The sequence below is a fragment of the Microcebus murinus genome, chromosome 14, assembly GCF_040939455.1.
Source record: "Microcebus murinus isolate Inina chromosome 14, M.murinus_Inina_mat1.0, whole genome shotgun sequence".
NCBI classification, from domain to species: domain Eukaryota; kingdom Metazoa; phylum Chordata; class Mammalia; order Primates; family Cheirogaleidae; genus Microcebus; species Microcebus murinus.
The window spans coordinates 36,919,568-37,063,746 of record NC_134117.1 but is presented as its reverse complement, the minus strand read 5'-3'; the positions used below and the strand labels follow the sequence as shown (position 1 = coordinate 37,063,746).

The following is a 144,179-nucleotide window of genomic DNA, read 5'->3' as shown; positions in this document are numbered from 1 at the left end:
CATTTTTTTCTTTTAAAAAATATCAACATATCTTTCCTTATACTGAATTGAAATCAGTTGCCAACTAAATTATTTTGGATGAATAAAGTTCTATTTTTCAATTATCTTCCACCAAATTAGCTTCCATCATGTGAAATAGATGAAATTTGCATTAATCATTTTTACAGAGAGGTTGCATTTTTTTTTTGATGGCAGAGCCAAAAGAGGCTCTAACATTACCTTCTGTGAGCTTTTAAAGTGCAATTCTAATTTCAATCATATTTTTAGAGTTAAAAAGGGGGTCTTGTACTCACCATAGCAAAATATCATATGGCTTTTCTGTCATGAAAAACTTAATGACCTGTCTGTCCATGTACTAGCTCCTTTCTCTAAAAATAATCTACATGCACTCCCACCATGTTCTCCCCACCACCTTAAGCTTCCTTTTCCTGCCTTCTGTCCGTGTTGGTAAAACATGACATACTCTGCTGTCCAGAGTTGATTATTCAGGGAGAGGGAGGATGGAACTAAGCTGAAGTTGGACAAAAGTTTTTCCCCAGATATTTAGGATCAGAGTTAAAGACTCTGGTTCAGTCTAGATGCTTTCTGGAGCTGAGAAACATAAACCCAGAAGAGGATTATGTGTCCATATACTGTACTGTGGGCAAAGAACATCGTAAAGAGCTGGTCAGCAAGAGAGACCATACAAAAAGAGAAGCTGATTCAAACGAGAAGCGAGATTAGTGGTAGGACAGTAGATCAGTTTGGGAGACATTAATGTTTGTGATATACTTGTGTGTTTTTAGGCAGATATTTACATGCTATCACGGCTGAACTAAAATACTTGTGTTCTATCCAAGTAACGGTGCTGAAGAGTGACATAATGCACTGCAAGTATATAATTGACATTTCCAGGAATCCAAAGCAGTTCATAAAAAATGCAAAGTGTATCTTTTCAATTCATTGAATTATTCTTCCTGGAGACATTTCTAGTTTGGGACCTGGAGCCTTTGCACATCAATTTGTTGTCTGGACAAAGGTGTGAAACTGATGACTAGTATTAGAATAACAAGAGCAATTACTTCGCTTCCTACAGTAGCTTGGATCTCTCTCTAGTTTATGCCAGTTACCGGCTCCACTGAAAGCAAGCTCTTCTGCCTAAAGAAAAAAAAATTTAAAACTGATAGTAGGACAGATTTTTTTTAGAAGTCTTTGAAAGCCTTTCTCCAATAATAGGGGCTAAGGTAGCCATTAATTTTACAGCTCAAGGACAATGAGAAAAAACATATCTGCCTCTTGTCATATACTATTTCTCAGTAGGCTTAATTATGGTTATGGTACTTAATACCTAAAATGACTGGTTGGATTTTTGTTCTCATTAGTGCTGGAAGAGTTGACATGATGCCCTGCAGAGTTAGAAATAGTCATTTCCTTATCATCCCTCCCAAAAAAGCAAAAACAAGCCAAAAAGCATAGGGTTCTCAAAGCCACAGATGACAATACTTGGTCCTATGTTGTTTTCAGTCCTTTTAATTGTTTCATTTTTATAGACCTCATCTTGAAGATCATATCCTTTAAGAAGCATGTATCTACTGCTTCTGTTGACTTCTTCCCTGTTCTTGACACAGTGCTGAATACACATTTAGAATTAAAAACCATCAAATGATTGTGATGCACAGTAGGAACCTTAACAATTCTTGGTTGAGCTTTACTTTGAGCCAGTATTTAAGACTTTTTCTTTCCTCATCTTACCATCTGATCCTGTCATGCTCCATCCCTTACCCCAACCCACACACAAACCATTTTCTCTACTTTTGAATGTCTTTCTCTCCTACTAGGGCTCCTAAAGGCAGAGAGGAGCCTGTTATAAGTCTTAGGGAATGAGTCGAATTCCTTATGACAGATGTTTCCAAAATGTCTCAGAGATCCAGCTGAGGTTAATCAGGATTCCGAATCTGCCTGATAGTGAGGAAGTGGTGGTTTCACTGAGAGTTGTCCTTTAGGGGGTAAGTAGGGTCAGGAGAATGGGACCCAGAGAAGAAAATTTTGCATGCACATCAGCTTATGGGAGAAGGACAGGTGAAGCAGTGGAAAGAACAGGGCGACACTGGTTCCCCAGGCCAGAGCCTCAACTAGGTCTGATTCCTGGGAGGATGGAAAGTTATGTTAGTTATGTAGTAAACTCATCGTATATTAATTCTTGTATTAGTTTATGAGTCATAGACCAAGCAAAGATACTTCATGGCCAAGGTAACCAATACTATATCTTAATTGAATATCCTGACAGCTTTCCAAACACATTACCAAAGGGGCTTTCAGAATCTGACTCTAGGGATTCCATCCTCATGAAAAAAATGAGACTGAATTATTGAGTAGGGGTTAACCAGGTAAAAACTTGGGAAGTGGGGAAGACATTTCAGCTAAAGCAGACAGATTGAGCAAAAGTGCAAGAAAGAGCTCGATGTTTGTAAGAATCTCAAGTAATTCATTATTGATAGAGCTTGATGTTACAAGACAGGAAGAAGCAAGTATGAGAATGAAGAATAGGCAGGTCTTGCTTGCTATGTCTAAAAGCTGGAATTTCACTTTGTAAGCCGGAGATTACCAGCTCCAGTCCAGTGGTTGCGGCTACCTGGTCTGGGTAAATGGAGAGTCCGGGGTTGCATTTAGACTCACCAGGAGTCAGGATTAGAGGCAAGGGAGAAGAGTGATGGCACATATGCCAGGTTTTGATGTTCCTGCTTTGGCAATAAGGAGCCGCTGATGGTTCTTTGCCCCTGGCAGATGTGACCTCAGATGCATTGTACATCATCAGAGTGCATTCATTAAATTTAGCCTATTTTTTCTAGATCCTGAGAGATCCCTGATCATGTTCACAGCATTCATTGTGCCCTCCTGATTCTGTGGAGGCCTTCCAGTAAAGCTGAAATATATGCTGATTTAGCCAAATAACATCAGTCCTTCCTGAGTCCTGAACAATTGACTGGTACAAGATTCAGCTGAGGCATTACCATCTGTAATCCTTAATCCTCCCATCTCAGTGTGACCAGCAGCTTAATGAGTCTCTCAAAGGCTGCTTTGAAGTTGATCTGCCAATTAGCAAGTGACTTTATCACCTTAGGTGTTAACCTCAGGTTCATTCTATTGACTTCTAATGTTTCATGGTTTTCCTTGCATCCTCCTGAGATTTTAAAGTCAAGGAAAAAATCTCCACATCAATGTACTCAATAATAAACTAGTGAAATTAAAAAAACAGTGACATAAAACTTTATATTATAAAAAAATTTACCTCTTCTGCTATTATATAATGCAAATGTTAAGGAAAGGGGAGATCATCTGGAGGTATAAGAGTCTGGGCAGCTAGTTGAACAACGGCATTTTTTTAAATAGCAAATTTTATTATTTTTATTTTTAAAATTCAGAATATTATGGGGTATAAACATTTTGGTTACATATATTTCCATGGCATATTGAACCATAATAGAATTCCAGAGGAGAAAGTAGGTAAGAGGGAAAAGACAGCTAATTCAGGTTAGAAAGATCATGCTATGTAAATGTGAAGCCTTAGTTTGTACTACATCATTACAAAAGTATATATTCAGAAATAATCAATATCCTACCCATACTAAACTAAACTTATTTTAGCTACATTATAATTAAGCATTTAAGGTTTTATTATTTAGTAAATAATTAAAAATCCTTTGATATTATAGTAGGTTTTCCTTTCTGACCATTTAGTTATTGTTATGGCTCACCAAGTTTCCTCTTTCTCTTACATTTTGGTGCACAAAATTGAATACAACTGCCAAAGCTGGCAAATTGTGATTTTTTTTAACTTTTTTATTTTTCTCAGTTCTTTGGATACTCTCATGCTACCAGTAGCTTTCTAGAGCCCTCTATTTGGGCATTCCATTCTCCACTCATACACTGTACCCTGTTCTGTTTTGCCACCATCCCCATAATATTGGTGTTCATCCTAAGGCTTTCTGTCACAATAGTGAGATAGCTGTCACAGTCCAAGCATATTCTTACATGACTGTATCCTAAGGAGGAAGAAAGGGGACAAGGACAAAGTGTACTTTCCTTCAGATTTATCAAGGAGAAAAAGCTAAGAGCCCAGCCAGATGACTTCCTATTACTCTTCATAGGCCAAACAAAGTCAGGGTACTCTTATCAAGAAAAAAAAAATGAGGAATGGCTTTTGGGTAGTTAACCAACAATTGCTGACACATTCCCCCATGAAAAGGAGAATATAAAATGAAGTTGAAGGGTTTTCTTGATTTAGAAATTTGGCAGATAATAGAGAATGCTGGAAGATGAAGCAAGTTGGGTCAAGGGGGAGAGATGATTTTTATTTTGGACATATTAACTTTTAAATGTCAGGAGTGTATTGAGGGGGATGTGTCCAAGTAGATTAAATGGGAGAAACGTGGGACCGGATTGTAGGAGAAAGTTGTGTGCTCAGAGAGACTTGAGACCCGCCAGTGTTCTGAATGGCAGTTGAAGCCACAGGTTTGAATGTGATGAGCTAGAGGAAGTATAAAGAGGGAGAAGAGAGAAGAACTAGAGTGAAGTACCTACATTTTGAGGATGGGAAGAGAAACTCGGATGCTGGAAGGCAGCTTGGAAAGATAAGACAGGGATAAGAGAAAAACCAGATGAGGATAATGTCATGAAAATCTAGAAAGAGTTCAAAAAGAAGGACTGATACAGAGAGTTGAATACTGTGGAAAAGTCAGATACAATGAAGGTGGAAAATGTCAATAAGACAACATGGGCAGTTATCACTGTCTGTCTCTGTCTGCCTCCCTAAATTACTTTGTTATAGAGCAACAGCTCAAAGGGCCTGGCATTAGCTTCTGTCATTTTTTGTTTCTTCAGTAGTAGACGAGGGAAAGTAAAATGCAAAGAAGACAAGCCTATGGCCATGGAAAACTCATAAAAAATAGCTGGAATTTCAGATAATAATCCTTTTTCTTTTGAAGCTCTTTGTAATAATTTATTTACTCTATTTCAATGAGAAACAGTTTCCTACATTACACATCTAAACTATAAGTGGTTGACTTCAAACGAATGCTTAGAGCTTTTCCCTCCACAATTTTTTTACTCTAATAATGACATAATTAACATTAATGTCTAATAATGACATTATTATTTGGCAGCAGTATTTTCAATAGAATGATTAAGAAAAATCCAAATCATAGTGAGTTGAAGAGTAAATGAGAATCAAGAAAAAGGAGAAAAGTGTCTAACTAGTTACAACACACACACACAATGAGATTATCACTAAGATTTGTGGTATCTTACTTTTTAAAAAGACTGAAAATAGTAGAAATTTTAGGCACTATATTTTTTTTCTGCATGGATTTTCAGCACACCCCTTCAATCATCTATGGTATCTAATCTGTCTATGGGTAAACATATATACATATTTATGTGAACTTTTCAATCTCATGAATGCTATCATTTAACTTGAGATCTAGTCCTAATTGCACTCCTTATTAGCTTTGTAACCTTAGGTTACATGGTTTGTCTAAGATCACACATCTAGTTTATAAAGATTCCAAAGCCCACATTCTTCACAATTGAGACTTCTGGTGAACCCATTGAACTGAGTCAGCTCTCACTTTATCAATGCCAATGTGACTTTAATTTTCCCACATGAATCTACCTACCCTCCCTTCCACAGTGCACAAACAAAATGAGGGCTTTGAGAGAAGACACTGAATAGAGACCTTTGATCAAGAATTCCTCCAAGAGGTAGAAATAAAGGAAGTAATCTTTATATTCCTCAAGATGAGAGGTCCATCCCCTCATCCCATCCAACCATCTCCTTTCTTGGAATTCCCAGCCAGCTATAGCTGAGAAATAGACAACCTGTTAAACAGAGAAGCTCTCCAGCAAAGGGCTGTGAGAGAGAGAGAAGTATAATTCAATGGTGCCAGTGATATAGACCAATCATTATGCAAATTTTACAGGTCATGATATATTCATTGCCGAGGCCTTCAAAACAGCATCATCTGTGATAATAAGCTGTATGTTAATTATGTCATTATTGGAGTAAAAAAAAATGTGTGTGGGGGGGAAGCTCTAAGCATTCGTTTGAAGTCAACCACTTACGGTTTAGATGTGTAACATAGGAAACTGTTTTTCAATGAAATAGAGCAAATAAATTATTACAAAGAGCTTCAAAAGAAAAAGGATTGTTATCTGAAATTCCAGCTATTTTTTATGGGTTTTCCATGGCCATAGACTTGTCTTCTTTGCATTTTACTTTCCCTCATCTGCTACTGAAGAAACAAAAAGTGACAGCAGCTAATGCCAGGCCCTTTGAGCTGTTGCTCTATAACAAAGTAATTTAGGGAGGCAGACAGAGGATGGAGTCAACTTTTATGAGAAAACTACTCATGTTTTCCTCTGATAGAACTTTTCCATTCAGATGTTTTATGACAACTACAGTCTCTAAGGACTGACTAACTATACAAAGCCTGATATTTTAAAATAAGACTTCCCTTATTACTTAATCATTGCAATCTGACAATAAAACTATCTGCCTATAACTAGCCAACTTTGCAAACTGCTCAAGTACAGAAAACTGAATGTCTAAAAGAACTCATTGTTTTATCCTAGGATGCCATATTTTACTTTCAGACAGAAACTTTGAGTCTGAATTTCCTTATTGGGGGATGAGACACTTTGCTACTTTTTTCCTCCACTATGGGTATCTAAAATTTTAAAAATCTTATTAGTTTTACAATAGTTTTCAAGCATCATCAAAAGTCCTTACGATGACACAAGTTATTACATTTGGTAACCTGTTTTTCTACAATCATGACAGCAATAAATCCTCACATTTACTGTGTTTTATGCTAGGTAGTGTACTTTATATGTAGTTTATCATTGAATGCATGCAAGAAACTTACAGGATAGAAAATATTATTTTCTCCATTTTAGAAGGAAGAAAACTAAAGCTTAAAGCCATTGAATAAGCTGCCGCATAAGTCACACAATTATAAAGTGGCAGTTGTGGGACTCAAACATAGCTTGAGCTCAGAATCTAACACCTCCCTTTATAAAAAAAAAAAAAAAGAAAGCATTAATTACTATAATCAATGAGCACTCTTACTTAGAAGACCACACCAAATAGTTAATGAGTTAATGTCACATCAAGAAAGGGAGATAATGAATATTCATTTCAACAATATATAGCATTCAAGAGACCTATAGAAATGAACCATTTTTCTTTCATTTCCGTTTTTAGTATAAGAGAACATTTTTTAAGAGAACATTTTAGAAAAAAACCCAAGAAACTAAATGGGTGACTTTAGGTCAGGACTATTTTAAGGGAACCAAATCTTAGTAAGTAGAACCTGTTATGCTAAGTACTAAGGAAGTTCTAACACTTCTGCAAAGCAGAAGTATTTATGTCCAATTCATTTGGTTTTTAAAGACTCAAAGGGTAAAAGAAAAATATATGGTTTTTTGTTTTTGTTTTTTTGTTTTTTTGAGACAGAGTCTCGCTTTGTTGCCCAGGCTAGAGTGAGTGCCGTGGCGTCAGCCTAGCTCACAGCAACCTCAAACTCCTGGGCTCGAGTGATCCTTCTGCCTCAGCCTCCCGGGTAGCTGGGACTACAGGCATGCGCCACCATGCCCGGCTAATTTTTTTTTATATATATATCAGTTGACCAATTAATTTCTTTCTATTTATAGTAGAAACGGGGTCTCACTCTTGCTCAGGCTGGTTTTGAACTCCTGACCTTGAGCAATCCGCCCGCCTCAGCCTCCCAAGAGCTAGGATTACAGGCGTGAGCCACAGCGCCCGGCCAAAATATATGTTTTGATATGAGTGACAGACTTTCTAAGTAAGATATCTGTTTTCTTAACTGATGATTTATATCCAGACTAATAGGCTCCTTGTGTCACATACTGTTATGAAATAATCAATTAAAGGCCCAGAATGGAATAATAGAATAAGACAAAAGTCATGTTCTCTGAGGTGTCCCTGCTTTGTCAGTTTTATTGTGTCTAAATTTGAGTGAATAAAGTTTGCTCTGTCATTCTAAATGGCCACATCTCCTCACCAGTTCCCTTCACTGCAATCTAGTGATTGGCAATATTTTCGAACTTTTGCCTCCTTTATGCATCCTTGCAGTCATAATGAGCTTCCCATTTTACTTAATTTAGTAATTCAAAGTTGTCCCTAAAATAATTTTCATCCATGCATCTTACTTTTTCTTCTAGATAGTTCTATAGATTCTTTTCCTCACAGGGGAAGGCAATTTCTTCTTTTGGGAAAGTCAGAGTGTAAAACATCCACCACACAAGAAAAATCTCTGAGGTTGGGGCCACTTGATACAGAAGGATTGCTTTGCACTGGAGGTCTAGTGGCTAACCACACCATGGTTATTCCTCTTTCCCTGTATGTGTCCTTGGAAATGCCAAGCAGCTAACTAAGGGTCAATGACAAGCCACTCTCCATTTGTTCCAAGAGCTCTGACCAGAAAAAAATATATATATTGATTCAGTATAAACTTAGGGAGAGACTAATAGTCCATAAGTACTGAATATATAGTGGAACATAACAGCTAAAGAATGAACTTCCCATTTAGAAAGACGTAGGTTTTAATCCTGGCTCTACAACATGGCCATGGGGGTTGGTTGGTAAATAGAAGAGGAAAGGAAACTATAACCAGTTACGCTACAGCCTTGCTGTAAATTTGAGCACATTAATTATCTAGCCTGGTGTAGCAAAGATGTGAAGGTGAAAGGAGTCTCGATGAACATGGGCCCTTGAAGTCAAGGTGCTTAGAAGATGGCAGACAGGTTCAGAGAACTCTCTGAGCATGAGAAAAACAATAAGCATGTGTTCAAGTCTTCAGGGAAGGACAAATAGGAGGATGTTAAATGAGGGCAGGTGGCAGCATGATAATTCAAAGATGGTGGTTTTAAAAGGGGATGAACTTCAAGCATGGAAATAGAGATAATAATAGCAACTAATATATAATCAGCACTTACAACCTGCCAGAAACTAAGTGCTTCATACGTATCATCATGTTTAGGCTTCACAATTCTATGAGATATATACTCCTCTTACTGAGATGGAGAGGGAGGCCCTGAAAGGTTAAGTGCTTTGCCCCAGGGCACAGAGTTTGTTAATAGAGGAGCCAGGATTTGCACCCAGGCAGTCTGACTCCAGAGCCTTCACTTCACCCACAGCCATATCGATGTCTCCACATAAAAAATGTGGAGAAAACATGAGAACTGCATGCTCTAGGTATTGAGGAAATGGCTTACTCTCTAATGAGAGTCATGAACTGCCAGGCTTTTGCTGAAAACTGAAAATAAAAATGCAGAGGATAAGAGGAATTTGATAGGACAAAGTTATTAGGGTCATTAAATATGAAATGTCCAATTTCAAATCAAAAGCATAGTTTATTATATCTCAAACAAGAAGCAGTACAATTAATCAAAGTATGCACATAAACTATCCACACAGTTTTGCTATCTTAATGGTAGTTTATTTATGTCAGCAGTGAAGAAGCCTGGAGAGCAAGTGGCAATGAAACCGTGAATTGCATTTTCCACAGTTTGTTGAGAATTGAATATTTTTCCTTGTAAGAAGTGGCCCAAAGACTGAAAGAAGTGGTAATCAGTTGGTGCAAGGTATGGTGAATATGGTGGATTACAGAGGGTTTCCAAATCCAGCTTCTGTAGTTTCAACAGCATTGTTCGTGCAACATGTGGCCTAGTATTTTCTTGCAAGAGGATTGACCTGTCTCTATTGACCAATCTTGGCCTCTTAATCACAAGCATCATCATTTCATCCAATAGGCTGTAGTAAACATCTGCTGCAATTGACTGACCATGTTTCATGAAGCTGTAGTCGATAATGCCAGTGCTGGACCAGCAAACAGACACTATTAGCATTTTTGGATGAATATTTGGTTTGGGGCTGTGTTTCAGCATTTCATCTTTATCCAATCATTGTGCTTAATGCTTCAGATTGTCCAAAAGAATCTATTTTTCATCACACTGTAACAATACAGTGTAGAAATGGTTCACCTTTATGTCATGACAGCAAAGAAAGGCAAGGTTTCAGACAATTTCTCTTCTGACACTCATGTAATTCATGCCGAACTCATCTATCTATCCAGCTTCTTTACCTTGCCAATTTGTTTCAAATGTTCCAATATTGTTGGAATAGTAACATCAGACCTTGCTGCTAATTCACACATAAATTGAGATGGATTCTCTTGCACTATAGTTTTCAGCTCATCACTATCCACCTTGGTCTCAGGTCGCCCACATGGCTCATTTTCAAGATTAAAATCACCAGAATGGAACTTCTGAAACCATCACTGTCCTGTGCATTCATTAGCCACATCCTTCCCAAACACTTGGTTGATATTTTGAGCTGTTGGCGCTGCGTTGGTTCCACAACAGAACTCATATGCGAAAATAATGTGAATTTTTGACATATCTCTGGTTTCACAAAATTTCTCTAAAAAAAAATATGAAAGATAATTACAGGCCAAAATGTGCATTTTAAAGACTGAGGATGTCCCTTCACAATAAAAATAAAAGGAGAAGTTTCAAAGAGCAATGTCAGAGGTATCAACTGTCAAACTTAGTACTTAAGGAAATTGGACATTTCATACTGTTTATAACCTAAATATGGAGGGTTGATAGCTCTCCTCATCTTTCCTCTGATCTTTGAGGAGAGCAAGGACAAAAGCCACATGGGTGAATTCTTACAAGACAAGCCATCGGAAAGAAGTATTATACTCCCCACAGGGACTTTAATGCAACACAAAGAAAATGTGGGGGCCTTGAGCATCATAAGAGGAAAGAGCTTAGACTATATGTCTACTTTGGGGGAAGGGTGATTAAAAATTATCAGGATCAAGGGAGAGGGATTAAGCTAGAGTGACCACAAAGTTTTCAGTCCAAACTAAGGCAATTTTGAGAGTGGAAAGGGATGCTGGTAATGATTATAATGAGCCAACAGGTACAAAGCCCTGGACATTTGCTCACCCTCACTAAAGACTCCTTTGGTCACCTCTTGGTGTTGCCACTGTCTATTGAAATAAGAGAGTGAGACCCATCCTGGAGCTTCGACATGCTAGAGAATCCAAGAGGGCAGGAGCTTTGATAAAGTAGGTATGGACAAAGTGCTTGGACCCTGTTAAAGAGAAAAGATTCAAATTTCTGTTTGAACCATGTTTTATTTTAATTCAAAACCACTTCAGAGCAGGACTAGTGGGTTATGGTTTATGATTTTGTACATAAAACACACACACACACACAATACACGTGGACATAATCAGAGTGAGGCTGCTAGTAGAGGCTGAGGGGATGCAGTTCACGTTAGAACAAAAATGAGAAAATGAAAGGGCATGGGAGGACCTGAAGAAGGGAAGAGAATGAGCAGTTTAAGTTGCAAGAAACAGACTCAGGTTTCCCCTGCAGTAGATTTTCTTATCAGAGACATGCTGAAATAAGAATTATGAGACCAATCGCCAAGGATCCAAAGCTTACAAAAACTTATAAACAGTATGCCTTAACATAGAGGAAAACATAATTCAGAGACTAGAATCTTGTTTAGAACTCAACATAACTCTAGACACCAGGTTCTCTCCTATCTCTGGGCAGCAAGGTTCCTTGTTTCCCTCTTAGGCATTATTATAATTCTGCTACCCTCTCTGCCTCTGCTCCTTTCTATAAGTCACTGGCTTCTGCTTTTCCTACCAAGGACTCCCTTTTTCCATGGATCTGGCATTCAGTCTTTCCAAGGCAAATGATATGATTTTCATTCACCCACTATCCAGTAAAGAGTTGCTGGTCAGAAGAGTATTTGTGTCTGAAAACCTCCGTGCTTCTGGAGTCTGCTTCTGCAGACTAGCTGTGTTTACTTAGGTCAAATGCCTACCTGTTGTCCAAAAGCTATGATGAGGGCCATGGGACCACAGCAAATAGAATGTGGTTGGTTATCCATGGTGTTGGGACATCACGCTCTCCTAACTGTCTTACCACCTCTCCAGATGCTCCTTGCCTAGACATTAAATGTTGGATTTCCCCGAGGCTGAGGCTTAGGCCTTTTTCTCATCTCCTAATACTTTCTCCTTACATAATCTCTACCATGTCCATCACTTCAGTTCACCTACACAGGCCAACAATCTCCAGATGTGTATCTCTTGCCTAGATCTCCCCCTTGAACTCCATGTCTGATATATGATTGCCACCTTGACATTTCCACTTTTATGTTTTTGAGGCATCTCAAACACAAATGTGTTCTGGATTTAATTTGTGCTCTTCTGTCCCAAACATATCTGTCATCCAGGATGCCCTTCCTTGGTGAATGATATTGCTGCACATTTAGTTGCAAAAGCCATAAATTTAGGAGCCATCGTTCACACATCCTTCTGGCTAAATCCCATTTTTAATCAACCTCCTCACTCTAACAATTTCACTTCCTCAACATCTTTTATACCGTTCACTTCTCACATCTTTGCAGCTACCACCCTAGTTCACGCTATCATCATCACTCTCCTGGACTGCTGCAAGGGCCCTCACTTGTTCCATGTCATCTACCCTGGCCCTTTTTCAGTTTGTTCCCAACACTACAGTCACAGTGAGCTTTACAAAAGATGGCTCTTAGCATATCATCCCATCCCCCACTTAGAAACACTTAATGATTTCCTATTACTCTTGGAATTGTGAATGGCATCTTTAAGGTGGCCCTGCATGTCTAGTCTAGCCCTATTCACCTTACCACCTTCATTTTGCAAAATATTCCTTTGTTCCAGACACACTGGCTTCATTTCAGACCCTGAGTATGCCAGGTTCCTTCCTACCCCAAGTCCTTTCAATAAGCTGATCCCTTGCATGAAAAGCTCTATACTGCCTCTTCCTCTGTATAACTTCTACTCAGTCTTCAGGACTCAGCTTTTCCTGATCCCTGCCCATGTCAGGATCCTTCCCTATATACACTCAAAAGTCCATATTTCTGTCTTTTGAAAGGATATTTTAATGATGTGAGTATTATATTTTTAATATTTTCCACCCCCCCCCAAACTCTAATATTCACATTAACTATGGTCATGTCTATTTACAGTTACCATGATATTCCCAAAGCCTGGCACCTAGTAAATGCTGAAGAATATGTTTTGAATGGATGGATAGATGACCAAATTCTTGAGAAACTACCAAGGGCCATTTTTCTCAACACAAGACTATAAGAATGATACAATTTTTCTTTGGAGGGCTTCTTAGTCCATTGGAGCTGCTATGACAAAATCTTAGACTGGGGGGCTTTAAAACAACAGACATTTATTTCTCATATTTCTGGAGGCTGGGAAGTCCTAGTTTAAGGTGTTAGCAGATGCATTGTCTAGCGAGGGCTCTACCTGGTTGTTAGATGGCCATCTTCTCACTGTGTCCCTACATGGTGGAAGAGGCAAGTGAACCTTCTAGGGTCTTCTATAAGGTCATAAATTCCATTCATAAGGGCTCCACCCTCATGACCTAATTACCTCCCAAAGGGCTCACCTTCAAATATCACTTTAGGGATTCAGTTTCAACATATGGATTTTGGGGGAATACAAACATCCAGTCCATAGCAAAGCATTTTTCATTATGTCCGTCACACAAAGTGTCCTAGATTTCTCTTTAGATAACTAAAAAATAGACAAAACCAAAAACTTTGAGGGTTACCCACCAGAACACTACTGTGGTAACAACAAAGTTAGACTCCTACATTCAAAAATGTTGTTATTAGCCTGAAGGAGAAAAAAAAGTCAGCCTAAGCTTCAAACTTAACGTAAATTTGGAAGAAAAGTATGAGGGAAGCCATGCAAATTAAAAGGACATCAGTAATTGGAGCCTTTGGCTAGAGATAAAGCTTTCAGTTGTGATTTTAAGGGAAGGTAATGGCAGAGAAGGGATTTTTTTTAAAAATCTCAATCTTAACTGGAGGTTGGAAGTACAATATGTTGTGAATAGCCCATTCCAACACCAAAGACAATAAAATTAAGCAGGTGCTAGAGTGAAAAATATAAGTGAATACAGGAAAATTTAAATATATTCACATATAAAAAATCCATAATTAGTTGATAAAAATGAACGTAACTATATAACATTTGTTACAGTTATCTACTCTATAAAGGGCACATATGTATCTTACTCAGAAACCAAATTCTTTTACAATCTTGATGTGGTAACATAAGGACAACATCAAAAACCAGAAGTATCAAGAAAATGATAAATACATTTGGTGGTGTAAAAATGTCAAAGGTCTGCAAGTCTCACACAAACATAGGCAGGCACAAGTAAACAACAAGAAACACTTTTAGCAATTAAGAGAAACAAACTGATGAAACATTTGAAACACATAAAACATGAAGGGTTAATGTCTCCAATAAGAAAGGACCTCTTAACAATCTATTGAAAAAGATAAACATCCCAAAGGAGCAGTTAGCAGATCATCTAAACATAGGACTCAAAAAGGAAGAAATATAAATTGTAAAAGAAAATAATGTATAACTTCACTAATAATTTTTAAACCTGAAAAATAAAATGATGCCGCATCATTTTTTTACTGAGACTCTCATACTGAAAAACACTAAAAGAATGAGAATACCCAATGTTGGCATAAGTGCTGAGGAAAGGGGCCTCTCAAGTACTGAAGTACTCTAGGCAGTAATGGAAATAAATTGATCCAATAATTCTTGTAGGCAATTTCATAATATATATGACAAAAATTTAAATATGTATACCATTTGACCTAGAAATTTAATCTAAGGAAATAATTGGAAAAGTATTTAAAAGTATTGAAAATAAGGATGCTAATTTCAATAATGTTTATAATAGTAAAAATTCTAAAAACAACCTGAAGTTACAATAAATTGGTTAAACATGATAAATCTATTCTATGGAAAACTGTAAACATAACTATTTTTATGATGTATATTCAGTGATAGAAAGATGTCTGTGATTTATTTGATTAAATGAATATTACAAAATGGCATTTCCAAGTATCTGTAACTATCTACTATAAATGTCTACATGTGCATTAAAATGCCTCAAAGTCTCAAGAAAATTTACCAAGAGATTAACAGTGGATATTTCCAGATAATGAGATTATAAGTGATTTCCCACTTTTAGTCCTTTCTACATTAAATTTTTATAGGCATTACTGTTGTAATAAAGTTGAATAAAGTATAATATGTACTCAGTTAATAGTTTGTAAAAGCATAAAGATAAGTCACATTTATTCCTATATCAAGTTATATCTTGCTACTTCAGTTATCTACTTTTCTCAAAGAAAATTTCTATGCTTTAGAGTGGACTTCATTTTCCAAGAATAGTATGATAACTCTACCATGCCATCTAGTGTTAAGAACTCGGGATATCTTGAGAAAGCTTTGCAACTCAAAAAGATTTTAAACACAATTCCAATTCACAACTCCATAGGCAATTTGAAGCAAAACAAATACATCTTTTCAAAAGGACACCGAAATTTGCTGTGAGTAATTTAACCTGTCAGAGTTTCCGTGAACAATGGGTATGGCAAAGTCCCCAAGCGAGGATAGCAGGTGGAGCTATTCATGATTCACAGGATTGCCTAAAGCAAGTCCTTCATACTGACAGACAGACACATAGCCAACCAGGTTCCTCCACTGTCTTTAGAGTGGAAGTCGGCACAGACTGGGTGTAGCTGCCCCTTAGCAAATCTACGTCACTCAGAATGAGGCAGAACTAGATAAGTTTGAAGAATTTAAGAGTGTCTCATATTATAGCTACCTGGAAATCAAATACTGGGACAACAGCAAACCTCTCTCTCAACTCCAGTTTTCTGAGTATTTTAATGCATTGGGTGACCAAGCAAGGCTTGTTTCCTCTGTAAAATAAAATGTTTAACTAGGAATTTTGTAATGCTTTTTACAACTTTAATAATACTATTGGCCCTTTCGTGCCTATGTTGGTTAGAGTTATAATGTGTCCTTGCCAAAGATCTGGAGAATGATCCAATTTGTAATGGAACCAATTATCACAGAGCCCAAACTGGCAGTCAGTAGGGACATTGGGCTAAACCAAGAAATAGACAAAGTTTGTCTTCCTAGCAAAAACCCTTTTGTCTGTTCTTCTGTTCTTTCTGCTTCCTTTTAGTAACTCAGCTTATCCACAAACCCCAGGGTCATCCAAATTGCCTCAATGAAAATAATGTGTCCATTCACAGCATTCATTCATTCAACAATGCATATTAAATTGGCTCTGTGTATCAGGCACTATGCTGGGGACAGAACAGAGATGAAAAGTGCTCACAGGCCATGCCCTTCTCGAGCATACAATTTACGGGGTGGCGGGGGTGATGTATATTAACATAATAAAGAAATAAAAATGAGATCATGCAAGAGTGATAGGAAAGGAAGAGACAGGGAAGACCTGCTGGAGGAGGTGATACTTCATTAGCAAAAGGTAAGAGTCGATAAATATTAACTAAGGGAGACACTGTGGGAAGAGCAGCCCAGCCAGAGGCAACAGCAGTTTGAAAATCCCTAAGATGGGAAGAAGCCGGTGCATTTGAGAAACTGGAAAAGGCCAGAGTGCAATGACAGGAGCCTCTGATGATGAGAGGCAAGAGAGGGCTGGGCACATGGGACCAGGTTAAAAACTGTGGTCTTCATCCCAAGAGTCAGAGGCTCAGTGGTCCACAGTGACTTCTGCTCCTGTCATCTTCACTCCATGATGAACATGCTGTTTTCACAGTCACAATCCCAATTATCTTTTTCTCTTTTGTAAAAAGAAATGGTTCAATTGAATGAGCACTAAGGTTATCCCAGCCTTGAACATGTACGTTTGCATGCTCTGCAGTTTGCTTTTGCATATGCTTAGGTTGCTAGAATAGTATGAAGATTCCCAAGGACGATTTGCCCTTGTAGAATCTTTCTTTCAAGGGGCTTGAAATATTCTTTATACCAACAATTTGAACTCCAAACTTAAGTATTCATGAGCATCTTACAAAGCAAACTGAACAAGAATACTGTGTATCAATCACTTTAGCTATTATTGTTTGTTTCCTTAGTATGGAACACAATATAGTCAAGTGCAAGAAAAGTTTCAGCCACAAAACTGTTAAAACTCTAAGGCTCCATATACTAAAGCAGACTTGGAATGATATTAACATTGTTCAAGTATTTTCTGTTCGTTTTTTCTAGTCACAGCCTTCTACCTTGGCAAACTAGGCTCTAATGAACAAAGAACATTCTTTAGAATCCTATGCCATTTAGTGTTATGCATCCTGCAACTTAGATGTTGGATTTTGTTTTGGTTCTAACTGCCATCTGTCTTTTCGTGTAGTTTTCAAGAAGGCTCAGTTTTGTTTCCCTCTCACAACATATTTCTAAATTCACTTTCTAGTGTCTTTTTATGGTTATGAATGTCAAGAGTAGGATAGACTGAGTATTAAATGACAGCTCAGAAGAAAGTAATTAAACATTTTTATAAAAGCCAATTGAACCTAGATAATAACAATTACCACCTGCCTAGTTTTAGGACATCCTTGTCACCAAATTCAACTGAGTCCTTTCCAAATATTGTAAGTCAGTGTTCCCCAATCTTTCCAGCACCAGGGACCAGGTTTCATGGAAAACAATTTTTCCACAGACTCAGGGGGTGGAAGGCAGAAGGCTTCAGGATGATTCAAGCGCATTACATTTATTGTGCAGTCAAACCTCTTTGCTAATGATAATCTGTATTTGCAGCTGCTCCCCAGCGCTAGCGTCACTGTCTCAGCTCCACCTTAGATCATCAGGCATTAGATTCTCATAAGAAGCACGCAACATTGATCCCCGCACGCGCAGTTTACGGTAGGGTTTGTCCTCCTATGAGAATCTAATGCATCAGCTAATCTGGCAGTAGGTGGAGCTTATGCAGTGATGGGAGTGGCTGTAAATACAGATGAAACTTCTCTCTCTCATGGGCCACTCATCTCCTGCTGTGCAGCCCAGTTCCTAATAGGCCATGGACCAGCACTGGTCCACAGCCTGGGGTTTGGGGTCTGAAATTGTCAGTAATAGAAATGTAGTATATGTAGGCAATGGATTTAGTTCAATAAAACAACACTAAATGTTTTTCTTCCTGTGCAGTGAGCTTATTATATCTCAAACAAGAAGTTATGATTTGAGACTTGAATTTGAGGCAAAACTATTTTCTTAGATTTTTCAATTTTATCTAAGTGGTTGGTTCAACTCTTACCTACTACTTTTGTTTAGCAGGGGAGACGGGCTGTTTTCCCTGTGTAAAGAATCTGGAATTTAAAGTTCAGAAAGCGGTGACTTTTCCAGATATAATGAAAGCTTGATACATATTGAATAGAATGAAAATGTACTTTTTAATTTCAAAAAAGATCGGGGGGGGGAATGTTTTTGTCACACAGATACCTTTCATAATGCTTAATTCAGGGCTTTTAGTGTGCCCGTCACCAGAACAGTGCTCATTGTGCCCCATAGGTAAGTTTTTACTCCTCCGCCCAACTATCCCTTTCTTATTTCCAATGACCTTTACATCTCTTTTTGCCTGGGTGTGCCCACTGATCAGCTCCCAAGTAGAAATGTCCTTTAAGAAAGAAAGCCTGAATGATGTTGCAGATATGTGAGAAAGGCTTTAAACATGAAGAGGAGATGTCAGAGCATTTTGGTCGTGGAACTCTAAATTTTTATAGTTTCTTCCCTCTGATTTGTTGGGTTTTAGTTTGGTTATATGTGCATGTATGTGTGTGTGTACATGCATGTGTGTGTGTGTGTCTGTTGGCATTTGTGGCCTTTCATGGGAAATGGGGGAGAGCAGCAGGTGGCATGGAAAGCAGCAGACCAATGGCATGATAGAAACCAGCAGGCTGCCCGCCTGCAGGAAGGAATGATAGTGTGGTGTGGTGAAAGGTGTGGATTCTCAAGTTAGCCAGCTCCACCATCCACTTGTTTGATTTACTTAGGCTATGGTAGCCCTAGATAAATCTCTCTGTGCCCCACTCTTCCCCTTGGAAACAGGTTTAACAGTACCTACCTACTCAGATTGCTGTGAAGTTTAAACAAGGTAATCCATGTAGAATGCTAAAAAGAATGCACATTATCTAACATTGTAGCAATGTCACAGAAGACCCAAGCCATTGCCTACCACAAATAATAAATTTTAATGGTTAGCACCACCATAACTGAGAGACTAACCCAAGCTGTTTATCTCAAAGTTTATCAATACATAAGTAAAATAAGTGGCATCAAATGGAGTACAAAAATCAATAAGAAACTTTTTTGATAAACCTAATGTATCCAGGAAGATAATGTCTTCCATTTTAATGTAGAATATTGACTATGTAGTCAAAAATTCAATATTTCATGGTGAAAGTTTCTAATAATCAAAAGATATATCGTTCTTCTATATACTATCTTGTAATCTACTGGGATATTGGCTTTATAAACACTTTTATTTTACTTTCATGCTTTGAACATATTGTGAGTTTGACCCCTCCTATAAAGTTGGCCTCCTTTTGGTAACACCTATAATTCCACCTTAAGGTAAACTGCTACCATGTTAAGAAACTATGCACACACACAAAAAAAGAAAGAAAATCAACATTTCAACAGTGGGTGGGCACTCTTTTAAGAGAAAAGTCAGATATGCATTATTCCTTTAAATGACCTTTTAACTATGTCGGAAGAAAAATAAGCTTCTTATTTTAGAATTGGGTGATTGATGTGAGCACTAAACTAAAGCAGTTTAATAGATGCTGGCCTAAGCTGGAGTCCATAATATATAATTTATTAACCTAGACTAGCTACACAGATTTATAGATAGTGAAAATACCCTGAATTAAGAAGTTGCTAAGTATCCAAATCTTGTCTGGTATCATAGCATGCTGGGGATTGATTGGCTCTTTAAAACCCAGGAATTTCCTTAGGCACTTAATGGCAGGGTGAAAAAAGAATCTAAATTAAAATATCCAGAAGAAAGTGCAGAGATAATGTAACTGCTACTATAAATAAAAAGTTCAATAGCCTAAAAGTACATTATATACTGTTAAGTGAATTGAAATAGTTTTGAAACATTTATAACAAAGATGGTTTTCATTCCTTTGAATATTAATTTTATTCTTCGAACAATATGAGATTAAGGATTAAATACTGCTAAAGCCTTATCCAGCTTCTCTGTGGAGAGCCATTTTTAATCTCCATTTTGAAACCATGTTTAATCTTAGAATGCATATTGCTAGTTTGTTTTTAATGATTTGTTCAAGAAGAAACAGCAGCCTATTTAGAAAAGTTTCTCACGGTCGTAATATTTTGTCATTTCTATCAGAGGTAAGTTGTAAAAGTTGTAGAGGAAAAAGAAAATAAAGACTGAATCCATATTGTTGGGTCTTTAAAAGTTTCATTATTGCTCCAGCAATCCCACTACTGGGTATTTACTCAAAGGAAAAAAAGACATTTTATAAAAAAGACACTTGCATTTGAATGTTTATAGCAGCACAATTCACAATTGCAAACATGTGGAAACAACCCAAGTGCCCATCCAAACATGAGTGGATTAATGAAATGTATTATATATATACACCATGGAGTACTACTCAGCCATAAAAAAGGTAAACTAATACCTCCTGTATTAACTGGGATAAAACTGGAGGGCATTCTTTTAAGTGAAATATCACAAGAATAGAAAAACAAACCCCACATGTACTCACCATTAAATTGGAACTAATCAATCAATGCTATGTGCACATATGAAAATAACATTTCATCAGAAATCAAGCAGGTGGAAGGGGGGAGCAGGTGATGGGTAAATTTACACCTAATGGGTACAATGCACACTATCTGAGGGGTGGGCACACTTATAATTTTGACTAAACAGTACAAAAGCAAGTTATGTAACCAAAACATTTGTGCCCCTGTAATACACTGAAATAAACAAAAAAGTTTCATTAAGTCATATTTCAGTAGAAAATATTTTGCTAAGATTAATGATTGTTTTATGAAAGAGTTGAAGCTGTCCATTAAGATAATTCAAGTTGCTAATAGTCTCCAAAAGTTCTCCAAAGAAGGTAAGAAATTAGGTAGGTGCTTTGCTAATCAATGTAATCATAATGACAATGTTTTCATACTTTAAAATATTATTTTACAACTATGAAGGAGCAGAGGTACTATGAAAGAAGCTTAATAATTAATAATGGCTCTGTCAACACACTAAAATATATTACGATGTAGTCTTTAGGCACAATGTTACACAGGCTATATACTAGTTCTTACTAAGTATGAAATATCCGATTTCCTTAAGTACTAAGCTTCACAGTTGATATCTCTGACATTTCATTTTGACACTCTTGTTTTATTTTTATTGTGAAGGAACGTCTTCAGTCTTTCAAACCATGTTTTGGCTTATTGTCTTTCAAATTTTTTCAGAGCAATTTTTATGAAACCCTGGATAAGTCAAAAATTTGCATCATTTTTTAATATGAATTCCGTGGCAGAACCAATGAATGCAGTGCAGGCAGCTTGAAATAGCAACTAAGTGTTTGGGAAGGACATGGTTAATGAAAGCACATTATGCCAATGGTTTGAGAAGTTCCATTATAGTGATTTTAATCTTGAAAATGAGCCACGTGGGTGACCTGAGACCAAGGTGAATAATGATGAGCTGAAGGCTGTAGTGGAAGCGAATCCATCTCAACCTATGCGTGAAGTAGAAGCAAGGTCTGACATTATTATTCCAACAACATTGGACCATTTGAAGCAAATAAGCAAGGTAAAGAAGCTAGACAGATCTCCATACAAGAGCAGGCCCCCAGGTTGTATCCCTAGGATGGGCAGAGGTAATAGGATACATTTGCAGTTGGGGACATGGCTGTAACAATTGCTGAAACCGTTGTCTCCCTCCACTCCTGGGAAATGAACTCAGCCCCGCAGGCTATTGAGACAATGTTGTCCCTCTAAGCCTCCAGAGCATCCACCGCACCCTGTAAGTCTTCACTTTCTCCTGCATTGGAGCCCTCTGCTTTCTCTCCCAGTGGGACTAGGAAGAACATGAAACTACATTAAAGCTTTGGTTTTATACCCGCAAAGTCCACAGACTCTGTATGAAGACCCACTTGGTTAGAAGAAAAATTTGCTCTTAAGTCCACCATTGAACAAGGAATTAGCCTGTAACCTAATTTAAAAAGCCACTAAAAAATATAAGGCCCCTTTGTATGTGATCAATTATTCATTATTTCATTTATTTATTGAACAAATATTTATTAAGTACCTACTAAGTGTCAGGTAACATCCTATGTGCTGGGGATATAGCTATGAATGCAGCAAAGTCTCTGCCCTCTTAGAGCTAAGATTCCAATAGAGGAGGAAAATAAATACATATTTTTGTATATATTAATATGTATATACTAATAAATAAATATACAATATAATGTCAAAGAGTAGCTAGGCAAGAACAGGACAGTAACAGGGGTTGTTATGAGATAGGGCAGGTCTCTCTGAGGAGGTGATATTTGAGCAGAGACCTGAAGAAGGTGAGGGAGTGAACGATGCAGCTGTCTCAGAGATGAACCTTCTTGGCAGATACGAAAGGCTGGCCAAGCAGAGTGCATCATGTGTGAAGAGGATGATCCTTTATGGTCAAATAGAAAGGATATGCCAATAATATATTGCTATGTAGGTAAGTTTTGGGGGTTTTCCTTTCTTTTTTTTTTTTTGGATGGCTACTCAGGAAACTGTTGATAGTACAATACTTGTCTCTAGGGAGGGAGAAAAAGAGCTAGGGATGAGGTCACAAAAATTTACTTATCATTTTGTACTTTTTATCATTTTGTACTTTTTATCCTTTTTGAATTCTTTTTACTATGTGCATTTTTTAAACAGGGTTTACCTAGGTGTTAGAATTATGGACTATTTTCATTTAATTCTTTACATCTACATGTATTTAAATGAGAAGAGTACCCAGCAAGAATTTTTTAAAAGAACAATAACCTCTATATGCATTCATATAATGGATAACCTCTATAATGTTCCATAACATTTTTCCTTATGTACTAGGTTACAGACCCATAACAGACATTGGCAATTTTCCTCCCACACTTGCAGTTTACCTGGACTTTACCTGCAGCAGTGTTGGACACTTTGCTGCATGCTGAGCATCCTGCACCAAGTGTCTGACTCTGCTTCTGAGGGCTTTCTCTGGCACCATAGGAACAGGTACTTCAGGAAGGGAGAGGGTTCCACACCCCTGGAGACAACCCTCAACCAACATCCATGAATACATACCAGAGCCTCCCTGTGGTCCAGCAAGAAAATTCTGAGGCATGTTGAACAGGCATGTTCTCCCCAGCGGGGACTGAGCCCCTGGTGCTGGCAGCAGTAATCCAGTAATTAATGTTGCCTTCCTGGCTTACTTCCCCCACTTCTTATGTTTCTTGGGATCAAGTTTCAGATAAATTTTGAGCACCTGAATTTTTGTCTCTGCATTTAGTTTGGGAAGATTCCAGAAAGATAAATCCATAGAACCAGGTCTGGCAAAGAGAAGATGCTCAATAAACATTATTGAATTGATTTTTCCAGGCCCTATTGTGTGTCCCATCACGAGCTAAGAGCAAAGCACAATGTGTAAACTCATGTAACTCTATGATTACTAAACCTGTTGGGGCATAGTATGCTCTAGAAGCCAAGATGAGGAAACAATGTTGTCTTTGAAAGCCAAGGAAAATTACTCAAGGAAAGGGACATTTTAGACGTATACTAAAAGATGAGGAGAGGTTCTCCAAAGAAAATGAAGGTAGAAGGCATTCCAAGAAGTGAGAATAACCTATGCAAAGACATGGAGTTAGGGGAAGTGCACGATGTTATTCTGGGAATGACAATAAACTGCCCAGTGAAGGCTAGAGTGAAGATTTTAAAACTTTGCAAATGAGATAAATCATAAATTAAATTAAATGTGATATAGATGTGAAACTGCCTAACACCATGGCTAGCATAAAGTAGGTCCTTGACAAATGTTGGTTTATTTCACTTTATCCTATAGACTAGGAGTGAGCAAATTTTTCCTATAAAAGGCTAGATAAAAATTCTAGATTTCTGTTGCAGCTACTTATTACTGTAGTTATAGCATGAAAGCAGCCATGAACAATACATGTACAAATGAATGTGGCTGTGTTCCAATAAAAATTTATTTACAAAAACAGTGTTGGAATTGGATTTGACTGTGTACCCCTATTAGCCAAGCTCTGCTGTCAACCAATGGTTCTCAATCTTTTCATTCAAAAAGAAAAAAAAAAAAAGCTTAATACACACAACATTGCTATGATACCCAGAAAGGAGGAAAAGAATAATTTAAAGTTTAGTGTTCACTGATAAAGAAAATAATGCATAACATGTACCAGTATTCACAGTGCTCAATAAACTTATATATCAGTTTGAAAAAAAGTAACACTTGCCATATGCATGTGAGAGATATCATTTATTCAGCCTAGAGATAATGATTGAAATGTGAATTCAAGGGCTTTTGCAATGGCATGCAGCTTGCCATGGCTGTGATCAAACTGAAGAAGTGGCATACTATATCTATGCATTTAGAAGGGTAACAGGGGAGACCAAAGGAAAATCATGATTAATATAAGGTTCTGCTTTTCAGAATATTTCCTGATGTTGTACAAACAAATGCCCCAGAAGTCCTTGTAGTTGTGAGCTCACGTAAAACTAAATAACTTTTGGTTCTATGGGCTGGAAAGGCTCACAGAATTTAAATTTATAACACTAAGAGTAAAAAGCAGAGGATGCTTTAGATAGTAGGCATGAGAGGATACTCTGCGGCCACAGGAAACCATAAATCTTGGGAGCCCAAGGCCAGGAGCCATGTGGTCCTACCTTCTATCTTCAGAGAAAGTAGTAATTACCTTCCCCATTTGACAATAAGGCAATGGAGGCTGATAATAGTTGGGTTGCTTGGTCTAAAATCACAAAGGAGGAAAAAGGATGAAGAATCTCTAATCACTGTACACGGTTTACTCTATTACATCTGAATAACTAAGAAATAGAGAAAAACTGAGACAAGATAAGACAGTGGTTTGAGTAGATTTGCCTTCACTAAAATGAAAGAAACAGCTGTAAGCTACTTAATAGTCTTGGTCCAAATCAAACCCCCTCTTGTTTGGTGGAGCACTGTACCTGTTGCAGTGAAGGTGACAAAATAATGGCTAAATGTATGTCCAGAGTAGCTGCTTCCTAGAAAACGTAGGTTCTGTCTACATGTTTCTAACATAACTGGCTCAATTATTTGAATTCATTCTAGACAAAACTAAGAGAATAATCGTACATATTTATTTAGACCGAGTTTGGGTTTTCCATGGTCCAAATTTCTTGGAACTTGAAGCTGCACTTCCAACATCTACATTTGTGCCCCCTTCACAGGCAATACTGCAGCATGTAGGGTGGACAACGTTCCCAGCCACCCAGGATGCAGGAGTTTCAATACTAAAAACAGGATAATCCCAGGCAAAAGGAATAGCTGATCATGCTAACTGCTTTATTACTCATTGAGGGGAAGGCTAGTAGTAATGTGGCCACAAAGTCTGTTGCCCTGGAAGTCTGATCAACTTAGTTTGATCCCATTGCTGAAAACATGGCAGATTTCCAGTGAAAAGCTGGGATGAGAAAAAGAGAAAGAAATCTACCTGAGTTCCTGATGGTTTCCTGATTTCTAATGGTTCTAGTAGTACCTAAGGACCAGCTGTAACTCTATCCTCTAGTTAACTAAAACATACTGTATGACAAATTGGGTATTTTGTTGTTGTTGTTGTTGTTGTTGTTTAAATTAGTGTAGGTTGGTTTCTGTTACTGAGAACTAAACTTTGATTAATAGAGTATCCATCACAAGCACTGTCCAAATAATTGTAGAATGTTTTTAAATCTCATGCCCTACTGATGGTAGGTCAGTAGTATTGTATTTAGACACCAAGGGGAGAATTATTAATAGTTTCTAGAGCAGTATCAAGGTTCATTAATGCCTCAGAAAGCAAAGCACTAATGGAAAAAGTGCCACCCTGTTTCCAATTTTCTTTGTTAATGAGCACATTTCATTCTCAGGCCAGCAATGACAAGTTCAGATTCCCTGGTGCTAGGAAAATTCTGATCTAAGTATCATCTTGGTCTGTTTTGAAATCATAGGGAAGATAAAGGTTTATATATCCAGGCCTTAAAAACATATTTGGAAACTACAATGATATAGAAAACAAAAAAATTTTTAAAGTGTTATTACCTAAAATAAAGTCTCATCTCAAGGGTATAACAATTAGCAATCTGACACAGGCTAGTAAAAAGACAATTTATAAAGGTCTGAGCCCTGAATTGCCTCATACTCACAATAGATACAGTTCTCATCTTAGTCCCTACCCCCCTGCTGGGACAGGTTGGTCATCTACTTTGATCTCTCCTATTAGGTCTGAGGACAGAGGTGTGTGGGCCACAAAAAGACAAAGAGAAGGCCTCAAGCAGCTGAGAAGGTTCTCTCCTGTCTGTAATAATAAAGTAATAAAGAAGCACAATTTTGAAGTGACAATCAATCATGAATCTTACCACTTCCCCAGCATCAACCTAGTCCAAGCCACTGTCATTGCTCACTCTGGTGGCAATTGCCTCCTAAGTAATTCTCCTGCTTCCTCTTTTGTCTCCCTAAAGTCAACTCCCCACAAAACAGCCAGGGTCTTTTGAAACAGGAAATCAGATTGTATCACCTTTTGCTTAAAGCACTCTGATTTCCCATCACCCATCACACTCAGAACAAAATCAAACTCCAGGCCGGGCGCGGTGGCTCACGCCTGTAATCCTAGCACTTTGGGAGGCCGAGGTGGGCGGATTGCTCAAGGTCAGGAGTTCGAAAACAGCCTGAGCGAGACCCCGTCTCTACCAAAAATAGAAATAAATTAATTGACCAACTAAAATATATATACAAAAAATTAGCTGGGCATGGTGGCACATGCCTGTAGTCCCAGCTACTCGGGAGGCTGAGGCAGTAGGATCGCTGAGCCCCAGAGATTGAGGTTGCTGTGAGCCAGGCTGATGCCATGGCACTCACTCTAGCCTGGGCAACAAAGTGAGACTCTGTCTTTTAAAAAAAAAATTAAAAACAAAAAAAACAAAAACAAAATCAAACTCCTTATGCTAGTTTATAAGGTCCTACATCGCCTGGTCATTATTGTTGATATTGTCTGTCTTCCTCACTACAATTTAAAGTTCATGAGGGCAAAATCTTGCCTTCTCATACACTCCATGTCCCAAGTTCCTGGAACGTAGTAAGGCAGTGAGGGAATGAGAAAACAAATGAATGGATGAATGAACAAAGATACAAAACACACCTAGATTCGGTTCACCACCTTTCCACTTGCAGGCTCTGTTACCTTTAGCAATTTCCCTAGACCCCAATATTCATCTCTAAAGTGAGGACAACTACCTCCTCCCTCCAGAAGTTGTCATGAGGAATAATTAGACAATTTGTGTAAATCCCCTAGATAGTGGCTAGAACTTAGTAAGTGTTCAATGAATTTTCTTGCCTTCTACTCATTCCTCCACCTTTCCAATGAAACCAAGAGACATCAAGTGAGCCCTTGAGTCATCAGAGTAGCTATTGGATTATATGTCATGAATTCATGAACTCGCTTAAGTATTGAAATTCTACTATTTATTCAATTAGATTTCTGTCCCTGTACATTCCTTAAAAATGAAAATATTCCTGTAAGAAAATATTCATAAAGTCATCTTCATCTTAATAAAAATAGTTTTTCAAATGATTTTTCTCTGTGACTAAAAGTCCTGAAGAAGACATAGGAGGCAGAAATCAAGGATGCAAAAGAACAGCTTCATAGATGTCTACAGAGTTTGTTTAGTCTAAATTTTCAGAGATGAAACAACTGGTTCTTGAACAAGCATGACTAAAGAGACCATTCAAGTGTGGACATCACTCAAGGTGGGCACCTGGCCAATTGCTACCTGACCAATGGGTACTCATCCTAGAAAACTGCCAAGTGGCTTAGCCAGAAACAAACGGTGATTATGTTATTGGCTACAGAAATAATGGCACTGAAATTAACCTAGTGATATGATCATTCCAAAAGACATTAAGATTTCTTTATAATTTAGCTGAGATGACCATATGGCCCCAATCCTGCTACAATTCAGCCTAATAGATCTATGTCTTGCATTCTCCTTTTACTCCTATGGGTAGAAAAGGAAAGATCTAGCTACAATCCCAGCTAGCTACCCTCTTCTTTTTTCCACCATTCTTCCAAAAATGATGCTCTAAACAAACTTATCTAAGCTGCTCACAATACTACTTTAGCTGTTGAAGTAGTCTGAGCCTCTAATGCTGGTATCTCATCTCACATCTGTTTAGGGGCTCTGAAATACCTCACCAACCCTGTCTCTTCTAGCCCCATAGAGTGTGTAGCCTAAAAGTGTTTGCGCTCCCTGAATTCAGAGAATTCAGAATCAGGAAAAAGTCCTTGGAAGACTAAGAACTTGTGGAGCTGTAACATTGGCATATTTCAAAACTATACTTTATTCATTTAATGTTAAAGGACATGCTTCCCTTCCCCACACCTCTACCTACCACCCCCAACACAGATAAACTTTAAAAGTTGAAAGCCCTTTTGAAAATAAAATTCTATCATTTTATAAAATATATTCCCTTTTGGTTGCCAAAATATATTTTGAATAGTATATCACATCCAAGTGCATGTAATCATGTGTGCAATCATGGGATAGACTGTTAATAATCGACCTGGTTGGGCTGGGGTATTGTAGCTTTCATTTATTTCCTTACAGATTCCCTCATGTAATTTTGAGCCCACATTCCTAAAATGAATGGCTCTGATTTAGTAAACAGACATAAATAAAACTGATCTTTGGGCAGACATAAACTTTATTTTTATAGAAAGTAGAGCTCATTTATTACACACCCATACCTGAAGTCCAGCCAAAACTGTCCTCTCTTACAGAAAACTGTGCTGCTAATATTTCTTAGAGAAAGAATTCTAAATCATAGAGGGAGAAATGACCTGAAATCTCATCAGTGTCCTAAATTCTGTACTAGTAATTTTAGAACCATAATTTTAGAACATGAGATTGCACTGAGGGCTAATAATACTACTAAAACTTGTTGCTATCTTTTCTCAGCCTAGATCAAAGGTTTTATAAGCAAAGAACACCAAAGCTCTAAAAAAACTTTAATCACTATCATGTCATTTGCAGGACAACCCAGATTAATCTTATGTTTTAAGGGGCTGCCTTGTCTTTTCTATATACTAAAGGTAGGAATGAAAAGCAAATTCTTGTTTAATATCTGCTTACTTCAGTGGTTAAAAAAGATTTTTCAAGTGGAAAGCCCTTGATCTGTGGTTTAACGTTTTATAAAGATTTCCCCTGCTGTTCAAACATCACTGATTATGAAGAAGAAGAAGAAAACATGAGACAGGCTCTGGAGTCACTGTTTTTAAAGGTCTTCCAGGGATCTCTTTGATGCATCAAGGACAACTATGTCCCATTCATTGTTTTCTCTATTTTCAATTTTTTTTTAAGTATTGAGTGTTTGCTAGAGGCCAAGCACTGTGCTAGGATCTGAAAGTAATAAGTTGACTTCATTCCTACTTTCAAGACAATAGCTCAGTCTTAAAGCTCAGTTATCCTGATCAGTGTCTCTCCTTAGAATGACAAAGTCATCATTGTTTGTTTCAGAAATCAAATCTCCTTTTCCCTTTCAGTGCTTTGCTCTTTCCAAAGGTTCTACTCTAAAAAGTAGCTTGAAAAATAATTCACGTTTATGCAAGTGAATCTATGACTAACCTCTTCTTTTCCTCTCTTTACCTTCGCCCACAAACCACCTTTCCCAATAGACTAAGAATCTACCATTATGGAAGATATACAATGATGTAGGACTATTGCCTTTCAAGGGATAATCACTTTTTAAAAGAGGATTCTGGAAGAAGATAAACTTTAGCTCAGTAGATGAAGCCTCCAGCAATGAACTTTCAGAATATGAGGCACCTGGCTACCTAATATCTTAAACTTTTTATGGTTATGAGAAGCAGAAATATACTAACATAAATACAAAGTAGGATTAATGAAAAGAACATAGATATTTTATGGACCAAGAACAGAAAATGAAGAATAGATGGGCAGTCAATGGCATTTTTACTGGAAACTAGAATAATCATAGGCAGTTATTATTCACCATCCCTCTCTTTCTCTCTAAAGGTATCCAACTTCTGCTTCTGAGTTTGGTGCATTTTCCTTTCTCAATCAGCTGCTTTTAATTCACCTTGCCCATGACTCAATGTGGCCAGCAATCCAAACTCTCTATCATAAAGTTTCAGCTTTCTAACCCCTCACAAAATAGTTTTAGTCTTGGTTCCCCAATTCAAATATGAAGGAGGGAGAGAAACTGGGGGAGAGCATGTGAGTCACAGTCTGATTAGTTCCCACCTCATCTTTTCAAGCCAAGCCTTAAAATTTGCAGACTAACCAATGCATAGGCAGATATTGACCAAGGTTTTCTTCCTTAATATTTTCCTTCATAAAGTGTCAAGGTACCAGAGTATGTAGGGCTCTCTACATGGGATCTGGATAGAACAGAAGTTTCAAAAACTATGTGGGTAAGAAGAAACAATAAAATATCTTTAACAGACCCCACCTCTGTTTTCATAATATATTTGTAGGCTTTATGTAGTGTGATCAGCCCTTCCTCTCTTCCTCCTTTCCAATTATTATAGATTTCCTTGGTTCAAATCCATTTCACATTTGTTTGTTTGCCTCCCACATTTCTTTTATTCTCTGTCACTTTAGGCTCTCAACCTTCAAAACCTAATTAGTATTAAAACAAAATGAAATCCACATAGATCCTCCAGTGACCATAATTGCCCACTTCTACAGCAATCATGATAAGAGGGTACTCAGATAATCTCCATCTGTCATGGCACACTGTGGTTGGAACACTGAGTATCATAGAGACAAGTGGGTCAAGAGGATGGGATGTTCATAAATGCCCTTCACAACTGATCCATAACCATAAAGGAGCCAAGGGACAACTAGGTTGCCCCCGCTCCAAGGGACAAGATTGGACTGGCTCTGCCTCACAGTATAATTCAGTTTCTTTTGCATACTCACCTGGTCTCTGTAAGTCTCTGTCTATCTTTGTCTTTCTCTCTCCATCCCTCCTCATTCCTCCTAGTATGTTAGTCCTAATCTTAGGTATGGAAGGAAAACAAAAAAAAAAAAATTTACCAAAGATGGGCAAATTACCCACTTGCATACTATACACAGTTGTCTGAGAAACTATACCAGGAAGATATAAAATAGAATCTGCCCTGATATAAAACTCCTTTATGAAATATCCCACCATTCCACAGTTGAACTAGCCTATGGGATGATGTCACAAAACTCATTTCGGAGTGATGTACTTGTATTTGACAACATGGAAAACTTAAAAAGTAAATATCACTTTTTATCCTTCAGAAACAATTTTTGATGAATAGGGATGAACTGAATATTAGAGGAATGGTAACAGAGTAGAATGAGCTCTTAGCTATGTCCCCTAGCTTCATTATTGGATCTATCATTAACTAACCTGTGACCTTGGGAAAATTGCCTAATTCCTGTGGGGCTGTTTCTTTCAATGTCAACATTGCACTAGAAGTCCAAGCCAGAGCGATCAGGCAAGAGAAAGACATAAAGGGTATCCGAAGCAGAAAAGAAGAGGTCAAACTATCCCTGCTTGCTGAAGATATATGATCTTATATCTAGAAAACCCTAAAGACTCTACCAAAAGACTCTTGAAATTGATAAAGTTAGCAAAGTCTCAGGTTACAAAATCAATGTACACAAATCAGTAACATTTCTATATACTAATTATCATCAAGCTGAGAGTCAAATAAAGGACTCACTATCATTTACAATAGCTACAAAAAATATATAATACCTAGAAATAAACTTAACCAAGGAGGTGAAATATCTCTACAAGGAGAACTACAAATTTTTTAAAAATAAATTTTAAAAAATGTCAAGTGCTGGTTAGATGATAAAGCATACACTGTTGGTTCCAGAAGTTATTCTCACCTCTTGATCCCTGATATAGCTCATCTCCTACTATAGAAAATAAAAATGACCATTTTCACTTCCCCAGCCTCCTGTGAAACTAAGACATGGGCACCTAACCAGACCTGGCCAATGGAAATTAATCACTCTACCTGGGATTTTCTGGGAAATGTTTTCCTAATATTGAAAATAAATTTTCCTCCTACATGCCTGTGGAAATTTTTATGCTTGTAGCTGTGTAAACCACCATGCAAACCATGATATATTATAAAACCTGACCCAGAATCTTGCCATTTCTTAGCTGATGAATTACCAACCCTAGAAGTCATTTAACAATTTCTCATTGTATAAGCTATTTTTATTTGGGTATTCTGTTACTGCAGCCAAAAACATCCTTATTGAATAGATGCCATTATCTGTAAGAATATATGATCTCATAGGAAAAAAAGAAAAAAAAGCAATGAAAGTTGTCCCCTTGATAAGTAAATTATTTTAAGGATCAATAGAAAAGAGACTTAAAAAAGGGATACTCCAAGAAGCCAGACTTATAAATAGTCAAAGTTGAGTGATGGCACATGATGTGGCTTGAAAAGGAGAGATGAAACTACCCTAAATATCTCCTGCCTTTACGCCATGGTTTGGGGAAAGAGCATCTATAGTATATATCTGTAATATTTTAATTGCCCATTTCTATTTTAGGAATCTGCTTCCCACTAGGAAAGTTAAAGAGAGATTAGCCTTCTTCCTATATCTGGTAGCCAGAGTAAGAGAAGATGACTAAGAATTGGCAGGTTGAATGTTCTTACACAGAATTTTGAATTTTAGAGAGAGGAGGGCAGTGCCAAGGCAATTCTAAAGACATTTATGGCAATGGTCCTCAGCTTCAATGGAATAGTGAAGGTACCATTAATTATGACTTCCTAACCAGATTGCTTCTGTGGTGTAAACTTGGATAAGAATTCCTGATGCCCCATCTCCCTTGGTCTTGAGCCTGTGTTTTGAGCCTGATTCTTCAACTTTCCAAAAGTTTCTGCGAATTCTGGGAGCCATACCCAATATATTTCAGATAAATTGGTTTTGTTGCTGTTGTTGTTGTTGTTGTCGACCATAGCCTGATCTGGTTTAGCACAACCAAGAAACCCAAATGAGACTCAAAATCTTGAACGTGAAGAAATGTGTCTTCAAAAGTCTAGATTTCATGTTGTCTTGTCAAACCAAAATTTAGAAGAAAAGCTGGAGCTTTCAATGAATATTTGGAATTTTCCAATACCTTCTGGCCCCATCTGGGAGAAGAGTATCTGTTTTGGGAGATATAGAGGGAACCACATCAGTCCTCCATGAAGCAGCCCCAAATAGCATGGCTGTGCCTCTTTGGGTACACACTTCCCTAAAGACTTTAGAACAAGTGGTCATCCATGACATCAGAAGACACTCATTTCTCACTGCTGTCATTCAGGGAGAGCCATGACTGTCCTTCAAAAGTGTTTCTGACATGTACTAACTGAGGTATGTGTGTCTGAGAACCAACATTGAGTAGACTATGACCTTTGTTAAGAGTGAGACCTGCAGAGTTGGCTGGAGAGAAAGAGGCCCACAATCTTTCCTTTTATGGTAGAGTTGCTCCCCTATCCACCAAAGACCAGATTTCCTGCTACAGTTATAAAAACAAGTTATAAAAGTAAAATAAATGGAGTCAAAGGAAAACATAAACAAGAGCTATATCAAAAAAAAAGATAATCCATTAACTGCAGGCAAATACGGTTGGTAGAAAAATACAATGGACAAAATAAGAGAGAAAAAGATTATCATTGAAAAGAAAACAGGAATTGGGGACAGTTAAACATACAGAGAAATAAAAATCAAAGAATGAATCGAATAGATAAAAGGTAATGAGAAATGTAAAGATCAGATTAAAATGAATAGTGAAAAAGAAAATAAAGTCATAAATAGAGATCAAAAAGATAATATGAATCCCAAAGGAAACACTGTTTTTAAAAACCCTAATTCAAAATAAGGTGTACCAAATCGATGCAAAGCTCTAAATGGTATGTGTGTGTTTTAAATAAAAGTAACTCCACTCTCAGGGAAGATAAGGAAAGCATAAACAACAAAAGCAAGCAGCTGGAAGACCTCAAAAATCACACCACTTCCTTTATAGGAAGGCATAGTCTCTTGAGAGCCCAAGGAAACAGAGAGCAAAACAAGGACCATTTATAGCCTCCCAGGACAGTTATCTTTGCCAGTCTTACCCAACTAAAATGACATACTGTTTCAGAAAGCACAACCCCAGCAATTAGGCAAGCACAGAGCTGTCTTAATGATTGCTCTTGCTGTCTTTGGTAACAAAAATACCCTCTCTTGAGCCCCTCCTGTATAAATGCCAGTACAAATCCCATCACTTCATATTAGCCATATTATTTAATTCCTTCAACAAAGGCAGTGATTTTCAAATACTGTCTGTACATTGCATATTAGTTTCCTATTGCTGCTGTAATAAATGACCATATACTTACTGGTTTAAAACTCTACAAATTTATTCTCTTACAGTTCAGGAGGCCACAAGTCCAACATGAGACTTCAAGAGCTAAGATCAGGGTGTCAGGGTATGGCTGGTCCCTTCTGGAGGCTTTAGGGGAGAGATGGTTTCTTTCCCTTTTCCAGCTTCTAGAGGTTGTTGATGTTTCCTGGCTCATAGGCTGCATCGTGATACCTTTTCTCCTCCAGCCTCCATCACCACATTTTTCCTTCTCTAATTCTGACTCTTCCTATATCCCTTATGATTATAGGGACCACTGTGGTTGTATCAGGTCACCAGGCTGATTCAGGACAATGGCCCTATCTCATGATCCCTAATTTAGTTACATCTACAAAATCTGTTTTACCATGGAAGTTGACATTCACAGGTTCTGGGGATTAGCATATGGGCATCTTCAGGGGACATTATTCAGTCTACTGACTGGTCATGTCAGAATTTCCTGAAGAGTGGGTAGTTAAATTAACATTATTGTACTAAAGTTAGTTTCCAGTTTTGATAATTATATTACAGTTATATAAACTGTTAACATCAGGGGAAGATGGATGAGGGGTACACGTAAACTTCTTGTACTATCTTGATAACATTTCTGTAACTCTAAAATTATCAAAAACAAAACAATACAATTGAGAATGTAAACAACACCAAAAAAGAATTTCCTGGGGTTTTTGAAAGATCCCCAGGTCCCTTCCAGGATTATAGAATCACATTCTCCAGAAATAGAGCCTAAGAATTGTATTTCAGATAAACACATGACCCTGTTTTACAGCCAGGTTTGAGGACTGTGAACTTGAAGGTTTTTCTAGCACTATTCAAAGTGTGGTCCACTGTTGCCAGCATCACCTGGGGTATAATTAGAAATGCAAATTCTCAGGCCTTACCCCAGACCTGCCAATCAGGACCTGTCCTGAGCACGGGACCCTGGAATCTTGTGTTTAACAAATTCTCCAGATGATTCTTCTGCACGTGAAACTTTGATAAGCACTGGATTACACTTTTTTTAAATCGTGGCATATAGCTATTACTATCTCCAATATTTGCAACCTGGGACAACTGAGGTTCAGTTAGATAAGATGCTCAAAGAAATATAGCTAGTAAGTGCCAAAACTAGGACAAAATCCCAGGTTTGATTGAAATATTCATCAATTTGTCATTCAATTCCAATATTTCACCTTTAGCCTTTATGTTAAAGTATTAAAGTCTTTCCAAAATAAAAATATATTACTCTGTGTGGGTAAATCATACAAATAAAATGGCATTCATTCATTAAACATGGATGAAGTAGCCTGTCTCCAGCAGAGACTTGAGGGAATGAGACCTGGAACAGTCAGTGTGACAGCCAAAGCAAAATCTGATATCACAGCCCGTGGATATATATTTCAATAATTTTTCAGTCTAAATAGTCCCTCCTTCAATGATTTTTATCCTACTGTCTCTATATTCACACTTCTCAAAGAATGAGACTCAGAAAATATGATATCTTACAAATAGGGAAATAACCACACATGCACCGGGAGGAAGAACCTATTCCCCCTCCAAACCCTCTGCCTGCTTCTTGGGGCCAAGCACATTTAAGGACCTGGTGAGCAAAAGAGGCATTTGTTAAGGCCACTCAAAGTAAAGAAAGAATAATCCACAAAGAAGCACAGTACAAGGTTGGGCATCAGAGCAGAGCACAAGGTCAAATTGTCATGCTGATGCTACACTTGGGGTCTCAGCATCTTCCTTAGTCCCACGCTTCACACTGGTCTACCATGGGTAGAAGAGATTAAGGAAAATGATTGACAGCTGACACCAAGGAAGAGGCAAGGCCCCAAAGGAGAGAGAAGAGGACATAGAAATTTAAAAGCATCTGAAAGAAGGAATAATTTTCCCCTAGTGACATGAAGAAGAACAGTTAACTGAGAGGACCATGCAGTGGGAGTTGGGAGTGGTCCACACTCACTGAGGGTTGGAAGAACAAGTGGAGGAAGCTAGCAGAGCCACTTGCACATCTATCCCACCTGTGGATCCCATGTCAGTTTTAATATACAAATAAAACCTGAAGGACGTCTCAGTTCATTTTTCTGGACCTGAGTGTGCTTGTCCAGTTGACTGTAAGGATGTTTAATGAGTTGAATCTCCATACTATTCATAGGAAATGATGAGCTCTGAGTGAACAGTTGGGCAGGCATGGGGTGCTGGGGTGTAGATGGGGGGTGTTGAAGCCATGAGGAAGGTTTGGCCAGAGAAGAAAATTAACTTCACCTAAGCTTAAGGGAGCTCAGTGGGTGAGCCTACACCCACCATGTGGGCCTCAGTGCCAGGCCATCCTCTCTCTCCAGACTTCAGAACTTGGCTCTGTGTATCATGTGGGAGGGTAGCCTATCTCCTCCTTAGAGCATTTCCAAATGTTAGGGACCCTTCAAAGACTTGCTTATTTCAGATCTGCATTTTTTTCAGCCCATAAAACTTCTGGTTATGGAGCAACCCAGTTGAATTTTGAAGGTACAAAATAAATCCTAGAAATCCTAGAAAAATAAAGCCTAAAAATGATTCTGGGTCTGCTTGACATTGGTTCAACAGTTTCCATCATTACCACCTTCAGCCTGATTAGAATGAATTTGAAGTGCTTTGTAAACCACTCAAGTACTTAGCAGCTCTCGGGGAGGAATGGAGGCTAAAAGCCTACAAGCAGATTGGGAGATAGGGAGATACACGCTCTACCCTCTGTCTGACCTGTCCTGACACACTGGCTGTCTTCCAGACTACCTGATTAAATCAGGACCTAAATTTGTCACTGACCTGTTTTCACATCTCTGGGATAGGCGGTTAATGTAAGCCCAATGCTCTGGGAGTTATTTTTGTGTGAAACTTGGGTTTAGCCTATTCTGTTTTTCATATCTGAATTTTGCAAACAGGGCCCGGTGGTTCTAATTACTGTTAGAAGTGGGTAATAACCTAATTGTATGGGGGCAAAAGAAAACCAAGAGCCATGCAAAGGAAACAAGATCACCTCCATGAATGATCTCGTACATGTGCTACTACCAGATGTCCGCTGAGGACACAAAAGGCCAAGGAGAAAACAATCATTGAACTGATTTGATTTCCTTCAATGCTTTTGAAACGTCATAGTTCTATACTCTGCACTGATATTGAGAATAATATCACTCTAGTACCATTCCAGCCCCCTGGGACTCAGCAGCTGTTTGGTGAGGTATTCAATGCCTAGGATTCTAGAACAGGATATATAAAAATAAAACACACAGCTCCTGGCCTCAAAGAACATTCAATCTAGTGGAGGACAGACAAGGAAACATATTTGCAAGACAGTGTGATAAGTGCAGTGATGGAGGTGAGCCCCCGTATTGTAGGAGTAGAGAAGGTGGTAGCCAACCCCAAAGGGCATGGGATCAGGAGCTGAGAGGGAGAAGGAGAGGGAGGAAGGAGGAGAGGGGCAAAGAACCAGTTTATTCTTTTTTGTTCCACTCCATACTTTTGGCAGATAAGAGCTAAGAAAGAATAACCTCTGATAGTGCCCGTAGGGTTTCTCACCAAAGCCCAGGTCTTTGAGAAGGTTTATCCTTCCCCAAGGCATTGAGAAGATGAAGGAAGAAGTTTTAACCAGCTGATGCCAACAGGCACCTTCCCAAATGGGTAAAATTTTGTAAGACAGTTTACACATGTCATCAACCACCAGAGAAAAAACAACTTAGAACATGCAGCTGGGCACTACTTTTCCTAACTCAATTCATCTTATTTCTTCAGAGTTTACTGTGACCCTTTTCTACATAGCTTCCCTCCATAAAGAATGAGGTCCCAGATGCCAATGGATCTATGTCCACAATCCCCCTCCCACTCCCATCTTTTTGCCTCTGTTCTTGCATAACACGATCCAGATCCTGTTCATGTCTCTCCTAGTGGTCCATAGTCACAGGCTCAAAAGCAGCCTATGGACTCCATGGCATCCCACCAGTGCTGCCAAATGAGCATTTGCAAAACACAGCTACTGTCAGGTGAGTCCTTCTGCTCAGTGGCTCCCCAACACTTCTGGGAAAGTTTCTCAACATGCTAGACAACAGCCAAACAGATGTCCATGCTGCTTTCTTTCAAAGCCTGACTCAAGTGCTCTTCATTTCATTGTTGTTGATGCTTTTTAACTATTTTTAAATGTTAAGTACACACGGTAAATATCCAAATGGTAGAAAAAGGTAGAGGGGAAAAAAGTATGTCTCCTTTCACCACTTAATGCCACCCTCGACTTTCCCAGAGGCAACAATTGTCCCGGTTTCAGAGCTGTGCACTGCATGTATAAGTGTATCTCTATGTATGTATGTCCTCTCTTTTTAAATAAATGGCAGCACACTATATATACCTTTCTACACTTGGCTTTTGGCACTTAATGCTTAGATATTGTTCTATATCAGTATGTGTAGATATATCTCCCTCATCTTTCTTAGCAGCTGCATATCCCATTATAAATTATATCATAATTTAGATAGTAGTCTACTAACAATTTGATTAGTCCAGTCTTTGGCTTCTAAAAATGGTGCTAATTTATACATTCTCACTCTAGTCAGAGAAAGATTACAATAAAGCTAATGAAGCTCAAGCTTCAGGATCACTCAGTTGCATGGGCCCATTGGTATTTTTGTCTCATAAAGAGGGAACCACAGAATTATATATGCTTCAAATTTCACAGAACTTGGATCAGCACCTGACTATGGTGTAATTTTCTGTGACAGCAAAGTCAAACTGTATGTATATTTTATATTTTGGATGATGTTGCTGAATTTCAAAATCAAGTCTGTAATTCATGCTGATGAAAACTCCCTCCACTTCCTTAGAATTTCCATGGCCTTCTATTGGCACTTTTAGTAGGATACAGCCCTTTAGGCATTGTGTCAGTTATTCAGGTACTAACCTTCTTCATGGGGCTGTAAGCACCTTGAAATCAGCAGTCAAGTCGTCTGCCTCCATATTCTACCCAGTGCCTAGCAAGGGGCCTTTCCCATAGCAGATACTCAAATAGTTGTTGAATCTGCTTGAAGTCATTTTTGGATGTGATGGATATATTGTATAATCTATCAGTTAATAAAATACTTATACAATGAATAAATAACTTACATCACTTTAAGTACAATTTGAATTTGGATTCTATCCATGAGATTCCAGCTCTGCCAACTTTGCAGGTTTAATGACTATTCTTTCCATTGTTAAAGTCATGTAAAAATAGTATATAGCAGTGGCCTAAGGCCAAAAACCTACAAAATATCACCTAATTTGTTCTCTTCCCATCTTTACCAGTTAATATTAAGTCACTGATATTACAGTCTAAATATAACCTTGCACACAAATTTGGAAATATAAAAAAGAATCAAAATCTTATATGGGACTCTAAACACATGCTGGTTACTGTTTTCTCATTATCTTTAATAAGAGGTCTATTACATTACTATAGAGGCAAATCTCACTTGTTAGACATAGTTGGTTCTTTACAAAAGCAAGCACTAGAAAACTCACCCATTTGTGTACAGTGTCTGCCAATCAGTTCAGAAGCATTTAAGTTAAGGTGACCGTAGTATGTAGGTGTTAAGTTGAATGGAATATATAATTTCTCATTTTAAGCAATGTGAAATTTAGCTATGTTGGAATCAGTGCTAAAGGCATTGTTTTTCCTTGATCTAAATAAAAATTTATGATGGAGGATCCCAGAACACCAGACAAGCATTATCAGACACTAATCTTAGCCACTTTGACTGTCAACGGATAGTCACTTGATTCCAGCTCCGCAGGTCCCTCCATGCCTCCTAAAATCTCTATTTTTCTCATTATTACAAATAGTTCTTTGACTTTGATATGCATTATAATCACTGGGAAATTTCTTAAAAGCACAGTTCCTCAGTCTCATTCTTACAGTGTCTGATTCAGTAATTTCTCTAGACCATGCTAAAGTATGAGCCCTGCAACATAGCCTTATGAAATAAAATAAGTAATGACTGGGATAGGTTAAGAAAGAAATAAACACCATAGAGGCAGAATAAGGCAGGTGCTGTTATTATCCTTATTTTATGCATGAGAAAACTGAGGTTGGTGGTTCCTAAAATCTCTATTAGATGAGGGTTGCATAGCTAGTAAATGGCAGAGACCCAAGTCTCTCTAATGCCAGGTGCTGTGCTCTTAATCACTCTGCTAATTTGCCTTTATTGAAAGTACAGGTGGGATTCATTCACAGCTTTTCTCTCATCACCTGTGAGGACTTTGCTCTTATTTTCCAAAGATTTATGATCCCTTTGCTCCTGATTCTAGACTTTCTTACTCTGATAAGTTTGGACACATTTCTCAAACTCTGACCCTGGCACCACCAATATATTCACCCATCCTCAGGCTTCTCACACAGTGGTGAGGAGAACAATCCAATCTTTCATCCTAGCCCCAGAAGGTCCAACTACCTGTCCCTTGGATAAGGAAATTAGACACTGTTGGCCATTTTGTCCATAATTTAAGAATTCATCATGTCTCTAAAAAAAGAAGAACCTACTTATCTGTATCTACAAATTACCAATACTTAGTGCTTTCTTGAATCTTTTCCCATAAATAAAACAGATAATAAAATAAACCCAGGGTATAGAACAGATTCCATCTTTTCTCTCACACCCAGAAAATGGTAACTATTCTCTTTCCCAGGTCCTAAGTTACAAAGACACTCAGCTGTTACCAATTAACTTTAGGCAAATAACTTTCCAGAGAGCAGTGTTTAATTTTATTATGTGCAATACTAAAATATCCTCACCCAACTTTGATTCCTTGAAATGTTGATACCATTTATGATACAATGTAACTTATTCAAATTTCAGAGTATTCTACCAAAGAAGTCTGAAATACTCTGTGCATGTTTGCTCCAAGAAAGGATTTTGCAACTTTGTCCATGTTTAGAAATAACAACTGTAAATATATGTCTTTTAACATTATTAGGGTATAACTTATATACATGTTTAATGTATATAAATGTTTAATTGCACATATTTAATGGATATAATTTCATGAGTTTGGACATATTCATACACCCATGATACACCACTGCAATCAAGGTAATACACATATCGATTATCTCCAAAGGTTTTCTTGTGTACCTGTGTATTTTTTGTTTCTTTTTTAATTTTTATTTTTTGTGGCAAGAACACTTAACATGAGACCTTTCTTAGATTTTTAAGTACCCAATATTTTCTTAGATTCTTAAGTACCCAATACTGTATTTTTAACTATAGGCATTCTGTTGTGTAGGAAATCTTTAAAACTTATTTATCTTGCATGACTGAACTTTATATCCATTCATCAATAACTTCCCATTTCTCCTTCCCATTTCTCTCTCCTTCCTATCCCTTGGAAATCACCATTCTATTCTCTGCTTCTATGAGTTTGATTATTTTAGATACCTCATATAAGTGGCATTATGAAGTATTTGTCCTTTTGTGACTGGCTTATTCCATTTAATATAACGTTCTGCAGGTTCATCAATGTTATCACAAATGGTAGGGTTCCCTTCTTTTTTTAAAAGAAAAAAAATATTCTATAAAAAAGACATCTGCACTCAAATGATTATAGCAGCACAATTCACAATGGCAAAGATGTGGAGACAACCCAAGTGCCCAACAATGCATGAGTGGATTAATAAAATGTGGTATATGTATACCATGGAGTTCTACTCAGCCACAAAAAACAATGGTGAACTACTAGCACCTCTTGTATTATCCTGGATAGAGCTGGAGCCCATTCTACTAAGTGAAGTATCACATGAATGGAAAAACAAGCACCACATGTACTCACCATAAAATTAGTACTAACTGATCAACACTTAAGTGCACATATAGTAGTAACATTCATCGAGTGTTGGGCAGATGGGAGGGGGGAAGAGTGTATTCACACTGAATGGATGCAGTGCACACTGTCTGAGGGATGGACACACTTGAAGCTCTGACTCAAGTAGGGCAAAGGCAATATATGTAACCTAAACATTTGTACTCCCATAATACACTGAAATAAAAAACTGAATAATATTATATTGTAGGCATATACCACATGTTCTTTATCAATTTATCTATAGATGGATATTTGTGCTATTTCCATATATTACCAATTGTGAATAATTCTGGAGTGAAGATCTCTCTCTTTAAGATCTTGATTTCAATTTCTCTGGATATATACCCAGAAGTGGGATGACTGGCTCATATGATAATTCTATTTTTAATTTTTTGAGCAACCTCTATATTGTTTCTATAGCAGCTGCATCAGTTTACATCCTACTGACATTATATAAGGGTTCCAGTTTCTCCACATCCTAATCAATACTTGTCTTTTTTTTTTTTTTTAATAATGGCCATCCTGACAGGTGTGAGGTGATATCTCATTGCAGTTTTGATTTGTATATCCTTGATTAGTGATATTGAAGACCTTTTCATATAACTGTTGGCCATTTGTATATCTTCTTTGGAAAAATGTCTATTCATGTCCTTTGCTAATTTTTATGTCAGATTATTTGGTTTTGGATGGTTGCTTTCTATTGAGTTGTAGAAGTTTCTTTTATATTTTAGATTTTAAGTCTTTATAAGACAAATGGTTTGCATATGTTTTCTTCCTTTCTGTAGGTTGCCTTTTCACTATTGTTTTCTTTGCTGTGCAGAAGCTTTTGAATTTGATGTAGTCCCACTTGCCTATTTTTGCTTTTGTTGTCTGTGTTTTGGTATTATATGCAAGTCATCACTACCAAGACCTACATCAAGAACATTTTCCCTTATGTTTTCCTCTAGGAATCTTACAATCTCAGGTATTAACTCAAACTCAACCCAGTTTGAGTTGGTTGTAATATAGTGTAGGATAGAGGTCCTATTTTATTCTTTTACATGTAGATATATCCAGTTTTTCCATCACCATTTGGAAGAGACTATCCTGTCTCCATTGTGTAATGTTGACATCCTTGTCAAAGATCAGTTGACCACATACATGTGGGTTTATTTCTGGGCTTTCCATTCTGTTCCCTTGGTCTATATATCTGTATTTATACCAGCACCATACTATTTAACTATCATAGGCTTTGTAATATATTTTGAAATCAGGAAGTGTGATGCCTCCAGTTTTGTTCTTGTTTTTCAAAATAGCTTTAGCTTCCTTGGTCTTTTGTGGTTCCATTATGAATTTTAGGATTATTTTTTCTATTCCTGTAAAAAATGCCATTGGGATTTTGATGGGAATAACACTGGATCACTTTGAATAGTATGGACATTTTAACAGCATTAAGTCTTCCAATCTATGAATACTGGATGTCTTTCTACTTATTTGTGTTACCTTTAATTTATATCATCAGTGATTTATACTTTTCATTGTAAAAGACTTTTACCTTCTTTTTTTTTTTTTTTTTTTTTTTTTTTGAGACAGAGTCTCGCTTTGTTGTCCAGGCTAGAGTGAGTGCCGTGGCGTCAGCCTAGCTCACAGCAACCTCAAACTCCTGGGCTCGAGATATCCTTCTGCCTCAGCCTCCCGAGTAGCTGGGACTACAGGCATGCGCCACCATGCCCGGCTAATTTTTTTTATATATATATCAGTTGGCCAATTAATTTCTTTCTATTTATAGTAGAGACGGGGTCTCGCTCTTGCTCAGGCTGGTTTTGAACTCCTGACCTTGAGCAATCTGCCCGCCTCGGCCTCCCAAGAGCTAGGATTACAGGCGTGAGCCACAGCGCCCGGCGACTTTTACCTTCTTGATTAAGTCTTTTTTTTTATTCTTTTTGATGCTATTTCAAATGGGATTGTTTTCTTGATTTCTTTTTCAAATAGTTCATTATTAGTGTGTAGAAACACAACTAATTTTTGCAAGTTGATTTTGTATCCTGCAACTTTACTGTTCATTAGTTCTAACAGGTTTTTTTGGTGGATTCCTTAGGGTTTTCTATGTTTAAGATCATATCATCTGTAAAAGGACACAAAGTAAATCACATTTTGGACAATTACGAGAATATTTGATGCTTACTGAATCCAGTAATGGAAAGAGATGTTGGTTTCAACAAAGGTATAATATTAACTTTCAAAAATGTGTCTTGACATTATTAGTTGAAAATAAAAAGAAAGAAATACATTGTAGTGGACATTGTGTTTTCTATGTTTTCTACCTTCCACCCTTTGTATTAATATATAAGCCCATGTAAGTTTCAAATTTAACCGTGATTAATCTTAATTATGAAATTGTAATTCCCTCTTTCAATAGTTGACTACCCATCAGCCTATGAAGGGAACTAACTTGTATTAAATGTTTGTGTGCTCTGCACAACAGCAAGCCTTTACATGGTGTATCCATCTCACTTTTCATAATTCTTCCAAAGATAGGTATGAAACCCAGTTTTACAGATAAGGAAACAACAAAGGTTCAGAAATTATGTGGCCAGGCCTACCAGAGCTCAGATATAAATCTTTCTGACTCCTGTTTTTTCAATACTACCTAGAATAATTTATTGAGTATGTATGACACAGAGAATATAGCCCTATTGAGATAAAATCATTTTTAAAGGACTACCCTGACCACAGTTATATAAGAACATACAGAGTTTACAGAATGGGCACCTACCTATAGTCCCAGCTACTCAGGTGGCTGAGGCAGGAGGCTGGCTTGAGCCCAAAGTTCAAGGGTACAGTGAGCTATAGCTATAATTAAATAAATAAATAAATGGAGGCAAAGAGACACAGGGGCAAATGAGTGACTCTGGAAATAGTCATTGCACCTGGGAATAGCCATTGTACTCCAGCCTGGGCAACAGAATGAGACTCTGTCTCTAAAAAATTAAGATAAAATAAAATTAAATTAATTAAATTAAAAAGGTAAAATTAAATTTAAAAATTAAATTAAATTAAAAATATTTAACATAAAATTAACAAAAAAAGTTTACATATGGTGAAAATGTCTATCTACTTCCCTGCTAAAATTAAAAAAAAAAAAGTAAAGCAAACAACAACTCCTCTGGCATAAAGTCAGCAGTCAGATGTTTGAACTCAGAGGAACTCCACAAAGTAGGTCTTGCTGAATTAAGTGTGCCTTTAATTGGTGCTTTGGTTGAATGTCCCTTTTGCAGCAAACAAGTCCTCTGTAACTACCATTAACACAGAGCTCGTTTTCCAACTGAGTGAACAGAATTGGATGTGGCTGTGAATTTGGGTTGTTCCATTTTCAGTGGTTCTCTGTTGTGAGAGGTTAATGGGTTAGAAGTAATCTGTGTGTACAGGCCAAAATATTTCCAGCAACAAAATATAGAAATATTTTGATTGGCCAAAGCAAACACAACCTGAGATGCATTTTAAACTGTGAGCTGCCTTCTCTCCAATTTTCTGCCCCCAGGATTCAGACATAATAGTGCTATCCTGAACACCAAGCACACATTTTAATTTGTGTTTTGACACAAACTGAATATACTGTGAGCCCTTTAACTATCTCTTTTATATTTATGTCAAATAACAATATAAAGGAACTCTTCCCTTTCCCCCCCTTATTAATAAATCTTTCTGGATAACAAACTAATCTTATCATTGGAGTGTACTTCAATAACCTATCACTAACATTTGTTGAATACTTACTATATGCTAGTCAATGGTCAAAGTGATTTATAGAATTATATTAATTAATCATCAAAATACCCTATTTTGAAGGAAATTAAGCATCAAGCATGTAAATAATTTCACCAAGATTTCACAGCTAGTGAGTGGAGGAGCTAGAATTTAAATAAACAGGAAATCTAGCTTGAGCGCTCAAATGCTTGGCCACTGCACCTTCCTGCTAGATACTTAGCAGGATTACTACTCAGCCATATTATTCCAGTGTATTCAGTGATGACCTCCCAGTTCAAATCTAGAACCCACCAAGTTCTAAGGTCAGAATTCAAGCTTTGGGGTTGCTTGTCCCAGTTCTTCATGTTCTCCAAACCAAACCTTTTGCCAACTCTGTCATTTCTTTCTGCAACTCAATTTCCTCAATTACAAAAGGAGAGGGCATCAGGCATTTATCATTTCTTTGTGTCAGGAACATTCCAATTCCACTATTTTAGTTATTTTAAAGTATACCTTATTATTGATTATAGTCACTTTGCTGTACTGTCAAACATTGTTAATTCTATCTAATACCTAACTTACTTTTGTATCCATTAACCATCCCCACTTTACAAACCCCCCACCCTTCCTAGCCTCTGGTAATAACCATCATTCTACTCTGTCTTCATGAGATCAATTGTTTTAATATTTAGCTCCCACATATGAGTGAGAATATGTGAGATTTGTCATGCTGTGCTTGGCTTATTTCACTTACCATAATGTTCTCCAGTTTCCTCCGTGTTGTTACAAGTGGCAGGATTGCATTCTTTTTGTGGCTATATAATATTCCATTGAATATATGTACTACAATTTCTTTATCCATTTATCCACTGATGAACACTTAGGTTGATTCCAAGTCTTGGTCCAGATTACTTGATTTTTTTCCTATTGAGTTGTTGTAGTTCCTTACATATTCTAGTTATTAATCCCTTGTCAGATGAGTAGTTTGCAAATATTTTCTCCCATTCTGTGAGTTGTCTCTTCCCTTTTTTGATTGCTCCCTTTGCTGTGTAGAGCTTTTTAGTTTGATGTGATCCCATTTGCCTAACTTTGATTTTGTTGCCTCTGCTTTGAGTCTATTACTCAAGAAGTCCTTACCCAGACCAATGTCCTGAAGCATTTCCCCACTGTTATAGTTTAGTAGTTTGACAGTTTCAGGTCTTAAAGTCTTTAAACCATTTTAATTTGATTTGATTTTTATATATGGTGAGAGATAAGGGGCTAGTTTCATTCTTCTGCATATGGATATCCAGTTTTCCCAGCAACATTTATTGAAGAGACTGTCCTTTCCACATTGTTCTTGACACCATTGTTGAATATAAGTTCACTGTAGATGTGTAGATTTATTTCTGGGTTCTCTATTCTGTTCCATTGGTCTATGTGTCTGTTTTTATGCCAGTATCATGCTATTTTGGTTACTATGGCTCTGTAGTATAATTTGAATTCAGGTAATGTGATTCCTCCAGTTTTGTTCTTTTTGCTCAGGATGGCGTTTATCTATTCTAGAATTTTAGGGTTATTTTTTCTATTTCCATGAAAAATGATGTTGATATTTCGATGGGGATTACATTGAATCTATAGGTTGCTTTGGGTAGTATAGGCATTTCCTCTTCAATTTCTTTCATCAGTGTTTTATAATTTTCATCATAGAGACCTTTCAGTTCTTTGGTTAATTTTATTTCTTGGCATTTTATTTGTAGCTATTGTAAATAGGATTACTTTCTTGATTTCTTCTTTAGAGTGTTTATTGTTGGCACATAGAAATGCTACTGATTTTTGTGTCCTGCAATTTGTTTATCAGTTCTAATAGTTTTTTTGTGGAATCTGTAGGTTTCTTAAGATATAAGATCGTATCATATGCAAACAAGGATACTTTGACTTCTTACTTTCCAGTTTGGATGCCTTTTTTTCTTTCTCTTGACTGATTGCTTTAGCTAGAACTTCCAGTACTATGTTGAATAACAGTGGTAAAAGTTGGCATTCTTGTCTTATTCCAAATCTTAGAGGAAAGAATTTCAGTTTTTCCCTCTTTAGTATAATAGCTCTGTGTCTGTCATATATGACTTTTATCATGTTGAGGAAAGTTCCTTCTATATCCAGTTTATTGAGATTTTTTTATCATGAAAGGATGTTGAATTTTATTGAATGTTTTTTCAGCATCAATTGATCATATGGTTTTTGTCTTTCATCCTGTTGATATGATGTATCATATTGATTGATTTGCTTATGCTGAACCATTCTTGCATCCCTGCAAGTGGGATGAATCCCACTTGATCACGATGAATAATCCTTTTAATGTGTCATTGAATTTGGTTTGCTAGTATTTTGTTGAGGATTTTTGCATCTATATTCATCAGAGATATTAGCCTATAGTTTTCTTTTTCTGTTGTATCTTTGTCTATTTTAGATACAGGGTGATATAGGCCTCATATAATGAGTTTGGGAGTATTCCCTACTCCTTGATTTTTTGGAATAGTTTAAGAGGTATTGGTAGTAATACTTCTTTGAATGGTTGGTAAAATTCAGCAGTGAAGCCATAGGGTCCTGGGCTTTTCTTTGATGGGAGACTTTTTTTATTACTACTTCTAGCTTATTACCTGTAATTAGTTTACTCACGTTTAAGATTTCTTCCTTGTTCAGTCTTGGTAGGTTGTATGTGTCTAGGAATTTATGTGATAACTTGTTCTTAAGAATTTATCTAAAAGCTAGTGAAAATTTTTCTATGGAATTTTTTCTTTACAATAAGGAGAATATAGCAGAGCACAGACTAAAGACCCAATTATGAGTATTTTCTAATATTGATAAAGGAAAATGCCAGATTTGCTAACTGGATTTGTTTCTCTAAAATTGCTTCTTAACAAAAATCAATTTTTGCTTTTGAGTTCACTGAGCTAAATATTCCTTTTTTTAAAAAAAAAAAACACAACCACCTTTAAAAACTAATTTCAAGAACATTCTTGAAACACAGGAATGACTATAGAAAGGAATAATAATTGAGAGTTGGGAGATATTTAACTTAGGTTTAAAGGACAGAGCCAAAGTGGCATCCCATTTGCTGCCATGGTTTTTAGATGTAGCCTGGACTTTATGCAAATTCTCAAGTTCTCATTTAATGCTACAATTATGTTATATTAAAATGCCAGAAATGTGCCAAATGTGCCAGAACCAAATGAAATTTCCTAAACCCCAAAACAAAGGGGTGTAGAGGCGTGTGTGTGTGTGTGTGTGTGTGTGTGTGTGTGTATGTGTTTGTGTGTGTATGTGTGTGTGTTTTAATCAACTCAACACTAGATGGCTCTAGTTACAAAACCAATACATTTTCAAAAATCTAAAACCCTGGGAAATGACATTATGAGAACAGATGGATTCTAACCCACTGAATCAAATTCTGCTATCTTCCAAAATCTTGCAAGCATTAAGAATAGCATTGAGCATTTAGGTTTGAAATGTTATAAATATCCAAAAGAGCAGGCATAAATCCTAGAAGTCCTTATTTCAGATGGAAACAAGAAATTGCACTGACATAGCCTCAAAGGATGTAGCTTTAACCTGCTCTGTAATTATACACTCTGTCCTCACACAGTACTCTATTATTTTCAAGTCATTTATACATATACCAATTCATTTGACCCACCCAGTAATCAGTGAGGTAGATGAGGAAAGCAGATATTTTCCTCATGAAAGGGGAGAACACTGAGACTCAGACAAGGGGCAGAAACTTGCTCAAGGTTAATTATTTCATAAGCAACAGTGTTGGGGCTGGAATCCCAAGGTCCTGACTCCGGGATCAAAGTCCTTTATACACAATAGGCAGGAAAAGAGAATTAGACTTTTGCCTGACACAGTATGTCTGACCCAGCCCTTCCATTCTTTAGAATACTCCCTTCGAGTTAATTCAACACCCCTGCCCACCCACCAAACATTCAAAAACTATTAATAAAAGTTGAATCCCTAGGAAATTGAAACCATTGAAGAGATATTTTATTGAGATAGGAGGAGAATGGTGGCAGGGAGGAAGCTTCTTACATTTGGTAATCTTTGGCCTTGAATTATATTTTAGTTAGCAAACATCAATGGTTTTTACCTAAATATATTTTAATAGTAAAAGCAAGACTAGTCATAATCCACAAGTAAAATAATTCACATGTGAAGGACTGATGATCACTACCATTTCATGGATGCTTACTGTGGACCTGGTATAGCCCACTTTGTAAGTCTCTTCATTTTTGAGTTTTCCCATCTCAGCAAATAGCACCACCATCCATCCAATTGCTGCATCCAGCAATTTGGGAGTCACTCTTCAGATGTCACGCTCCCTCAGTCCTCAAATCTGCTCGATGGTTTATCTCCTCCACATGTCAGGGAACTTCATCTACTTTCCTCTATTCTCAGAGCCACCACCTAATCGTAACCACCATCACATGCCATCTCTCCTCTGACTGGTCTCTGTTAGATGCTTTGTCTTCCTCAAATCCAAATCACAAACTTTTATTTGAATACATACATGAATAAAATGATTCTAAGACAACCAAAAAGAAAGAAAATAAGAGGGGCAGGCAATGTTATTCCATGCAATCTATTCTCCATACTACACCCAGAATATTCACAAAGAGATCGTCACATGGTTCCCCTTCTTCAAATGCTTCCATGACTTCCTTCCCTTTGCCTTGGAAACCCATAGTACCCTGTGCATGGCCTTTAGGAGTTGTCCTTAACTTTGCCACCTACTCCAGCCACTTCCTCTTCGTTTTCCCTCTTGCCTCTCGCTAAAACTGGCTTTCTGTTATTTGAACATACCCAACTCATTCAAACTCAGGACATCAGAATGTTCTATATCCACCAACTAGAATGCCCACCTCCCTCCCACTCGTCCTTCAGGTCTCAGTTAAGATATCTGGTGTTCTGGAAGGCTTTCTTCAACCACCTCCCAGTCCCACCCAGCCCTACACTAGGTTAGGTCCCTGTGTTTTATGTTCAGTTCAGCATCCTGTACTTCTCCTTCATAACACTTATTACAACTAGAATTAGTTAACATTGGGGTATTTGCTTAATATGTGTGCCCTCTATCTGGTCTGTTAACCACTGAATCCCTAAAGATCTGTAGAGTGTTTTGCAAACTTTTAAAAGTATGGTCTATAATAAAAAATAAATTTTACATCACAACCAGTACACACAGACATACACAAAATTGAAAAAAAAAGTTTCATTAATAATACTTACCCTTTCTAGGCACAATCCACTTGATATTTTCTGTTTTATTTTTAATATGTTAGATAAGACCCATTTTAATGATTTAACAGCCTACTCACAGACTCAACTCTCATTTTAAATAATTACCTTTCTAATGTAACACTTAGTAGAGAAAACAACCTCAGTAGTTGTTTGTTGAATAAACTGATAAAAAATTAACATTTACCAGCCACCATCTAAACTGGGTTTATTTTACAAAATAAAAGCAAGCCTTACCATCCTGGGTGCAGTTAGCTCCCTTGATCAGACTGATGAGATCAAGGTCATAAATGTGATCTCATTCTGATCATTGGTTTCTCTATCTCAGGGCCACAGGATATTAGGGAGGATCCATAAGTAGTCCTCAGAAAAAGAGAGGCTGATCCATTATTATTTTTATTCCTGATCGACATATCCCTATCACTACAACAAAGTGGTTTAGAAAATAAAAAGCAATAACCTAATAATATCACCAAATTCATACTGCCATTGACTCTCAGGAGTAGTATCTGAGTTGTCCTACTTGAATCATCATATTTTCATTTTATGTGATTATAGTCCTGCCCTATTGACTGCTAGGAGCCATCAAATAAGAAATTGATACACTTTTATAACTAGTTGCTATAGACTAAATGTCTGTGTCCCCTAAAATTCACATGTTGAAACACTAATCTCCAATGTGATTGTATTTAGAAATGGGTCTTTTGGAGGTAATTAGGGTTAGATTAGGTCATGAGGATAAGGACCTCATGATAACATTAATGCCTTTATTAAAAAAAAAAGAAAAGAAAAAAGGAGGAGACATGGATCTTTCTATGTGTAGGAAGGTCATATGAGGACATAGCCAGGAAGGGGGTCCTGCTGGCACCCTGATTTTGGACTTCCAATCTCCAGAACTGTGAAAAACATGTGTTTGTTGCTGAAGCCACCCAGTGTATGACATTTTATTATAGCAGCCTGAACTGACTGAAGACCCATTCTTTTACCTGTCATGCTTTGCTGTTTCCATCAGATACCTATTAATACAATTCCTAGCTTTTCTTTCTTCATCTCCATTTATTATCATCCAACACCTGCCACACAAAACAGAGAAAACTCTCCCAGGACTGTCAATGTCACAATATCTGCAATTCTTTGTTGAACCAGGCAAACTCAAAGTAAGAATTCCCCACCTATTTGGAAACCAGGTAAGCCAAGACTGAGCTTTCACTAGGAAAACCTGTACGATTGCTTGGTGAGGGGATCCATTCCCAAGGAGGCGGTGAAGGGGTGTGTCCCCTATACAGCTGTCTAGCTGGGACATGAATGCTGCCTCTAAGTCTAACTCCAGGGGCACAATTCCAGAGTGTTTTTGTTAAACTGGGGTGTTTTTGTTAAACTCTGTCATGCATTGCTTTGGGAAAACGTTAGGTCAATCAGGACTTCCTCATGTTTGAGAACTGAGACCTGCAAGGCAGAACAATATCTTTTATGCCTTCTCTTATGTATTCACAGATGTGCTTTATTGATGTACCTTCCATGGCATCTATATTATAGGAGGATTGCTTGTTCTGTCTTTTTCTATAGACACAACTGTTCTCTTCATAGTTGGTTCCTAGAAAATTAGACTCCTCTTACTAGAACTGAAGCCAAGTGAGGAGTATCCTCTAATTCTAGTTTTGCAGCCTGTGGTTTATAAACACTTAAACCAAAATTTACTCAAAATCAGGAGGGTTTTGATTCTTCTTCTTTTTTTCAAGTAGGCTTCATTAACCTTCAGGATTTATTTTATAGACGGAAGCTCTTCCTAGAGAAGTTCGAACGTAGAGTTTATCACTTCAAAATACCATTTTTCTATTCTTCAAGAAACATAGTTACTACTGAGATATTAGACAGTTAACATATAGCACAGGTTGTCATGTAACCCAGTATGTAGCCAATTCCTATGCTTTCCCAGAGATGGCTCCCTCTTAAAATCTGAATGAGTAGCTCGTATAAAAAGAAGTATGTTTCCCTCAACCTGATCTGGCCTAACTCTATCTACTTTGTTATATAAATGCTTTGTGTATTTTGTTTGTAAGCCATCATTTATCTACATACTTGACCTAAAACTCCACACTTTACTCTCTGTAATACAGTGATATAAAAAGTGTAAAACAAAGAAATATTCTCCTAAATTACCTTCGGCATGATACCACTTTGGCATAGCAAAAAAACAAAGAAACATAAAGAAAAGTTTAGTTACCCAATTGCAGTGAGTTCTACTTTTTAAATATCCTTTATTATTGAGTAAAATAGCTTCAAAATAATATTGTATGTGTCCCAGTGATTTTTAATGTGAAATTTATTTTAATTTTATAGACAAATAAGGGTAGTTTTGTAGATTCTGTCTGGGCTGTAGTGACCCAGGTATCTGGTCAAAGGGCTGCATGGATGCAAGAGACAGGGTGAGTTAAAGTTTAACTCCCAGGAATTGTAAACCAAACCTAAAGCCACTGAACCTTTGGAGTTTGATATGATGATTAGAGCATAACCCGAGTGACACGTTGAATTCGCCATAATCAAGGAAACCTTTTCCGGGTGGGGATCTCTGAAATTACTCAGGTATGATCCATGTGTTTTGCTTTTTCTATTTCAACTCTGTGAAACTGTGCATTGTGGTATTAGTGTAAATGCAGTGGAAATAGCTTTTACCCTCTTCTGTTACCGAGCCTGATCTAGGGAATCGTCTAGTTTGTTTTTGTACTGATGAAATAACCTAAAAATAAAAGAATATATTGGAACAGTCATATAATCTCAAAATGAGGTGGTCACCATGATTTAATAAATTCCTATGGAGTAACCCCTGTGGGTTCAAGAGTAGGGCTAATATTCTGAGAAGTCTACTGAGCTCTAGCCAGACAGCAGGGAGAGTTGTGGTTGACTGCCTATCCTGGTCCTAGGACCCTGAGAAACAAAATTGCAATAAGCATGAGAAATAGTATTAATATCGCTGGCAGATTTTGAGTTCTCTGTGTGCATAATTCTTATCCTACTTTAAATTTCATATATTTAATTATCTCCTGTACCACCACTACCATTAAAAAAAATTCTTGCTATTTCCTCTGCCATTATCCTGTTAACCAAAGAAATATCCTAAGCTATTATCTTTTTATCTAGCAAAAAAGAAAACAACAACAGGGAAAATGACTGGTTTTTAGTGTGTTAAATCTCAACCTTGGGATAGCTAATTATTAGATTGCTTCCACAGTTTGGGCAACTGTGCCACCGTGGATATATTTTCACATTATCATTTTGTTAACTCCCAAAAGGATATTCACAACCAGGATATGATAGTATTATATCTAAAGAAAGAAATCAATCTAGGCATTTACCAGGAATATCTCATTCCTCCTAGAAATCTCCTAAACTGTTTGACTTTTTGTTATAATTATCAAAGTAAGTTCCAAGGAGAATGAGTTCCAAGTTAAACAAGTTTCTTTACTGCAGGACTTTTCAAATGTATATTGTGTATCTCCAAAAATATGAAGGACATAGCATTATTTGTGCATTGTGCAGGATTAGTATTTTGTAAAACATGTACTGATAAATTCAGCTCTAGTTAGGAGCTAATTTAGGAGCATCAAAAATATGTTGGTTTGGTCTGAAACACTCTTTGTAATATGTGCTGAGGAGCATGCAATAGCGTCAGGAAAAAAAGTGAAATCACTTACTTGTCAAAGCAATGAGGCGTTGTCCTGCTAAATACAGAGAAAGAGACAATGACTTATAAGGGTCATTCATAAGGGACATATTTTCTGGAACAACATTGCCCATTTTAGACAATTCTTATACTTCACTGTTCCAACTTATTATGTATCAAATATAAGGGAAGAAAGAAGATAATTGGCAAGAAAAAGAAATGTTATGAGCAAACAATATAAAATGGCATAATGGATATGCAATGGATATGAATGGCATAATAGATATGAAAACACTGAATACTTAGTGATTATTTTCAACTGGGCTAATACCAAGGTGCTTTTGTGTCAGTCATTTCAAATATCAGCATTCCGTATACTGCTCCTCTGTATTCAGTGGATGTTAATAAATATGGCTCAGAAAAGAAGGGACTCTATTATCAAATAAGGAAAGGAAATGGTATTACAAAAGTTAAGGCAGTTCTTAACACACGAAGTAACAATAACAGACATTTATGACACACTATATTGTTAACTGTACTTCCAAGCACTTTCCATGCATTTATCTCATGTTATTCTTCGAACAACCATATGAGGTAGACAGTTTTCTAGGATTTTATAAATGAGAAAACTGAGGCACAGACAAGTTACCTAACAGGCTCCACATTACTCAGCAAGTGGCAGAGCCAGGTTCTTCAGGCAGGTGGTGTGACTCTGATGCCCAAGCATGTCACCATTATATCGTACTCACAAGTACTGAGGAATTACCACATGTGCAAATATTTTAACTCATTGTGAATATCTAAGAGAGTAGGCAATGTTTTGTTCCCTAAGCTTAATTTACAACAGAACATCTTCTTTCAGGAACATCTATTAATATCTCTTAAAATTGGTATTCCTCAAAGCACAGATTAAGAAAGAATAAATCATTTTTATAGCCCATATCCAGCATTCATAACAACTAAAATCTACTGAGATAATCACTGTTAAAATCATCACAACTGAAAAATCTGAGAGACCTAATTATAGTCTAGTCATCTTCCATCAACTATGACTATGCCTGTATTAGAGACTTTTAAAGTAAATTATAGAAAGAACACTGGGCATGTCTCCTGGACAGAGCTAGGCTGGAATGCCTATTCCAAAACTCCCCAGATTTGTGACCTTGGAGATATTGTTTGACTTCCCTGAATCTCAGATTCCCCAAATGTACGATGGGGGTAAAATCTGACCCATATTTGTGAAGATTAAATGAGATGATAAAGCAAAATAGTTAAGCACATTCCCTGGTGCTTAGGAATTCAGCAAGAACTCTCTTCCCTTCCCATTTTCCTATTTGGAACAAACTCCAAAAAAATCTTCTAAAACTGTCCAAATTTACCCATTAGCTCCTCTTTGTCAAAAGAATATTAATAAAGTTTGAGATGAAAACTATTCATAGATAATGAAATGTTGATCAATCACAAATAGTAACCCTATTCCATTTATTCAAAGAAAGATAACCTATAATTGTTTTTTAGTATTAAAACACACATAGAGTATACTTTTATTTTAGAGAGTATTTTTCAAGAAAACTCTAAATTATAAAAGCTCAATACCATTTGCACTCAAACCCATGGAACGCCCTGACACAGTGTATGTTCATTTTATTGCAAGTGAGTTGATGTTGAAAATCTGTTTCAGTAACTGTCTTTTAAAATGTTACCATCCTTTAGAAAGCTGGGTAGTACGGTGGGTACTATTGCACAATGGTTTTCATTACATTATGTGTCTCTGAATGACTCAATAAGTTCAAACAAGACAGTATTGATCGACAGAGGATAAACACCATTTTATCTTATTCACAGAAACAGTAACCAGGCACTTCTAAAGTGCAGCTCTAACAGTCCAAACTCCCCCCCAGGAAAAGCATCTGGGAAAAGAGCAGCACCTTTGCAGCGACATCCTATATTAGAAATCTAAATCCCATCTGCTTCTTGGCCTGATCCTATAAAATCCAGCCAGTTATCAATAAATGTTTAATGCCAATTAGATTGGGAAAGCTAGTTTATCATTTTATTCCATCAAACCTATTTCAACTAGGTTATCAGCTTTAAAAACTATTTTCAATTCTTAACTTAATAAACTAAAATTTTGTTTTAAATATTTTTGATTGATATGAACCAAAAATTAAAATATTTTCTTTTGTAAGAAATAGTTATCTTGACTAAAATATGCAGCATATCTTGAGCTCTTTAATTTTTTTTAAAGATATGTAAGCTAAGCTTTTGTTCCCCTATGTGGATATATAGGAGGAATTTTTTGCATTTAGGAATTAACAATCACATGGGGAACATTTTCCAGGTTTGCTTATTCCAGTAGGGATTGGTCCCTGGTAATATTAAGAGGGAAGTAGTAATAAGAATATAAGATAACTCCCTGCAGTTTGCACAGTCATGCGCTGTGTTCTGCTCCAGTCATAATATGACTGAAGAGAATTAGCAGACGACAATTTGGCCAGACAGAATGTCTAAATGAGCAAATTGGTTTGTGATTCTATAAAATCCCACCTGCAATGATGTAGTAATGTCTTCCCTTCCTCCAGCAATTAAAAAAAAAATCATTGTTTTGGGATGCCCAGTGGATTTAATGACCACTAGATATAGCAGTAGAATTAACTACTATAGTACTATAGTGCCTTATTTTCATAGAATATTCTAGTTTATAAAAGCTTTGCATACAGAAGAATTTATATAGATTTTTTTAAATGCCAAATTTTCTCATAGCCAATTCAGTGTGCTTAGTTTCTTCATGGTAACTGAGTCATTTATTTATCATTCCAATTGTACAAAGCTAGTTAATGGAAAGATGCTCCCACCTAAAATTCATAAGCCCAACTGTTTATGTAGCATAGTGTGCCGATTAGGTAATAGGCCTTCAACAACTCTACTGGGCATGAACTAATGTATCGATTACTTAAGAGGCTAGGTGAAACAGTGAAGAGAGGACATAAGGGTCCACCTGGAAGGTGAGGAAAAAAACAGCCCCATACAGCTTCCAGAAGAAAACAGCTCTAAAAAGATTTAATTATAAATCAGTCCACATGCTGTAATTAACACACTGAAAGAAGCGAAGGAATGGAGGATTATAAAATCTCCTATCAGACTGCCAGGGGACTGGCAAAGCTTTATGTACAAATGCAATCTTTTTTTATTTTTAGTAATTCTAGATTCTTCTATCCAGCTCTTTTATTGGGATTCCATTTAGTGCTTATCTTTTCAGCTGGGGCTTTCAGCATGGGCTACATTGGCTTATTAGATGTACTCAAACACTAAGGCCTCTGATAATTTGCAGTGGAAGTCAGAAAGCAAAATCTGATGCCATGGTTGGGGTGGGAAGGGAAAACTGTGTCGACACTTATAGATGCCCATCTCGTAAATTCTCTTTCTAATCCTTTTTTTTAAAAAAAGATCCCGAACAGTGCCTTATGATTCAGGCAGCACTTACTATCACCCAATTATAACTGGCACCCTATGACGATAACAATGATGATGATGATAACAGCTCTTAATCCCCATACAGATCCTGTCACATGCCAGGCACATTGACTAACTCGTTTAACCCTCCTACGGACCCTATGGAATAACTCATCACTATGCCATTTTTCCAATAAAGTACCTAAGGCTTAGGGTCATGGAAAACTTGCCCAGGCTCTTATGGACATGCCTGAGAACTCATGGACATGGAGAAACTTTCTGAAAGTCACACAGGTAATAAGTGCTGGAAGCAGGAGTGAGTCCCAGCAGTCTGGCACACACCACCCTGCAAACAGAGGACAAATGATCACTGAGAAAGCACTGATGCTTGAAACTAGAAGGAAACTTTGAGATCCTTTATTTGACATAGAAAAGCTACTTGAGTTTCCCAAAGATAGATGACTTTTTTTGGTTAGAGAACCCAAGTATAGAACTCCACCTCAAGTGGGCCCTTTCCATTAGGTTATTAAGTATGAAATGTCTGATTTCTTTAAGTACTAAGCTTCACAGTTGGTATCTCGCCACTCTCCAGGCTTCTTTGCTGCTGGCATAAACAAGCTACTGTTAAGATGGCAAAACTGTCCATAGTTTAGGCTCACACTTGGATTAATTCTACTGTTCTTGTTTGACATATAATAAACTACACTTTTGCTTTAAAGTTGGACATTTCATATTTAATGACCTTAATATTATACCTCCTCTCAGTATACAGCATTTCTAACTCAGCCTGATTCTCTATGTAAATTCTGGGAGAGTAATAGGACCTCCATGGTAAAGAGGAATACTCCTTTCACTCTGAGTCCCACCCTTCCTGCTACACCCAGATTCATGGACACAGTCAGAGACTCAGTTAAATGAGACCCATTTTATGACTTGGAGAGGCTGCCAGGCCAAAATTGCAGAGGACAGGTACAGACACCACAAACATAGTGACAGGATAAGACATGGAGGCATCACTGAAAATATAAAGTAATTGTCCTGAGTGACATGGTTGTTTGACCCCCAAATTCTGTTAGTGTCTGAAGAGGACACAGCACCTCCCATCTGGAAGATACACCCTTCTCCCCATGGAAAGAATAATTGGGCTGCTAGGTCTGTCTGCTAAGGGAGTCCCATATTTAAACTGACCTAATTTAGAACTTTTGATTGAAACTCAGATGCTTCCAAATAGCAGCTCCACCAGCCTAAATAGGGTTATTCATTTTAGCATAATAATAGTTTCCAAAAGTTCCTTGTTAAAATACAAATTAGTTGGGATACAGGGTATGAATGATAGGGACACTTCAGCCTAAAATAGTTTAATAGATTAGCCTGGCAAACAGATTGAGTGTATTAACCAGCCTTGCAGAAATGGTATTCAGGAGAAGTAAGTTTTGATGCTGGGGAAGAGAAGATGTCAAGGGCAGATGGTCTAGGGAGAACTGTCATGAGTAACCAGAGGGTGATAGAAAGGACTTGAGTGGCAGGTATTTAATCTTTGAGGAAGAATTTACTGAGCTTATTAAATAATTTTGATTTGTTATTAAAGTCATTTGAACATCACACTTACCATATACTAATTCCTCCCTGTCTCTCCTTCAAGGTCTATCAGATACTTAACAAGTGCACTGACTTGAACTGGAATCGTCCAGCTAATGCCATTATGTGGACCCTTAAGATATTTTAAAAGAAAAACCTATAATATCTAGAAACTCTTATTTTTATTTGCCTTTCAGAAACAAGCCATAGAGTCAAATCTTTTCTATAATAATAATTCAATAACTTAGACTTGCAAAGGATTTCCTAAAGCCCAGTGATCCAAAGCCCTGATTTGTAGTGTTGGCATAGCAGAAAGGGAGACAAATTATACGTTAAAGCAGAAGGTTCTGAACCCATAATGCCTCGGCTCAAATCCTGGCTCCAGCACTTACTGAGATGTGACCTTGAGCAAATTATGTAACTTCTATTTGCCTCTTTCCTCTTTTTTAAAGTCAGGGTTGTTTTAAGAATTAGATAGGAAATTATATACAAAGTGCTTAGAATGATGCCAAGCTAACATGCATAAACTTTAGCTATCATAGCTATATTTCTCATCATATTTCTGTGCTATTGCACAATGCTTTACTAGAATAAAATAATTTTGAGAGAGAGAGAGGCCATGAAGCGAACATGTCAAGTGTTTTTGAGACTGGAATGAGGTGGCTGAGAAATTAATTCTATCCCTACCACTGGCTTACAGTACAAATTTGGAACAATCTCTCCCTATCTCTGTAGCAATTTTTCCAAGGTAGATATGCTCTCTATCACAGGCAAGGCCTCCTAACTAAGTCAGTGTAGAATGATCTGAAGGAACCTGGGTAATTATGGAGAGAAGCAGAATAGAAACAGATCCTCAGTCCAGAGTGAAAATCTCTTGGGCTTTGTTATTTTTGTAGTTATAATAATAAAACAAGATCAGTACTCAAAGCCATGTACAAAGATACAGGTTATTGTTGAATAGGATGATTATTAGCACAACAAAAATGCAAGCATGAAATAAATTAACCTGCCTCCAAATCAGCCCCCTACACTGGCATAGCAGCAGACTCCAGAAGAGAAAATTAAGTGTGGGGGGTCAGGGGAAACTAAGTGTTGCATCAGGATTGCTGTGGAAGGAGTTAAGAGCCAGTGTCCATTTTAAAGGAAGTGGCTGGATGAATGGACACTAAAGAGATCCTTCCTTCCATGTGGGACGATGTATGGTCACTCTATAAGTTCAGTCCTTGAAGCCTCTTTGTCACAAACAAGGAACTCTCGCATACATTATATCCTAACAGCCATCTCTGTGTCTCGAGGCAATCTGCACTCCACCCCCAGCTCAACGTTACTTAACAACCATCCCTTCTTTTAGACAAGTGCACAAGGCAGATGTCCTTGTCCCAAATGTGGTGTTGGCCACACCTTCCCCATTACATATGGATGCTGAGTTTATCCTGGAAGTTAAAATTACTATGTTAACTTACCCATTGGAAATTGATTTAGTGACACCACCCACTTCACATCTGAGTTCAGCATTGCTCTAGGTGCTGTGTTGCACACACAGATGTGTTTTGTCCCTAAAATAAAAAAACCCATGAAGGTTTCTCCAGAGCTCCCATTACAGTCCTAGGATAATTAATCTCTCTCTTCTCCAAGGTCTCTTATTTTGCTAGTAAATGAATATCGATTTACTATTCTAAATTAGGAGTTCCTTAAAGGCAGGGAATTTATCCTTTTTTCAATTTTCATACGTGATATAGTATTAGGCACGTAATAAGTGCACAATGTTGTTTGTTAAATAAAAGAGCCACTTAACTGTAGAGAAAGGAAGAGGTAACAAAAAACACTGAGTGCCATGTACCAAGCTCTGTGCTGTGCACTTAGCCTGCCTTTTTGAATAACTATAAAAACTCTCTGGAGTAGGCACCATTATTCCCAATTTCAGAATGAAGAAACTGAGACTTAGTTAAATAATTTGACTGAAGTTTACAAAGTTCTTAAGAGGTAGACCTTCAACATTCAAGGCTAAGTCAGTATGCATCCGTGATCCCATGTTTTTCCTACTGTGACATCCTTGTACCTGTGGATCAATGATGAAAGATACAGGGTAAAATATTATGTATTCTAATATCATGGGGTGAAACTAGAGAATTAGGAGAAAGAAAAAGTCTGGAGTTGTCAGAGAGGCTGTACTCCATTCAGTTCAACAAACATGAATGAAGTAGCTACTAAGTGCTCAGTGCTGGGGGCTGGGGCTGAAGAGGTGAGCGCATGTCTGTCCTCAGGGAGTTTAGAGCCCTCCCTCTCTTTATTCCCATTGCCACAGGCACAATTCTGCACCCCCTTCCCCCCAACCTGTCCCAAACTGGTATTTCCGCCTCTAATCCATTCTCAGTAAAACTCATGGATTCATCTTTCTATAGTACACGAGGTCCTATTAGAATTCTTCCTTGCTGATACTAGAGACTTCGTAATAAAATGAGAAGGTTCTTTCTGCATCTATGGAGAGGATCATGTGATCTTTGTTTTTACTTCTATTAATAGAACAGAAAAGTTGACATTAATTTATAGAGTTACAAAATGTGGGGCCATTGAAAGTCTTCTAATAAGAGAGCAACATAATAAAAGGGGTATTTAAGAAAATTAAGCAATTTTATGTGGATGGTGTTAGAATCAGGAAAGACTAGAAGCCAAATTAAGACCATAATCTAGGCATGAAATGACAGTAGCCTAGATGATAACGGTGGTGGGAATTCAAAAGTAGGGCAACCTGTCAGGACACGATGACTGGCTAGAAATAAGAAGCCAGGAATTTAATACAGGCAGTTCATGCTGCTGTATGTAAATTAGCATAAAATCAGAACATGTATAAGGGATGTCTGGAAAGTATCCAGCCATTGTTAATATCACAAGAACAGTTTACACGACACTGATGTAAACCTGGCAGCCAAGTAGAGTGGACTGTAATGTGCATGGGTGAACAATGACGCTTTCATTGTACTAGTCAGTGGGGCGCTAGATGCTGCTGAGTGAGCATGTGTATCGTGTGGCCATCACATTCACAATGACCAAGTAGAACAACAAATCTGCATTGAACTTTGCGTTAAGCTTGAACGTTCCTCCATGGAAACTATTTGCATGATTCAGAAGGCTTTTGGGGATGATGCAATGAGTGAAGCACAAATAAAAGTGTGGCACAAAAGCTTCCTAGATGGTTGAGAATCTGTTGAAAGTGATCCACATTCTGGAAGGCCTGCAACAAGCAGAGCATCTGAGAATGTTGAACATGTATGGGTTAAGAGATGCTGGGAGAACTGTGTGAGGTCCCAAGATGCCTACTTTGAAGGAGAATGAGGCAACATTGTCCTATGTACAATATTTCTTATATCTTGTACCTTCTTCAATAAATGTCTTTATTTTTCATATTATACAGCTGGATACTGTCTGGACAGACCTCATATAATCTGGCTTTTGAAAGAGAAACATAAGGCTGCCTTTCATTGCATGTGCCACATTGCCTAAGTGCCACTGTAAGACAGAGCTGTAGATAGTTAGATTTTGTATTCTTCACTAAGGAATTGAATATATCACCTTAGTAATTGGCAGTTTTGGTGAAAATTGAGTTTTCAACTTAAATTTCTCCAAATTGTTCTGAGGAAACCAGCTGTAGCAACTAAGTTCAAAAGTATAATTTCCATGAGGTTATAAAGATAGAGGGGGGGGAAGAGAGAGAGAGAGAAAGAAAGAAAGGCATAACACCAGACCAAGAATGAATGAAATATAGCACTCATAGCTAATCAGGTCTCTATAATATACAACACAATTATTTAATAATTGGTACCAGGGCTATTGAATAAACATCTGCTTTTAAGGTAAAGGATATGTACATTGTTTGCATCTGAGTCACGGCACCAAAAAAAAAAAAAAAAAAAAAGGAAGGGTATGTACATTGTATGCCATGATTACCATGTTTCCAATTCATAAAACTACTTAAAAATTAAACATACATGTAAAGATATTCTACCCTTCTCATTAGGCTATGTCATTCTAGAATTTCTAAACTCTGCCAACTCTCTTTCCCAGGGATCTTTAAGGAGTCAGGCAATTTGGGGAGAGTTAGGTATCACAAATGAATAAAGATAGCACAACTATCTGTGGTGTTCTAATCTCACAGGTACTAGAATAATGATAACATAAAAACCAGAATTATGTATATGTATTAGTCAAGGTACTCCAAAGAAACATAACCAATAGGAGATATATATACATATATATATACACACAAAAACATGTAATTATATAAATAAAAATATAAATTTATGTAAATATATATAAATAAATTTATTATAAGGAATTGGCTCATGCACTTATGAAAGCAGAATCCCATGATTTGTAGTTAGCAAGCTGGAGCCCCAGGGGAACTAACGTGTAGTTCTAGTCCAAATTCAAAGGCCTGAGAACCAGGAAAGCCAATGGTGTAAGTTCCAGTCTAGAAGCTAGCAGGCTAGAGACTCAAGACGAGCCAATATTTTACTTCAAATCTGAAGACCAGCCAAAGAAGTCAGGCTGGCAGAGACCCCTCTTACTCAGCCTTTTTGTTTGATTCAGGTCTTTAATTGATTGGATGAGTCTTGCTCACATTCCATCTGCTGTTAAAATTTTCCAAAATCTTTTTTTTTTTTTATTAAAAACCTATCATTCATCTCTAAATCTTCAATGTTGACAAGGACAGATCATTTATGAGTATTCCTGTTTCTGAATTTATGATATTCTTGACCAAGTTGAGTGGAAGTTGGAGGATTTGTAAGAGAATGTTGGTGTCAGAACTAGTTATGAAAAAAAGGAGTGTATAGAAATGGTTCTTGTGTGATGTTGTGCTGCCAATGGTGGCCACCAGGAGTTTACTCACCCTGTGTATATACACATTCATGCCCACATACATTTGCTGGTGCACTCATATATGCATACACACACACAACCACATACACACAAGATCTATGGAGCAAGCATGAATTCAGGTTAGCCAGGGACACTGTAGAAAGAAGAATGGTGATTCTAGGTATGTAGAAAATGAGAAACAAGAACAAAAGCACCTGAAAAATAACTGTTACATCTGGGAGACTTGATAGGCTTGAGTACAGAGTAGCTCCAGACTGGCATTGAAAGACAATCAGGAAAGTAGTTAGGACCAGATCATGGCAGGCACTGTATGTCAGGCTAAGGGGATGGACTATTTTGTCATAGTTAGCGATGGGACCAGGGAAGGTTTTTGAGCTGGAGAATAATAGAAGTGATATTTTAGGGAGATTGATCTGGTAGTGGTGTGCCATGCCTAGAAGGTGGTAAAAAGTAACATTTCATTCTACACTTTGGATATGCTCAGGGTAAGTCCAGTAATGGAAGAGGAGTGGGGTTGGAGACAGGAGAGGAGAAGGAGGAAACGGGTGCAGATACATATGTACAGAAAACTGGAGAAAAGTCTAGACTCAGGCTTCATGAGGAGCCTATATTGGAAGTGGTTCTGGGTAAAGAGACTGTAAGCACTTCAAAGGGAAGAATTCACAGAACTGTCAGACACTTCATTATTAACCTGACTCTTTTCCCATATCTGCTCCTCTCTCTTCTAAGAGCCTTCATTACTCTCTCTCTTTTCTGTTCCTCACAGCTTTTACTTCCTTTCCATACATAAAACCACACAAGAGTAATAGTTTTATCCACACTGTGGTCATATAAATACCTTGTTGGCTGGTCTGCATCAAAACTGAGTTGAAAACAAATCACTTGAGCCAGAATCTAGTAAGAATGAGATTTTTTTTTTAGGTAGTTCAAGGTCATTGTTTCTAAATACTAACAATCAGAAAAACATTTATTCATCAGAAATGATGAAAATGTAGACAAAATAATTAGAGAAAATTTTGAATCATTCCTTCTTTTCTATTATCTAGTTTCCACCTTCCTCTTAAAGTCTTTTTCTTCTTTTTAATAATTCTTATACTAGTCCAGGCAACAGAGTGAGACTCTGTCTCAAAACAAAACAAAAAAATTCTTTAGATATCCATCCGTCCATTTGGCAGGTGAAATAAATTCAATTACTCTCAATTGTTTAAATAACATGTATAGATTAGAGCTTAAGTCAGCTGTTCTAAATGCAGCTGCATATTCTTATCTGAGAAGCTTCAAAATATATCATTTCCTGGGCCCCACTTCAGACCAGTTGAATCAGAACCTCTCTGGGGGTGGGGAAGATGATGCCTAACAGCCTAATACTGTGTTTCCCCAAAAATAAGACCTACCCATAAAATAAGCCCTAGCAGGATTTCTAAGCATTTGCACAATATAAGCCTTACCCCGAAAATAAGACCTAGTGATGGGCGTGGCTACGCAGCGTATCTGCACAACCCATGCATTCGTCACAGAGCAGTAATGAAGAGGAGCAGCCCTTCTCATCTGCCCCATCATGACAGCTACTATCCCAGAGGTGACTGGAAAGATGCCGGTAGCCCCACCAACAAGGTCTCCTCCCCCTGTCAGGTCCTGGCCATTCTGTGCGTGCTGCAAGCTGAGGCTTTGAGGGGAAAATAACACATCCCCTGAAAATAAGACCCTGTCTTATTTTCGGGGAAACATGGTATGAGGCTAAGCAGGGAGTCTATTATTTTTCCATAGCTCCTACAGCTCATATCCATTGGCAGCTGGCTCTGCTAAGGCTATTCTTAAGTGATCTTTTAATGCCAGTTTGGAGTGTTTTAATAGTGGTACAATATTTTAAGAATAGAGCCTTAAAGCAAGTTATTGCAAATTATAGTTAAGGAATTCACTCAAACTGGATACAACCTCTGTTTGAGAAGATTACAGTGAAGTTGTTTTTGAGAGCGTGATAAAAATAGAGGAAGGAAAGATTTAATGAAGTGAATATTACTTGCTAAAATTTAAGAAGACTTGCAGTTAAATCTCAAAATCCTATTTTGACAAGATGTGCATAAGTGAATGCTTCCTCTTTTTGTCTTTCCTTGTGTAATTTACAGTTCAAGCTAAATCTCAGGGATTTAAAGGGCTTCTCAATGATATTTAAAGGGCATATTAAATAAATGTGAAATATCTTTTGAGCAGATAAAATGTACCTCCATAAAATCCACTTAATGAGAATATGCTAAAAAGCAAGGATTGTTTTTATTAGGCCATAAATTATACAATTTTAAACAGATTTTTTAAATGAAAATAAGTTGTTCTGACTATTTGAAATTACTTTTTCCTCAAGGAAAACAAAAAGGATTTCTAGATGTCAGAATTATTTTGCAAGAATGATGATTTGTGGGCCAGATGAATATGCTTAACTTTCCCAAGAGCTTGGGTCACTTTTTTCTTTTAATTAGATTATGTCTGCTTCCTGATTTGACATAGTTTTTTAAAATATTGGGAAAACATGCCTCCCCCACCCTTGCATATTTTAATTCCCTGATTTAGTACAGGTGTTTGTATATGCACATATCTATACAAACACATATATACAATTATAATACAAAAATCATTTGTCTATTACACATCTGCTTGTTCTTTTTCTGATACTCTAAGTTAGTGTCTCCAATGATAATTTTTTTGCTGATAGAGTTTTATTTTTCTCTAGACATATTTTCACCACAGTACAATTTTCCCAGTGTCTTAGGTTTTGCTATTTTAAGTTACTCTATTTAGAAGCTAGAAGATTCCAAATGGGATGCTATATGGATTGTAAACATCAAAAAACAGTGATTAAAGTATCAGACCTATACATCTTTGCAAAAATGATCATTTTTTTTAGAAAGTCGTATCTTTCAGCACTATTATCCAACAGTTAATATCCTGTCTTAAAAGTACAATATACATTGCGGATGGAATCAGCAACTTGTTTAGCCATGAGTGCCATCAATGGAGCAGGAGAGAGAATAAAATTTAAAGAATGAAAAAGAGGAAGAGAAAGGAGAAGGAAAGGGAATTAATGGACATTTGAAGGCAGACAGCAAGACGACGTACTTCCAAAGTAGTTGTGTTTCATTCCTCGAGAAGCACCAAACTGTATCACATACCCCATCAGATATTTGGTCCATAGTTGACTTCTTCCTCTCTGGCTATCTATACTCCAGACAAACTGAAGATCAATGGAAAGAAGAATCAACACTTTAATATAAGAATGTAAATAAATATAAAAGCTGAAGCAGATCCTGCCAAATGATATATCACTTGGTAAATCATGAAGGTGCAACACTCTGCCAAGAAGGAACATTTCAGTTAGACATCACTCAGTGAATAACAGAGAGCCGACAATGGCCATGTGTCCGTTTGGGGCCATTTCCAAAGAGGGTCAAATCTTGAATGTGTCCAGATAGTCCACCCATAGCACTGCTCCCAGAAGCTATTACAATAGCTCCCTTTCTTCCCAGCAAAAAAGGCTAAATGACCACAGTGCTCTAGATGCCCAAGACTGTGTGTCCCTGTGGAAATGAATGAGGACTCACAGTATCACCCTCAACAGCTTCCTTAAGTGTGCTATGTTCTTCACAGCAACACTTTAAGAGAAGTGAGGTAGATATAATCTCCCCACAAGCCCCCACAAACCTATTTTTTTAAGGTGAGGAAATTGGGAAGAAGTAAAATTTAGTAATTAAAAGCACAGACTCTGCCCCCAGGCTACCTAGATTCAAATAATTTGTCTGCCACTTATTACCTGTGTTACCTTGGGCATATTAACTAACCTCTCTCTACCTTAGGTAACATAGGAATAATAATAATAATAATAATAATACCTATTCATAGGTATTACCTGTAACATAAGAATAATAATAATAATACCTATAACATAGGAATAATAACATAGGAATAATAAATACTAAATAATAAATAACAAATAAATAATAAATAATAATACCTGTAACATAGCAATAATAATAATGCCTATTCCATTGAGTTTTCATGAGGATTAAAGGAATTTTTTTTAAGTTTTTAGAACATAGCATATAATATGTGTTCAGTAAATGTTAGCTATATTATTTTAAATCTTTTTAAATTTTGCCATATAATAGGCAGAAAATGGTAACCTGTTTTGTTTTAATTGGCTTTTTCCTGATTGCAAAAGATGATCATGTTTAAATCATACGTTTATAAGCTATTTTTATTCTTCTTCTTTAAATTAACTATTCATGGCCTTTGCTCATTTGCCAACTGATTTGTGAGTCTATTATTTATTTAAAAGTACTCTTTGTATATTACAGATACTATTTCTCTATTTATTATATAAATAACAATCATTTTCTTCCAGTCTGTAGCCTCTTTTTAGCTTTATTTTGCCATTATAAAAGTTTGTCATTACAGAAGTTTGTAACTTTTATGTAGTCAAATCTGTCTTTTCATTCATTGTTTTAAATTTTATTAAGATCCACTTTTACATTTATTGTGATGATCATGTGCTTTTAATCAAAGAAGGGAATTCAACTAATAGAATCCCTAATAATCTTTGTATTCTTATAATGATGTCATCTTGCTTACTGTATATTATATATACACTATATTGTGTATATATATATATATCACTCATGTGACACTGGCTATATATATATCTATAGTGTTCTAATATTCTGTTTATATAGGTATAGTGCTCTACATATCAATTTTTTTGATATATTTTTCTGTTTTTGTATCATATATGTCTATAGATAATTTTATAAGTTTTTTGTTATTTTCCATTCTTCAAAAGCCTTTATATAACAAAGAAATTATTTGTTTTTTTAAATGATTTCTAAAACTTGCCTAAGAAAACAATCTGGATCTGGTGTTATTTGGGAGAAAAAATACTGAATGTTCTTCAATATCGTTTATAGTTATCAGTTTTAATGATAAACGATTTCCTTAGAGTGAAATCTTGACCACATCTAATAAAAATGACATGTTTCATAAACATTAACATAATGTTAGTTATTTTTTAAAGTATGAGTAAGAGTTCTATATCAAAGAAAGCTCAAAATAGTCAAATAAGAATGAATAAAACAAAAATAATCTGAAATAGAACCTAGAAACCTAGAAATAACCAGTTAGCTTTTATAATCAAAGTCTTTATGAATATAAAAATTAACACAAATGACATCAAATCACACCTCTGTCTTTTAACCTGCCGGTGCTACTTGATCATAGTTCATAATATCTGTCTAATTCATTTTATATTCTTCTAGAACATCAATTTGATTAGCTGTGCTATACCACTGTTTATTCAAGTGTTTATCACTGGATATTTAGGTTATGTCCAATTTTCATTAAAGCACTAACATGCTCTATGAGAGATGACAAATACACACAGTCTGAGGACCTTAAGGACTTTTCCTAGTAGGAAGGGAAACAAACATAAATGAAACAAGATCAATTATTAAGGCAAAATACAATAGCTCAAGATAATGCATTCAAAACTGCATCTCTCTCCACCTTGGACAATTACTAGAAAGAAGAATAATGAGAAAATCACAGATGATGGCTGAGATGAGTCCACCCAACCATCAGATAAGGAACAAGACAGGAATATTTATTGAGCATGTCTGTGTGCCAGGCACTATGTTAAGTGCTCTTGTGTCCATTTTCTTATTCATTTAATCCTTTAAATGACAATAACAACAACAAAAACTTCAAGTTAGGTATTGGTGTTCCTATTCTTTTTTTTAAAGTAGAAAACCATGTCTCAGAAAAGTTAAAATCACAGCAACAGAACTGAAATTTAAATGCAAGCTTATGCTTCTCTAAAAATGTGGAACTTACTACAGAAGAAATTTTATCAACAATTACAAGTAAAATTAATATATCCATTGTAAACAACTTTAATTTCTTCTCTTTATTTTAAGCCCTCTCTAGGCCCAAATTGGCAAGGCCCAAATTAATGTGTGTTTCATTATTAATGCCTTAAAAACTTAAAGGAGACTTTGGTTAAATTTTTCCTGAGATACACACACACACACACACACACACACACACGGCTTAATTTTTTAAATTTTTTCCCTAGATATATATGGCTACATTTTGGAATTTTATGTATGCATATTCTCTATTAATTTTGCTATGCTTCATAATGCATGGCCAAATGAAGAGCTATAACATTAATTCACTTCTAAAATAAACTTAAGACCAATTATAAACATTTTTTCCAAGATGACTATTAGAGGTAATTTCTATTTCTTTTAGCAAGCAAGGCAAAGTAATATTTACTTCACATCTTCAGGCAAATGTATGAACTTTAGTCATAAATCCTTCACAAACCATTTCAGTACAATCCTTCATACTCCTTTCATAATCCTTTTGTACTCCTTCTATATGAAATTCCCAGGAGATACTCAAAGGCTGAAATTCATGCTAAAACCACTGGTACAACTTGCATGCTACATAAAAGTTATGTCTAGCCTATGTCATGCAATGTCAGAGCACAGTGAAACACTGGAGAGAAGCTGGATTCAATGTGGAGTGTTCCCAGTGGCAAGTGAAGCCATCCTGAATTTGAAATTCACATGGGGCAGTGTGAAATGCACATTACAGGCCCCAGTGGCTCCCTATGCAATTATTAATACAAAAGAGCACCTCTCTTCTGCTTACCAAGCCAGAGAGTCTTTCTCTCCATTCCATTTCCTTATCCAACTTCTCCAGAAAAATCAAGTCAAAAAAATAAGACAGCAAATATAAAATTAACTGAATTCCTCCAATTTCTAACTCTAAATTGTCCACAGTGCTGATATGTAGCAGATACTAAATTAATATTTGCTGACCCTTTTGTTAAAGTTGACGATAATTACTTCATTTGATCTTTAAGAAATCTTCTAACCTTAACTCTCTGTCTTGATCATTTGTCTCCTTTTAGTTCTTCTCTATCATTCATTCATAACTGCTACTTATCTTTTGCATTTCCAAGCTATTCCTTCTCAACTCTTTAAATGTGCTTTTATATCCTGTACTTCTCTTATCTTTGTCTCATACCTTGCTCAATTTACCATTTTGGGAGACTTTCCAAAGCAGAACAAAATTTGTTCTCACTTCCTCTGCTTCCTTAGCTGCCAACTTATGTTCCACTAGGGCAATAAGACCTTCCACTATCATTGTAACTTGGGCAAATTTAGATAACAAATCACACTTAAATATCCTCTCCTAGTTTTCCTTCCATGACTTAGTTATCCATGTGGGACCAATTTTTATGTACAAAATGAATGTGTTTCCTCTTTCTAGATCGGAGTTATAATTAAAGAACAGCACACAGTATCCAGCTGAGAGGTCTAGGTTTAGAAAAGTCAGAGTCAGAATTTACCACCCCACAAGCTCGTCTGGTCCAACTTCCTTCTCATCTCTGTTTTCCTGCCACCCTCCCTGAACCAGCCCACTGGCACCTGTTGCCATCAAGGTCAGAAACTGTAGCTCTAACCTTGCCCAACAGTGAACTCTGGAAATTTCTATTGAGCAGTTGCAGCCAAGTGATGACGTGAGCTGTTCCTTCCAATCCTCTTCTGCCTTTCAGGAAGGCAGAAAACTTGAACCCCAGTAACTTCTAAATCCTTCTTTTTTTGGTCAAATAGGCACTAAGTTTGCAAATAAAAAACCAGAAAGATATAGAGAAGACGAAAAGTATATCCCAATATCAACTTCATTTCTTAATCAAGATATTTGGATATATCAACTTGCACTTGCACAACTATCACTTTGCACTCCTGTGAGTAGCATTAAGTGTCAACTCCTCAATGCTCTCAATAAAGCCTGTACATCCTTGTATTATATAATTATTTGCTTACATATTTTTATTCTTCCTGTCTTTCTCACAAATATGATGATATAAGAATAAATACAAAGAAAGCCACAAAAATCAATTTTTCACATAAAACAAGATCATTCCAGGATTGAACTTCCAGGAAGTAACTGGAAAAAGAGAAATAATAAGTATTTGGACATTAGAGTCAGATTAATTTTACTTCTGTTTGAGTGCAAGTCACTGTAATATATAAAATTGCTGATCTCTTGTATTATCTGTTGCACAAGTATCTATTGGGCACTTAGTGTAATGTCAGACTAAGCCTTCTGGGCAAACATATGAATATAAGATAGTCCCTACACTCAGGAAGCTCACAGTTTAGTGAGAAAGCCATGTAAGCAAATAATTACAGTAACATATACAATAATGCAGAGAGGTACAGGCTTTCTTGAGAGCACTGAGGAGGTGGCACTTAATGTTACCCATGGAGATTGTGAAAGAAATCATCACAGAACAGACAACATTTCAATCAAGTCCAGATGCATCAGTAAGGCTAATGTGGTGAAGTTAGGAAACACAGGAAGGGAAAGGCATTTCAAGCAGAAAGCCCGGAGGTATAAGAAAACATGGCAATGTCAAGTGCCTGGGCACATGAATGGCCCTAGAGAGTCTAGGATCTTAGTCCTCAAGGGATCCTGTGTCATGCTAAGGACTTGGGACTTTAGCCTCCCCACAAGTGATTTTGAAATTCTACCTCTTGGACTTAGTTAGAGATTAATAATTATAACAATAATTAAAATGATAATAGCAAATATTTATCAGACAGATAGCAGAGATCATTTTAACTATTTTAAATGTATGTTAATATTTAATACTGAAAAGGACCCTATAGAGTAGGACCTATGACTATACTAACTGTATATGTAAGGAAACGGAGGCTCGGAGAACTTGTACTGGGCTGGAAGCAGAAGAGTGAAAAAGGGGACTATTTATATGGCAGGTTTGGTGGCGAGTACACACTTGCACCAAATGTTCCACTGCTGAACAAAAGATCTTGTCTGAGAAGATGGAAAGACATTGATCACAGATTCACAAAAGCTGTCAGAGGAAACCCCTGGTTTTTCATATTATTAGTCCCTCCCCCACACCCCATTTTTAGGATGAATATAAGGAAGAAGGGAAGGGGAAGTGAACAATATAAGGAAGTACTGACATCTCCAACAGGTTGTTTCTGGAGTCACTTTGCTGATCCTCCACTCTGCCCCTCTCCTACAAAGTGAGTTGTCAGCAGGAAGAGGGAGTCATGTTGGAGCATTTGCTACATGCTAGACCTAACCTAGACACCTCACATGTGTTTTCTCATTTCATCCTCACAAAAGCACTGTCCACAGCCTGCTTGCTAACCCAATTCACAATGAGGGAATTGATGTTTTAGGAGGATATATGAATATATATTCTTTCCTGTCATACTAAGCATAACCCTCATCCAACTTTAATTTTGGGGGGGTCTTTGTGCTCTCAGCCATTCCCGTCTAGATAACAGTGCTGTTTCACAAACCTGTGGAATTTCTTATTGCAGAATCTCTGAATTAAAAGCTAAGGTGCTTGGTGATTATATTACCTCTCCCTTTCTCTTCTTTTAAATTTTATATATCTATGTCTAACAGTAATCCAACATTTATTATATTCCAGGAGTGCTTCCAAAGCCCTTTCTATATATTCACAATGATCCTGAGAGAGATACTATTATTGCTCAGTTAGGGATGCTGACACACAGAGAGGTTAAGGAACTTGCCCAGAGTACACATAAGAGGAAGAATGAGGGTATGAACCCAGGAAGTCTAGTTCCAGGGTCTCATCAAACCATCTCATTTACCTGGTTCCCATCCTGCCTTTCTGCTGCCCTGTCTCAGTGTCCTTTGCTCGTTCCTCCTTGGCTCTCTACCTTCCAGAAGTTGGAGTGACCCAGAGATCAGTGTTGGATCTATTCCCTATACTGAGTCCTTAAATGATCTCAACCAGTTTCACAGCTTAAATATCATCGCTATGCTGATAACTTCCAAGTCAATACCTCCTGCCTGGAACTCTCCAATGAAATTAAGATTCATATACCTACCTGTCCATTCAACTTCTCCATGTGGAATCTAAAAGGCATCTTGAAATCAGCATGCACAAAACCGAGCCTCTGCTCTCCTTCTATAAACTCATTACTCCTCAATGCTATTTTTCCAGCTACGCAGGCCCAAAACTGGGTACCATCTTTGACTCCTTATTTTCTCCAGGACAACACATCTAATCGGTCTGCAAAATATATCCAAGATTCTACCACTTTTCACCATCTCCACCACCACCACTCTAGTCCAAGCCAGTATCATCTTTCACCTGGATGTTGCAGTGGCTTCTAACTGGTCTCCCTGCTTCTCCCTTTGCCCTTCTACCAACTAGAACCAACCAGAGTGAGTTAAGTAAGGCAAGTAAGCTACTTGCCTCCAATACAAAATTTAAGGTGGCACCAAAAATCTCAGTAATCATAAATGATATTTTAACACAATATTTAAAAAAAAACCCAATGCAAAAAATATATAATGAGCAAAACAGAAAATTTTTAAATAAAAACAGGACCAGGTCCTGTATTTGCATTACTTACCTACCATCCCTCCTCCTTGCTGTCCCAGCCCCGACCGGCACCCTTCCATGTATTTCCAACAGTCAGAGAGTAATCCTGTTAAAACATAAGGAAAATGAAAATGTTGTCAATGCTCTGGCTTCACATGTCAGAACAAAAGCCAAAGTTCTTACTGTGACTGACAAGATCCTTTGTGACCTGATCAGACATTATCCCTCTGACCTCAACTCCCACTTCTCTCATTCTCTCAGCTCCATCCTCTACCACACTGGCCTCTTTTCTAATCCAACAATAAGCTCCCAGCTCAGTACTTAATCTTGCCAGGACCTCTATCTAGAATGCTCTACCCCAGATATGTCCCTTGCTTCTAGGTTTCTTCCCAAATTCACTCTATCAGGACCACACTATCTGTTTGCCCACTGACAAACACACACTTCATATTCCTCTTCCACTCTTGGCTTTTTCTCCTCAGAAATTGGTATATTTTACTTATTTGTATTGGTATATATTAGTTGTACATATTTGGGGGTACATGTGATATTTTGATACCTGTATACAATGGGTAACCATCAAATCAGGGTGACTGGGATATCCATCACGTCAAACATTTATTCTCTCTTTGTTTTGTGAATATTTCCAATCTCTCCCAGCTATTTTGAAATAGTCAATAAATTATCATTAACTATAATTGTACTGTACTATCAAACCACTGTACTATCAAACCAAAACTTATCCCTTCTATTGCTAATTGTATTTTTGAATCCCTTAACTAACTTTTCTTCATCCCCCCTCCCCTCTTCCCTTCCCAGTCTTTGGTAACCACCATTCTATGCTTTCTACCTCCATGAGATCTACTTTTTACATTTTATTAATTGATATTATTATTCTATCTCTCCCACCTATAAAACTCCATGAGATGTTTTGGGGGAGGGGTCTCTTTTGTTCTTGGATACATCCCTAATATCTTGAAAATTCTTAGAAAATAGCACTCAATCAATAATTTTTAAAGTAATAAATGACACTCAGGAGTGCTTTCCTCTCCCTCTAAGCATCTTAATGCTTTCCCTATATTGATTTTAAATTCTATTGCCTCAATCAATTACAGTGGGGGCTACTCTTTTACTATGCAGTAGTCTCAGATCTAAAGAATTGACAAAGTGCTAAGTTAGAGAATGTATTGCAGAACCTTTATTTCAAATTAGCCAAGGTTTTAACAAAAGTTTGACTTGCTTAAAAAAATATTTATCTGGTATTCAAGTTCACCCCATAGATTAGGTCAACATTGAGAGAGAGGATTATTTTGAGAAATAAAAATTAAAGATCAAGTGTCACTCATAGCAAATTCTGAATGTTATTTCCATGTCCTGATTTCTAATGATTTGGGACTATATTGAGAAGTTACAGATTTTCTCAATAACTTCAAAGTGAATTTATATGTGATCAAAAGGCCTTTCTGATGTCAAAATACCTTTAATAACCTTTACTAATTATTAACTAAAACTAAAGGTAGGTTTTGCAAATACAAACTTGTCACGTCATCATGAACTATTACTTTTTTGATGGAAAAGATGAGATTCAGCAAAGAGCAAATCTACAACTTGGCCAAAGACTATAAACTTTGCCTTCAAAGAGCTGTAATAGATACATAAATAATCCCATCAGACCCCACCCACAGCCTTCCTGCTCTTGCAGGTAAATTCAGCACACTGAGATAGTTTGAGAATGTCCTGATGAAAAGGCAATTTTAGTAACATTTAGGGAAAGTGCAAGAGTTCAATTTTTGTCTTAAAGACTAATTTTCTTAGTAAATTTTCAAAATGTCTTTGTCTGTTTTAAAAGGATTTACATTATTTCATAGAGATTTCTATGACTATATTCACCAGCAATTTAGGATTATAAACTGAATACAGGTCTCAGTTTACGCCTAAATTGTAGTATCCACAGAAAAAACATTTACCTTTTAAATGTATCAGTAAAGCTGCTTTTCCCAACTTGGATTACAACATGTATTAATATATCAAATCACTACTATCAGAACAAATCTTTGTCTTAGCCAAGAGACAAATGCAGGACTTTTTTAAAAAAGAAAAAGCCACTGCCTTTTGCAAAGTGTAGACACTGAAACTAGTATGTTAACTTATTGAGTTAGCAGACTGCCCATAAAACACAATGCCCTAAAGCTGGGCACAGGATATAGCTGGCATACAGACAACACTAATGATATACTTCTTGAAATAGTGAATGAATACAAACTGAACTGACCTGGGTCAGGAACAAGCAAGAATTATCAGAAAGATCAAAGGCAGGCCATGCTTATATGTGGAGGATGACATTGGTCTGTCCCTATAACAGGTGAATAAATAGTCTCCCTCTGGAATCTCACATTTTTTCCTTTGTTTTTCTAATATCAATACTTTCTAATAATAATACTTTCTAAATGATGCTTGTCTGTTAGTTTGAGGACTTTTTAAATTCTACTACTTTAGTAATAAAATACTACTATTATACTATCACTATTATTACTAATACTAGTATTAATAGTCCCAATAATCTTGCTATTATTACTAATAGTAATATTCTACTACTATTCCTTTACTTAAGTAATAGCAATTTTAGTAATAGAATACCTTGATACTTCGATTTTTTTGAAATGATCACTTTGGCTTCATTATTTTTCTGTCACCCAATGTTTGATCCAGTTTCCTACGCTATTAATGGCCTATTCAATCTGAATCTTTAAATGACAACAAAACGCAGTATAGAAAATTGCAATGTGCATGACATTGAAAATTTTCAAAAGGACCTATAGTCAAATATATGAGAGTTGCATTTTGATTCAAATCATTATAAAACACATTTCCTATGTCCTGGTCAGCAGAGCACAGTAAGCAGAGTGAAGACCCAGCATAGAACCTTCACTGCACCACTCACACTCTAACCCAGCAAGTCTGTGTCCACCTATGCAAATGGGAGCTCCCACGGCCTCACACCACCACAGCCTGGAACCTTCAGAATGGCCATTATCCGTGTCCTGGGAACATGTGCATTTGAGCAACCATCACATGTTAAATGTGGTTCCAATCATGTTCCCAAAATAGAAAGTATAGACAATGAAATAATGAAATTATACATTCCTGTATATAGACACAAACATGAACATATGTAAACTTTCAACATTTCTTAGGTTTTACAAAGGTTTTCATGGATGCTATTGAGTGTGTATGTGGCATATGATCTGGGTGTTAGAAGGCCCTTCCCACACTCACTGAAAAGCATCCCTTGTTCTTGTTTTTATCAAAATCCATGTCACATTTTTATCAAATATAGTAGTTTGCAGGATGACTTCTGTATATATGATGCCAGCACACTATGTTCTAGAAATCTATCTTCAGAGAAGAAGTAAATGTTCAGGTAACACAGAGAATAGAAAAAGCTCAGTCTCTGAGAGTTTTAATGCCCTACCTTAAGTGCCCTCTTCCCACATCTGTAAGGACCATCCTTCATATTCTTTTAATAGGCGTGTGAGCTAATTTGTTTTGAAGCACTTGATAACATCCTGAGATAAGAGGATCTGCCTTCTAATTGGAGAATGGGTATTATTTGGTTTTGACTTCTAAATTTCAACTAATATTGAACATTTTTTTAAAAAACTCCTTATGAGTAGGTTTAACTGGCCTCATTTGTGTGTAGCTGTGAGTTGCTTTAACCTTAATGACTCATTTATAGAGAACGTTTCCTGAAGATGAAGGACAAGTTTGGATTTGGCAACAGTAATTTACCTAATTTATCTTAAATTTGGTTTCAGTGAGCAACCCTAATTAACCTGATTTTTTGCTGATAATCACTCTCAATGGAATCAAATCACAAATCCGGGGATGGATTGAGCGGCACCCAGAAGGAAGCAGCCCTCCGCGCACTGGTCCAGCGCACAGGATATAGCTTGGTCCAGGTAGGAATTTCTTGCAACATCTGCTGAGACTCATCGCTAAATTCACACAGCAGTGGGAATATTAGAGGTCCTAAGATGTAAAACGTGAACAGTCATTTGTATAACTCTTTAAATGGATGTCCCTTTCCAAATGAGATAGAAATTGTATCATTTCAATTTTTGTAAGTGACCTTCTTTCCACTCTGGGTTATCAACTCAACCTTGTCATCTGAAAACAGAATGTGTTCACAGTCATAGGGACTATCACAAAAAGGCAGCTGGGATTTGCCATCCAAGGCTGTGAAGCTGAACCAAGCTATTGTTCAGGCATCACCAGTGAATAAACAATCTAGGAAATAAACTTAGTTTTCAGAGACATCATTGCAAATGTGGGAGGACTTCTAGATGTCGGGTCTTAGGAATTAACATTTAGTCAGCCAAGCTATTGCGGTCTGTTTTCTCAGAACAGCTACCCATCCAGTCTAGGATGTGGAGCACTGTCTATATGTAGCACTTTTGAAAAGGAAAATAGAAAAATTCACAATCTTAAAATTTTATAGAAAGTTCTTAATTACTTTATAGAGAGTAATTCTCAGACAATATCATTTAATTTAGTCCATTTAATTTTATTCTGGGTATTCGTTCTTCCTTTTCCTCCAGATAAAATTCAGGGCAAACTTTATAAGATGTCTATTTATAGACATGTTTTTATAATAATGACATGTTTTTAGACATTGGTTGTTAGAAATTGTCTGTATGTTGTCTTTATAACTTCTCTTAGAGAACTTATGAAGCATTAGAAAGTAAACTATATGGTATTAGATAAATAAATTCTTATTTCAAGAAATAATGTTGCTCTTTTTAAACTCAGAGAAAGTATTGTACTTCCTCAGTTATTGTCTTTCACTCACATAGTTTTCCAGGTACGTGTATGAATACAAATGTCTTATGTGATTAAAAACAAAATATGCAACAGTGTACTTCCATTAGATGCTCCTTTGTCAGACTGTTGCAAAATGTACATTTAATTTCTAATTAATCTTATAAATCATGGCATGCTTTGTTAGATATACCCTAATGCTCAAAGTTATTTGAGTTATTCTCATCCTAATGAAGAGTATTATCTAGGTTTTTTTAAGATTTAAAGAAGTTTCTATTATTTCATTCTTCTTAACTTTTTAAAGTTTCATTTAAGTCAAAGGAGATACTGATGTATTATTTAATAGTTTTTCAAATACTTAATAAATGTCGTTATTTTAAGATCATTAGTAAACTTTTAGATATTTTCATCTCTAAAATTACTATGCTTCAAAATGAATGACTGATTGAAAATTTTCTATGTAGCCTTCCATTACATAAGGGATTTCATAATCCATAAAGAAAATTATATAGAACTTTCAGTTTATAAAACAAATATGCTTAAATTTATTTTTTACATTTGCTCAGGTATAATTAGTTGAAAAGAGTTTTCTTTCCTTTTTAAGCAACATTTCCATAAATGCTATAAAATCAAAAATGTCTTTAAATCAATTTTTATTTTTAACTTCTTGGTATCTGAAACATTCATGCAAAGATAGTTGTAGTAGAAAGTATTTCAACCCCCTTGAAAAGCAATCTGTCAGTATTTATATGTAAGAATGTTCCCTTTCTTAAACTATATCTCTAATGATCCATTATATAATAATAGACATGTATAAACCTATCTAATGTGAAATTATTTATAATACCTTACTACCATAAACCTAAATGCATAAAGATAAGAAAATATTAAGTAAACTATGAATGTGTAATTTTTATACTCAATAAGCAGAATTTATAGAAAGTAATCCTAAAATAATATCAATTGTCCATTTAATTTTATTCTGGGTACTCATTCTTCCTTTTCCTCCAGATAAAATTCAGGGCAAACTTTATAATTTCTGTGGTAACTTTCAGATAATAAAAGATCATTTATTGAAAAATTAGTATGTCTAGTCCAGTATAAGTCCAATAAAAACGTAAAACATCATTCACCTACAGCTAGTTCCCCTTTCCAAGTATGTCAGGGTGGAGAGTGATTTCTTTTCCGTTTTCCTGCTTTATGCTTTACTCTTCCTACACCAGTTTGTTCACTACGATTTCTGACTTGGGGTTGAAGCAGAGGGAGGGATAAAAGTAACGGAGTGGGGAAGGAAGCTTTTACTTGGCTACTGGCATGAAGCTCTCTGGGCCTGCTAGGTATTTAAAGATTATGGGATACTGTGGAGGAGCCTCAGAGACATCCTTATTTCCACTGCTGGGAGTCTCTCACCTGGCTGCACTTTTCTTGGCCTCAGCCTCCCCCTGCCAAGCTCTTTTTGACACTCTAAGCAGCTTCTTGGAGAGGATGGAAGAAAATCACAAAATTCCTACATGTGGCCAAACTCTAGTCCCCTGGAAACACTCACACATTTTTCTGACCTCATAAAATCTGGACGTACAGGTGACATAAAGCAACTACCTCTTCTTGCCACCATCAAAGCAACAGGCTGACCCATTGCTCATGTTTAGATATTTCAGCAGCAAGTTACATCCTCTAGCCAAGTGTGTTCCCTAAACACAAAGGCAGGGAATACATATCAAGCTCTCTAAGTGGTTTCCTTGCTACTGTTCTCCCCGCCTTAGAGGCACTTCCCAATTTTTCTCACTTAATAGGAACTAGGACTCAAAACACAACAGCAGTTGTGTAAATTCCGAAACTCCTCTCAAACTCTCCAGTCTGTTTTCTAAGCTTGGGGTGTTGTGAGGGAGTGAAGAATGCAAAAACAGTTTCCTGCTACCTTCTCATCCTGCTTGGCACTCCAGTGACTTGGTTTTGTTCCTAAACCAGAGGCCGTAGTTAACAATAATTTATTGCGTATTTAAAAATAGCTAGGAGATTTAGAATGTTCCCAACAAAAAGAAATAATAAATGTATGAGGTGGTGGATATCCCAGTTACCCTAATTAGACCATTATACATTATCTGCATGTATCAAAATATCACATGGATTCCAATAAATATGTACAATTATTATGCATCAATTTAAAAAGTCCAATTCCACCTGGAAATCCCATTACAAATGAAATAGCATTCAGCTACTAAAAGTGACCATTTAAAAAATTCTGCAAATACAGAAAACTAGAGCACATTATTACAGCTATATAAGAAGTTTGCAAATAATTGTTTTTAAAAAAAGAGACTCAAATAGCAATAAAGATAATCTTTCTTCATTGTAAGACCTAATGTTGTGATTTAAGAACATTTGCATGGTAAAGGAAAAAACCAATATGTTATAATTTACAATGATTTCATATAAAGTACCCCTATAATATATGGCCAATCTACATGGTACTTTGATATTATATATTTAATAACATTTGAGAAATGTTAATGAGGATTTAGATCACAAGTTAATAGTAATAATAAAAACAGCAAAATAAATGTATTTGGCATTCCTATTCTAACTGCTTTATGTATATTAATTTATTTAATCCTTCCTACAACAACACTACAAGGTAGCTTATTAAGATTATGATCACCCCAATATCCTAATGAAGACAACAAGGCACAAAGAGATTAGATAACTTGTAGGATTGACAGGTTAGGATTCTATTGTTATTAGCCAAAATTTCTGACCGGATTTGGAGAACTAATAGTTTTGTTAAAACGTGATTTTTAAGATTATAATTTTAGAGATTAGCATGCCAGGGTATGCAAAAAATATTTTGTTGGACCCTAAATTTTGTAACATGATTCACTTTAGATAATATTTGTTAGCAGATATTCTGATACAATGACAATTATAACAGAACTTCTCCAGTAATATAGAAGCCTAATATTCCAAAAACTAGTTATCCAGACCTAAAGCCTCTAATCAAAGTGTGAATACATAATATAACTCAATCATTTTGGAAGAATTGGAAAATCTCTCCTGATTTTGGCTGCAAAGTGCAGAAAATCACACAAGACTTCAAGTTAGAAGATTTCTTATCTAACCTAGTCTCTACCACTTGTGAGTTGCATTATCCTGAACAAGTCCCTTAACCACTCTCGGCCTTAATTTCCCAGAAGATCAACTAGGTTCTACCCAACTCTATTTGCCCTGATTTTGTGATTCTAGTATTTTCTGAATCTAGTCATTGGTCAGCAAACTGGACTATTTCATTGAAAAAGTAGACCAAGCATGTGTGGAGACACAGCATTAAAACTCTTTGTAAATTGGGGAAATTGCTTTAGTCATTAATACTTCAGTCTTCCTACTCTGGATGATAGGAAAGATTGTGATTATCCACACCCACAGAAAAAGAGATAGAGACAGAAGGCAACACAACATTTAGTTTCAAAAATTTTTCTATAAGAAAGGAAGATAAAGAAACATTTTAATACAATTCAGGAAGCAGACCCATAAAACAACAGTTGAGAATTTTATGGTATTTGCTAAGTTAGTGTTTGAGGAATTTCCTTTTGCTATATCTTTGAAGTCTCTGATATTGAATGTTGAATACTTGCAAAACAAGAATTCAAAAAAAAAATACTAGAGAGTGATGAATTTGTGCTCTCTTATCACTGTATTTGCAGGACAAATACAGCTGTCAAAAATAGAATTTTATGAGTTACTTAATAACGTGAGCCAGCCTTTTATGTAGCAACTGATGCAATACCACATGCTTGTGATGGTTTAAAAATATGCTTTGTGATATCTTTTTTAAATAATTGGATATCTTTGGATATTGATGCCTAAACATTTTATAAAGGTATTCCAGAGAATAAAAGAGACTTAATATATTACCCTACATAGAATAGGCATTCAATAAACATTATTGATAAAAATTGTATAACATTGACAAGCTAAACTTTAAGCTTCATAATTGTATCATGCCATATAGAAATATTTTGGAGTTATGTTGGAGAGAGTATGCTACAATGTTAACATGTAAACAGTATTGAACACTGGGTAATGAAATTACATGTGGGGTGTTTTTTCCCTCAAGTTTTTCACTCCTAACTGTTCTTCCCAGAGTTCTAAAGCCAGGATACATTTGAAAGTTAAAGAGAAAAAAAATCACGTTGTGCTGAGCCTTTCCTCAAGAATGAATGCACTAACGATGTGGGTCATAAACTCTGTGACATGTACTATACCTCCCACCTGAAATTTTCTCCTTAGAACTCATTTAAGAATCTAAGAAAATAGACTCTCATAGATGAAGGTATTTAGAAAGCTTTCCACCCAGTGTGGCATCAGTTTACATCAATTTTAATTCTACTAAAACTAAAGCTAAATATATATTTAATAAGAATCACCCTTAAGTAGTCTGAATATTTTTAAAAAGTAGGCTTTCAAAGTGAGGTGAGAAGACTGCTTGACCCCAAGAGTTTGAGAACAGCATGGGCAACCACAGCAAGACCCCACCTCTACAAAAAATAAAAATAAATAAAAATTAGCTGAGTGAGCTGGCACTCGCTTATAGTCATAGCTACTCTAGAGGCTAAGGCAGGAGGATCACTTAAGCCCAGAGGTTGGAGGCTCCTGTGAGTTGTGATTGTGCCACTGCACTTTAGCCTGGGCAACAGAGTGAGACCTTGTCTCAAAAAAAAAAAAAAAAAAAATAGGCTCAGGATACTTATATACTAATTTTAAATGATTTAAAATATGTTATATATTAGCTTTATTTATCCAATTTTCCTGTTGGTAATCTATTTTCTAAGAATCATTATGGCACAATCAGATTTTATGAGGCATGACAGTTGCATTGCTTTCTTAAACCAGTGATTCTCCTGAGTAAACATTAAGGGCTTGTTTTGTTTTTGTTTTTCTGTTTTGTTTCCTTGGTCATTATTATTGGATGTAAAGTCTTAGTGCTGGGCCTTGGGATTATAGAAGTATCAAACATGTACCTGACCTAAAATGCAGATAAAGTGGATGGAATGCAAATGAGTGTATCCAAAATTAAAAATGACAGCATAAGACAACCTCAAATGAGCAAAACAGCTGCAGGTACCACAAAACATGAGGATTTTCTGTACAGATCCTTAAAACTGGCCATACTCTTTGATCTAAGGAATAAGTACAAATATTCAGACATAGGATGTTTATCATAGTGGAATTTATAATTTGTTAAAAATTAAACATATCCTTAATACCCAATAAAATATTAATGGCCAAATAAAATATGATCATCCTTATACTTCCAAATTATGTGATAATACAAAACAATAATTTCAAAGACATGGAGAAGTGTCTAAATTTTAACATTAAGTTAAAAATCTGAAGGCTACATATAAGTTTCCAAATAATATTTTAAGAAATCATTTGTATACAATAAAGAATATCGGAAAATAACAAAGTGTAATCTCTAAGTGTAATTTTTTCTTGCTTAATGCTCTTCTTTTCTAGACATTCTATATAAATATGGATTTTTATTTTTATTTTATTTTTTAGACAGAGTTTCACTCTGTTGCCCGGGCTAGAGTGCTGTGGCATCAGTCTAGCTCATAGCAGCCTCAAACTCCTGGGCTCAAGCAATCCTACTGCCTCAGCCTTCTGAGTAGCTTGGACTACAGGCATGCGCCGCCATGCCCGGCTAATTTTTTCTATATATTCTTAGTTAGCCAATTAATTTCTTTCTATTTTTAGTAGAGACAGGGTCTCGCTAGTGCCCAGGCTGGTCTTGAACTCCTAAGCTCAAAGGATCCACCTGCCTCGGCCTCCCAGAGTGCTAGGATTACAGGCATGAGCCACTGTGTCCGGCCTGGATTATTTTTATTATAAGGAAAAATCTCATAAAATAGAAAAAATTTCTAAGCATCATTCAACTACGAGTTAAAAAAAAACTGGGAAAATTTCATGGAGGAAACTTCATTATTGAATCTGGATGATAGGTACCTGAATTAATTAGGCTATTCTTTCTCATTCTTCATATATTTGAAATTTAGTTTAACATTGATATAGTCCCAACCCTTGAATTTTGCAGTTAGAAAATAAGCCCCAGAGTTATACAATTATAAACCAGGGGTCAGCAGACCCATGAGCCAAATGTGGCACAGCTTGTTTTTGTAGTGATTGCAGGCTATGAATGGCTTTTACGTAGTTAAAGGGTTAAAGGGTTATTTAAAAAAAAAAAAAAAGCAAAGCCTAAAATGTCAACTATTTGGCCTTTTTACAGAAAAGGTTTGCTGATCCCAACTCTAAGCCTTAATCTAGTACTCTATGTTAGAAGCTCATCCATTTTAAGAAAATTCCCCATAACATAGAAAAGTGTTGCTGCTTTAAAAGAAACAGGCACCTCCCTCCTTGTCTTAGCCATTCGTGCCAAGTCAAGCACTTAGCTCTCATTCATTCATTCACTTGTTCATTTCACAGAGAGACATGTTTCTGCCTTCATGAAAACTATTCTCATAGGGAAGATAGAAAATAAAGAAGAAATAAGCAAAATAATTATAGATCATGGTGAATGCCAGGAATATATGAAAAAGACCAGGATATATGAAAGAGAATGACAGGTGACCTTCTTCAGGCAAGATGGCATTGAAACCAAGACTTACAGGATGAGAGCAAACATCTTGAAAGGAGCGAAGGAGAAATCAGAATCTGTGGAAGAGAGGACCACACAGGCAGTACCCTTTAAATATTTGTAAAATGTAGAACACCTTTGGGAGTGAAGATATTAATGTGTTTTAATTTCAAAGATCTAATAAGATTAGAGCAGATAAGTAGGTGGGATTCATCCTTCCCTTCCTCTATTTATCAGCCATGAACCTGGTGTCCTCAGAACAATCTCCCTCAAACCAGGAACAGAGTCTTTAATTCCCACCCCTCACTCTTTGCTTTCTATGAACACTCTTTTATGGAGTTTCTATGCAACCATATGTCTGGTTTCTAATTTGTTCAATTCTTCAACAAATATGTACAAGCCATAAGGTACCAAGGATGGTGCTAGATCAACACAAGTCTGATTAGGATACTGTTCCTGTTCTAAGGGTGCCCCAAATTAAGTTAACTCCTCCTCTCTCTGGTTTCAGATAACATGCTTTAGTAATTTTAATTGAGTATTTCTCAATTTACCTTTTTTCTACAAATAATACGATAAAAACAAGTAGATTCGGGGCCCCAGTTTACTAACTGGCATCATCTAAACTGGCTCAGAGAGAAGCAGATGGAAAAACAATGTCCCGTTGACATTCTTTTCTAACCACCACACAAAAATCCTAGGGACAGAAATAGGAATTTGACTTCATGGCAAAATATAGCTCCTGGGTCTTGATTTTCCTTCTATTGCCTGTTTTCACCACCTGCTCACATCCCTGCTACCCAAGGACTTAGGTCATTCACCAAGTGCATGGATACCAATTCTTTAAATAGGTAGCAATAAGCATGAGAACAGGATGGGACCAGTAGATCATCATGGGCACGTGCTTGCCTTATTACCCCAGCCACCCACAGGCCAGCTTTATTTTAAAGCACAAAAGAAGCCTTGCTTCTACCAGCCAGAGATTCCATAGCATGGTGTGAAAGACTCCAAATGAAGGAGCAGTTCTGTGAATCCCTTTATGAGGGTGTGTGCGCCCAACATCTGTGGGAGTTTCATCACCCCAAGAAAGAGAAATGTGTTCCAGAAGCTATTTTCAAATAGCAATGAATTTCTTCTCAAATAGCCTAATAGAGAGTAAGCTATACATGGAGTCTTCAATATAAGATTCTAAATATTTGCAAACTATGCATTATGGTACTTACTCTTAAACTAGAAGCACAGAGGGTTTCTAGTTTATCAGCTTAAAAGTTGCTGTGAACTTCATGACCCAAATATGCAAAAGCATGAACAGGTCTTTTAGACTTTGGACTCTGCTTGCAGGCAACTTCACAATCTTTTTTTTTAGGTACTGCCTGTTGTTAATACTGATTGGCAACCAAAAATAAGTGACTCTTCATCTTTAGAACCCAGAAGTTTAGTGTTATGAAATACAAAAGCTTTCAAACATAGCTAGGCAAAGAGGAAATTAGTGAGATCACAGAGCTGTGTAATCATGCATTTATACAGGACTTCAGCAGCCATATTCTTTTATAACATTGTTTCAGAGGTGCTAAACAAGGAACTGAGATGTGAAATGGTACATTGCCACAGCATTTAAATGATATTGAAACTCATAGTGAGAGAATTATTCCATTTTCAATTCTCTTACAGCCTTTCAAATGAAGAAAATTAGTCATTGGAAGTATATCTTAAATGTCTCTCTAGGCCCTGCTAATCTTTTTAAGTCCTGAGAGCAGGCCTAGAGCTCAAAGCTTTTAGTAGACAACAATGTCTAGCTGGTTTATCATGATTTCCCTCTTTTGTAATTGTTTTAATAATTACCTTCTATTTGTCAGAAATGACACTGATATTCCACTCCTAACAGCAATATATATTTTGTGCTTTGTATAAGTTTAAGTAACAAATGAATCAATGCAAAGAAAGTCATGAAGTAATTGCTAGAATAATTGTCAAGTGGATATGCAGTTGGAGACACCCTGATTTTTAAAATTCCAACATTCCCTTTAAGACTCCTATTGACTAACTCACAAAACATCGTATGAACATTTTTCCACATTTAAACATGGTGTCAAAGCCAGCCTCCCTTTCGCAAGCATCCTAACACCCCTGCAGGACTATTGCAATCACCTAGCCAACTCCACTCCTTTATGGATGAAGAAATTAAAGTCAGAAAAGATTTAGTGCCTTGCCAAGTCCCTCAGCTTGTCAGAAATTAAAATTCATGAGGGTATGGTAGGAGAATAATGACTGTATAAAATTCTTTACATGCCAAAAACCAAGGGCATTAGATGAGATTAACCTTGGCATATGTTGAACTGGGAAAAGATAGGAGAGCTATTACCCAAACCACATGTTCTTTGACATGTCTTTATCTGCACATGGGAAGTTTTGCATAACTTAATCAGATCTCTAGCTGCTACAATGTAAGTTAATTCAAAAAGGCAAATTGTATCTGTAAGTAAATAAAAAGTTAGGCCTATTGAATAAACTACACATTCTAAAAGGATAAAAGCCCAAAATGGATTATGGAATTGCTTAAGCTTTCACCCAGTTATTTCTTGGCTGGAATTTAAAGGTTCTTGTAGATTGAAGCAGTGTGTCAAGACATGTGCCCAGAGCAAGAAGTGAACATGAATGCAGCAATTCTTGGCCTCAACGGAAAGGAAATAGATGCTTTGCAGTGCGTCATTATGTGAACTTTGCTAAAAAACGTAAACAGAAAGTCTTAGAAATGAGTTGGCGTTTTATTTGCACTCTTATATAGAAAAACACACATACTCAAAAAATGTTTCCTGATTACTAATTTTATCTGTTCTTGAATTTAATCTTCTTATGAATGGCCAAAAACTTACTTTATGAAAAGCTTTACAAAACATATTTTTAAAAGCCTGTTTGCCTTTGAATGCTTCAAATATTGAGATAGTGAATTTCTAAGGAGTAGTTGGCAACACATACTTTTCAAAAGTAAAGGGAAATTATTAAACAATATTATTAAATACATAAATTTGATAACAAATTGCTTTTGTTTCCATAAGATAACTAGCAAAAATTAGGACTATTTCCCCAGGAAATAGACCTCTAATAGCCTTCCAAAGTGAAACAAGAACATAATTCATAATTTGCTAATAGTTGTTTCCACAGAAGAATCATATCATACATTAAAAAAAAATCAAATGTGAGGGCTTTGTGGAAAAGGAAATAAATAAATAAATTTTCAAGAGCCAAAAGCCATTTGCATCTTTCTTCATGATTTTTGCCAGACATATATCACCAATAATATTATTTATTTAAAATTCATTAAATCAAGTATTTCTACTTATTTATTTTAAAAGTAAAGTTTTTCTCACATATATAAGTGAAAACACACAGGTTTTATATGATAATTATATTTTTCCTAACATACTTTAAACTAAATGTATAATTATTAAAATAAGAAACACTGGCCTACAAACTTTCTAATATCATTGTGAGAAACACTAGGTTGTATGATAAAGCTAAATTAATATGTGAGTATTATGTTCATGTCCTTGGTTTTCCTCTCTTTGTTTCTAACTCTAATTCTACATTTCCGCAAACTTCAACAACTCATTTAGTCTTTATATCACAATTGTCATTACTCTTTCTATTTTAGGAGAATAATATTTGGCATTCATATTGCATATGCTTTGCAAGACTTGTAGAGAATAGCTAATAAGGATAATGCTAACCTCCAGCATATATTAAGTTAATTCTGCTTTCTAAAAGTTTCCAGTCTAAAAACAGATTTTACCAACATGAAGTCACTGATCTTAACAAGATTTGAAGGAGAACTACACAAAATGGATAATTATATTTTATACAATGAATTAACAAAATTAATATTTCCTGTAACACTGTCTATTGTCCTCAGGCAACAAAAACTTTGTAAGAAGATCAAAATTAAAATCACATCTAAGACAGTCCTTCTGGTACATCTTTTTTAAGTCCCCTTAGACTTGCCGTAAACTCTATCACATAGTGAGGATCTGGTATACAGGTGAAATGTAATAAAACTAATGTCTATTAAATATTTTTATTCAATCTCACAGATCAATAATTGGGGAAAATATAGTATAGACTCATGAACTGCAATAGACATAGTCCAGAGACACATTCTCAGTGCATTGCCATCGACCCTTAGAACTGTCCACAAGAACTATGATCACAGAACCACTGTTCTGGGTGTGGCCCTGGTGACTGGTAAACTTGTGAAGACTAAATGCCACCAAGCCCGGGTAGATTGGCCAGGACCTGAGGGAACAGGAGCAGGAATAAATATAACCCTAGTCAATTGGGAAGTGGCTAGGAGAACATCTGAAACCAGTTTACTTAGGAAAAGTACACAGTTTCTTCCCTCTTGGAGAGTGAAAAAAAAAAAAACAAAGAACCAAAGATATCCACAAAGATGATTACAAATTTGGAATATAAAATTTTCAAAGAGCCATTAAAGAAATCGAAATTACTACTCAGGCAAAAACAGACTGAATGAAGGTTGATTAATCAATGTCCTTTCATTTTATGAATGAGCTCCTTTATGGAAAACAACAACCATCTGGTCTTTATAATCGGTGAAGTTGAGCTGGAAAGCAGGTAGAACACACAGGGATTAAGCCTGAGAAGAAAAATCATCAGAACTTTTGAATACTATATATGCCATAAAGTTCACCAAACCACGAATCACAGACAGATCCTTTATTCTAGTGTTTTCTGTGACTTTAGGCAAGTCATATGATATCTCTGAACTCAGTTTCCTCATCTCTAAAATGAGCATATTGGGTTAACATAAAAACCAAAGGGACATAATGTTATAACAACAAGCATAGGCTTAGGATCCAAATTTTGTCTCTGTTGCTTATTGCTTGTACCAATTTAAACACAGTCTATGCCTTGAGTTTCTCATCTATAATATGAAGGTAATAGCAGTGTCATTTTCATTAAGTTTGTTGAGAACATTAAATGACTTAATACATGTAAAATACTTAGCACAGTGCCTAACTCAATTGAGGTTACTTGCTTTTGCTGCTATTACTATTAAGTACAAACAACAGAAGCTATAACTTTTTTCTACTAGCAGAAAAGAGTTTCTTAAAAGGATGTAAAGGGTGTTCGTTCACAGAAACTTTGAAGAGTCAGATTCAAAAACCCCAAACTACATCACATATTTGTCATGTTAAGAAAATGTATCTAACATCATGGACAGTCAGCATTAAAGTTTGCACCTTTGTGATTTCTGCATCTGAACTCAATTTTACTTTACTATAACCATGACTGTCCTGGCTGCAAGGAAAGCTGGCAAAGCAAGTATCCGGCATTGTTCAGTCCCGTAGAAGACAGTTTTGTCCAGATTCCCCAGATGTGTAATACATTCAGATGCTCAGTGGCCAAAATGAACTCAGTTTGTTCAACCTCCATGCTAAGACTTATTGCTTAGAATGATTTATGGAAGAAGGTGGTATGGTTTTTATCCAGGGTCAAGAAGGCTGACACAATATCTTAAGGATTCTATGGCTCTACCATGAGGAACTTGAAATATCTGTAACAGGAACTTACAAATACCCTTGAGTTACTGGATAGACTCAGCATCCAATATTTACATTAAAGCCACTGCATTAGAATTGTGTCCTCAATTTTTAATTTACATAGTTGAAGGTTTTCCACCTTTTTATATGTGACTAGAAAGAGGTAATAGTTTTCCAAAAAGTCTTTGATTGGAAAAATAAAAGTTCACAGAGTTTAATGAACATTCTCTTATGAAAAACTAAAATCTATATTCTTTTACTGTGAACTATTAATACATTCGCACTGCCCGGGAGAATGCGTCCCATGAGAAGGACATTAGCCAGAAGGGAAGAGAGCAATTATAACTGGGCTTTATCTATTTTAAACTCCTCAAGTATAAAAATAGTGCCCAAAATACCAGCAAACTAGAGCCCAACTGTCCTTTCTGAGTAATGGACAGCTATTCTAACCCCATGACTAATGCCCAGGGCTTGTCTTAAATTGGTCTGGACTTCCAGCACTGCTGCATTCCTAGCCCAGTGGGTGGTTCACAGAGCAAACCTCCCCTACTGTGAACTTCAGGGCATCTCTGAACCACTCCAGACTCTGAACAGTCCCCAGAAAAATATTCTTGGGGAATTTTTTCCAGTGTTTTTAGAAACCACAGAAAGACAATAAGCTTTCCTGCTCAATCATTTCAGATCATAAGCAGATGAATACTCCTATACACATGATATGTGCAAAGTAGTTGGGTGACATGTTTAACAATTATGGCAATCAAGAAAGTTGAAGAGAAAACAAAAAAAGGTCTATCTACTGGTTGCCTATTTATTTTCTTATCAGACAAAGCTTGTCAAGTCAGAAATTCTGGAATAGCCACTTTACTATTATGGGAAGAAAGTTTGGTTTCCTCAATCTGAAGGGTTAAAATGCTACCAAATTTATACTAAATTTATTCCAGTAATCTGTTGAATGTTATAGGCATCAAAGATGTACAGAAATAGTCTCAAGAGTCATCATCATCCCAGTTGGAGAGAATTGGGCTAGGGAGGAGGATGGTAGTTTGGCAATATAAACAGGTTGAGTATCTTTTATGTGAAATTCTTGGGGCCAGAAATGTTTTGGATTTTAGATTTTTTTCAAATTTGGGAATATTTGCATACGTATGTAAGACAATTTAGGGATGGGACCCAAAACATGAAATTCATTTATGTTTCATATACTCCTTATAGACATAGCCTGAAGGTAATTTTATAGAATAGTTTTGATAATTTTGTGCACCCATCATATGAGGTCGGGTGTGAAATTTTCCACAGGTGGTGTCATGGCAGTGCTCAAATTTCAGATTTTGGAGCATTTTGGATTTTGGGATTAGGAATGCTCAACCTGTAGTAATATACCTCTCTATAAGCAATAGATGTGAGACATGTTCTTCCAAATGGTTTGTGTGGTAAAATGATTGGAAATTGAAAAAGATTCTAAATGCAGTAGGGAGTTTGCCATTTAATGGCATAATACATTTTTTCATAAATAAGGAGTATTTTAATGTATGTGTCTGTTGTGAGTGACCAGGATTTCACATGTCAAAGCAGCAAAATGTAGAGATTAAACTGATGAACTCTGAAGCCTTATTGCCTGGATTCAAATCCTGGCTTCTTCGCTTCCCAACCACATGACCTTGGGAAGTTACTTAATCTCTTTGGGCCTCGATATCTTCTGTAAAATGGGATAATAATAGTCCTTAACCCATGATGTTGTTGTAAGAATTGAAACAGAATCTGACATGTAGTAAGTGCTATACAAGTTTTTTTTTTATAAATAAAATCTTCAATATCTCTGAAAATATCAATTTTACATGTTTTAGGAAATTCTTGACTGAGATACGGACTCCTAAATTCTTAAGAGTTTTTTGTTTTCTATAAGCATAAAACATTTCATTTATCAGATTTCTCAGTGATACAAAAGTTTTGTTACTGGACAATCCTGCAAGAATATTAGAGTAAGAAAAAAATACATGAGAACTCTATAGGCAAAAATTTAAATACTCAGTAAGATTTAAAATATTCAGTTGTTTGAAGCAAAAAAGTAATCTAGCCAAGGTAGATGACTCATATACACCTGTTTTATTATTATTTAAAGAAACACAATATGAATTATTAGGAATAAAAAAGTGATCATGACCACAGACATCAATTAAACACTGTGATACAAGGAGCCTTTGTGCTAACATTTATATAATTAAGACTCAAGTTGATATATAGAAAGATTTAACAGGGATACTACAAGCTGCTTTTCTTTTATTTTAAACGGCAAACAACTATCACTCAAAAGTGTCTTTAAACAACATATCTTTTTAAAATATACATAGAAAAATATTTGGAAAGGCACACACAGGATGGGTAGGGTGATACATTGGGGAATTTTTCTTTTTACTTTATATTTTACTTTTTCCAACAACATGTATCATTTTATAGCATAAAACTTAAAATATTAGTTGTAGAAATTAGTAATTAATACTGACACTCGGTCCATTTTTATCTCCAAAAATCCTAATGAAATGTAACGACAAAGAACTGTGTGCCTAAGTGAAAAGTAATTTATCTACTTATTCCCAAAAAATGAACTATTTCAGATCAATAGTGGTGTACTAGGTCCATACTTCACTTTGGGGCCCCTGAAGTTATATTCAGGTTTTAATCCCTAGAAATATAAAAATAGTTAGTACTGCAGAGAAACAATAATGCTAATCCTTCCTAAAAAGGTCATTTGTTAGGAAAAAGGTAAAAAACAAAACCAGAAGTTAATTTTAGTTGGACTGAGAACATTATTATTCCCCACATGAAGATTCAGTGTCAGTAAACTCTTCTTACCCTGTTGTCAGCTTTAGAAATAGATTTAAGTCCATCCCCAGCTACCCCCAAAATTAGCCAGTTCACTCCTCCAAATGTTAATCTTTGTATGTTCTTATTTAGGGGTCACATTGCCTTGCTTGGCATATGAAACAACCAAAATCCAGGAAGACAAGAAGGGAATTAATAACTATTGAAGATATAGCCCATGCCAAAAGCCTTGCATATTTGATATGTCTCCTATAACCCAAAGCTGATATGATTCCCACTTTGCATATGAGAAAACTGAAGTTCTGAGAAGTCATCTGCCCTAGGTCTCACAGCTAGTGAGCAATAGAGCCAAGCAATCTGGCTCTCAGACACTTCCCACCACACTGCACAGCCCTCAACATTAAATCAGAGATCCAGATTTAAATTGTAGTCAGATCCTTTGATGATCAGGCTTTGGTGAGTTTATATGACAACAACAAGAATAAATAACTCCTTGTTAAGAAGGTAGATCTCCTAATTGTTCTTACTACAATAAAGTAAAATGTAAAAAAAAAAAAATAACCCATTATATTTGCCCAGCACAATACAAATTTTAACAATGCTTATCTCAAGCAAGTTACTGACACACACACGGAGCATGGTATTATAATCCACATAAAAAAGCCTTTAAGTTTTCTCCCTCTAACCAACCAGTCATTTTATTTGTCAGTGATAAATATGTTCCTCATTGTGAAACAATTTTGAAAAATAATAAAGAAACTGATCTCATCATTTTCTTCTCTTCCTCATACCTGCCCTGGATTTGCAGGAAAATGGACAAAGAAAATACGGTGGACCTCCGCCCGGTTGGGATGCTGCACCCCCGGAAAGGGGCTGTGAAATTTTTATTGGAAAACTTCCCCGAGACCTTTTTGAGGATGAACTTATCCCATTATGTGAAAAAGTGAGTCCAAATTTAACATTTAATTTTTCTTATCTTTCAAGGGAAAAATCCTATTCTCTTCACTGTATTCTCACTCTTCTTGGTCAGTGATGGTTTCTTTTCCAATTGCCATTTCTCAATTTGGGGCAAAGTTAAAACCTTCCTAGCTGTTAGCGATTATCCCTTTATTATCACTGCCTTGACCCAGCTCTTCTTCCTGTTTGTGACAGGTTGAACTACAATCGATAATGACTTTAAAATCTATCCCTCGTTCCCCAATCTCCCCACTGGTGGCCGTCTCACTGCAAACTTAGTGTGTCTATCTACCTATAATCACTCTACAACAACCGGCCTAAAATTAGCTATTGCTCCAAATTGACATTTTAATATGGTTTTATAAAGTACAAAATTGTCATATTAAAAGAATGTATATGGTTGTCATGGCTCAAACATGTGCCTGTATATTTCAATCTGGAATGAAATTTTCTTCTGCAAGCCTGAATTTCTTGTCTACCTTAATGTATCAATAAGATTAAGAATATGGTTTCTCAGTGTCATTATATACTTACTGAGGAATAAATTTCTTCAGTTTTAATTCAAATTGAGGTGTTTTTTTTAACCAAATTCAAATCAAAGAGAGAATACAAAATTAAAATTTTTAATAATTTACCAAGTGGTTTTTAGCAAGAATCACATACCTGAAAAATTTAGTGAATATTAGAATTTAGTTCTTTCCTAAATGCCAAAATCAATTATGTGTATGTATATATAACTTAGCCTTAGATTCAGAAACATCTGACTTCATACATACAATTCCATCTGACACGTGGACAAATTATGAGGACTTCTATAAGAATCTTATATACTGAACATAAAGTTGAGCATCAAGAAACACCTGAAACTCAGAGATGAAAACATGCTCAAACTCTTTCCTAATGAGCCCAGAAGAAATAGGTATCCATCACTAAACACCATGGGATGAGGTGGGGCTGAGCTGAGGAGTAACCAGCCACTGAGGTAATGGCATATGCTTAATGACACTTCTCCCCAGACATGCCCATGGTGTCGATTTGGGCAATCCTTCTACAGCAGCCTGCAATAGTAAATTGCTAAGTCTGTGTTGCTGCAGAACAGGTAGTGTGATGGCAGGGAGTATTATATGGGCAAGCAGAGTCACTGTAGCCAAGGAGATAGAGTGAGTGCTCTCCCACAGTGGAGTTCCTGGCCCTGGGTCGGTTGTATTAAGACTAGCATTGACCTTCAGCCTTCAGGTTCAGAAAATGACAAGGCTCCCCAGATCATCCTCTGAAACATATCTGTGTTCATTTTGATGTCATGGCAGGAAAAAAAGAAAGCTAAGAAGTCAGTTTAGCAGCATTCCAAATGGGAATTCTTGGTTTTTGTTTTAAACATCAGTGGCAGAGTGGGACCAAGTAGAGATGGAACTATGGAGACTTCAGAGGCCAAGCCAGAGGGCATGGACTAATCTATCAAAAATTTGTACTTTGATGACAATTGTGTTTTCAGGTCCCTGAGACATGGCATAAATCTCTAGATAATTATGTGATGAAAAGTCATTTAATATGTCAAAAACATTCTGTTAACTCAAGTTGAAATGTCACTTGTACAGATTTTCTTTATTTAACTTGATTTTTCCCATGAGTCAAATAACTGATCGGAACCCAGCATGAAAGTATGCAAACCATTCCACATGGGATGCAAATGCCAAATAGTGCTGGCAGGAGGCAGACTTCAGAAAACATTGTGTGAATGTGTGTGCGTGCCCCTGTGCATGTTCATTTAGAAGTACAAATATGAATTTTCTATTTCTGTTACTTACAGATTGGTAAAATTTATGAAATGAGAATGATGATGGATTTTAATGGCAACAATAGAGGATATGCATTTGTAACATTTTCAAATAAACTGGAAGCCAAGAATGCAATCAAGCAACTTAATAATTATGAAATTAGGTAAGATCTACTTCTTCTAAGTGAATCAGACAATGCACTTGTATCTGTTTTCCTTTCAAGTTTATCTAAATAGCATATGTAAAAAATAGCCAAACCAGAAATAAAATGGGTTTATTCTTTTTCTTGGTAGAAATTAATTTGATTAAATTTTTATTTAATATCAATATTATTTGAGGTGCCAAACTAAGTTCTGTGCAATGTTCAAAGAAACGAAATTCATTAATTTATCTACTTCATAAATATGTGCTCAGTACTATTCAAAATATTGGAAATTTGTCAAGGTACAATTCCCTGTCCTCATAGTAAACAAATATATTAGACAATTTAAAATAGTATGAAAAAATTAACACAAAGACGGAATAAAGTTGTGTGAGGAAGTGTGTACTCTGACTTGGTGTATTTCAGAAAATATCCTCTGGGAAAGTGAAATTTGATCCAAGACTTGAACAAAAAGAGCCAGCCCTGACAGTCAGGCCTGGGGAAGATTATTTCCAGAAAAGAGAGAACACCAAGTGCAAAGTTCCCTAAATGAGAACAAGCTGGATATGTTTGAGGGAAAGAAAGCCCATGAGAGAGAGGAGGATTGAAAGCAACACAGCTGGAGAGCCTTGTACTCTGAGATGAAGGATTTGAATTTTATTCTAATAAAAAGGGGAAATTGCAGGAGAGTTTTTATTAGATTTACTGTTTTTAAAACATGGCTCTGGCTGTTGGGTGGAGAAGGGACCATAGTAGGGTGAGGACTGAAAAAGGAGAGCCAGTTAGAAGGCTGTGGAATGGTCTAGATCTAAATAAGAGGTGATGGTGGTTGGACAAGAGACTTAGCGGTGAAGGTAGTTAAGAAAGGGTCAGATCTAGGATATATTTTGAAGGCTGAAAAGATAAGACCAGCTAGATGTTGGATTTAGAGTGTGAGAGAATTCAGCATTCAGGGAGGAAACCTAGGATTTTGGTCCAAGTATATCTGGATATGGTAATGCCACTGATATGGAAAAGACTAGAAGAAGAGCAGAAAACACATGAATAGCTCTCTTTGGGGTGCACTACATTTGAGATGCACATTGGATATCCCAGCGGAGCTGCTGAGGAGGTGACTGTCTGCATGGCAGTGGAGGCAGGAGAGAGGTCACCGTTGGAATATAAACTTAGGGGTCAGCCAAATATACATAGCAATTAAAACAACAGGACTAGAGGAGGGCTCTAGGACATAATTGACACTGTGTAACCAATAACTGGTTTTTACAAACTGGAAATAGGGGGTGGGTGCAGTGGCTCACACCTGTAACCCCAGCACTTTAAGAGTCCAAGTGGGAGGGTCACTTAAGGCCTAGAAGCCTGGCAACACAGCGAGATCCCAAGTCTACAAAAAAGTTTTAAAAGAATTAGCCAGGCATGGTGGTGTGTGCCTGTAGTCCCAGCTACTCGAGAAGCATAGGAAAGAGAATCACTTGAGCCCAGGAGTTCAAGGTTACAGTGAGCTGTGATCACACCACTGCACTCCAGCCTGGGTGACAGAACATGCTCTGTGTCTAAAAAAAAAGATAAATAAGTAAACTGGAAATAGGGCTAACTTTCTTCAATTGTCTGAATTCTAAAGCCTCCATTTGGTGAGAGAACTGTCACAAATCCTTTCTTAGAAGCTCTGAACCACGTGGGAGGAAGATTAATGTCACGGCTAAAAAGCAATAGCTTTAGGGTCAGCCAGGGTTCACTTGAGTGCCAGCAAGTAACTTAACCTCTCTAAGCCTCCATTTTCTCATCTATAAAATGGGGATACTATCCATTTCATAGGTTTTATTGTGGGGATACTATAAACATTTCCAAATGCTTAACCTAGTGTTTGGAATGCAGTAATAAGTCAACAAATGATAGAAATATTATATACTAATACAGTTCATCAATTCTAGATGCAGTTTTTGACATCTATTTCCTTTCTGAAATAGAGGCGCATCTTAAATGTGATGGGATCTTAAATCTGATGAATGAAGAACAGAATTCCCACCATTATTTTTCTCCCAATTTCTATAGGCCCAAAATAAGTCACACATTGTCCTTATAATTGTTCAAATCAGTCAACTACTGGGTCATTTTTCTTAAACTCCTTAGCCACCAGAAGATCAATTGGATTTGATGACTATTGGTTTAGCCTACCCATTCATTCCCAAGTTTGGATTCTGGAACAGAGTCTTGGAGAATATATAAGAATGCTCCCTTCCCACACATGCCTCCATGGACCCAAAAGAGCTTTGTATACTATGTGGAGAAGCGTTTGAAGTTTGAATTCAGGAGACTTGAGGCCCAGCCAAGGTTCCTTTGGACAACTCCTTTAACCTCTTTGAGTATCACTTTCATCATTGGCACCTGACTGTACAGAGATGTTGTGAGCATCCACCATATGAAGTAATATTCTCTAAAGTGCTTTGAATGGGCTACAAACAGCTGTATTTTAATATAGCTTTTTAAGATTACAGTTATATATTTCAGGGATTAGAAGATTCTGCTTCCCTTGGTCTTTCATGGAATCTGGACACCCTAATAGTAAGGGTTATTCCCAAAAAGGCTTTGGAGTTGAGATGGCCATGGAATTGGCTGTTCAGGGAACCAATAGGATTTGTTGTATCTATTCAACGCATTGTTACCCACTGGGGCCTCTCAATGCTTTTTGACAATAGGTAGGATATGAATAGTAAATACAACCAATCCACCAGTCACTGATAATTAACAGTATTCTTTGTGAATTTCAGTGTCTTCATCTATAAAATAGAGATGAAAATATAGCCACTCATAGGGTGTTATGAAAAATAAATGAGATAATGCACATCAGTCTCAGTGCCTGGCACACATCAGGTGCTCTGTAGATGTCTGCTGATAGCTATGGTGAAGGTGATAGGGGAGTGGAGAAGAGGAGGAGGAGGAGGAGAAATATGACAAAGAATTTAGAAAGAGAACATCAGTGGCCAAGATTCCAGTCAAAGCTCAGGTCGGATGCCAGAAGCAAGGTAAAGACACAGAGCTACTTTAAAAATTAGGGGGTAGGATAAATGGAATGTGACGTAGCAGAACAGAGACCCAGAGTCAACCTCTCCTACTTCCACTCTGCCTTGGGTCAGTCTTGCCAGAGAGGGAATCTCTCCTGTGGAGAAGAGAATAAACTGCAATTTGCTTTTAGCTACCATTTCTCAGGGCATAAATAAGGCTCTTATCCGGAAAAGATCCACAATTATCATATCATCCTCCTTATCATCAAATATTCACTGATCATCACCTAAATGTCTGGCTTCTAGAGATATTAAAGCTTTGCCCTCAGCTTTTGAGAGATGGCTCGTTTCCAAGTAATTCTGGGAAAGGTGCCTGACAAACCACACACATTTAAAAACAAGATATGGAATTCCAGGCTCCCCCTGCTGGCAACTGATACATGACCAGCCCCCTATCAAAAATAATATAATTTCTAAATAAACAATATCTTAGAAGAGAGGGTTTTAGTGTTTCAGTTAAAAAAAAAACTGTAAGATCATTTTGTCAGCCCTTTTTGCCCAACCTATGCCCCCAGAAAAACATATTCTTGAGCTAATGCTTGCTAGACCAAGATAGATCTGTCACAAAGCTGATACATGGTTTGTGGTTCTTCACCAAAGCCTAGGAGACAACTAGGACAGTGGCTCCATCTGGTTAGAATACCTGCCACAGAATCAAGAGCCACTAGTTCCAAGAAAATCAGACCAATCTCCCACTCACCCGAGAGCTTTTATTCATGACAAATGAGTGCTTTCTGTTAAGGCTATCTTACCCATTTTCAATAACTTTGTGTTATTATAAAAGTCATAAGCCTAATCTGTAACACGTGGAAAACATCAAAAAGCAGAAAAAATAAAAGACCATTCTTCCATAACCCCATTCTTGAAAGATAACCGCTATGTTCACATTTTGTCTTTCTAGATTTTCTATACATTTTTAATCAAAATAACCTTCTACTATACTTATTTTACAGCCTTGTTTTAACCCAGTAGCATACTATGAACTGTTTTTTTTAAACCAATAAATATTCTTCTCCATGATTATTTTTAATAACTGCAGAGCATTCTATGGTATGATTGTACATCTTTTGTTTACTGGTGATTTTCAGCCAAGAATAGTACTATCCACCCTAAGGGACATTTAGAAAGCAGCAGAAGCATTTTTGGGTGACCTGATGTGATAAACATACTATGGTACACAATGAGGAAATGTTCAGTCTCAAAGCCAAAAGCATCTCAGTTGAGATGAATTAAACCAGTTCTTTATTGTGAGATATTTTGCTCATTTGCAGTGTGTAGACTAAATAGCACCAATGAATATCTTTAATCATCAATCTTGGTGCTTATCTTTATTTCCCAAGGACACTTTCCCAGAAAGGGCATTATTTGGTCAAAGGTGATACACACTTAAGACTTTTGATACATTTTGCCAAATGTCCTTCAGACTAGTTTAATCAATCTATGGCTGCCAATGAACGTGTAACTTCAACTTGCTAATAAGCAACTTCCTACAGAGGAAGAAACAGGGACTGAGATCCCAGAGGTCCGTTTCCACTCTTAAAAAAATCTATAAGATGTTGTTCTTGGAGTCTCAAGTTCATCTGTAGAATGGAAATATACCTGCTCTACCCATCACACAGGCTCATTGTGTGGGTCAAATGATATGTGAAAATCTGTTCAAGTATAAAGATTTTTTTGCTATTTTTCATAAAGATCATATCAAAACAGCTTTTTCTCCTTGGTTGGAAAAGAAGGGAACATCAAGGGTTGCAAACTCAAATGCCCGGCCAGGGATGACATGCTAATGTGGGCCAGGTGTAGAGGCCTCAGTACTGGGACGCATCAGGGAGTGTGAGCATTTATGACAACTAGTGAATCCACACATAGTCCAAAGGCAGCAGATGCCACTCAGCTTCACATAATCTTTTTCCTTTGAAAATGTAAACCCCATGTGGACAATTCTAATGATCTCTCCGAAGTAGCCACAATGCTCCAAAAATGGTATAAACATTATGAAGAACAAACATCCCGCACCTGCAGGGCGTATCTGATCCAGGACCTTACATTTTCAAGCTCAGCCTTCAACCTTAATTACACAAGGATGGTCATCGGTCAAAATGTGTGCTTTTTTTGTTTTTGTTTTTTTTTGTTCTTTTTGCAGAAATGGGCGTCTCTTAGGGGTCTGTGCCAGTGTGGATAACTGCAGGTTGTTTGTCGGGGGGATCCCAAAAACCAAAAAGAGAGAAGAAATCTTAACAGAGATGAAAAAGGTCACCGAAGGAGTTGTTGACGTCATCGTCTACCCAAGCGCCGCAGACAAAACCAAAAACCGGGGCTTTGCCTTTGTGGAGTACGAGAGCCACCGGGCGGCCGCCATGGCCAGGAGGAAACTGCTGCCAGGTGAGCACCCCGTCCTCAAAGATGAGACCTCTCTGCTCTGTCCTGCCTGACTCAGCAAAGAAAACAAGTGTTTGGGGTTTTGTTTGTAATGGCAGGGGAAGGAGTTGCTTTATATCTTTGCTGATCTTGTCTACCTCAGTTGACTCAGTTTCCCAAAGTTTTCACAGACCGGGTTTTGAAAAATATTCATTCTGTGCATTGAACCCAATTTACTGGAGAAATCCAGAACCTAAGTGATGAATACTTAAAGCAAAGAGTTGCCTTAAAATTAAAGGTATCATAGTTATTTTTGTGTATAGATTTTGTCAGGCTTAATAGAGCATATTATCCATTATAATGTAGAAATAATAAACCTCAAGTGATACATTATCTCAATGACAGTTAAATGATATACTTTTTATTATGACTCCCTAGTGTCCAATAATGTCTGCATAGTTTGAGAAAAGAGAAATAAAAACTCTCCTTAGAAAGGCACCTTTCCTTGTTAGGTGCTACAACCACGGGGTAGGTCCCATTTGGGCAATAACCCAAATGGTTCCTGAGTTTAAAAGACTCCTCCAAGACACCACCTCAGTAGATCATCTTCAAAAAAATTGTTTTAAAGTCCTCGGCTCATTCTAAAATATTCACTAAAACTTACAGAGCCACGCATTAAAATGAATTAATATTAAAATAAGAGGATTTCAAGAATGACAGACTAGACACATTAGAATTAACTTTTCTCATGAAAATTACAGGACAGCCACCAGAATTGAAAACAAAGCCACCACCAAAAAAAAAATCTAAATTTATGTTGCCCTGGTACACAGCCTTAAAAGCAAAACAACCCAATAGTAGGATTAGCCCTTTAAAATTTTTCAAAATTGGGAGAGAGCTTCTAGCTCAGAGAAAATTTTTAAATAATATTTTCCTGGAAGCAGTTTAAAGTGAAAAAAAATAGGAGATAGCTCCACATATTGCTGATGTTATTAGCAAGGTGGTACTTTTAATGTTGAGTCTTTAATCCACAACCTCTTCATTCTTCACTACCCAATGCTCGAGTCCTCCGAATCACAGGTTCATATGCAGACTCACTAAAACTCCTCATGGGCCATACCTAGCCTCTCAGCAACCTGGACTTAATATTTTGCTATCTGCTTCAATTCTTCTTTTCTCTTCAACACCAATAATTCTGCCATTGAAATTTCTCCTTTATCCATCCTGTTCTGAAGCCACCATTGTAGTCTAAATGCATCTATTCTAAACCTGAGACAATTTTTTCAAGGGCTCCTAATTATTCTCCCAGTTCTGCTCTTTCTTTGATGCACCCCGCCCTCTGCCTACCCCATGCTGAATATCACCACCACCCTGAAGTTTTTTCAGTAAGTTCTTACAAATAGTAGGAATTCAATCTCTGTCAATAGGCTGAATAGTGTCACTCACTCACCAGTTCAAAAATAGTCACCGACTCCTTGCTGCATACAAGAACTAAATCTCTGAAACTGTTACTCAAGGCCTTTTATTCATGTTCCCGGTCCTTTATGACCATATTTGCTATCTTCTATTTCCCAATAAAAACTCTCCTTTCTGTCAGGACAGACTTCTGAATGCCGTATATAACCACCATGTTCATTTCTGTCCCCTTTATTCCCAATGCTGCACCCTTTACTAGAAACATCCGCCACTCCTGCCGCTCCTTCACTCAGGACATTCACCCCAGCTCAGCCAGCGCCTCCTTGAGAACCCCGCTGCTGCTATTCCAGCCCAAATTAGTCACGTCCCTCCCTCAGTGTAAGCAGGAATCATTATCTGTAAAAAACAGCTGTGTAAAATCATTTTGGGGCGTGGGGGAGGATGACAGTGAAAGAAGGTCTAAAATGGGGGAAGGCAGTTTTCAGACAATCAGTGCTCCCAGAGAGTCTCGACCTCCCCAAAGCTTCCCCATCTCCTCAAAGAAAGTGGCGTAGTGACTCACCGAAAGAGCTTTTTTTCTTCCTTTCTTTTTTATTTCAACATATTATGGGGGTACAAATTTTAAGGTTACCTATAATGTCCTTGCTCCTCTCTTCCCCCTCAAGTCTGTCTTTACGTAATTCAAGCTGACTGGGCCAGGCAGGACTGAGCAAGCTGAATTTCAGAAATTCTCAAGTACTTTGTTATGCTTCCACACAAGCTCCTAACTTTTCGTCCCTGTCCGGGATCCAGCATAGAGAGGTAGAAAGGCTGCCTCACTCTCTCTACTCTACCCGTATTCACCATGATCCAAGGCAAACACCCTCACCTGTGGCCCTTTGATCCAGCCCTCAGCCCAGTTTCCCTCAGCTGGATCTTAGTCCAGCTGCCTCATCTGCAAACTAACAAGGGGAGGCCCAGTGGTGTATGAGCCAAACAGACCATTCACTTCTGATTAGACCTCAGAACAAAATTATTACCCACTTGGATCACTCTGTTACTCTGCTGTAGCCTCAACAACAAAGGATTTCAGTAATTACCATCCCTCTAGAGAGCCTGGTTTGAAGGAACGAGGAGATCTTTTCAGAAAGATGATGAGCAAGGACCACAAGAAGTTTTCCTTCTTCACTGATCCAGATTGGAGATTTAAAAAAGCTGTGGTCCAAAGTGATGTAACTGCCCCAGCCACTCACCTCCTCTCCTAACAGTGGCAGTTCCCTCTTGACAAATCTCGTATTTGTCAAGCTGTGTATGAAACAATGTTGTTGCATCCAACTCAGAGGCTATAAAGGTATTCTCAGGATGCTCTGAAAAAAAAGTTCTAGTAGTGATCCTCAGCTTCAAAGTCAGAATCACATGGAGAGCTTGCTTAAAACACAGACTGCTAACCCTCAGCACCTGATCCAGTAGGTTTGGCATGGAGCCAGATCATTTGCCTTTACAGCAAGATCATTTGCATTTCCTAGGATGCAGCTGCTCCCCAGACCATACATTTGAGAACTCGTGATCTAATCAGTGGTTGCCCATCCTAGGTTGCATATTAAAATTACTGGAGATGTTTTCAAATAATACTGGTACCCCTATCAACTCCTAATTAATTGATTCTGCTTCACTGGAGTATAGAGTCGGGGAACAGGTGTTTTAAGTTTTCCAGATGATTCCATTGTTCAGCCAAATTCTGTGATCCACTGCTAAGTCTATCAGCTGATGATACTGGATATTCATCTGTGCTGCATGTAAATAGAAACACCTGGGGAACCACTTGGTAAACACTTATTAAACAACTAGAACATATATTGCTCTCTTCTAAATGACATGGGACAGTCTTGAGAAACATGGCACCTAACCACTGCACTCAAAGAGTTTCTATTCTGAAAAAACTATATGTCCAAGAAAATTGACAAAAATATTAAAAAGAGAGTACATGGGGTATTTTTGGTTGTTTGTTTGTTTGTTTGTTGGTTGGTTGGTTTGGTTTAGAATGTATTGCTGACTCACCATTTAAAAGTGATACAGTAAGTTCTTTTATCTGCATCATCTTTTTTTGTCTTTTATAAAGGATATGTTTTCTAGTCAGAATCATCGTTCTGATATTTGAACTTCTCTTCCTTCAATGCCCATTTTCTCAATTCTCTCTGTAACACTGACTTCCACCAGAGCCTTCGCAGAGGTGTCTGTGGAATCACTGCTTCCCATACCTCCTCTCATTTCTCTTCCCTCCAGCCGTACACAGCGATTCAGGCCCATGGGTAATTTATGATGGTCCCAGACTGAGAAGGAAAAGCTAGAGCAATGGCACTCAACTTTGGCTGCATGTTAGAATTAACTGAGCCACTTATAACAGAATTGGGAAGGACAGTCCAGAGGTCAGTAATGAGCTGGTAAATCTTTCACAGCCAGCTCCCAGGGGAAAAACAAAAGCCCTGATTTGCTGATTTCCAATGGTACTAACATTCCCACTGTTGCTGATTTCAAACCACCAATATGACTTCAATTGGCTCACAAAATTCTGGTAATTTCTTTATCCATTTTCTGTCAAACACTTAGGTTGATTCCATATTGATTTCATATCTTAGCTATGTAATAGCAAAGATTTAGCTATTCATTGTAAATAATGCTGCAATGAACATGGGAATGCAGATATCTCCTTGCCATACTGATTTTTTATATATATACCCAGCGGGTGATTGCTGGATCATATGGTAATTCTATTTTTAATGTTTGGAGGAACCTCCTTGTTTTGTTCCATAATGGCTGTACCAGTTTACATTCCTACCAACAGTGTACAAGGGTTCCCTTTTCTCCAAATCCTTGCCAACATTGTTATCTTCTATCTTTTTGATAATAGCCATTCTACCAAGTGTGAGGTGATACCTCTTTGTAGTTTATATTTGTATTTACCTGATTAGTGATGCTGAGCATTTTTTATATACCTGTTGGCCATTTGTATGGATATTAACTCCTTATCAGATGTATGGTTTACAAACATTTTCTCCCATTCCTTAGGTTGTCTCCTCACTGTCTATTGTTTCCTTTGCTGTGCAGAAGCTTTTTAGTTTCATGCAATCCCATTTATTTATTTTTGCTTTTGTTCCCTGTGCTTTTGGGGTCATTTCCAAAAAATTATTGCCCAGATCTATGTCAAGAAACTTTTCCCTTATATTTTCTTCTAGTATATTTACAGTTTCAGGTCTTACATGTAAGGCTTTAATCCATTTTGAGTTGACTTTTGTGTATGGTGTGAAATAAAGGTCCCATTTCATTCTTCTGCATATGGTTATCCAGTTTTCTCTATACCATTTATTGAGGAGATTGTCCTTTCACCATTAGACGTTCTTTGCACCTTTATTAAAGGTCAGCTGACTATAAATGCATGGATATACTTCTGGATCCTATTCCATTACATTGGCCTATATGTCTATTTTTATGCCAGTACTATACTGTTTTGATTACTATACCTTTGTAATATATTTTGAAATCTGATAGTGTGGTGCCTCCAGCTTAGTTCTTTGTATTTAGATTGCTTTCGTTAGGGTCTTTCCTGGTTCTATACAAATTTTAGAGGTTTTTTTTTCTATTTCTGTGAAAAATGTCATTGGAATTTTGATAGTGATTGCATTAAGTCTAGATTGCTCTGCTCTGGGTAGTGTGAACCTTTCAACAATAATAATACTTCCAATTCATGAACATGAGATATCTTTCCATTTATTTGTTTCTTCAATTTATTTCATTAGAGTTTTATAGTTTTAAATGTACAGATCTTTCATCTTCTTTATTAAATTTATTTCTAACTATTGGGGGAGTGCTATTGTAAATGAGATTGTTTTGTTGATTTCTTTTTCAGATAGTTTGTTGTTAATGTATAGAAATGCTACTGATTTCCATATGTTGGTTTTGTGTTTTGCAACTTTACTGAATTTGTTTATTAGTTACAATGGAATATAATCCAGTCTTTAAAAAGAAGACAATTTTGTCATTTGTGACAACATGGATAAACTTGGAGGACATTATGTTAAGTGAAATAAACCAAGCACAGAAAGACAAATATTGCATGATCTCACTTATACATGGAATCTAAAAAAGTTGAATTCATAGAAACAGAGTGTAGAATGGTACTTAGCAGGGCCTGGGGTTGGGCAGGGGCAGTATGGAAAGAGACTGGTCAAAGTATACAAAGTGTCAGGATGAATAAGTTCTGGAAATCTATCGTACAACATGATGGCTACAGTCAATGTACTCTATACTTGAAAATTGCTGACAGTAGACCTTAAATGTTCTCACCACCAAAAAGTATGTAAGGTGATGGATATGTTAATTAGCCCCATTTAATCATTTTACAATATATACATGTATCAAAACATATTATACACCATAAATTTATACTTTTTTATTAGTCAATTATATCCTTTTTTTTTCCGAGATAGAGTCTCACTTTGTTGCCCAGGCTAGAGTGCCGTGGTGTCAGCCTAACTCACAGCAACCTCAAACTTCTGGGCTCAAGCAATCCTTCTGCCTCAGCCTCCTGAGTAGCTGGAATTACAGGCATGCACAACCATGCCCGGCTAAATTTTCTATATATATTTTTAGCTGTCCAAGTAATTTCTTTCTATTTTTAGTAGAGTCAGGGTCTCGCTCTTGCTCAGGCTGGTTTCAAACTCCTGACCTTGAGCAATCAGCCTGCCTTAGCCTCCCAGAGTGCTAGGATTACAGGAGTGAGCCACCGTGCCGGGCCAGTCAATCATATCTTAATAAAGCTGGGAAGCAAAAAAATCTAAAAATTTAAAAATCTATTCTTGCAAGTGGATAGGGACTGGCTCCAGCACATCACCTGGGTGGAAACCAGGTTTCAGTATTTTTAAAAGCTCATCCAGTATGGGCTACAGAAAACAGTTAGCTGGGAGACTTGGATCTTGGGATAAGACAAACAGCAAAGTCTCTATACAGCATAGAAAGGGAAGGGAAGGAAAGGAAAAGGAATGAAAAGAAAAGGAAGAGAAGTGGTAGGAAGAGGGAAGAGAGAAGAGTGAAGGGAAGACAGTAATGAAGAAAACCAGCCCCTGGGAGGCAATGAGGAACCAGCCTATCTGGGATCAGCTAACCCATTAGGATGTGTCAATTCTTCCTTTGGGGTTTAGCATGTCAATACCCAGATGTTTTCATTGACTGTATTTTAAGGAATAAAAAGATGTATTTTGATTGAAATTAATTGCCTCACATATGTAATAATTAAACTAAACCCTTACCAATACTAAGAATTCTTGATTTTGTTCTTTCAAACTTTGTAGCTTGTTCCCAAACAATTAATAAAAAAAAGCTAGATTTCCAATGAAATTTAGAATTTGAGTTGACTCTCACTCTCCTCTCATCACTTCAACAGGACCTGCACTGTTTATGGATATAGGAGCTGAGTATCAAAAACCAAAGTGGAAAGGTGGTAAAATGAAACAGATCTGGGCAAGTTATCCTCTCTAAAGCCCATTTCCTCTTCTATATAATAGGGAGCCATTTCCCTCCCCACTGGGTTACTGTGAGAAGGAACTGAGATAGTACATGGGAAACATGCACAAGACACTCAGCAAATAGTAATTATAGGAATGCAAAAATATTTGCAGTCCTGGATAACAATTATCCTTTTATTAAGAGTTAAATTTCTCATCAGACTCGTCTGCTCTACATATGTCTTCTTAATTTTGATTAAAAAATTTTTCTCTACATTCCCAAGTTATCCATGTTGTGACAGAAGATTAGGAGGAACCACAGTTTGAGCCCTGACCAAATGCAAAGAACAAAGAACAAACTAGAGATGACTGAGCCCTCCCCACTCTCTAACCCCCCAGATCCCCACTCAAGCACCATTTTTTGGACATCTCAGTGGTGGGACCTGGTCAATGTAACAACACAGATTCCACCAGCAGCAGACACACTTCCTAGTAACTTTTTTAATGTTCTATGGAGTCAGACTCTATGTCTGAGCCCTAAATCCATTCTTTTCCTTTCTCCCTTTTGCTGTCTCACCTCAACTGACTACCTGTGAGAGCTATCCTAAGAGCCAAACATACCCACTGCTGCCTCATGTCTGTTCCATCTCAAACCACATCCTGGTTCTCTTTATACTCAATCATTATAAGCCACTAGTCACATGTAACTCCCTTCTAGCCAACTCCTGTATTTATTTGAAATGTTTCTTAAAAGCAATAATCACTCATTTTATCGATCTTCTTGCTCATTCAAGACCTCAAGTTCAGTTCAATTTAAAAGGTCATCAGTATAAACTAAGATGATATTGTCCTGATTTCTACATAATTAATCATACTTGTGATCATTTTCAACAGGAAGAATTCAGTTATGGGGACATCCTATTGCAGTGGACTGGGCAGAGCCAGAAGTAGAAGTTGACGAGGACACAATGTCTTCAGTGAAAATCCTGTACGTCAGAAACCTTATGCTGTCTACCTCTGAAGAGATGATTGAAAAGGAATTCAACAATATTAAACCAGGTGGGATATACATATAAGATTACTATTTCAAAATGTACTTTAAAAGCACTTACACTTAAGATAACTTCCCATAACTTTAAATAAGGATAGCTTTTATTTAGCTCATTCTCAAAATTGCATGCAAACTACTCAAACCTATCTATTCCTATAGGAATTCCTATCTTTGGATTAGAAAATAGGAACTTATGCTCCTACAAGATTTATCAATATTATAATTTTATACTTAACTGTGTGATTATTTAATGAATACATATTTTCTTCACTAAACTGTAAATTCCATGAGTTCTTTTTTCCTCTTATTGTCTCCTTCATCCTGAGACATTCAGTCTGTGGGCCTGGAACACAATAATTGCTCAATAAATACTTATTGTATTAATGAATGCATGACCATAGATATAGGTCTAATGCAGGGTTTCTCAACCTCAGGTACTATTGACATTTTGGAACAAATAACTTTGGCTTGGGGATGTTCTGTTCAGTGGACTGTAGGATGTTTAGCAGCATCCCAGGTTACTACCCATTGTTACCAGTTCCCACCTCCAAGATGTAACAACCAAAAATATCTCCAGACATTGTCAGATGTACCCTGGTGACAGGAAAAATTCCTCCAGTTTAGAACCACTGGAATATGCTTATGACTTTAGGTATATAAATAAGGAGGTAACAATCCTAAGAAACGTATTTGAGTGAAGAGGGAGGGACAGGAATAGAGGGAAGGTAGAGGCGATAATTAGTTGCTATTCATCTTGTCAATACTTTTCAGTATCAATTCTAAACCATAACATTGACTCCCCACCTCTTTCTTCTCCATATAGGAGCCACACTTCTGAGACAAGGAAAGCATTTTGAGAACAATGTTCAAATGAGTGTTTCCCCAAACCAATTCAGAACACTAATTCTACAAACTTTTAGTAGAAGTCACTGATGAAATGGCTCCATGATCACATAAGTTTGTAAACACCAGATTCTGCAAAAGTAAACAGATTTCTTTATTATGGAACTTATCAGAGTCCTTAACCTTCTAACATGCTTCGCAAGTGTCTAAGAAAAGATATAGGATGCCCAAATTCCCACTTTTGGAGCATGGATCTCCCTTTTTGGCAGACCATCTGTGGGATTATTGTGCTTTGGAACACACTCTGGGCAATACTGGCCTAGATTTATCTCAGTACATCATCCTTTCATAACTGTGAATTTCTCAGTCTCCAGGCAAATTCTGCAAATTGTTGATAAGCATGTGCCATGGTGCTATCATGATAAACCCACCTGAGAATATTCATTTCACATACTCATGTTGCCTGTTTCCAACTCTGGGTGCTCTCTCAGGTATAACAGAACGATAAGTTGATGATTCACTGTGAAGGTAATAAGTAAATATGTTATTTCTCCCTTTTTAAAGATTCACCAAAAATCTCTTGCTCTAGCCTCAAGTACTCTTTCTTCCTTGACATTTTAGGATAATGCTGTGGCTCCATGCCAACAGTTATGAATCCATGTCCACTATAGAAACTGCAAATGACTGGCTGCCTCACTATGTGCCAAGCATTGCAGTGGGCACTTTCACAGCATGTGCCATTTATTCATCACAACAGCCCTATAACATAGGTTACTTTATTAGTTCCATTATTTTCTAGATTTTAAAAAAATCTGGGACACAGAGAGAAGTTAATTATCTTGCCCAGGGTCACACAGCTAGCAGGTGACAGATCCAAGATTTGACTCCACATTTGGTTAAGGTCATGTTCTTAACAACTTATGGCCCCCATGCCATCCTGAATCCATTCATTCACTCATTCATCCAAATATTGTTCCGTTAGTATCATGTTTCCACGAAAATAAGACCTACCCATAAAATAAGCCCTAACAGGATTTCTAAGCATTTGCACAATATAAGCCCTACCCCCAAAATAAGACCTAGTGATGGGCGTGGCTACGCAGCATATCTGCACAACCCATGCATTTCATCTCGGAGTGGTAAAGAGGACGAGCAGCCCTTCTCATCTGCCCCATCGTGACAGCTACTATCCCAGAGGTGACTGGAAAGGTGCGGGCAGCCCCACCACCAAGGTCAGCTCCCCATGTCAGGTCCCGGCCATCCTGTGCGTGCTGCAGGCTGAGGCTTTGAGGGGGAAAGTCTCCTCAGTGAAATGAGGAGCGGGACACTCCGCTTTAGGTATTGTGTGTCCCCAGCGGGGAGAAGGAAAGCTGTGGCTGGCATTTTACTCAGCACTGTGGGCCTCTCTCACCCCCCACAAACACCAGGGGATAGGGGAAAAGCTTCAGCAAGCAGTCTCCTACTGAGCTCAGAGAGATCATTTCTGCTCCACTGTGCAGATTGGACCTAGTGCTCACTGGATCTCTGATAAATAAGCCAGCCCTTACACATCAGCTTTGCTGGCCTAGCTCTGCTTTTCCTGAGTATCTGTACCTCCAGACAAGATGAGTGCAAAAAGAAAGAGTTATTCTGTTAAGTATAAGAAAGATATTGTGGAGGACTCCAAGGGCAAGAATCGTACGGCTTTCTGCAAAGAGAAGAAGTTGGATACCTGAATTGGCCCCAAAATGGCGCGCAGAATACGATAACCTCAGTCTACATGTGGATAGAGGAAATGCTAAGAAGTGCAAGTGTGGTTCAGGTTGGCAACCTTTATTTCCCCAGCTGGAAGACATGATCGGTAAATGGATTGCTGACAGGAGAGCAAAGGCTTTGGTTGTGCGCAGGGCTGATATGCAAAGATTTGCCCTTGCAATGGCACCACAATGGATGAAACTGCAGTGTTTATGAGTCAAGGACCCCAAACGACAATTGAACAGAGGGGTGCCTCCTCAATCTACGTTCCCTCCACTGGTCACGAAAGTTCACACATTACCTGTATCTTGGCAATTTGTCTGGATGGAAAGAAAATCACACCTCTTATCATCACTAAGGGCAAGAAAGATAAGATTGAATATGTTTCCAACATTTATGTTCTTGAAACCGAAAAAGCCTGGTGCACACAAGAAGTTATAAGGAAGTGGCTTGATTTAATGTCGCCACTTGTTTTGCAAGGTGGCCAAAGAGGTCTGCTAATCTGGGATTCAGCCAACACTCACCATCCAAAAGACATGAAGAACTTCCTTGCAGAAAGAAGAATAGATCAAATAATGATTCCTGCAGGAATGACTGCCTATCTGCAGACCCTTGATATTGCAATAAATAAGCCATTCAAAGACCATTTGTGCATGGAAATTAACGACTACATTGAAAATAGAATGACAAGAAATTAGCGTGGAAACTTTGTGAAGCCTAGCCTGCAAGAGGTCATGATTTGGGTGAAGAATTCATGGGATAAAATCACTAACAGTGATGTTACCAATTCACTCCAAGCAGGTTACATGGATAAGACCTGCTCGTTTAATGAGAGCTCTATTGCTCGACATGAGAGATTGGGGCCAATGGTTCTAAAGGAAATAGAGTCGCAAGAAATTCAGGATGGAATTCGGGGTTTGGAGAGTTATGATGATGTTCCAGAAGAAGACGACTTAACTATATTTGAATAAATGTAGATTGTTGTACCGTACTTAAAAAAAAATCCCCTGAAAATAAGCCCTAGGGGGTCTTCTTGAGAAAAAATAAATATAAGACCCTGTCTTATTTTTGGGGAAACACAGTAGTTCCTATGTGCCAGGCACCGTAGAAGGAACAGAGTAAGATGTACACATGGAAAGAGTTTAAAATGTTCCAGAAAAATAACAGCTAGGCTTACTCTTGGAGTGCGGAGAAGACTCATGTTTCTAACTGACATGAAAGCTGATATCTGAACGTTGATGTAGTGGTAGGCATAGGAACTGGTATGTGTGTGTGTAAATATCGCTCACTGTCCTCGCCTCAATCTGTGTTGACTTTCTGCTTTCCCACAGTGACTAATACTTCCTATCTATCTAACTAAAACAGTAGCCTTTTTTGAAAAGGGCTAGAATGAGAAACTACTAAAAGGCTGCTTCCTTTTGTAGCCGTTGGTCATCAACTTTCCCAGGCTGCATATTGACATATTGAAGAGAGAGATGCACCCAGATCTATTAATTATAATGAAAATAATAAACACCAAATCTGTTTCTCTCCTTCGTTCTCTCTCTCCCTCTCTCTTTTTTTTATTTCAAGAAAATATGAGAGAACAAACATTTTGATTATATTTTATATCTTTTCCTCTCCCTAGCTAGGGTTAGAGGTATGCCCTTCCCCTCCACAATGCTCACCACATCCCTCAGATGTGGGTCTACCTCCCCCAACCCCCAAATCCCTGGTGAACACCACCACCATTTGAGCACAATAGTGTTAATCAGTCAGTAACAATTTGATTGTGAGTACATGTGGAGCCCATTCTTCCTATCTTATGTCACCTCACTTTGGATAATCGGCTTAAGCTCAATCCAGGATAATATAAACGGTGTTAGCTCACTGTCATTTCTTAGAATTGAGGAATATCCATTGTAAGTATATACCAAATTTTAATAATCCACTCATGAATTGACAGGCACTTGGGTTGTTTCCACGTTCTTGCAATACTGAATCGTGCTGCCATAAACATTCAGGTGCAGATGTCTTTATAATAGAATGTCTTATGCTCTTTGGGGTAGATGCCTAATAATGCTATTGCTGGGTTGAATGATATTTCTATTTTTAGCTCTTTGAGGTATCTCCTAATTCTTTTCCACAAAGGTTGCAATTTGCAGTCCCACCAGCAGTGCAAGAGTGTTCCTGTCTCTCCACATCCTCACCAGCATTTGTTGTTTGGGGATTTTTTGATAGAGGCCAATCTTACTGGGGTTAGGTGATATCTCACTTTGGTTTTGATTTGCATTTCTCTAATGATTAGAGATGTTGAGCATTATTTTATATGTTTGCTGGCCATTATTCTGTCTTCTTTGGAAAAGTTTCTGTTCATTTTGGTTGCCCATTTCTTGATGGGGTTGTTTGATTTTTTTCTTGTTAATTCTTTTGAGTTCTAGATAGATTCTTGTTATCAGACCTTTATCGGAAGTGTAGAGAGCAAATATTTTCTCCCATTCTGTAGGTTGTCTATTGCTCTAATGATAGTTTCCTTGGCTGTGCAGAAGCTTTTTAATTTGATCAGATCCCATTTGTTTATTTTTGTTGCTGTGGTGATTGCTTTGGGGGTCTTCTTCACGAATTCTTTGCCTAGGCTGATGTCTGAAAGAGTCTTCCCAACATCTCCCTCTGTCTTTCTATTGGGCCTAATGTGTGTCCAGCAATTCCAGGGCCCATCCTGGGGCTGCTGGAACAACTCTCAGGGCTCTACTATGTGGCTTGTCCTATTCAGCACTCTGCAAAAGAATATGAATTGCAGAGTGTGGACAACTAGCAGACACATCTCCCACGTTAAGAGGTAAAAGCAGAGCTAACTAGTTTCTTTTCCAGCGGAAAGAATGTATTATTTCAAGGCTATACTTATCTAAAAAATTTGTGGAGAGAAATAGGAAAATGACTCTTTAAAAATTCTATTTAAAGTTTAGATCCCTCAGAGGATCCTGCATATTCCCTCCAAACATTTGACCATATGTCATTTTAACCATGATTAACTTGAAAAGTATTATATTGCCATGCAGAGAAACAAATGAAAATCAGAACAAAAACTGGGGCCTGGAAATGCTTGTTCTTCCCCAATGTAGCCAGAGGGGTATCTGCTGAAGTTCCAGTTATAGCTATTCTACAAAATCTGATTTTCCTACAACAATTTGGCAGTATCAGAATCACCTGGTTAAAATAAGGATTACCTGCCCCATCTAGGGTGGGCTCAAGTATTTGCATTTCTATTAAGCTCCCAGGTGAAGCTGATCCTGCTGGTCAGAGAAACATGACCCTTTGATGAGCTTTCCCTTGCCAGGCAGGTGGCAGGTGTGTTTCTCTTCAGGAAACTGATGTGTTGCTGACAAGTCGATAACAAACACAGTGATATTTTTCCAATTCCCTGTATCATTATTTCAGAGGGATCTTTTTCTTCTTTACCACATGGTGAATACTACTGTAGAGAAAACCAGCTTTTATGCCACTAACTCTAACTTTCTAAATTTTCTGTTCTATGAGGCTAAATTTTCATATATTACGTTTTCCAAAAGCAGGTATGTTTGAGCATTGTTATTCAAAAATGCAAGATGATTTCAAATATCTGAATTTCAGAACACCTAAATTCATTATCATCTTAAATGCCATATAGCTGGTGTGGATGATAGAAGTTGGAGTGTGTGGACGGTCGTGGTGGCTCACGCCTGTAATCCTAGCACTCTGGGAGGCCGAGGCGAGGGAATTGCTCGAGGTCAGGAGTTCGAAACCAGCCTTAGAGGGACCCCCCCCCTGTCTCTACTAAAAATAGAAAGAAATTAATTAACCAACTAAAAATATATATACAAAAAAAAAAAATAGCCGGGCATGGTGGCACATGCCTGTAGTCCCAGCTACTTGGGAGGCTGAGGCAGTAGGATCGCTTGAGCCTAGGAGATTGAGGTCGCTGTAAGCTAGGCTAACGCCACAGCACTCACTCTAGCCTGGGCAACAAAGTGAGACTCTGTCTCAAAAAAAAAAAAAAAGTTGGAGTGTAAATTGACTAAACAATATCCCCTCAGTCCATGTGTTTATTGAGTAGCCCCTGTGTCCAAGGCAGGAGGCAGGAACTGGGTGAAGATGATATTAGTACTAAGATGTCTCTGAAGCAGATCCTGTTCTCAGGGAGCTAACAGATTAGGGGGGCCTACGTGGAAAATGACACTGAAGTATGAATGAACAAAGACTAGTTAAGGTGGAGGTCATCACTGGCTGATCTCTTCCTTATCAATTACCAAGACACGCCATGAGGCTGAATCACAATAATCACTCTACCTGACACTGAAAGAAAGAGAGACCATATTGGATGTTCAGTTAATTAAATGTCTCATGCTTCATGGTCTCAGATACCTTCATTTATTTTCTCAGACTGGCCAGACAATTTTGCTCGGTATAACCATTATCATAAGAAGTCAACGGTTGAATGCTGAGGGGAATAAAAAGAGAAGTATCAAAATGTTTTTAAATTATCATTATACTATGGGCCAACTATTATTCCCCAAAAAAGATATTTATAGTCATTGAACCATGTGGTAGAGCAGAAACTCTAATTGCCTTGTGGCCTCAAATCTAAGGGGATAACTAGACTTTTTATAGGGACAGAAAGAAGAGGACTTTCTCTTTTTTTCCCCTCCCTGGCCTCTTAAAATACACCCAAATGAGTGTAAGCTAAAAGAGAAAAATTGGCATGCTAAACTGATAGTGGTTAAACAGGTTTCCACTTTACCTTTCCTCTAAACAAAAGGTCTATTTTTAAAATTGGGTAAATAACAATATTTTAAAAATATAACATTCAACTATCTTGGTACAACTTTTTAAGAAATTTTTACATGTTGCAATCAACATGTTCAGTTCCTCTCCCCTCCCACCTGCCAGACACCCAATGAATGTTACTACTATATGTGAATGTGTAGAATTTTAAACCTGGACATAGGAAATATTCTTGATGAGATCCTTACTTAAATATTGGGTCTCAAAAAAAATCAAAACTCTTGGAAGCTAGGTGCTAAAAGATATCATTTTCAGTGCCATCTCAAGTTTGCTAATGGGGCTACTTTCACTCCATTTACAGGTGCTGTGGAGAGGGTGAAGAAAATTCGAGACTATGCTTTTGTGCACTTCAGTAACCGAGAAGATGCAGTTGAGGCTATGAAAGCTTTAAATGGGAAGGTAATGTAGGACAAAGAAAAAATATGTATAGGTTCCATCTATGTTTGGTGTGGACATTGTACTCTAAAGAGCATTCCTGCAAGTCTAGCTCACTCCAGCTTTCTACATCTCTGATGTGGCTGCCTCAGTCATTTAAGATACACGAAAATGATGGAAAGAACAGTGGAGAATAGAGATGTGCCTAATATGTCCAACTTTACCTCTAATTTTTTCTAATTTGGACAAGTCACTGGCCTTCAATTTCCTTAGAAGAGGGATTTGGAGGAGATTATTTCAAGGTGTTTTTGAAACACCCAATTTCCCAATTCCAATTTTCTCTTATTACTTCAAAGAGATTAACATATTTATAGTATAGTATTTTAGAGGCTGATGATCAGAAAACATGTCAAAATAGCTGTTGTACTACCCTCAGAGTTTGACCTATCAACTCTGGAAAGCCTAGAATCTCTCACCTTACCCAGAGTAAGATCTGGGGAAAAACTAGCTTCTATATCCTTACTACAAATTTGTGTATAGAAACCAGTATAATATTTACATATCAATTCAATAAACATTAAAAACCTTCTGTAGCCCACTTATCATGCTACTAATATCTGGGATACAAAAAAAAAATCCAAACCAAAGATGACTAGTCAACAAGCTAAAATCTGTTGGAGCAATAAGACAAGTACACAAACACCTGTGCAAAGTATGGGCAGGAAAGTATCATAAAAAGAGAGAAAAATGGTGAGAAAATTCAAAAGAAAAAGTGGGTCATGAATCAAAAAATCTTCATGGATGTGAGAAGATAATACGTAAGAGAAGCTATGAACATAGGGCATAATTTCAAGAGACAAAATATGGAAAGGATAGGCAGTCTTAGAGGCACAAAATTTGAAAAGAGCAAGAAAAGATTGGAAAACAATAAAATGTAGAGCAATTTGCTTGGTGCTTAGTGCACGTACATTGGATCTTGCATCCGTCAGGGCCCCAGTAGAAAACACATGGCAAAGGACCCAATTACAAAAGTGTGAATGGGGAGTAGGGGAATCAAAAGAGAATGCAGGGACCTGGAGTTTACAGCATTTCTGGAGTCAAAGGAGAATTAACATGGAGAATTAACATGAATCCTAAAAGGGTGAAGAATTGTGCAGAGCAGGTCTCTTTGAAAGAAGTAGTGATCTTTGATCAAGGGACACAGCCAGCCCAAGGGAACCTCTCAAAGAGGGAGCCAGGAGAATAAATGTCCCAAACTCACTGTTATATCTTTCTCCAACCCCTACCAGTGTTCCCCATAGGCTAAATCCAGCATAATCCAGAAGACCCAAGAACCCTGAAGAGGACCCCATGTAGAGTAGCCTCCCAGAGCAGACAGCAGGCTGGAACTATTGGGGAGTGGATCTAGAGGGAAAAAGGAGGATCCCTTAACCCAGGTCCGTCAGACACAGTGGGGCCTCCAGCACATGAGCTCTTCATGAGCTGGCTCAAACTCAAATACGTTTGAGTATCAGGGAAAAGAAAGTAATGGCTCTGAAATATCAAAAGAAGACTGCAGAGCAAAAACTAATGCATATTTAAATACATGTCTATAAAACATTATTTCATCTTCATTGATCATGTAGTATCTTAAAAATTGTATTACTTTGAATATAATTTATAAGTTGGATTTGCTCTATTTGGAAATATTCCTCAGTATACATGATGGCTGCCAATCATAAATTAAATGCTAAATAATTACACTGGAATAATTACAACAGAAAAGTATTCAAATTGTTCCCAATTCTTACAGCTATATATTTTGTAGCAATGTTTACATTTACTATGTAGTTAAATATATATTTAATATTATTATATTAAATATATTATATATATTTAAATATATTATACTAAATATTATATTTAACCATAATGTGGTATAGAAAAATCAGAAGTACATTTTTCTAGAACCATGAAAGCATTTCAGTATGTATATGGATATTTATATTTAATTTATTAGACAAAGGGAGACTGTAGAGTTTTTTTTTTTGCAGGAGAGTAATGATCACAGTTACAATTTAGGGAAATTAACCTAATAAGAATTGACTTATTATAGAGGTGAGAGAAAGATGTAATGGAAACTGGTTATAAAGCTATTACAGTCAGCCAAATGGAACAAAATAAGGTCTTGAACTAAGGTGGGAATGAAACATAAGAGAGAGCTCTTATGGAACTCTGGGGGATGAATTCATAGGGCCCAGAAATTGATTGGTGATTGTGGTGCAAAGAAGAACAAGTCCTTATAAGTTTACAACATGAGAGACTGTTAGGAAAGTCAGGAAGGGAAGCCTATTTGGAAAGAATTGTGATGAATTGAGTTTGGGATGTGATTATCAATTTATTCTATAAATATTTTTGGAAGTCTATGAAATGAAACAAATTTTTCTGGGCTTGGGCTATTCAGATTAATAAGATATTGTCCTAGCTCTTGAAATATCTAGACCAAGTAACTAAAATACAATACTGAGTTTAAAATGCTGTTGGATGGGTCAGAGAAATGCAGAACAAAATCTATTACAATAAGAAATCTGATATCATAGTAAAGAATAATTCCATTCAGAACATCTCTTGATATGGAATTACCTATAAGCAGAGACCTATTTGGGTGTCTCAACTTCCTCAAGTCATGACTGAAGATAATATAAACATGTAATTTAAAATATATATCATAAAAAATACTACATAACTTGCTGTCTCAGTGACTATATCCAGATTATAAATTTATAACCAACATGTCAATGGACAGTGGCCAATATGTCACTGTCAAACCTGTTGGCATCTTATGCAACTTACTAAGAAAACCACTCAGAGAAAATTCAACTGGCACACAAACCCAAACCTACAAAGAGCCAAGTTACAAATAATTGAAACAGTCAGGAAATATACAGCAAACAGTCTAACACTTAGAAAAAGACATGTTATTAGGTATCAGCCACAGTTGGTTGTTTTCCTATTGTCTCATGTTGCTTCTTCCTTGTTCTTTATGACAGGTGCTGGATGGGTCTCCCATTGAAGTGACTCTAGCCAAACCAGTAGACAAGGACAGTTATGTTAGGTACACCCGAGGCACAGGTGGAAGGGGCACCACACTGCAAGGAGAGTACACCTACTCTTTGGGCCATGTTTATGACCCCACCACAACCTACCTTGGAGCTCCTATCTTCTATGCCCCCCAGGCCTATACAGCAATTCCCAGTCTTCATTTTCCAGCCACCAAAGGACACTTCAGCAACAGGGCCATTATCCGAGCCCCTTCTGTTAGAGGTAACATCAGTCAGCTCTTGCCTTAGAGTAACCCCAAGATTTCAAATGATTTGTATTGCAATAGCCTTAGACAAATTGGATGGGTCCACTGGGAGAAAAGGACTGGAAATTTGTTTATTAAAAATCAAATATTATATGAATATTTTTTTTCCATAGGAATATTTTTTCACATTACAACTGGTTATTGAAAAAACTTGGTCAGAACATAGTGCATATGAGCCTAGTGTACAAATTTGATCTTTGCATGGGCCCACAAAATTTGTTCAAACTAAAACCTAGTTTCATAAATGTTAACTTCTTTTGTATCATTAGGTGACCAGCTTGCAGTCCTCTGTTGACTCATTACAACACTTTCAGGGGAAAGTAGTAATGGAATGGAAGTTCCATTGACTCACAGTAATGAGTCCAATACGATGGAAATCAATTACCTCAAATAGCAAAAACATTTCAAGGTACATGTGTATATGATGGTGATTCAGTGGCATCACCTTTATATATATATATATATATATATCACAAATTATCATAAATATAGTTTAATGTTCTCATCTGACCTGCCCAGATATATCAGATGCTCTTATCTGATGTGTTGGACCTTTGGAAAAGCCAAACTATTAAGGAAATTGACTTTTTCTTTGGTATATGGGGAAATAAACTCCAAGTAGAAAAAAAAAATTCAATTTGACTGCCAGACAGTAAATATTTCACATTTGAATCCTTTATGAATTTTAGATGTTAAGCAGTTTTCCAATCTCAATTAGTTTAAGCAATCTAGAAGATAAGGAAAGCATGTTTTATTTCCAAGAAACTATTGATAGTTTGTCTCTGCCTTTTGGGCTCCTTCAGACTGATTGTTCTAGGATGTGGCTAATGCCTACAGAACTCCAGCTCTATCTTCCAAATCTGATACCAAATCTGGGCAATTCAACAAACAAACAGTGTGTTTTAATATATTCTTGGGTTTGACTTAGAAGCAAAGGGCACATCCAGATTGTTATGGAAACAATTATCTTAACTGTGTTTTGCTATTTTTCAAGAGAACAGAATTGACCATCCAAAGACCTCTAGTAATACAATCACTTTCCCAGAAATTGTAATGCAAAAGAAGTCATCAGGATTTCCTTTAGGATAACCTATCTATATGATGACAAATTGTGTCATTGAAATATTATGTATTTATAATATAAAATCATATCATTAATCAACCCATACATTAAATATAAGTTGTTGACCAGTTGTGATGTGGAAAAAAAAAACCAAACTCCACTCTAATGGAAAAAAATGCCTATCTTATAACAAGAAAGGAATCAATGAATAATATTCATGGATGAAGGGTAATCAACTTAATTTTTTATCTCTTTATGCCACCAATAGGAAATCAAAGTAGCAACATGGCACAACAATAATCAAAAGGAATCTATGCATGAAACACAATGGAAATTTAAGCCTCACATTGACAGAACATATGAGAGAGGATGGTGAACTTAAAAACATACTTTTCTAAATGTTGGCTTTCCAATAAATCATTGGAGGTGGGATCACTGGGGAAGCTAGGATTCATTTCTCATTTACCGATCAGTGACAGTCTCTGTACAAGACTGCTTTCAATACAAGGAGTCATATTATGTTGGAATGTCTTAATAAACACATTCCCAGCCTCTATTAGTCTACAGAAAATGTCAACAAAAGGTTAACTGAAAATGGAAATCGCAAAATTTCTCTCTGTGCCAAAATTTTTAAATTGTTTGTGTACTTATCCATAGATTTGATGGTATTGTTTTCTCCCACAGGTAGTTTAAGAGAGAGAGAGAGAAAGAGAGAGAGCAAGATGGTGAACCTAATCTTATGCTGAGCTTCATTATGTTAGAATCCTAGAGTTTCCGACCCATCTTCAGGGCAGTAATCAGTGTGACATGGGCTAACTTTTCCATTACAGTAAGATTCGGGGTGATTTTCTGGTGGTTTGATTCAGCTTGATGCCTTCTTACATTCCTAGAAATTTACATGAATGTACCTGTAGGGGCTGCGGGAGTGAGAGGACTGGGCGGCCGTGGCTATTTGGCATACACAGGCCTGGGTCGTGGATACTCCGTTAAAGGAGAGAAAAGAGAAGAGAAGCTCTATGACATCTTACCGGGTATGGAGCTCACCCCAATGAATCCTGTCACTCTAAAACCCCAAGGAATTAAACTTGCACCCCAGGTAGGTAATATTATTCTAGAGATAGTTTTCTAAGTTGACACAATGACCATTACTCACCATTCAGCAAATGATTTGATTTAATCCTTAACTTGAGCTAGTGTGTGTGTGTGTGTGTGTGTGTGTGTGTGTGTGTGTGTGTGTGTGTGTGTGTGTTAATAGATAAAGTAGCCAATCGACATGATGTACTTTGAGGGAATGCTGAGCCTTCAGTGGCATTATTCCATTATAGGCCCTTTCATTTTTTCAATCATAAAGTTTAAAACCTTAAATTATCTTCCACTGAAAAGCAAATAGCCTGAAAGCTACTAAAAATTATCAACCAATATTTTAAATGGAAATCAAATGAGGCAAAGACCCCATCTCAGAATAAGATGTGTGTAAGCCTATTATGTATGAGCCGGGATGACTGACAAATGAAGAATATTCATGACAGAGAACTCTGAATAATCTATTTAGGACATCTTTTCTTGGAAATACTGTGTCTAAGAGAAAGCCCCACCATGATATCTAAGTAAATCTTTAACTATGAAGTGCCATCAGTCACATCAAATTGTCTTCTACAATGGTTATATTTGGGAAGTGGCATTATGGTGAATTTTTACTGCTTTCATTTAACACTTCTAAATGTCTATGTTTCTGCATGAGGCTGTGGTTTTTATTATTGGGAAATTAAAAGTTATAAAACTTGTTCCAGTATGGAAACTGAATACCAAGGTTAAAAATAAAGCAAAACAGGATCTCTGTTAAGCCTTAGACGTTTTCCCTGTGGGTGTGCAGGGAATATATGCTGATCTCTCTGAAATACAGTTTGGCTGAATAACCACAGTTATAGTGTCCTGAAGGAAACTTCCCTACTCCTATGGCAAATATATAAGCCTCACATTTTTGGAAGTAGCCCTTATGATTGCAATCCATCAAGAAAAACGCATGGTTTTCTAAAAGCTTATCCTGGGTATTTTGTTGTCATTATTGTTGGTGGTGGTGGTCTTAATGGTTTCCTCTGACACACAAATTCATTCATCTAAGGTTTCTGCTCACTCTACCCAGGCAATTAAAAAAAAGAGAATGCCTACCAGAGTGCTAAACAATAATCACTTGTTTGTTCAAAAAGCATTTATTGGGCTTCTCTTATGCACCATGTGTTGTGCTACATGCTGAAGATGTAAAAGTGAATGTAACAAAATCTTTACCATCAAAAATTACATGGCAATCCAGTGGGGGATCTGATACCTAAATAGATCATTATAATGAGATCTGATAAGTGATGTGACGGAGCTTGCTCAGAAAATACAAAAGCTAGTCATCCAATCTCTCTCGGGTTACAACCCCAAATAAAGAACCTCATTAAAGTACTAAAATACCTAGAAATTTTTAAGAAAATAAAAAATACAATAATCACACATTCTGTATAATAGTTTTGAAAGCTGCTATAGCATAAGAAGAGATCTCTTCTTTTTACATTGAACTCAGGTGAGAAGTTAACTGGTCATTCTTTCTATTAATATGTGAGTAATGATCTCTATCAATGAAAGCTCTTTCATTTGTCTGTGAATATTTTACAACTATGGCCTAGAAATTGAAAACCATACTACCCCCAACCAACGTAGATGGAGCCTAAACTACCCCATAGTAGAGTTGTGAACTTCCAACCAGAAGGGCAGAGGCACAGGTGCTGCCCCACGAAGTCAGCAGTTAGAGTGGCTGCACTTTGAGCACCTGTTTGCTCACCTGGCATAGACAGGCAGGTACAGTATTTGCCAGCAAAAGCTACTTTATTATTGCCTAGGAACTCTAGAGAATGCTTTGTAGATGATAAGAGATGCTAAAAGAGTATTAAAAAGAAAAAGTTAATAGAGAAAATAGGAGCAATCTACAAATTAATAAACTGGAAAATGCCATGGTATTACAGTTAGACTAATGTTAGAACAAATGAGATAAGAAACTCCGGGGACACATCTTGGGGCATTGTTCAGTCTCACAGTTATTTTCTCAGCCTTGTGTCCTGTTTTGCACAGTATACTCAATCTGTTGACTAAAGGAAGCATCAGGACTTCAGGACCACTAAAAATGGTTATGGGATGAAGAAAATCTGAGTCTTTAGAAAAGATTTAGTTTGTAGTAATTACAGAAGGAGAAATTTAAAAAAACATGTAGGAGAATGCTACAAAACAGATTATCATAGAAATAGCCCAAAGTGGTGTCTTACCAAACACATTTTTTAAAAAGTTGCAACTGTCAACACCCATCTATGAATGGGTGTTCATCAATAAATACTGACCCATTAAACATTTTTACTGTATTATTATGAAAATGTATGATTCAAAATCTAAAACAAATGACATGAAATAAGAATATATTCTTAGATTATCTTCTCTCAACCATTATAAACAGTGATATTGGGAGTAATAATGAGTAGATCTATCCAAACTATGTTGGAGCATTAGCATCAACTTTTAAAAATAGAATAAATATACCAACCAAACTATAAAATTAAGCTCTTGGTAAAAAGTTACAGCTAATGGACTAAACTAAAAACATATTAAAGTAAATGGTGTGAAAATGATTTTTATGAAGTATTCAACATAATATTTTAAATGGAGTTCAAATTGAGTTCATCTTAAATTTCATGAGTCATTAAACCATGTGGCATTTTATATCTTCTCATATTAGTATAAACTCTGAAGATCAGAGTTTAAAAATCTGAGAACTGGAGAAATAATGCAAATGTGACATTTAAGGGGGATATTGCTTTTTTTTTTTTTTTTTACTCTTGTAGATATTAGAAGAAATTTGTCAGAAAAATAACTGGGGACAACCAGTGTACCAGCTGCATTCTGCCATTGGACAAGACCAAAGACAACTATTCTTATACAAAATAACCATTCCTGCTCTGGCCAGCCAGAATCCTGCTATGTGCGTAACTTCTCCAAATTCCCAATAATTTTGATTTTAGAATAAGATATGCTTACCCATTAAGTGCACATAGTCACTATGTAAACAACATAAATATTCAAGCCTACTGCCCACTCATTTGTAATCCAATGCAAACATTGAGAAGTGTAGCTGGGATGTGCCAGCTATGAGATTAACATCTAAAAGCCCTGAATATATAGACATATGGACAATGACGACTGTATAGTATCATCAACCAATGGAAAATAATTGGCAATGGAAAATGTCATAGAAATGAAAATTATAGGCCATACTTTCATCTGTGTTACTGATTTAGTTTGAACCGTATGAAATTGCCATTTTTATACATAACCACACCTTGCCCTATCATTTACATTTTGGACCAAAAATATGACCACTCTGTTAGGGAATAACACCTTCTGAATTTTACCTCGAGCCTGCATTTCCATATATTTTGGAAACCATTGTGTTTCACGAGTACCTTAGAAAAGCCATGGAGTGAGTTACACGTATGCCCCAAGAATGTCATCGACCATGGATGTTCTAGGTCAATTCCCAAATATTCCTCCATGCGGCCTAAGTTGAGAAGCTTTCATAGCAAAGAGAATGAAAAATACCCACACACAATCCCGTCATCCAGTCATCTTACAAAGCTGACAGTGCCTTAGGTTTTCACCTGACTCAATAGCGCAGGTTTGAAAATGCCTAGCCTGACTGACTGTGCTTTCCAGCCACCCTTTCACGCCTCCGAAGCTAAGTGCCTACGTGGATGAAGCAAAGACATATGCAGCGGAATACACCCTGCAGACGCTGGGCATCCCCACAGAGGGAGGGGACGCTGGGACCGCAGCTGCTGCTGCCGCTGCTGTTGCTACAGCTACGGCTTTCCCAGGTATGGAAAAGTTGTGCCAGAAATGGCACCCTCCAGAGAGTGTTTGGGAAACCTTTCTTGGTACCATGGACTCATGGAAATGTTTGTGAAGCTTACCTACAATAAAGCAGACTTGCACCCTCTGGGGACCAAAAAGAGTTTGCCAGATGAGTGACCCATGGAAGCATAAGGCGAGAAAATCGAGCTGGGCAGCACAGTGGGTTCAGGTCTCAGCTCACCTTTAAGCCACTGCATGACCTTGTGAATGTGTCACTGGCTCTAGGTCTGGTTTGTTCCGGTTTGGTTTGGTTTTTGTTTTTAGTAAGAGAGTTTGGGACTACTAATAATAATAAGTATTTATTTGAGCTCTTACTACATGCTAGACACTCACCTAAATGTTCAGCAAGCTTTGTATTATCTCAGAAATGCTCGTGACATCAGTAAGAGTTAGGTTCCATCAGAACACCCATTGTACAGATGAAGAACCAAAGTTCTGGAAAGATGAAGTAATTTGGCCAACATTAATTAGCTTTTAAGCAATCCTTAAGCTCCCTTCCCTGTTCTAATCTTCAATTTACTTCTGTTATTTTGATTCAAAAGAGATGTGTTAGATCACATTTTTCTTAAATTAAGTCAAAAATTGTATGTTGGAGTGAGAAACAGAAAGAGACAAACAGATCTTTTCAATATGTGAATGATCAGGACTCAATTTATCTGTTCTGTAATTTTGCTCTGGGGCATATGGTGATTGCTTAAAGAAAAGCCTATCTGTACAGATCAACACCACCTTCAGTGGTCACATTTAAAAGACTTTCTCCCCATTTATTACGTACCCACAATAAATGCTAATAATTAAAAATGAAGCCTTTAAAGATTAAAGGGGGCCAGGCAAGAAACTTCTTTAGGAAATATTTTCTCAGCAGTTAGTGACCTCATATTTTTTTAGCAATAAACATTTATTTCTATTGAAGAAATTTGTCATTCTGACTGTCATTGTGTCAATAAGTGCCCCATAAGGCCAAATTACAGAGTTCTAACTAGACCTAGAAATATGACATTCCTATTAATTGATTAATTCATGTATTGGTCATGTATAGGTGTAAGAAAGTCTCTATTCCTCACATCCACAACACCTGAGGCTCGCTCTTGATTTATTTTTTATTTCTCAAAAATTGTGAATATATCCCCCATTCTGGCAAGTGAGGCTAAAACTAACCATGCTTCACATGAATGTGACCTCAATTCTAGCTTTGTTTCTCAGTAAGAACATGGAGACTCACTGTGGTGAGTCCCAGGTTACCAAAGCAACAGCTGACACTGCAGAGAGCAAAGGTCCTCCCTGGGCGGTGCAGGGCCATCGGCCCTGTGCTTCCTTTCCACATAACAGCGTGTTTGCATGTCCATCTACTCAGGACTTGTGCCAAGGCTTCTCAGTTCTTGGAGAACGTTCAGCCCCTGTCTTGTAGAAATCTGCACCCCGAAGACACCTAACTAATAATGTACTATAAAAATAACGAGCCACTGCCAGGAGAATCTTAAAGTTTGCTTTCACATTGGAAAGGATTTACTTTTACCCAAGAATGTTTTATCTTATTCTCACTTCTGTTTGCTCCTGTGAGAAAGTTAAAAATATTTAGGGCATGAGAGTTGTCTCGAGAATGTGTAAGAATTTGGGAGCCTCTCTTATAACTTTGCTGTGGAGTGAAGCAAAGAAGAATAGATTCCAAGGGAAGAATCTGTTTAAAACCCAGATACCCTTGCACTTAACAAATTAGCCAAATTTAGAAAGAAAATTCAAAGTCCCTAGAGGTAAAATATGTGCTTCAAACACATACACACTCACGTATACTACATACTTACTTTAGAAATACTGTTTCCAAAAATTTGAAAGTAATTGTTAACATATTTCTCATATCCTTGGCAAATGTACCAAACTTCACTAGTGCATTAATCAGCATTACTAACCAAAGTGAATGAGCCAAGGAGTAGGTTCAATTTTTTAAAAATAATACAACCAGCTTCCTGACACCACTTCCTGAGAAGCCACCAGGAAAAAATCAATGTGTCTGGAGTTGGGCAGATGTCCACCACACACAAACAAATGGCCTTTAAAAAAAAAAATCAGGTCCCCATTTGTTACTTAAGTACACTTCTCCCTTTTTCTTGTTATCTTTTACAATTTTTGGATCAGCTCAGAAATACTCAGGTTTGGGTCAGTACTGCTTTAGATAGTAGCTATTATGCTTTCTTTTTTCAAAAATGAATATTCATCATCTAGATACAATACTAAGATGAAAGCATGTCAATAATTTCCTTGTCACTCAAATCTTTTGGTTCTCTGAGCATGAGAACCAGCATTCGAGCCTCTGAACACACCAGAGACAGGCTTGATAGGGGGATAAGAAGGTGCTTTTGCCATTCACAGTTAGTCTAAGTATGGACAGGAGTGGTATTTGTTTTTAAGGTATTAGGTAGAAGCACACTTAAACTTCACAGCATTTGTTCTACTGGTCTACCCAGTCTCTACACATCCTTCTTGAGTAAAGGCAATGGTTTTTAATATTTCATTTAGGCAGGCGTGGGGTTGCAGCAGAACCAGACCTATAGACTCACCCCTCTTCACCATACACATACACCATGTCTGCCTGCCCTCAACCACCTTTCCTCATTCATAAATTCTGAGACCCTCTGAAAATGTTCTAAATCACAAGCTTTTTTTTTTTTAGCGTGTTATAGTGGTACGAGTGTTAAGGTTACGTATATTGTCCATGCTCCCCTCCCCCCTTGATTCAGAGCCTCAATTGTGACCATCCCCCAAATGTTGCACATCTCACTCATTGTGTTTGTATATACCCATCCTCTCCTCCCCCTCCCACCTGCCCGACACCCGATAAATGGTACCCTATCCCCAACATTCCTAATTCTCCAAGTGTGGAGTGATTCTAACACAGGTGGTTGAATCCACTTTCAGTAACATTGTTTTGGGACTTTTCAAATACCATTTTAAATCACTTAGTCAGGCCGGGCACGGTGATCCTAGCACTCTGAGTGGCCGAGGTGGGCGGATTGCTCAAGGTCAGGAGTTCAAAACCAGCCTGAGCAAGAGTGAGACCCTGTCTCTACTATAAATAAAAAGAAATTAATTGGCCAACTAATATATATAGAAAAACATTAGCCGGGCATGGTGGCACATGCCTGTAGTCCCAGCTACTCGGGAGGCTGAGGCAGGAGGATTGCTTGAGCCCAGGAGTTTGAGGTTGCTGTGAGCTAGGCTGACGCCACGGCACTCACTCTAGCCTGGGCAACAAAGTGAGACTCTGTCTCAAAATAAATAAATAAATAAATCACTTAGTCCCCATATTATGTCCCCTGACAATACCTTTTAAAACATACATACTAACTTTTAGTTTTAAGCAATATATTAAATGTTCATATTCCTGAAGGAGGACAATAAGTCAGAAAGGGAACAAATCTTAATCCCTCTCATGACATTTTCTCTGCCTCCTCCTCTAGGATACGCTGTCCCTAGCGCAACTGCACCTGTGTCTGCAGCCCAGCTCAAGCAAGCAGTAACCCTTGGACAAGACTTAACAGCATACACAACCTACGAGGTCTACCCTACTTTTGCAGTGACTGCCCGAGGGGATGGATATGGAGCCTTTTGAAGATATCTTTTTTTAAAAATTTAAGAATAAGACACACAAACCTCTATAAAGAAGAAATTAACCTCTAACTCAGTCCCCTAATGATCATAAGTAATATCTTCCCGACAGCAATGCCTTTCCTAAGACTGTATAGCTTAAACTAATTGTAGAATTGTGAAGTGAGAATGTTATTCCAAAATGAAATCAAATGTTAAGGAGCCTTTTGTTTAACAGAAAGCTGGAGAGCCATTTACCCCAGAAGTTGTTCTTCCAATGTTCCTGAGTGTCCTGGGAGCACGTTTACAAACACTGACAGAGTGGGGAGACATCTTTTAGCTGGCAGGGGTTGAGGCTGAACAGACAACCTAAGTAGTCAGTAACAACAAAGGAAAATCAGATAAACTCCAGAGTCTTAACCCTTGGCTCACAGCTGCTTTTGTGATACACAAACACAAGGCAAAAGGAAAGTAGGGGGATGCTTTGCAAAATGCAGGCACCATTGCCCACCGCGTGGGACATGATACCAGCCAGACCTGTGCTCCTGAAAGAGCATCCAAGGTTTGATGAAGTCAGCCGTACTGCAGTCTGAAAATTCCATCCAGTCAGTTAGTCATAGAGGAGGATCTTCCTGTCACCTGCAGTCCCTGGGGACTTCCTAGAAATGGATATGATGTGTGGCAGGTACAGTTAAAACAAATCCAGGCCCCACTGTTTATTTAACTCATTAGCCCACCCCTAGTTTTTCCCTACAACTCCTACCATTACCAATAATGGTGCCAATATGAGGTGATTTTTTTCTCATTTGAAAAACTTTTACTTGTTCACATTAATTCATTTTCATCTCAGACTCATTTCGCTCATCTCTTATATCATAAAAAAAAGTAAATCGAATCTACAGAATATCATTTATGAAACTTTCTCTTATTCAGTAAATTGGCTGAAAAGTCATTTCAAAGACAGAAGTGAAGCTTCACTCTTATTTTTTTTTTATCTTTTTGCAGCAATCTAGGCCACCATCCAGCATTCAGAGATTCTGTTCTATTAACTTAGGGTTAGCCTAGAATTTACCCATTTACACTAAATCTTCCAAGAAATTCTTGGAATTTCATTGTTCTTTCAGTAAGTATCAGGCAGCTTTACCCTACCTGAGTCCTTTTGTCTTAAAGTTGTCACTGCAAAACCTTACATCCCTCACTGCTGATTAGAAACTGTTTCTTCAGACAGTCAGCAAGGGTGTCTTTATATTTGCCAAAATCCCCTAGCCTTGGGCCTCTTCTCCAGGAACATCTGGTAGGGCAGGAGGGGTACCACCAAACCCGGAATGGAGGTGAAGATAAGGCACTACTTTCTTGCCATACTTGTAAATAATTGCTTTGCTCAAAACAGAAATAGTCAAAGTCCAACACCAAAGACCTATTATTACTACTTTAGTCTCATTAGTGGTTAGGGCGTACCATACTATCATTTCCATTTTTAAAAACCCCTTGGCACTTACAAAATTCTACAGAACTCAAGGGAAAACAACAAAGGCACAGAAAATTTTGTCACCTCCTTAATGTAATCCTTTGATACAAAATCAGGCCAGATTCCAGTCAAAATCAGGTAAATGTCAATCACAATGAAAAATACTCATAACCTTTCACATCTGTTAACTTCCAGGCAGGTCTCAAAGGCTTCAAAGCTACAGCTGAGACTCCGAAAGGCCTGACTTTCGGTTTTACATTTAGCTTCTCATATTCCTGGGGGCAGTGGTTTTCAAACTTGGCTGCACATTAGAAACACCTGGAGAGCTTTTTAAAATGTTAATGCCAAGATCACAGCTCATACCACTTATATGAGACTGTGTTGGAGCAGGAGCTTGGCGTTGGTCTTTTTAAAGATCCCTAGGTGATTTCAATTTGCCTCTAAGTTTGGGAACTGCTATTTTCTTGTATTTCCACTCTGTCCCTTAATTGTTTTCCTTTCCATTTCACTTTTATTAAATAGAAAACTGCAAGAAAAAAATTGTCTCAGTTAAAACATCCAAATCATATTTTACATATGTGCATCTCATAATCAGTATGAGTTGGAATAAAATTCATATAGGGTTCAAACTATTATTAACTCTAAAAGTGAAAAAGTAAAAAAATTTCTTGTAAAGCAATTCTTAGATCTAAATTTGCACTCCCCCACAGATCTGTTTTTATTCTCAAAAAGAATAATTACATTGACATAACGAATGTCCATTGAGGCTGGCAAGTTTCTTACTCAGTCTAAAAAAGCATTCTAAATTGCAAGAGCAAAAGTTTTGATTTTTCTTAAAATCTTTGAAAATAAGTAGTAGCAAAGTTCATTCTACATGCCTAGTCAATGCAAAATAGAAAGTTTGATCTAAAGAAGTTTTAAATTTGATCAAAATGAAAAGATAATTAGTTAATACAGTACTGTCCTTATGAGAAAAATCATTATTCCAGATAAGGTCATAATCACTTTTTTAAAAGATTAAGATAAGAGACCTAAAACATACAATAATGCCAAGTGTCAAGAAAATTGTCACTGGAACACCATCTCATTACTTTAATGGAAAAACACAAGTATTCATGATATTTACCTCCTGAGAAATGATTTATACAAATAAGTGTCAGAGGTTTTTTGCAGAAACTTTACTTCATTTAGCAATAATATGCAGAGAATACTTTGAATTTCATTAGAATATATTCATAGAAAGTGTCAATGTGTCTACCATTCCATATGTTTGTTGTTGCTTTCCCCAAGTTAAGAAATATAGAGCAAGTCCTGCTAGTGCAAGAGTCTGAAATTATTAAGAAAACAGCCTTTTTGAAATCAAATGTAGAACCAAAGGCTAATTTTGCATAATGTTTATATTTTTAGACTTAAGAAATTAGCACCTATTTAACACCTTGATACTTTCTGTATCATTATTCATTTTTGTTATTTCTTACTTGCCTGCTTCTTAATTCTTCATAGAAAAAAATTAAAATTAGTCAGCCAACCAAGTGATAATAACAAAACACCCAAAACAATAATTTAGAAACATCTAGTAAATAAGAATTGGATTTCCAAATTTGTTAATATTAATTAGCTAATAAGCTAATTAAGCTATTAAGCTTAATTAAAATCAGTCCAATATTACTTAGGGGGAAATGGAACAGCAATGAGATTAGGTATCTATTTTCTTACCTGTAAAAATGCTGCCGTTTCTCAAATTGCATTATTTCTCTCCCACCCGAGTAATATAGCTCAAAGAGCACCTAAAACTGCCACAAAATGTAATTCTCCTAGATGACTAGGATACCCTCCAATGCAGTATCATGCCAAACCACACTATGTTTGGGTAACAGCACCCAAAATGCTGCTAAAAAGCTACCTCATGTTAAGAAAATATTGACTTCAAAACATGTCTAACAACAGAGGATCTATTTCCAAACCATAGTTTTCAAAGGTGGAATGGAAATTAAATTATAACTATGTATTAATAACAGCTATGCAGGAAATGAGTTTTTGTTTTACTTTAAGGGTTTTTAAGAAAAGCATATTCTTCCACTTAGATAAGCAAAATATTGCATCAGTATAATTTTCAATTTACATTAATTTTTGGTATATTTTAAATGACTATTTTATAATTCTGTCTTGGACCACTGAGCTATGGTCAGAATCTACATAGACATGGTGCCATTTGTAGAATGAAGGATAATAAAGAAAGTTAGTATTTTCTTTGCATTCAAAGCTACAATGTTTGATAGAGTTGATTATTGTTGAGCAATTCCAGCCCTACCCAAGATTTCTGTAAAATAACTTACAACTAAAAGTGAACAATATGCCCAATATTCACATAAAGCCATTGTTATTTTATCTTCTCATTGCATTCATACAAAAGTTCCCAGGAGGGTGCAAATGTATCTAAAAATTAGCCTACAGACTTGGCACTTGTTATGTTTTATAGATACACATTTATATTGTAAATATATCTGTTAAAGATAAAACTGTTTCAAATATAACACTATTGGAAAACTTGGTGATAAATATTTTAAAAGAATATATTAATAGAATAACTTATGAATTTTTATATACTTATTGGAATACAGAGAGAAACTAGGCAAAAAGCATTTTTATCTGACATGTAACCACTGTCAACTAGGTTTTATTAAACTGATTGAAGTAAAATTTCAAAATCAGATTTGACAGTCTAGTAGCATCTTAAAAAATGCTCTTGTTACTAGAACATATTCACAGAAAGTGAAATGTATCCATCAAGCTATACATTTGAATTTGTCAATGTTAAAACAAAGACAGAAACAAGTTGTGCTATAATGAGTGAAACTATTAGAAATATGAGATTTTTCTGACCCCGTCCCCTATCTCTTTCCCTATGGAATAAAATATTTTTAAATTTTTTTATTAAGTAAAAAATGGGCACAGAATATTCTATTGCCCCCCCCAAAACATTCAACATTTTAAAAGCCATCTTTTTCTTACAATGTGTATACACAAAGTATTTGACTGCATAGATTTAGCAATATGTATATTGAACACATAGACTTATTTCAAACTTTGTGTCCCCAGCTCTCCTCATTTTTGTAGGAAGGATCAAAGAAAACTTTTACTAATGAATTCATAACCAATCTAGAAGGGAAAAAAATAATTTGGAAACCAAAAGCCTTCATTCATTTAAACGTGCCTGAAATAAAATGTAGAACACTTTCGCATCTACCTCTCACTCACAGAATTTTCTCCTATTTTGAGAGAGAAATTAAGAAGAATATGCCTTGTCCTCTCTTCTCATATGATACTTTGTCTGAGAGAAGGGGCGATACCAAAAAACAGCACCTTAAAGACAGTAAGCTGCCCATGAGAACTTCTTGAGGACTGAAGAGTATCAGCCCTACTCAGGGTTTGGCAACGTCTCTCTGGGCTAGGACAGTCCTGACTTACGTCTGTCATACCACCATAAATATTAACAATGATCCCTCTTACGCTCAAATGTGCCCCAGTTTAGATAACAGATTATATAGCACCCTTCTATCTTTATAATTTTTTTAATATCTTGTAGAAGATTAAACTGAAGGGCTCAGCTACTTCTTTCTGACTGGTCAGGAGTGTAGTGAATGAAGAGAAATGTCTCACCTTCTCCAGTCACCCTTAATCCACTCTCTACCTGCCTGTCCCCTCTGTCTAGTTCATTTCCGGTTCTATTTTCCTCACACTCCCCCTGGGCTGTGGGTCCTGAGTTCTACCTTCATTTGGCAGAGCTAGCAGCCACTAGGCCAGATGGGGCAGGGAATGAGACAAAAGAAAGCTCTTGGACACACCTGCTTGGTCTATTGGCATCCACAAGGGATTAGTAGAGTCTTAGAGCATTTGCTGATTCCTTTTTTCCTTGAATCAGACAACTCATACTCCAAACCAGATAGGATTTCTTATATAAACCTTTACCTTCAAAAGCATTTTGCCTTTTTTCCTTCTTTTATTTCAGTTTGCTCAAACACTAACTCCCTTGCAGTTAACATCACCACTATGGTTGCTCATCCGCTATTCTTCACCCCAAATCCTCACATAATTCCATATAAAGGTTTTATTATTTTTAAATGGAAAGTAATATTGACAGATTATTTTCCTTTTTAATAAAATTTCCTTTATACTCTTCCTTTATTCCCTTTACCAATATTGGGAATTAGACAAATTGTACAAGCTCTATTGCTACTAACCCACAAACCTATTCTTCCTAGAATATGTGATCAGCTTGTGTTTACTATGCACCTACTCTTGGGCCAGAAACTGTGACTACAAACACACATATTTCTTATTTCTTTCCTCAGTGGGGCACACAGTCTAGTGCTCCCTGCTGCATTTTTCAAAACTGAATATAATTGCATCAGCTGCAGGTTTTGCCACTTAGTCAGAATCCCAAAAATAAATCAACTCCGCTCTAAACCTTAAGTTTCCACTACTATTGCCAAACACTGGGTTGGTACAGTAAGTCTTTTTAAAGATGAATTTAACACTTGACCTATTATTGTTATTTAAGTAAAATGAATTTTCAAATATTTTCCCCAGGAGAAACATAAAGGACTGTGCAAAAATAGAAGAGAAAAAGGTTAGTTAGAGAGCCAGAAGGAGCATTAAAACAGGGAATGTACAATTTCACATACTGATCTGTGTTGTTAATGAGCGTGTACCTATGTCTGTCATTTACTTGAAAACATTGGTCATTAACTATTTCTGTTTTCTAAATATGGTTGTGTTTATAAATTTAAAAACCTGTTATCCCTTATCTCTTAATGAAAAGCAAGCTATCAGCAAAATGCGTTTCTAGTTTCCAGATGTTAAACAAAACAATCTCTTGCTTCTTTTCCTTTTTTATTATTTTTATTTATGTGAAGCTAGTTAGCTGAGGTACCAAAAGAGATAAAAACAGTATTAAAGAGTGTGCAGAAAGCACTTATTTTTGTACTTTGAGTACAATGTTTTGTAGAACTCTGTGATCTATCTAAATATATTGAGTAAAATCATACCATTCACTTATTGGTAAAATAATCATTGGTTTGGAAGATATAAACATATTGAGTATCTTTGAATCATATAAATCACATGAAATTAGAAACAATGCAATATTGTATGATTCTGGGATGATGAAATGCTTTTAATTGAATTTTAAAGTACCATTATAAAGTTTTAAAAATTACCAACATGAGCTGCTGACTATTTTTTTCTTTCCTGAAAACTAAAGTTTTGCTTTTTTTTTTTGAGTAAATGCCTGAATATTAATAATCCACAATTGTAATGTGGTTTTGATGATTTCTTTATGGTCACATTTTTATATAAGTCCCCCCAGTCCATCTTCTGAAAGTAAATGTAATTTTTAGTAATTAAGTGTATTATTTTCCAATCAGTTAAGAAAAACAAGAGAAATACTCAGAAATAATAATGGCAAAACAGGACTCCAAAAAGGTAAGTGGGCTCTGACGTCAACATTGGCCTGGGAGCATCTGCTGACCCCTCATGGACTAGACCAGGCACCAGCAAACTGTCCCTCCAGGACCAAATCTAGCTACTTGATGTTTGTTTGGGCCTTGGGCTAAAAATGGCTGTTTTGTTTTTAAAGGGTTGAGCTAAGAATGTTATTTTACATTTTTAAAAGATTGTTTAAAAAAAAAAGGAATAATTTGTATCTAAGACCATATATGGCCCACAAAGCCTAAAATATTTATTGTCTGGCTCTTTACAGCCCAAGTTTGCCAATCCTGCACTAAGCCCATATCACCTATTTTATTATATGTCACACCCCATTTCTAGGTACCTAATTCTGAATTATCTAGGATTAGGTTCAGCTGCAGTGACTGTTCACCCAAATTGCAGTAGTTTAAAAAAAGACAGTAGCGTATGGTCTCTAGCTCAAAAGGCCCAAAAGACACTATAATGCTGGTATCATGCTTCACAGCTTCATGCATAGAGGCTCCTTCTTGTTGCTTTAGTTGTATGGTCTCAACCTAATTATCTGAGATCTACATTCCAAGCAGAAGGATGGAGGAAGGGCAAAGGAGAAGAGGAAAGGACACCTGCTAGCTCTCCCTTAAGGAGAGTTACTGAAAGCTGCCACACACACCGTGGCCGCCATCACATTGGCCAGAACTTAAGCATGTGGCCACACCTAGCTGTAGGAGAAGGTGGGAAATGTAGTCTTTATTATCTAGGCAACCATAAAAATTATTTTACTACAAAAAAAATGGAAGAAGGAAAACTAGCAGAGTGTGCCACAAATATCTACATCACAGGAAGGATGTGAAGATTAAATTAAGTGAGGCACATAAGGGCGTCTGGCATTCATGGTAGAGATTCCCCTTCACCCTCCCTTCACCAACTAAACAGACACTGCCAATTTACTTTAGAGTTTCTTGAAGTATTGTCAGCTCTTGAACATACAATGGTGGTAGAGAGGATTCCAATGACCCTACCTCCTGGTATTCACACCACTGTTATGATCCCCTCCCCTTGACTGCAGGCGGGACCTGGTAGCTTGATTTTAGGAAATAGAATGTGGCAGAAGTGGTAGAATATCACCTCCAAGGTTAGCTTGTGAAAGATGATGATTTCCATCTGGCTGGCTCTTCTTGCTCGCTCACGGTGATGGAGCAGGCTGCCAGGCTGTAAGCTGGGCTGTGGAAAGGGTCACATGGCATGGACTCAGGGCAGCCTGCAGCCCCTGGGGAACTGAATCCTGCCAACAACCAAATGATTGAGCTTGGAAGCAGATCCCTCCTCAGCAGAGCCTTGAGAGGACTGTATCCCTCGCTAACTCATTGGGTGCAGCTTATGAGAGACTTCACAGCGCAGGACCTAGGTCCTGCCCCCCACAGAAAGTGTCACGTAATAAATGTTATTTTAAGTTGCCAAGTTTCAGGATAATTTGTTATGAGGCAACAGGTAACTAATACAACAGTGAAGAGTTATAAAATGACAACAAATGCAAAGAGTCACTGAAGCTGTTGTGCAAAATCAGAGAAACTAACTTAATTTTTGAGTTTATGAGTAACTGTTGTGACTCCTGTCACAGCACTCACTACACAGGAGCATATCTCTAATGCCGGGGAGGATAAAAGCTAAGGGAATGGCATACACCTCATACAGAGTGCGTGCTCAAAAATGCTGGTTGAGTGAAAAAAAAGAAAGGAAGGGAGGGATGAAGAAAAGAAAAAGTGGAGGATAGAAGAGAAGAGGAGGCAGGAGGAGAGGGAGGAAGGGAAAAGTACAGAGAGAGAAGGGAAAGGAAGGAAGAAGGGAGAGGAGCAAGGGGAGAATATGGACTTCTGAGAACCAAGGATGGTATTAAGTAACAGCAAATGGGTAATGCCTTTTGCTCCCATATTTCAAACAATTCTGAGTAAAATTTCCTTTCGATGAGTAATGTCATGATATGAACCAGTTTAGATCCAAAAAAGCTTCACTGAGAAAAAAAAAATCCTCTAAGTCTGAACATTTGCAAGGATACCTGCTATAGTCTCGGTGAAAAGAATGGACTCTGAACCAGTCATCCAGGATTCTGGTCCCATTTCTGCCATGGTTTTTTTTTTTTTTTTTTTGGGGGGGGGGGAGGGGTTGTTTTGTTTTAAATACCTGACTCAGACTCAGACTCTAATAGAGACTATCAACTAAAATATGTGGCTAACAATGGTGGGCAGGCCAATATTGTTTCAGTGGCACAAAGTCAAAACGTTGTTACCACAATGCCTACTTCCTTGCCACTTGCCAAATTTTCTGTCTCCTTTGTCTGCTCCTAACAAGAATCAATGTGATAAAACACCCCAGGGAAAGCAAATATCTGGCATGAGGGCAGCCACCCTGCTCTCCACATCCTTGGCAGACATTGATAAGTGACTCATTGGTTTCCTGTTCATCTAAGTCGTAGTCTCAGAATCCTTTTCAACTCTGGGCTCCAAGTAGCCACTGCTAATCAATCAGCATAGTAATGAATGATACCACTATAAATTTCTGCTTTCCTCATCACAACATATCCAGAAAACTGGTTATCATTAACAAACCACTTAATAAACAGCTTTTTTAAAAAAGTTAAACCTTTCCATAGCCAATAATTAAAGGCTTGATCTACTGAACTAACTACAGATTTCTTAGTTTGTATAGTTGTATAAATATTTTAGTTATTAATTTCTGTTCTTATCATATTTTCCACCCTTCTCAACAGGTCTAACTGTCTATCATTGCCTCAATAAAGGTATCTAACAAAACATCAGACAGAGATTCCCTGCAAGCCTTTCTTGCTGTGGTTTTCCAAAAGCTTTAACAGTTCAAAGAATTTCCAGGGTTTGGGGAGGAAGTGAAAAAGTAAGAGAAAGTGATTCACAGTAGAGACAAAGTTTCATGGAGAAGCAAGGGGAGGAATGTGTGCCCTATCCCCAACACAGAACTGGAATGGGGAGAGAGGGAAGAAAGAGATCTGAACGTAGGGAATTTGGATCCTGCTTCTGAGTAGCACCAACCACCAGGTCACAAATTCTCAAAGAATAGCTGGAGAGCAAGTTCAAGCAGCCCTGACACATGTCCATGCCCAAAGATGGCAGGGACTTCTCAAAGGGAATGAAAGGGGTGATAGGGACAGAGGTATTGGCCATATCAGATCCAATAGTTAGGACCAGATTCTCCATTTCCACTACTCTTCCCTGGTACTCTGTAGGATACCAAGGATTGGAGCACAATCTCAGGAGTGGGAGAATAAATCCTGGCAAGTTTTTATTTTCACTTGTCCTACAAGATGGGAGCTCAGTCAAAAATCAAGTTGAGCTATAGAAAAATAAGTTACTACTCTAGCATTCAAGGTTCACCTCAACATGACTCCCCTTGGCAGTTTTAATCCCACGCTGGCCTACAGAGTGGCATGAGCACTGGCTTTGGAGCCAGCCAGCATTGAGTTTGCTCTGTCAATTACTATTTGATCTTGGAAAATTACTTAAACTTCCAGATTCTGTTTCCTCATCTGTTAAAGAAAAATCATAATATCCCCTTCCATAGCGTTACTGTGAGGATTGATTGAGATTGTGTACATTAAAGTGCCCACCATAGTGCCTGACATGGTAGGCACCACAAAAATAAAATCATTATTATTCCAAAAATCTACCAGCCTAGTAGAGTCTTAATATAAATTTCCAGGTTCTTCTCTCTATGGAACAAATAAAAATCAGATGCAATCTCTCCAAACTGAGATAAACTAACTGCAGCCTGTCTCTCCCACTGATCACTGAAAACTCTAGCAGGTGGGTTGAGGTAGAAAGTCAAAACCTGGAGATGCACCCATAATGGCAAGTGAGTTTTCTGGGGGCTTTCTCCTTTATCTCCTTGGGATTTAACCTCAGAGTGACCCAAATGGCAGAACTGTGCAGCAATCATGAACACTAAAACCTCCAAGAGACACTCCTTTTCTAGCCAGAAGATGAGGAAAAAGAACTGAGAACCAGATAGCAGCATGGGGGAGAAGGAATTCACAGGGGAATTTTTTTTCCTTATTGTTATCTTCTTCATTCTCTTTGTTCTCTCCCAGTCCTTCTCAACCCCTGACCTCTTTGCAGAGCTGCGCTGCAGCAGTGGCATTGGTGGTAGCAGCAGCACAAGCACCTAAAAGTCCTGGAGAAAGCCCACTCTCTAGGCCAAGGGACCACCAAAGAGGCCTCTATGACCTAAAGAGGAAGAGTAGGATGGTGGAAAAGTCCTCATTTTAACTATTTTTCTTGCCACTCTACCCTGAGAACAGACCCAGTAGTGTAGAACTGCATGAGAACACATGCCAAACTCTAAGAAAAATAAACCTTTTTAGCCAGAGGAACTAAGAAAAGGAGTTCTAGGAGAAAGAATGGAAAAGAAATATCAGAAAGGAGAAACCTAACAAGGGGAAATTTCTAAATCTGTGGACAAATATTCCAGGTTCATCCCAGGCTACACATAGAACTCAAATTTAAAAAGTCGTAGCAAAGGGTACAAAGTCCCAGTTAAACAGGAAGAATAAGGTTGTTTGAGATCTATTGCATGGCATAGTAAATTAAACATAGTTAGTAATCGTGTATTATACATTTCAAAATTGCTAAGAGTCAATTTCAAATGTTCTCTTGACAAAAAATGATAAGTATTTAAGGTGATGGAAATGTTAATTAGCTTGATTTAATTATTCTACATTGCATTTATAAATCATAGCATCCCTTTATACCCCAGAAATATATATAATTATACATTATCAATTTATAATAAAAAATTCTTTAAAAGGCATAGCAAATGTTATTACCAGTGATAAAGAAGTCTATTTCATAATGACAGAGGAGGTAATTAATAAAGAGATAATTTTAAACATTTATGCGCCTAAAAATGGAACTTCAAAATACAAAAAGCAAAAACTAATAGAATTGCAAGGAGAGATGGATAAATGCATAATTATAGTTGGAGACTGAAAATATCGCTC

General features: G+C 37.0%; 1 protein-coding gene across 3 annotated transcripts; it reads left to right on the top strand.

The window, feature by feature from the left end:
* The first annotated feature begins 53,958 nt into the window (after positions 1–53,958).
* Positions 53,959–138,905, top strand: A1CF (APOBEC1 complementation factor). 3 transcript variants are annotated; one of them, XM_012762866.2, is made up of 12 exons: positions 53,959–54,042; positions 79,298–79,441; positions 96,115–96,249; positions 98,071–98,201; positions 103,380–103,618; positions 111,382–111,546; positions 119,217–119,314; positions 122,320–122,593; positions 124,614–124,795; positions 127,572–127,708; positions 128,440–128,600; positions 132,093–138,905. In XM_012762866.2, exons 2-12 carry the CDS (start codon positions 79,343–79,345, stop codon positions 132,242–132,244), a joined length of 1,773 nt encoding a protein of 590 aa, XP_012618320.1. In that variant the 5' UTR covers positions 53,959–54,042; positions 79,298–79,342; the 3' UTR covers positions 132,245–138,905. The 3 variants fall into 3 exon arrangements, with proteins under 3 accessions (XP_012618320.1, XP_012618319.1, XP_075866116.1); XM_012762865.2 differs by having other exon boundaries at positions 124,590–124,795; XM_076010001.1 differs by lacking the exon at positions 79,298–79,441 and having other exon boundaries at positions 124,590–124,795.
* The last annotated feature ends 5,274 nt before the right edge of the window (positions 138,906–144,179 follow it).

What these genes read in the sequence shown, in the direction of transcription:
- A1CF (XM_012762865.2), top strand. Translation starts at nt 79,343, where the DNA reads ATGGAATCAAATCACAAATCCGGGGATGGATTGAGCGGCACCCAGAAG. An exon ending in CAGGATATAGCTTGGTCCAG is followed by an intron (nt 79,442 to 96,114) that starts GTAGGAATTTCT and finishes CTGGATTTGCAG; the next exon opens with GAAAATGGACAAAGAAAATA. An exon ending in CTTAATAATTATGAAATTAG is followed by an intron (nt 98,202 to 103,379) that starts GTAAGATCTACT and finishes TTCTTTTTGCAG; the next exon opens with AAATGGGCGTCTCTTAGGGG.